Source organism: Lepisosteus platostomus, chromosome 14, assembly GCF_059453375.1.
Source record: "Lepisosteus platostomus isolate fLepPlt1 chromosome 14, fLepPlt1.hap1, whole genome shotgun sequence".
NCBI lineage: Eukaryota > Metazoa > Chordata > Actinopteri > Semionotiformes > Lepisosteidae > Lepisosteus > Lepisosteus platostomus.
Window position 1 is genome coordinate 26,072,048 of NC_142624.1, and position 144,179 is coordinate 26,216,226.

General features: G+C 40.3%; 3 protein-coding genes across 7 annotated transcripts; 1 reads left to right on the plus strand and 2 right to left on the minus strand.

The window, feature by feature from the left end:
• Positions 1-200: 200 nt before the first annotated feature.
• ppp1r9ala (protein phosphatase 1 regulatory subunit 9A-like A) lies at positions 201-41,052 on the plus strand. 4 transcript variants are annotated; one of them, XM_088605289.1, is made up of 20 exons: positions 201-503; positions 1,086-2,858; positions 20,297-20,429; positions 20,519-20,639; positions 21,987-22,091; positions 22,615-22,741; positions 23,760-23,915; positions 25,718-25,771; positions 26,179-26,408; positions 27,261-27,357; positions 28,609-28,819; positions 30,003-30,160; positions 30,326-30,650; positions 31,115-31,181; positions 31,612-31,683; positions 32,718-32,934; positions 34,848-34,892; positions 36,572-36,688; positions 38,726-38,914; positions 39,399-41,052. In XM_088605289.1, the coding sequence occupies exons 2-20, from the start codon at positions 1,308-1,310 to the stop codon at positions 39,555-39,557; spliced, it is 4,134 nt and encodes a 1,377-aa protein (XP_088461415.1). In that variant the 5' UTR covers positions 201-503; positions 1,086-1,307; the 3' UTR covers positions 39,558-41,052. The 4 variants fall into 4 exon arrangements, with proteins under 4 accessions (XP_088461415.1, XP_088461417.1, XP_088461418.1 ...); XM_088605290.1 differs by having other exon boundaries at positions 204-503; positions 30,006-30,160; XM_088605291.1 differs by lacking the exon at positions 34,848-34,892 and having other exon boundaries at positions 203-503.
• Positions 41,053-41,561: 509 nt separating this feature from the next.
• Positions 41,562-53,381, minus strand: pdk1 (pyruvate dehydrogenase kinase, isozyme 1). The gene is made up of 11 exons (XM_088605294.1): positions 52,533-53,381; positions 51,542-51,683; positions 49,406-49,477; positions 49,129-49,313; positions 47,825-47,920; positions 47,135-47,212; positions 46,276-46,352; positions 45,511-45,609; positions 45,307-45,417; positions 43,118-43,231; positions 41,562-42,695 (listed from the first exon to the last, which is right to left on the minus strand). Exons 1-11 carry the CDS (start codon positions 52,639-52,641, stop codon positions 42,555-42,557), a joined length of 1,224 nt encoding a protein of 407 aa, XP_088461420.1. The 5' UTR covers positions 52,642-53,381; the 3' UTR covers positions 41,562-42,554.
• Positions 53,382-56,263: 2,882 nt separating this feature from the next.
• Positions 56,264-90,053, minus strand: LOC148649095 (integrin alpha-6-like). 2 transcript variants are annotated; one of them, XM_088605296.1, is made up of 26 exons: positions 89,761-90,053; positions 72,765-72,892; positions 71,835-71,914; positions 71,237-71,498; positions 70,561-70,692; positions 69,388-69,601; positions 68,802-68,995; positions 68,570-68,664; positions 67,910-68,037; positions 67,720-67,818; positions 66,878-66,939; positions 66,620-66,789; positions 66,324-66,458; positions 65,611-65,726; positions 64,722-64,899; positions 64,540-64,623; positions 64,123-64,202; positions 63,694-63,771; positions 63,136-63,238; positions 62,222-62,392; positions 61,025-61,129; positions 60,767-60,877; positions 59,784-59,882; positions 59,279-59,404; positions 58,870-59,002; positions 57,750-57,983 (listed from the first exon to the last, which is right to left on the minus strand). In XM_088605296.1, the coding sequence occupies exons 1-25, from the start codon at positions 89,940-89,942 to the stop codon at positions 58,895-58,897; spliced, it is 3,240 nt and encodes a 1,079-aa protein (XP_088461422.1). In that variant the 5' UTR covers positions 89,943-90,053; the 3' UTR covers positions 57,750-57,983; positions 58,870-58,894. The 2 variants fall into 2 exon arrangements, with proteins under 2 accessions (XP_088461421.1, XP_088461422.1); XM_088605295.1 differs by lacking the exon at positions 58,870-59,002 and having other exon boundaries at positions 56,264-57,983.
• Between the last annotated feature and the right edge of the window lie 54,126 nt (positions 90,054-144,179).

Below are 144,179 nucleotides of genomic sequence, written 5' to 3' on the forward strand. Positions count from 1 at the left end.
GGACTGGAATAACACTTCGCGTTACTGATCTGTGAATAAAAAAAAACAGAAAGAAGTGAATTCTGGGAACATTGTTGGCAAACTTGCATCTTTTTCTGTGCACAAAATGCCCATTTTCCACCAGCGTTGTTCGTATCACTCATTGCTGTGCGGTAGGTGGAAATCTCGTGATGTCATAAACTCGCCCCGCTTTTCTACGGACTCGGTTTCCCACGCCGTTCCCAGCCTGTCCCTCCGCGCAGTTGGGAAAAGGGGTGGAGGCTGTGGAGTTCTGGAATGCGTGCTTTTGCGCGTTCCCGATATGCCCTCTTCCTCGGTGTGGCGCGCAGGAGAGCAGCGTGTACGCGCGGCGGGGCGACAGGTCTGCGCTCAGAGAAGGCAGAACAAGAAACGCAGGAGAGGGAATGATGGCGGTGGAGGAGTGACAAGAGTTTGAAAGTGGAAATTGAAAGAAAGAGCACTTACCCGGCGCCCCAAGAGCCCCCCAGATACGAAAAGTCGAGGTAAAGCACTTTAAGTATTTCGTCAATGCATCTAGTTCTTAAGGCGGTTTGGCGATCTCTTAAACTTGTTTGATTGCAGTGTTGAAACGATCGCCGGGTGCAGTTCATTGAGAGTCTTATTTGCAACCGAAAAAAGTGTTTTCCCAACTGTTCGGAATCCAGATCGGCTTCTGGTGTATAACCGTGAGAGAATCTGTCACTCTTGTAATTCTTCACGATCAATTGTGTAGCCGGGAGTTTGTTGCAGTAGCCAGTCTCTTGGTAAAGTAGGTGTGGATTTCTTCTTAAGAGGGTTTCAAGAACTGCTTCTTGGTTCAAACATGGGATCTTGTCTGCTTCAGATTGTAAAGACGACAGTTTATCAAAAGACACGCGATTCCGATAAAATTCGCTCGGATCGGCGTTTTGACTCGATCTCCCATTAGAAATGAGAATCTGTTTTGGCAAACTTTTTTGTTGTTCAAGTCCGAATAGAAAACTTTTAAAGGCGGGTTTTCGGTATCGGATGTGCCAAGACGCACAGCATACAGCCATCTCTTAATCTTAATTAAGGTCTTAATCGTTAACTATATTTTCTCCTAGATGACCAGAATCTGTGATTTCTGAAGAACAGCGGAGTTGCCACATTGTTGAGCTCGTTGGGATTGATGGCAAGTGAAGAATAGAAAGGGCGGTTTATGAAGCGGCAACGCAACCGATTAAAAAAAAAAACCAAAACAACCACATTGGAATATCCCTCTCCATCTACCTTCCTGTACTCTAAGAAATATTTGAACACTTCCTTGCCTGATCTCCTTCTTCAAAATGATAAAGACGGAGAGCAAAGGTGACCGGACGCTGAGGAGCGCGTCTCCTCACAGAAACGCTTACAAGTCGGACTTCCATGCCATCAAATGCTCCTTTGACGGGGCCAGAGCCGACAGCGCTCCCAAGTCGTACGCGAATGGCTCCAGCGAGACCCGGGAGGAGACGAGGGGGAGACCTTTTGGTAACCGAGTGAACAAAATCAAGAACATTTTCCTTCAGATGGACGGTCAGCAGCCAGAAGTCGCGGAGGGCAAGGCGGCGACCAAAAGCGAGGTGCCTCAGGTCACTCCCCCAAAACTGGCCTTTGCCGCCGGCGTGCATAAACCTAATTTCGCCGGTGCCAGCCCAGAGTCCCCGACCTCAGACAAGACCCACAAGGGTGAAGACGCGGAGATAGACAAAGTAGCGCTGGCCGAAAAGTTCTCGGTGACCAGAAAACTGTTTGAGAGGGGCATCCAGGAGCAAACCTCTGGGGAAAAACATTCTCCCACCAAAATAAGGGGGCGGATGTCGCTGGGCAGCGCGTCGGACGAAGGGAGAGGCACGAGGCGGTCGTCGGGGTCTTCGGAGAGTACGGCGAGCAGCGTGAAGGCCGACCACAGCCCTACCTCAGTGACGAAAGGCTGGCAGGAGGAGAAGAGCGACAGCGAAGACGCCAAGCACGTGTCCAGGCTGTCCCTGAACGCCGGCCCCATTTCCCGCAGGCTGGAGAACTTCATGGTGGATAGCGATAGCGAGGAGTCCGGCAACAGAGCTGTGGTGAAAGAAGCAGGAAGTCAGGGTAAACGGCACAGTTCTTCGAACTCGGACCTCTCCCAGCCCACCTCCCCCGTGGGTGACGGGTGGGGTAAGCCATCTGAAGATGCCGCTAAGGCACCCAGCCTGCCGGCAAGGGATCAGACGCAAACTCAGTCATTGGTCAGTGGCAGTTATGGGGCGCCGGATGTTGCCAAGAGCGACGAGCGAGGGGCCCAGGGCGCCGCCAGGAGCAGGCCCCCAGGCCGAGGCCCCCCGCCGGAGCAGGCGGGAGCGGGCGTGGTCAGGGCGGAGCTGGTGGTGGTGCAGAACGAGTCGTCGGAGAGCGACGAGAACGCCGAGGGCCCCGACGACAACGAGGTGTTCGAGGAACCCCCCGAGGAGGAGGGCCACCAGGGGCCACCCGCCGGGCCCTCTCCCCGGCAGGAGCGAGGAAAGGCGGAGGCGGGGGCCGGCGGGCGGGGAGAGGCGAGGGGGGCCGAACGCGGCGGCGGGGAGGGACTGAGAGGGCAGACGGAGGAGGACAGGGAGGCGAGCCGGACGGAGGATTACCCCGAGGAAGAGGAGAGCGAAATGGAGGAGCAGGAGGAGGGCGGCGGGGCGCGGGTGTCCCCGGTCATCTACGGCATCGAAAACGCGGCCTTTGTGGATGACAGGGACACGGACCAGGAGCACCAGGAAAGTGAGCGCGGAGAGCACCAGGCAGAGGCGTACGAGGAGGTTCCCGGTCTGTCGGACGAGGAGGACGCAGGGCCGAAGAGGAAGATTAAGTTCTCGACTTCGCCGATCCGGGTATTTATGTCTTACCCTTTTCACCCTCCCTTCACACAAATCCAAACACTGCCTTCGCCGAGCACTGAGGCAGGACGTGTTGAGAGTTATTAAAAAAAACAGGCGAAAATGTCAATTAGGAGCTTTTAATGTACCCCCGGGTTTGCACACAGAACAGATTTTTAAATCCAATCTAAAGGGGAGCTTGATTTAATGAGAGCATCTTGAAATCTGTACAGCTATGAAAAGAAGTGTAGACGTCCACAAGACCTTGTCTAAGATGCTGATGGTCTTTTAACCACAGGACTTTATTTTCTACATGCAAAATCACTTTGAATGCTTTGTATTTGAAGCAAAAACCTTGCCTCTTCAGTGAGATGCTGTGCCTACGTAAAAAGAAAAGAAATCGCTTTTGCATTTTGAGGTTTAAGTACAAGTTTGAAGGGCAACATCTCCTGGGGTCATGTGGACGTTGTTGGTGTATGGGGAGGCTGGTCTGCCCTGAAATTGTTCTTCTAACTTTGACAGAAGGAGCCAGAGTGCCATAAGTCCAGCACAGCCTTTTTTTTTTACCAGATTATTCAGGCAGAGTCAGTGGAAAAAGTAATGAGGAATATTTGTGGAAACATTTGTTTATGTTATGTAAGACATCTGCAAAAAATAAAACAAGAAAAGTGGGCTGCAGATGAGGTCACAGCAATGAAAGGAGGTTGTGTGTGCGTACTGTACCTGTAGTCTGGTATCTGAGGAATACAGCTCTCACTGCACACAAGAGAGCCCTGACCTTGGAAATAGAGGAACGTCTTGGATTTATCTACTTTATTTGTTCATTTCTAGAGAAATGGCCCTGTACAGTCTGTTCATCTCTTTTTATAAGTTTTATCAAAGTGCTGCAAGAAAAACTTCTTTGGGGACCAGAAGGATCTGTTACTCATTAGATCTTCATTTTGCAGCTTAATTTCTAGTGGGACTTCATCTCACCCTGTTAATGTTAACTACTCGTTCTTTACCGTGTGAGATGCCGATGCCTGTGTTTGAACATTCCTGTGTAATGACCATCGTTCTTCTGGGTCGTTGGTGAGGTAGCTAGCTCGGCCACTGCCTGGCACTGGAGAGGTGTGAAACTATCAGTTCCTCTGTGTCATTGCTCCTAAGTGGCATGCCTGCTGCCCTGGGCCCAGCTGGCCCAAGAGGAAAGTCCTGTCAATGCTGCACACCAGCCATGAGAAGTGTTTGAAAAAAAAGTCGTAGGTCATTTCTGTAGACGTATCCGTGCTTTTCCTTAAATTAAGAGATCATTAAACGATCCCATTATTGGTAAGAAGGCGTTAACCCCCCAGGGATCGTATTTACAATTCCACCGTGGGTTCGCACAATCTGTCCTCACTGGGCTTGCTCTCTTATTTCAACCGGAGAAGCAATTTCTCCCGATTTGCTGTGTTATGTGACTGCTGGCACATCACCCAGGGGGTGTACTTTGGGTTGGAAAGTGCAATGTGATTCCAGTCAATTCGTGAGGTGCCCTTGCATCCACTGGAGCCCTGTGGACTGTTCTGGGAGAGATGGCTGATGGAAATCCTGTAGATGAAATAATGTAACGTGTGGTGCCCTTGCGTGGCTCGTAAAGTCAGGCTGTTTGATTGATGCCGGGTTGAAAGTTTTCAGTACCTTGGATGACATTTCTGCACACGCTGTGTAGTCTTGTCAGTGGCAGAAACCGTATGAACATCGGCTGTACCGGCATAGCTTAAACGCACATGATAAACATGTACAGTATAAATTCAGTTCATCATGGGGTGCTATCTGTGTGGAGTTTGTACAGCATGATCTCCCCGTGTTCACATGTACTTCCTCTGGGTGCTCCAGTTGCATCCCATAATCCAAAGACACACCAATAGGTTCATTGGCCCCCGAGGAAAGTTGGTCCTGGTGTGTGTGTGTGCGTGCATGTCTGTGTCCGTGTGCCCTGTGATGGACTGGCGTCCCATCCAGGGTGTATCCTGCCATGTGCCCGTTGCTTGCTGGGATAGGCTCCAGCTCCCCCCGCGACCCTGAATTAAACGAAGCCGTTGGAAAATGGATGGATGCTGCCAGGCATAACAGACCGAGCCAAAAAAGCTCGATTGCTCCGCTCACAGTTTTTACGGTTCGTGCTTGAACCGTGTGAGTCATTTGCACGAGCCGGGCTGGTGGGATCCCCACAAGGACCAGCAGAGCTGTGATCATGTCACTGTTCAGACACAAGCGGGTCTGCGGCAGACAAGCACTCAACCTTCGCCTTTTCTAGCTCTTAGACCCAAACAAGACTGTGCTTGAACGCAGGACTCTAACCTACAAAAACTCCCAAGTGATTGTGAAGCAATACTGGAGTCCTTTGAAAAACCCTGGTTTCTTTCTAGAAGCGAGGGATGAGGCTGGAAGAGGTCCATGGAAATATTTTGGTTTTGTCCTGGCATGCGAGTTTGAGAAAATTGTCCTTCGTGTCTGTTTAGACCAGTCGTTCTTTTGTAAACCCACTGGCAGTGTATTTATCTTATTGGGTAGAGATGAAGAAATCTGATCCGTAGGTTTAAGATGGGTGAATCATAACCTGTTCAAGACGTTGCAGCAACTTTCCTAGTTCAATGATTGCAATTTTGATTTAGCCAAACAACATTTGTTTGTTTTAAACCGGTTAACTACGGCTGTTTTTGCTGAGACAGAGAAGCCTGTGTATTGTATGAGATTCATATCCTATGAAAGCTTTGTATACATTTTTAGTCTCTTTTTATTTCCTGTGTTGTTTTTTGCATATTAATTTTAAACGTTTTTAATATACTACCTATCGTAGATAGTCTGCAGAGTTAACTCTAAATAAATTTAATTCTTTAATTTGAGGATTCCAGCAAACCATTTTGTCTCTGATACTGAGTAGATTTATATTGATGCAGTGTATTTATAATGTCTTGACTCTACAGTACCCCAAAACATAATGTATTAGATTTAACATGTGTATGCAGGTAATCATTGTCTTATTGTGTTGTTGTTTATTTTGTGTAAGTCTTGGAACCACAAAAAACAATTTTGGAAAACATCGATGCATTACTTCTGGCCTGTATTAGTAGTCTGAGAAAATAAGAGGTAACTGGGGTTTTGGGGAAATTTGTGACAGTAGTGATTCTTTCTTGTGGAACAGCACAGGTCTTCTCAGGTCCATTAATACTCATGTTCTCGTGGTTTTATTTGCTCTGAATTTGTGGAGGTTTGTCGGGCCTGCTCTTTCGATGGCTTTTGTCCCTGTTTGGCGATTCAGTACCTACTTGGCGACGTGTTCTTTTATTAGCGTGTGCTGGAACAATGGATCGCCAGCAGTGCTTGAAGTATAGTACTGTATACTTGGCCTTCCTGAATGATGTCTACTGTAGGTCACTTACTGTAAATAGTCCACTCTCTTCCAGAGCAGTTCCGGTGAGCTCTTTTGTGCTCCTGAGCAGTCTCACAGAACTTTGTCTTTGGGAAACGCAGAAGCAACCTTTTACCTTTTCAAATACAGAAAAATGTGTAAAATGGGCAAAGAATCCCCGTACATGAGTTACTGTAACAGTAACTGGGTATTTTGTTGATCAACGTTGCAAATGAGTGCAGAAGCGCCCTGTGACAAGACTTCCAAAAGCCCTGTGAAAGCAAAGAAGGTTCCTGAGAAGGGACAGGCTTGAACAGCACTTGCTGTCTCTGGCTGTATGACGGACACTTGATGTCCAAGTTGGTAGCGGTTTTGAAATGACTGTGAAATATCTCTCCTTCATCCAGTCTGAAAGCTGGCATTCAGGATGTTCTCTTCAAGTAGCTGTCTAGTTTGGGAGTGGGGTTCTGTAACTGATTTCAAATTGTGAGTTTGGGCTGTTGATGACAAGTTCAGTAATCCCTCACTATACGAGTTTTCATTGGTGCGAGATGTAGTCATTTTCCTACTTTCCATTTAACGAGCAGATTTGCAAGCTCTTGCAAGTTGGACTCTCGTAAAGCTTTGCCACGATTGGTCCTTTCCCACATCTTCTAGAGGAATTTTCTTTTTATTTTTTATTACATTTTAACTGCTTTTTAATAAAGGCTTGTGTACGTAGTACAGAACAGTAACTAGCGTTTATGATTTGCTTACGACTGTAACGCATCTATTGTGGTGTGCCATAAACGGGCAGCGGTGTTATTGATAACCTACCTGTTGTTTATGCATCAGCTAATGTCTTTAAGCATGTTACTTAAATAATTAACCAGGAATGGTATTCGTTTCATACTTGGCTGCGACCTGTGCTGCATTATGGTGAGGTTCAGTTGTTTGGAGGGAAGATGTTTGAGTTCTGGAACCCATTGGAGTTTATGACACAGCAAGTAATGGGAATTTAATTTCCATTATATAAGTTTTCACTTTACGAGCGGTTTTCAAGGAAATAATTACCCTTGTATAACGAGGGGTAGCTGTATTGTGCTTCTGATGTGGGAGATGTGAGCTTCCTTGTCACGCGCAAGTCGACGTCTGCAGCTGTTGGAAATTGTGATGTACGGCAGGGGTGTGAGAGCAGTAAATCAGGTAGCATGGTAAAAACAGTGCCCTGCCCGGAGGTGTCTGGTAATTGGTTCAGTTCACGTGCGTGTTTCGTTTTTTTTGTCTGTTTTACAGATGTCGGTAAAAGGCGCCGCTACTTTGACAAGCAGGTTGCCAAGTTTTGAAGAGTGTGCCTGTCGCACTAGGGGTCAGTCATTGGCTAAAAATCTTTTTTTTGTGCCCGAGTTAGACTTTTAAAGGGACTGTGGAGCCTGGAATCCTGTGCAGTCAGAGCTCACGGCACCTAAATTAGCCCCACAGCTGTCAGGGCCGACAAGTCCAGCTATACCCAGGCTGCAAGAGTTAAGGGTCTATACGGCTCTGCTGTCTATGTGATAATATAGCACATCTCACAGGGGTCCTGTCTTAGTTTATTGCTGTCTGGCGAATAGAGGCTCATTTATTCCTTTAAGCCAATCTTTAATATTTCCTCCGTTGAATTTGTTTTATTTTTCTGTTCTTACTTTTAGGAATAAAACACTGTACGTATTTTATTTGAAATAACGCAGAATATGTGGAAAAGACTAATGTACTGTTTATGGGTAGCAAGTACTGTCATAGTGCTGTTCTCTTTCTCAAGAGTGCTTTCATGGCTGGTATGAAATCTCCAAGTACTGTGTTGTAATACACCACACCTGTGTGCTGTAAAGCAAAACGAAAAATGCCATTCTTTGTATTGTATCAGCATGCTATAGGCTGCTAGTGTACAGTCAAACCTTAACTTTGAAAAAATGGTCTTCAGATTTCATTTTTAAAAAAAGGTATCTGTGTAACTTAATTAGTTCATGGTCATCAGTTTTTTTTGTCCATCAAGACAGCAGAGTTGAGCATGAAGTTTATTTGCAAATTCCATGGAGGGACAGAGACACGGAGCTGTCTATTTGGATTTTAACACACGGGGCGAGGAGTCTTCACAGCATATTCCTGGTTTTGAGAAATCTTCTGCTCAGCGTCTTTCAGAATTCCGTTTTTCTCCTGGCGTACAGCAGCTAATTCAAGCTAGAAACCCAGGCTCATGTACTGTAGGGGACACCACAGAGGAATGATTCTTTGCCTTGGCTGAGTGAGGCCTACGCGAAACAGGACCCACCTCGTCCACTCCCTGTGGAAAACTCCCAGCTGGGACTTCGGCAGGAAGTGTGGCCGTCTTTTTTTTGTTTAGCTTCAGGTCACGTGCAGCACTCATCTAGGATTACGTCTCTGTGAAACTGTAGCTTTTCGCTCACTAACGTGCTGTAGGAAAGGTTCTCTCTTGGTGAGCGTCTTAAGGGGCGTTTGGTAAAGAAAGGTAAAGGTGTCGTCCTGTGGAGACTGGCTGCCAAAACTCAGGAGCATTTACAGAAGATGGTGATTAAACACAGCAGTACGCCCTGACCTTCATTTGAGCGATCCCAAACAGTATTATTTCCTGCTGCTTGCCGAACCCTTGCCTTTTGTCTTGACTCTGGGCCTGTTTTAGAAATGTAAATGCACTTGTTTACCTGTTACCCTCTAAATTCCAGTGTACTGCATAATCACATTGTGTTTTTTTTTTACCTAGTTCTAGTTCCTGTTTAAAAAACACACAGCCCTGATTGAACCTAAGAAAGGTGGCCAGTGAGAAGAGTCCATCTGGCATCAGTCCCTTTTGTTACTGTTTATTTTCTCTTCAGCAACAATAACACACGAACGCAAAACCTACTCAAGCAAATAACCCCTACGTTAAAAAAAAAAGAACTGAAAAACAAACCAAAACCCATATACAATAACCAATATAAAAGAGGCAGTGAAAAAAAAACAACAACCATGACATTAATCAATTCTTCCATCTAAACAATTATCAAAAATGTACTTATTGCTCCCCGTCCTTACTCAGCCATTTCCATTGATCTCAAGATCTCATCCAGTCTTTCTCTTCTTGAAATAAGGCTAGGGGAACGGCTTGGACAGCCTGGCTAGGGAGCTCGTTCCACGCTCCCACCACCCTCTGGGTAAAGAGGTGCGTCCTGTTCTCGTCTCCCAGTGCGCGTGGGCGTAGTTTCCCGGGGCTGCGGCAGGCACTGCTGCAAGGAGGCGCCGTGGTGACATTCCGCCGAGTTCCCCCGGCAATGCAGCACTCCGTTTTAGTGGGTCACTGGGAAGCTCCGCAGTGCCACAGTTTTCTTCTGCGGCGGCTGGCAGCACAACACGCTCTCCTGCGTCCTGGCCCGAGCTGAGTGAGGAGCAGTCTTGCCAGCTCTTGTCTGTGTCGTGGGCTTTGGTGCAGGATAAGCCCTTTCAGTTCTTTTGTTGTTTTACGGGAAGACATTGTCAGGTGGGGCACGGTCCTTAATTTTTTTTTTCTTCCTGGGTGAAATCGCTTCACAGCCACGCTAAGTGTAGCCAACTGACTCATTGTCAAGGCTGTGGTTTATTTTTTTTTATTTTACTTGATTTTTTCTTGTAATATTCTCATGGAAACTGGGACAGAATTCAATTGTCCTGATACTCGTGTTCAGCTCCACAGCAGTACTACTGTACCTGCCTGCCCTTTGTTTTGAATAAAACCATCCGGGGAGGATGGTGGGGGTGCTTTTAGAAAGTGAGATAGCATCTTATAGTTCTACAAACATTCAAACCACTAGAATTTAAAGAATGTTTGCCAATGTGGAACGTCAGACATGTTGAAGACCCAACTTTTAAAGCCACAGTATTTTGCTCTGTATTGAAAAAGAGTATTTCAAGACTGTGCTCTTTGTTCAGGGTAAGAATAGCCCGGGAGCTCCAGTTCGAATCCTGCCCAAGCCCTTCTGGCCATGCCAGAAGCTGAAACGATGTCGTAAATTGTGAGTATCGAACCTCATCGGGACAGCCAGACAGAAGAGGGGTAGATGTACACCTCATTCCGAAGAGCCTTGGGAATTCTTTGCCGTTGCTGTTTTACAACTATTTAGCTGCCTCCTTTGTCCGAGGAAATAATGAGTACTGCAAGGGAACAAATGAAGGTCAATTTCATGCAGAATGAGGGGAGGAAAAAAAGGGAATCGCACCTGAAGATGGTTTAACAGCAGAAACGTTGTCTCTCCTTAATTTCTACTTTGCTGTGCAGAATTAACCTTCTCCCGTTCCTGTGCAATCAATGTAGGCTTCCTGCTCGAACCCCTTCAGATAGTAATCTAATAATAATAATCTGATCAAGCCAGAGGAAAATTCCAAACTAGAATTTGCTATAAAAACATAAACATTGCTGCTGTATTCTTATACTATTTAAGTGAAATATTATTTGCCGTTGTTATTAACCGTCTGATTTCTAAGCGCTTTATGCAAGACAGGGTTATAGGGGAGCCAGAGCCTATCCCAGCAAGCTTCAGGTGCAAGGCGGGAAACACTCAGCAGTCTATCACAGGGCAGACAGACACAGACACACTCACACTCGCACTGGGGGTTCTCCCCAGAAGCGAATTAACCTAATAGTACAGTATGCATCTGAAACATGGGAAACCGGGGAGAATGTACAAACTCCAGGGAGATAGCACCCCAGGTCCGGAACCGAATCTCTGTGCAAGAGCAATGCTAACCACTGCGCCAACATGCCCCCCTGTTATTGTTATTTATTGTTCCATCAGGTCAAGCAAGGCTACAGGACAAGTGTGAGTCATACGCTTGCAAAACAAAAAAAAAAAGTTGATTTACATCCTGCCAAACAAAACAGGGTCTGGCATTGAGGTGTGTCCAGCAGGAAAAACTCAAAAGTAAGGCAGTTGCAGCTTCTACCAGCAATGTAACGGGCTTGTGAATGGTATTTGATCAGGCTTTGCTTAAAACGTGAGTGTAATATTAATACGGCTGTTGGTTTGCATTCCGGAACGGAAAATCGATTTTAGGTGCACTTGTGTATAACATCGTGAGAAACCTGCCCAGAAGATCAAGCTTTTAAAACGGAAAATGAATACTGACCAACGCCCAGTTGGCAGGATAACAACACACCTTGCTTTCAGTTTTTTTGTTTTGGTGTGTGTACTTGGATGTGTTTATTCAGTGTTAGAAGAAAGTTGCTCAGATCGTAGCAGGTCCGTATCCTGCGTAGGACAGTTCCCAACCATTGTTTATTGTGTGACAGGGCAGTCGATCTCTGTTGGTAATCCAGTGCAAAGATTTCTTTTTTTGTTTGCCGGGATTTGTTAATCATTATGAGCCCCCAACAAGGAAGCACCTGCTGTACCCATCACTGTCTTTTAAGGTAAAATACAGGCAGTTTTAAAAAGAGGCCTGCTGTTTTTAGGGATGAATGTGCACATTGTTTGTTTTACCTCATTCAGTGCCAGTGTTTGCTCAGGAAGGTGTGGTAAACAGTTCAAAAGTGCATCACAAGGGTACGTCTATAACCGGCATGTGTCCAGGTTTTATTCCGAGCTCCAAAGTTTTTCAAATAAACAAGCACTTTTATCTAAAGCGAAGATAACTGGAAGGCTAAAATCTGACCTCGGTTTGATATTCAAAGTGCACACAAAACGGATCTTTATATCATTCTTTATGCAGTCCAGTTTTCTCCCTTGTTCTGACACAAAACACGCCTTTGTGGGCTCAGTGCCACTCCTTGCATGTTAGATCAGATAGCTTCAGAGCCTTTGTGTTCTGTGCTGTCCAGAGCAGTTTAGTTATGGATTGCATGTGTGTGGGGGGGGGAGAAGTCATTTGTCCATTCTCTCTTTTTTTTTCCTTTGTTGCGCATCTCTTAGCCAGGCTTTTAAAGGCAGTGCTTTTGATTTGTTTGGCTGGCTCTTGGCTTGCGCGATGGTGACATCATAAGGAACATCCGACAGTGAGCAAAAACAAAGAAAAAAGCCAAGCGACATTGCGTAGAATCTCAAAATGCCAGATCAGTGGGGGAAAAACGATAGCTTTCTCTGCGTCTTAATTGCAATTGACGCAAATTGGAACCGATACACTCATAGATGATTATTTGCTGGATTCGCAACAGCTTCAGGATCAAGGCTGTTATGGGATTTGTCCCGCACTGGTAACAGAGTGATGAAGCCAGTTCAGAGATGGAGATTATTAGGAGGCCATGATTGGTAAAGGCCAGGGGGAAATTTGTCCAGGACGCCGGCCTGTGCTCTTTTTAAGAAACGCCCTGGGATTTTTTAATGACCACAGAGAGTTAGGAACTCGGTTTTACTTCGCCTTTTTATAGTATAGTGTCCCCGTCGCTGTACTGAGGTATTAGGAACCACACAGATCGAAGGGTGTGTGCCCCCGACTGACCCCTCTTTCACCTTAACAAAACGTACAATTTACAGCTTAGTTTTTCCCTAAGGTTACCGCCGTAAATTGTGTTAAGGTGAAAGATGCCACATCTAGAATCCACTCTAGACCTTTTGTTAGCTCTCTTGTGCATGAACTAACAATGCAACGACACACAGCTGGCCAAGAAACAACTGTGCAGCCAATTACTTTTGGTCCCCTGAAATGGGAGGACTATGTATAAAAAGGCTGTGATTCCTAAATGGTTCAGCCAATATAGACATAAATACCCTCGAACTTTAACCTCATAGTCGTTGTTTCATTTCAAATCCAATGTGCTGGAGTACTGAGCCACAACAACAAAAATTGTGTCACTGTCCAAATATTTATGGACTGCACTGTATATAAAAGCAAAGAGTTTTTATTGTTGTATCCTTCTCTATGAAGGACAAAACCCTTTGTACCACTGAGTACTTTTTCATATCTTGTTTGTGTACATCGGCTGTTTTTTACAGGAGGATAGACTTACTAATTTCCCTTGTCGCAAAGCTGGTAAATATTCTGTCATCAGTGGTGCAGTCTGCTGCAGGCTCTGTGTGTAAAACCGTTCTGTGTGCTTGAGACAAGCAGAAAGCCCAAGATAGTGCTCGCTTTAGTTTGGAAAGCATTTCTTTGCGAATTCTTTTTTACCTCACGTTTTGCTGTTTTGCGCCTGCTGTCTCCGTTTTTTCAGCCGAATGCTTTGAAGTGTCGCCTCTCACAGAGCGGCGTAAGACGAGCAGTAAGAGAAAAGGTGCTGGGTTCGCTCTGAAGGCTCCCACAGCTCCCCCTTTACAACAAGAGCGTGGCTCTGCAGCGGCTTGTATCGTGAACGTGGCAACAGGAAGGCCGTTTCGTTTTCCGATTGAAAAAGGTTGTTATTTTTATTCTCCAGGTTGTAATTTTTAGGGATTTGCCCACAGCCCAGTGTGCACTGTTCTGGCTGCTGGGAGAGAGAAGCATTCTGGCGGGGTTGTTACTAACTAACAGCAAAGGCTGATTTTGCAGAACCTGCTGAACCTGTAACTCCATACGCCGGATTTCATCCTATCCTCAGTACACATTGGAGCAGGCCTGCTCATAGCACGATTGCTATCTTTTATCATCTCCACACTGTTAGTGCTTGGTGTGTAGTCTGTGCTTGGCTGGTGTCACCTTTTCCCCCATTCCTCTGGTCTCATACCTGCATGTCTGAATGTAGGTGTTTATTTTTAGAAAGCGCATTGCAAGGCCCCAAGAAATAGAACAACTCCTGTCGTCACCCTGAGAGACACGCTGAACAAATGCTGCTCTTCTGTTATAAAAGCTGGAAACGTCTGTTCTGGAGTGAGTTCTGGGAGTAAGAACAGTTACACATGAAAGGAGGCCACCTGGCCCATCTGGCCTGTTTCGGTAGCTAATGGCTTCTTGAGCTAAGGATCTTATCCAGCCTTTTCTCGAAAGACACAGCTTCAACTACATGGCTGGATAGCTTGTTCCACACTCCCACAACCCTTGGTGTAAAGAGGTGTCTCTTGTTCTCAGTTTTAAATGCTCTTCTGCATAGCTTCCACTTGTGCCCACAAGTCTTTTATCCACACAGGGGGGACTACTCTCCATAGATTTTATTTTTTGATGGCGAAAAACAAAAATAATCGTATTTCCTAGCTTGCCACATTCTGACATGCTGTACATTTCTAATGTCTTCTGTTTGCCACCGAAGGTCACTCGGCTGTCTCAGCTTCTTTCCTTCAAACTGGATGCTATGTACCAGGCCAGTGCTGAGTTCCCAGAGTGTGCTTTGATTTACAGTCCTTGAAAGGATTGTATAATATTGCGATTTCTGCACTCAGTGTGGGTCTCTGTTGTAACTGCTTGGACTACTTGACCTGGGTGTGTTTCTAAATCATCTCTAGCAATAACAGGAGCTGCAGGGGCCTCTTTCTTAAAGGGAGAGAACGTGGTGGCTGTTCTGTATCAGTGCTACGCTGAAATTGCCACCTCCTCCCCACGTCCTACCAGTAGGCAAATGGGGAGGAGGTGGCAATTTTGACAAATGCAAAAAGCTGACCCTGCAACATTGCTACAGAACTGCACACGCAACAAGAAAGTTACAGCACATCGGGAAAATAACAACAGCATAACCTGCTTTCAAAGTAGTGTGTAATTCCTATTCAGTTAATGAAGAGGTCTATGTATTGATTTAGAACTTGCTTATTATGGTAGGTGTGTCTTGGAACTGAATAAATTGCATTACTGAACTGAGCACCCAAGGGATTTTTGCACAGAGAACTGACTGTTTTAAGTTACAATTTGGTAACTAGAGAAGGTTCTTTGATGGGAACAATTTGATGGCCCAGCCTTCTGTGTTAAGAAAGAGATGAACCTGAATTTTGAGGCTCTTTTGTGAACGGAAGGGTTTAAGCTATTGAGTTTCGATGAAGAAAAGAACATTGTTCAAAACTGCTGAAGTTTTCCATAGCAACCAGAAGTCTGATAAAAACTGTTTGGAGAAGCCAAGCATAACCAATGTGAAACTTCGCTGAGGAAGAGTCTCTGACTCCAGCTGTGGTTTGGGATTTAGCGCTTTTCAAATTTTGGTTTTATCTGAGGGGAAGAAATGTCTCTTCTAAATTGGACTAGGAAAGTCGTTTGAATGTGTTTGTTTGCACTGAACCTCCATTTGTATTTGTTGTTTAACAGATAGTACTTGTCAAGCGCAGCTGTTGTTTACTTCGAAATTAGGGCCTCCTGTCTTGAACAGGTCCAATCCCCCGCACGCCTCCTTGTTGGGAGAAATACTTTGATTTTGCAGTGTATAGTTTAGGTCTCGACAAATTTGATATTGTCTTACAACAACGTTAGTGCATAGTACAGTCGTTTGTTTTGTGATATAAGATCACAAAAAACGTCAAATGTGGTAGGAGAAGTAACCCTCAAGAGTGTATGGTTGGGGGAGGTGTCTTTATAAATAATGCACAATTACTGCACATGTTCCAGTGAATTTACTGGGTCTACAGTTTGCAGGCGTCATTCTAGGAGTCTGTAACCAGCGTTCCAGCTTTAATAATAATAATGTTGCTTTATTATCCATATACAATTTCTTGCATTAGGAATTCATCTTTTCGCATACCCCAGCTTCCTCTCTATGAGACACACAGACAGGGAGAGAGAAGCTTGGGGTCAGAGCGTAGGGTCGGCCATTGTACAGCGCCCCTGGAGCAGTTGGGGTTAAGGGCCTTGCTCAGGGGCCCAACGCAGTAGGATTCCTCTGCGGGATTTGAACCGGCAACCTTCCAGCCACAGGCGCAGATCCTTAGCCACAGAGCCACCGCTCCGCCGCTTTATGTGAATCTGAGATCTGAATTGGATATCTCGATACATGTGTCGTACTTGTCGTGTACAGTATATTGTTTGATACATGCCATCCTTAAACTGACATCAAGATGTCATTTCGCTTGCAGCTGCTACTCGACGGCGTCTTTCAAGAAACGGCTGCACGAGATCCTTGATTCATTTAGCTGCCAAACGTGGGCTGAGTGACTGTCTCTCGCTCGCCTATCTATCCCTTTTCTAATCCCTTCATCCCGTTCTGAGTCGTGGGGGAGCTGGAGCCCACCCTGGCAAGCAACGGGCGTAGGGCGGGGTACACCCTGGATGGGACCCCAGTCCACCGCGGGGCACACACAGCAATGCACACACACTCGCCTCGGGGGCAGTCTTCCCAGAACCCAGTTAACCTACCAGTATGTCTTTGGACTGTGAGAGGAGACCAGAGCACCTGGGGGAAACCCCAAAACAAAACAGGAGAACATACAAACTCCACACAGATAGCACCCCATATCCAGAATCGAACCCAGGGCCCCAGCACTGCGAGGCAGCAGTGTCTACCGCTGTACCAGCCCGGTAACATTTCTAATGTGTTTTTGATCCTCGGACGCAGGATCTTTTAGTATCTTTTGTAAAGCCCACTTCTATGCGGATAGTCCCGATTAATTTGCGTCAGTAAGTCCTGCCAGTGGGGCTTCAGCCTGATTTAGGGTATTAAACCAGTATCGTACATGTGAAAAGCAGTTGTCGCAAATCCTTCCATGTACGCTTATCGCTCAGATGTTGCCCAGGAAGTAGCACTGCCACTGCGCAGGCGGGCTGGGAAAGAGGGCTGGACACTCAGCCAAAATTCAGATTTGCCTCAAAATATTAATTTTAATTGAGGATTTATTGGGGTGGTGCAAAGGTCCAAAGGCTGAACCTGTTTTAAAAGGGTGGCAGGAGGTGTTCGCTCGGGGGACTGAAGAGTTGATGCGTAAAGCCGTTTCCAGCTTTTAAAACCGAGCTTGTCGGCAGCAGCGCAGAAGCCTCTGTGTGAGAGCAGCCGTCGGCCTGTGCGGCGCTCTGTGGAAATGTGCCCGATTCATCAAGCCTTGACTCGCATGAGGAGCCGGGCCTCACTGTTCTCGGGAGTGGAAATATTTACAGGATTACGTCATGCCTTTCTTCAAACTCCCAGCCCATTCCTACGGTCGTGCTACGAAACACATGAGCAGCCCTGAGCCGAAAGGATGGATTTAATTTCCCCCAAAACGTCCAAATGCCATTTTTCGACATCTGGGCAGCACTTGAATCAAATAGTTCCGATTTCCGTGAATCTCTCGGAAAGCCACGAGTTTCGCCTGTAAGGAACCAGGAGACCTCAAGCTATGTTAGAAGTGCTACATTAGTATGCAGGTTGAGATCATCCGGAGAACGAGCGAACCTATTTATGTTTTTATTTTTGAAGTGTCTTCTAGCCAAGGTGCTTTAACAGGTTGCTCACACTGTGCTTTGGCGTGCAGTTTGACTGCAGTGCTAATTATTCATTTCTGATCAGTGCAAGTTTGGGGTTAGTTGCTGTGCGTTTGCAACCTTCGGCTTACACACCTGAAAAAGTCAGCGCAGTGAAGTGAAGAAGCTGCGACCAAGGATATTTAACGGGAGATTTCAGCAGTTCCCGCTGGTTATAGTGGGGTCTATTCAAATAAGCAGTCGGGTCTAAAAATCCAATGAACCTGTGTCATTATTGTTTAAAATTGTAAATGGAACTGTAAAGTTAATTCCTTCAGTCTACTGCTCATAATTCTAAAGATTTACTCTTGTGCTATTCTACAGGTAGCAAACCAACACTATGAACTCTGTAAATAGCTCTGTATTAAGTAAAAATAGTGTCTAGTGTACGAGATCCCTTTCAGGTAACCACTAGCAACTAAATAATCTCTTCTCATCAAGTGGCATTCTTTCATTTGTAAGCCTATATAATTGCTGAACTAATCCCCATCAGTTGGGTTTGGCCACCAGGGGGCACCACAAGCAACATGGGAATAAGCCTAGGTGTGTGCGCTCTGCGTGGTTAAGTGCACACAGGGAATTTTCTTCTGTACGACAGAAGTGATGGACAGCACGGTGGCACAATGCTTAGACCTGCTGCCTCACAGCTCTGGGGTCCGGGAGTCAATTCCTGCAGTGCTGTCTGTGTGGAGTCTGCATGTTCTCCCCCACGGTTTGTGTGGGTTTCCTCCGGGTGCTCCAGTTTCCTCCTCCAGTCCTACCAAGATATACTGGTAGGTTAATTGGCTCCTGGGAAAATTCCGGGAGCCTGTTGGGGCTCGGTGCATGTCCGCGTTCGTATCGGTGTGTGCCCCTGCGATGAACTGGAGTCCCGTCCAGGGTGGGCCCTGCCTTGCGCTTGTTGCCTGCCAGGATGGGCTCCAGCTCACCCCGCGACCCTGAATTGGACAAAGCAGCTAGAAACTGGATGGATGGAAGTCAAAGCGACAGCATTGTAATCGGAGGAATCCAGAAATGAGCCTACAGGGTTTCCTTGTGGACCTCCAGCGACGGGAAGGAGGCACTAGAGTGTGAATTTCTGATCTTGGGTTCCACCTATCCTGGCTTGGGTTCTATGGCGTCTATGGCGGCACTGCAAAGAGGGGTCTAGTTTCGGTGCAATCTCTCAGTTTTCAGAATCCGCTTGAGGAGCTCGGCGGGCTTGACTTCATAATTCATCTTTTGAAAAAAATATTCTGTACACGCATTTAAGGTTCATTGGATCCTTTGGCAAGTGTTAGTCTAAAGGCGTAACCGTGTGAATTCCATATAGCTCCCGCTATGATCATGTTGGGTTTTTTCGTCAGTGAACTGGAACCTTTCCCGCGAGCTTTCGAAATACAGAAAGGTCTTGCTCTAGCTGAAAAGCTGGCACGTTCGGAAGATGTTCAGCGTGCCTGTATGACTCCTGACTTACTAAGGAGGAAGGGCAGAACGTACTTGGAAAATAAATAAAAAAAACTCTTAAAGAGCCACACCAGCTGGTGCCTGGCTTCACTGGAGCAGTGTGACAGCGTCTCCCAGCTCTGTAGGTGCTGCTGCTTTAAAAAGACCAAGAAAACCTGCAGACACACCGGCCCTCCAGGCCCAGCCCTGGACTCTGCTGTTATAGAAAAAAAAAAACAACCTTTAAACCCGCATTAATTCCTGGGGAGTTTTTGTTATGTTTAGGATGACGATTATTGGCAAACAGATGTCCATGCTTAGAAACAGATTAGTCAAGCATTTCAACTTTCTGGAGTATGACACATTTCCTAAGCTCCTGAAACATTCCAAGTAATCCCAACTAAAGCAGAGCCAAGCGTAGGTTGACTGGAAGGCTGACTCTTTGCTTCGCTCCTTTTTGCTTGGGAAGCCAGGAGGAAAACGTTGCTGCATCGATCTGTGTAACACAAAATCTCCCCTTAGCTGTAGCCGGCTTTCATTGGAGGGTGTTTTAATGGAGGCCTGCCATAGTCAGTTCAGGATAAGCAGTGCATTGGTTTTCTGGAGCTGGCTCCCATTCAGCAGGAGGAGAGCAAATTGAACTGGGGGAGGCTTTACTTTGGTGTAGGTCTTGCAGCAGCAGTTGTAATAATTCAAAACATTTCAAAGCAGGCGAAGGCTGAGTTTTCCACTTGAAGAGGGTGATCATAATTTCCCAGGGTGAAAACAGGTCACCTGGCTGTTTCCCCTTTAGGGGAGTGGGGGATGAAAAGTCCTTTTGAAAAACAATAGGACATCTGGGACAGGCCTTATATATGGGACTGTCCTGGCAGAATCGGGGTATATGATCTCTCTAAATGAGAAAGGCAGTCTAGCGAGCAGCACATTCGTTGCTCAGGGATACATGTTCCAGTGGGTCAGGGACTGGAAAGTGCAGGTTAGATTCCTGGGTTTAGTCGGTGTTGTTTTGGCTGTAGTGAATATCAGCAGATGAAGTTCAAAACTGTGCAAATCAACATGGGGTTGAGGGTAACCTCAAGATTTCCAGACCTCAGAACTTTGATGATTTTGTACAGAACAGATCTTGTGTAATTGTTTTTGTGAAATCATCATGTACTCCTGTCTTTGCTCTGAATTATGTGATAAGACTCATTTAAGTGGTCTAGTGGTGATTAGTTTTTAGTTTCTGGTAGTAGTGCGTAGGCTTTATAAAACTCATCACAGTGTAAACAGATGCAAAGGGGATTAGTCTGGTGTTTTTCTAGAACTTTCTTCGCTGGGGGGGCCAGATGCGTTTACCTGCGGGACGCTTGCTGCTGGCACAGTCCGCCGTAGGACGCCGAACGCTGACTCTGCGATTGTGCCGCAGGTTTTCAGTACCTACTCCAACGAGGAGTATGACCGGCGCAACGATGAGGTGGACCCTGTGGCGGCGTCGGCGGAGTACGAGCTGGAGAAGCGGGTGGAGAAGATGGACGTCTTCCCCGTGCAGATCGAAAAGGGTAACGTTCCCTTTCTGCGCGTCCCTTCCGAAACCTTGCGCCTAGTGCAAGGATGTGCAAGCTCACGTGACTCTTTTCTCCAAACACAGGAGATAACGGACTGGGAATCAGCATCATTGGAATGGGAGTAGGGGCTGACCAAGGCTTGGAGAAGCTTGGTATATTTGTGAAGACCATTAGTGAGAATGGGGCAGCAGAAAGAGACGGACGGTAAGAAATATTTGGTGCTGTACATTTTTCACACTTACAGTACATAGAGGGAGCACAAGTTCCACAAGCAGAAAACATATTCCTTGTTCCTTCAAGGTCAAATATCTTAAAGCCTCTGTTTCAAGTCAAGTGTAACGCTGCCAGTACTTTTCCTACGGTTTTGCGTTGTCTTGGCAACCTTCTGGGCTTCCTGCTCTCGCTGCTCAGCAACGCAAGGCCGAAGTGAAGCATCAGAGTGTTAACACCGATGTCCCTCAGTGGCAACATGCTCGACTGACAGAGATGCTCCATGTTTGTGAACCCCTCAAAACTGAAACCTGACCAGCGATAGTTTGAAAAAGCCACAGACAGTATCAGCATCCAAGGGAGTTGACTGAGCCAAGTTTTCTGTTGGGTTTTCCATTTGACACCTAAAAGCTCTATTTTAAATACTTTCTTCAGTGCAGTGTGCATTTGAGCGGTTCGCTCTCAAAATCTTAGCCAAAACACTGAATATTCTTCAAAGAATTTATATTGTTGGGGATAGATTGTCCTCTGTTTTTTTTCCGTATGATTTCCCCAAGTCTTATCTGATGTCAGAATCTGGACTAATGGACTGGTAATACCATTTCTAAACCACTGACAGTGTATGAGCCTCAGTTACAGAACAGTTACACAGAAAAGACCTCTGGTGCTGACCTCTGGGGGAAATTAGGCACGGAGACTTTCTGCGCTGAGGTGCTTGCTTTTAAGTGCCAAGATATTGCCGAAAGTGGCCATAACCACAGTGTGTGGCTTTGCTCAGTTGAAGGTTAAAGCACAGCAAAAAGAAACTTTCCCTTTTTTTCCCTCCTGTACTTATGACAATAGACATGAGATTAATCTTTAATTTTTGGAGACTCCCACTGTGTTCTGGTGGACAGTGTGCCTTATCTTCTTTAAAAGATAATGTTGCCTGCAAATTTACAGACTGTTCTTGTGTCCGATTCTTTGAATCTTCCTCCACCGCCATGAGCATTCCTTTAATAATTCCTTTAAATAAGCACCGCTGGCTGTCTTCCTTTTTTCCTCGGATTATAATTAACTCAGCACTGATAGGATCAGAAATGCCCATTTCTCTAAAGGCTCTGGCTTAGTTTTTTTTCCACTGAAAATGTTCTGGTTTGGTGTATTAAGTCGTCAGTGCCCTTACCAGGAAGGGCTGAGATATATTTCAGGTGTTTTTTTTTCCCCCCACTCATGTTTAGTGTTTACTGGTTCCTCTCTCCTCTGCTCATCCTATTCAGGTCCTCTTTCCACTCTTGAGTGGGGATGATTTGTATTTGCATGACAACCCTGTTTGTTCTTTCAATGTTTGCATTCATCTAGGATCCAGGTCAATGATCAGATAGTGGAGGTGGATGGAATTAGTCTGGTTGGCGTCACACAGCTTTTCGCTGCTACAGTACTGAAAAACACTAAAGGCACTGTCAAGTAAGTCCACTTTTTGAACATTGGCTCCTCTGCTTGTTTTTCAGGAAAAGGGGCGTAACAGAAATACTGACAGATTAGAGAGGGCAGGGCGATAATTCACACCATTCACAACTCTTCGGATTCGGACAGAAATAAATTTAGGATCAGTGGTAGCAAGGCTTGAGGCTTTTGTCTTTGTAAACACAGAAGCGAGTTTGCAAATGAGGGAAGGGTCACCTGGCACATCAAGATTAAAAGAGAGAAAAGGTCATGCCAAATCCTGGGAGATGTGTTAATGATTTACCTCAGGCAAATGAGACAGCTCACAGTCAGGAGAGGCTGGCCAGCCAGCGCTATTTGGTTTTCTGACCTCACTTCCTGTCAGGCATGAAGCAAACTTTGTTTAGTGCTGAGGTAAATATTGAAAGACTGAGCGTGCTGGGAACAGTACATGTGGGGAACAGCAGAGACTGGAAAAACCAATTTTTTTCCTCGGGTTGCCTTTACTACTTCCTGTGATGAGCGGCGCTGTCGTTTCGTGCAGTTTCCTGATTGGGCGAGAGAAGCCCGGAACCCAGAGCGAAGTGGCGCGGCTCATCAGCGAGACTCTCGAGCAAGAAAAGAAACAGCAGCAGCGACTGGAAGACCAGTATGACCTGTCCACAGAGGAGGTGAGTCACCAGCAGGCCGGACTCAACCAGCATTTGTCTGGCCTGCAGCCGTGAAGTCACTTCCATTTAGTCTAGACTTCCTGGGACGTTGCTGTAATTTAGCTGCTTGGAATAAAAATCAAAGAATCCGGAAAAACAAACCGTTATGCGGATGACGTCTTGGTCACTACAGTACAGCAGAAGCTGATGTCCGACCCTTTACTTGATGACTGAGTGTGTGAATGTTTGTATCAGCAAGCTTCAGGCAAACCACTGCTTCTATTTTAAATATGCATTTGGAAGAATGGTGCTGTGCATGTATTTTCATCGCTATTCACAAATGACTGTACATTAGTGTCTTTGTTATACAAAAAAAGCTGCACCATCTATAGTATCCTTCATTTTGAGTCTTGTAAAAAGAACTACCTTGAGGGGTTTGTACACTATACACGGCGTGGGATGCAGAGTCTGACTGTACATTCTGTACAGGGGACATGCAAAAAACTGCTAAGCTCAGGTGAATCTGACCTTAATTTCTTTAATATTGCAGTTATTTTTTAACTGGGTCACATTACTTTGTCATTTTGGAAACTTGAAGCTTTCTCAAAATAAAATAAAAAATCCAATGCAAGATTTGCAACTTTAAACTGGGTCATGTGGGTTTGTCGATTTGGAAACTCAAACCTCTATCTAATGGAAAAAAAAGTGATCCTGAAAAAAGAAAGTGTGCATCTTTAAAGAGGCACTGCTAAGTTCAGTGCACAAGGCATGCTTGTTTGGCATCCCTGATAAATCTGTACTCATTTCTCATCGGGTCAGGCTTGTTTGAATAAACATTTGCATTGACCTGTGCTGTTTCTGTGTGCATTTAATGTAAGATTGGCTTTTGTACGCTCATCAATGAACTCTTGGGATGATGTTAATGGCGTGTTTAAACATGACAAATGCTACATGTTATCCAGCAACGGAATGTGCTCTGTGTCATTGTTTTTGTGGCCTGGCTTGTGCTCATTTGCTGTCACTTGAAATGACTGTTTAGGAAGAGCATTACGACGAGGAGGAGGGAGAGGAGGAGGAGGTACTGGGATCGAGCTTTGCAGGGAAGTCAGTCGAAGTCTTTGAACTTCCTGAGAGCGAAGAGATGTTTTTGCCTTCTAACATGGACTCCACGCAGCTGAGTTTGAAATACAAAGAGGTATTTTAAATATCACCTGGCTGACTCTTTCCCCAGTGAGGGATTTCAGTGTACAGGGGGCTCAAGAATTATGGGCACCCTTGGTAAAGATGAACAAAAAAAGATTGTATAAAATAAACAGCACAGAGAATGAGCTATATAGTGAATGACTCCCAAAATGGAAAAACTACAGGCTTTTATTCTGAAACAGTTATTTCAAAACAAATGTTTTCAAATGGCTAATAGTATTTTTTTTTCTCAAAAACATAGGTGTCAAAAGTATTGGCTCCTCTGTTTCTAGTACTTGTTGTAACCTCTGGCATGGATAACAGCACAAAGCCTTTTCTTGTAATGTTTTAATAAGGTTGGAGAACACATTGGGAGGGATCTTGGACCATCATCTATGCAGAAATGTTCCTAATCCTTGATGACCTTTATTGACTGCCTTCTTCAGTTCAGACCACAGGTTTTCAATGGGGTTAAAGTCCAGAGACTGAGTTGGCCATTGCAAAATGTCAATGTTTCAATCCATTTCCCTGTTGATTTTGAGGTGTGCTTAGGGTCATCGTCATGCTGGAAGGCTCACCTGCGCCTTGGTCACATCTTTCTGGCAGAGACAAACAGGTTTTTGGCCAGAATACCCTGATACGTAGTAGAGTTCATGATGCCCACTGATCTTAACAAGGGCCACGGGCAGCAAAATAGTCCCACAACATCAACGATCCCCCATATTTCACAGTGGGTGTGAGGTTCTTTTCTTTGTACACATCCCTCTTCTAACCCCAAGCTTCCTGATGGTGTGAGTGGCCAAAGAGTTCCATTTTGGCCTCATCTGACCATAGTGCCTGGATCCAATCAATGTCCCAGTGGCGTCTGTCAAACTCCAGGCACTTCCATTGCGATGCTCTTGTTGTTAGTAAGGGATTTCTTCTGGCAACCCTTCCATACAGCCTTGTTGGCATACAGTAGATGTACCTTTTAATTGTTGATTTGGAGACTTGAAGACCCCAAGATTCAGTGCGACACTGCAGTTCTCCAATTGTGACCTTCGGATTCTTTTTTGCCTCCCTGCCCATGTTCCTCACTGAGCCTGGGCACAAGATGCACTTTCTGTATCCATCATGTGGAGATTTGTGATTTGTGAAGATCAACAACCATTTGCCCGTTTTGATCTGTCAATTCCATGCCTTTCCCCATGGAGATGGATGACAAACGTTTTCCCGTCTGTGTTACCTCTGTTTTTATGCTCTAGTGAAACGGGAATTTTATTTGATTTCTTTAAAAAAATTACAGTATCCAATAATTTTAACACCTATGTTTTTGAGAAACAAATAGTTTTGCTCTTTATAAAACATTGCAATTTTAAATAATTTTATTGGAATACAAGCCTGTAGTATAGATCATTATCTGTGCTGTTTATTTTATACACCTTTTTTGTTCTGCTTTATTAAGAGTGCCAATAATCTTTGAGTCCACTACATGTGCTACTTGTCTTAATCAGACTTACTGGGATTCAGCCTCACATAATTGGTAATGCAATGTAATGTGCCCTTGATGGGCATTGTTTGTAGTGCTTTATTGTTGAAAGGTTCTTGGATTAAGAGCAGATATTCAGGTTTGTTCATTTTCCTTTCAGAGACTATGCAAATAACTGGCATAAACATCACAAATGAAAGGCTCCCATTGAGATGCTTTCTCATTTCCTGGACGTGTATCTCATAACTTACCTGATCAGCGGCACATTACTTTGAAATACTCTTTTTTAAAAAGCACTGTTTATTTTTGTTCTCATTCCCTTATCTGCTGTACGCCTGTGTGAGCAGTTGCAGTTAAAGCATGGAGTTACATCAGCTGAACTCAAGCAGACAAAGGAGAAGGTACGTCAGACTTTCAGATCGTCACTGAAATTGTCAGATGTTTATATTCAGCCTTTGTCAAAGAGCTGTGTGTGTTTTGCTTGTGGCTATAGGTAGCGGTGTGGAGTAATTGTTAGGGCTCTGGATTTCTTAACTGGAAGGTTGTGGGTTCAGGTCCCAGATGAGACACTACTGTTGTACAGTTGAGCAAGGCTCTTAGCTCACAATGCTCAGCTGTATAAATAAGAACACATGCACGTCACTGTAGAGAAAAATGACACTCTAAATAACATTGTTTTATTAGATTTGTCATAATATGATGCATTGTAACCTGTACATTGAAGAACAACTGCCTGGTTGCTCTTGAAGCAGAGCATCTTGAGTTCTGTGTTATTTTTTTTTACATTTTTGCACATGTACTATTCAAGCTAAGAACAGCCGAGGAGGACAGAGCCGTGTGGGAAGCAAGGCAAGCTCAGCTGCAGCAAAGCATTGAAGAAAATAAGGAGAAAATCAAGAAGATCGAGACGTATTGGCTGGAAGCACAGACCCTCTGCAAAACTGTCAATGAGCACCTGAAGGAAACCCAGAGCCAGTACGATGCTCTGGAAAAGAAATACAACAAGGCCAAGAAACTGCTCAAGGACTATCAGCAGAAGTGAGTGACTAGTGTTGTGTCTAGACGTGCTTAAAGTTTAAATGTGGCTAAAGCTTAAATTAATCTTCCTCTCCGATGATCCCTAAATTCCAATATTTAACATCTCCCAAACTTGTGCGAGCTTGGGGGTTTTCAATAGCAACTGTGAACATATTCACTTATTTTTTTTATCTATAAACAGCCTCATTTTTAAAAATGATGTCTGAAGCCTGTATTGGACTGTTGAAATAGATGTTTAGAAAAAGCAGATCGAAGATCAGGATATGCCGTTTCTTGTTATGCTGCAAAGACGTGTTAACGGTGTGGTGGCTCTGTGGCTAAGGATCTGCGCCTGTGGCTGGAAGGTTGCCGGTTCGTATCCCGCAGCCGGCAGAGGAATCCTCCTCCGTTGGGCCCCTGAGCAAGGCCCTTAACCCCAACTGCTCCAGGGGCGCCGTATAAATGGCTGACCCTGCGCTCTGACCCCAAGCTTCTCTCCCTGTCTGGGTGTCTCATGGAGAGCACGTTGGGGTATAAGAAAAGACAAATTCCTAGTACAAGAAATTGTATTTGGCCGATAAAGTGATCTTCTTACAACCTGTGCTAGAATATTAAAACTGCAGCTGCAGTGGAGCAGGTCTTTGTTCTTGAGCAGTCATTTCAGTTGACCTCATGCTCTGTGCTTATTTGAATAGGCTGAAAACCACTGACAGAACTGTTTATCTTTGCTATACTGTATGTTTCTCTTTTTGCCGCATTTTAGGTGGTCTTTTTTAGAAAATTTTGGTGTGCTCGTTGAAAGTGGTGAACTGTTTCTGTTGTTTGAGCTTATTTGCTCAATTCCCTTTGTGTCTTGTCTGTCTCGGACCCCAGGGAGATAGACTTTGTTAAAAAGGAAGAGGAGCTGAAGAGAGCTCTGGAAGACAAAGAGCAGGAGTACCAGACACAGCTGCAGAGACTGCAGGAGAGGGTAAACTGACATCAGTGCTAATATGCTTGTTAGTCTCCTTGTTCAATGTTGAAGTAGCACGTGAAAATATTGCACATATCCAGCATTGCAAAATAATAACAAACCACATTGTGGAAGGGATTGTTGGGATCTGTTCATTTAACCTCCACTAGACGTTATGTTAAGGCAGAATAAAACCGAGTTGCTTCAGGAGCTCCAGCAACTTACAGTACATATCAAAGGACAAGACCAACACCCAGAAATGAGCAATAAAGCAGGACAGCCCCTCAAAGAGCTACAGGCAAAAAGTCAAGCAAAACAACCTCTGTTACAGGACAAGAAATAATTACATAAGAAATAATTACAAGAACAGGACAAGCACTCGGAATGTAAAACAAGCAATAAGAAAAATATATAACCTACATAAGAGTTGGGAACCCCTTGCAGTTTGTCTGTTCTGCGGGGCAGACCCAGGAACCTTGGGCACACTGGCAGTGCTAGTCGATAAATTGAGGAGCAGGACGTTAAAAGTCCGCCGACTAATGCCGTTTACAGTACATACCGTAGTTCTCCCCCAGAACGATGGTGGGTTAATTTGAATTTTTGTGCAGAACAAAACCGGCACAATGCCGCCAAGCATTCAAAGGGCCTTTTCTGGGTCCAGACGTCGGCTTTCTCGCTCTGAGCTTGAGTTTTGCAGTCTCCAAATATCGTAGCAATCCTTGAAATCAGAAGTGGAAGGAGACGCACAAGTAAGAGACCTGGTCTTGAAAGCAAAAAAAAAGCGTCTTAGTACGGGTACTGATATAAAATTAGATGTGATAAAGAGAAATAGAAAGATGAACATAAAGTTAATATCAGTATAATTGTTTTAGCAACAATTTCCTTCCTTATACGTTTAATTTGCAAACATCATTGATCATTGTTTTAAATTACATTTATTACATGTTTTTTATGGTATCTCTATGCTATTCAAGCACAATTTCAATTGTTATTAAAATTAAAACAATTTCATGTTTGTTTAATTCCATACTTGCTTAAATTCAGGAACAAAACCTAACTGTATTCCTTTATACCCTATGGGAAGATGATTCCCTTTTCCCTATCCTCACCTCATCTCATTAGTTGTAACGGGAGAAGATTCCCTGATAAGTGCCGTTTTCAGTAGCGTCACAATTTTCTAATCCTGACGCTAAACGGGGACTCCCTGCGCTGCTGTCCGAAATAATCCAGTTGAACTCCGAGAGTGATGGCGTTCCTCAATCTCTTCAGATAGAGGCACTGGAGGCCAGAGCGCACCCTGGTGAGCACTCAGCAGCCCCATCCAGTTCCTCTGTCCCTGGGGAGGAGAAGCCGCGCGGAGGGTCCACAGGGAGCGCCGAGGACAAGCACCATGACGCAGGCCCGAGGGAGGAAGGGCTCTCTACCAGAGAGTCGGGGGACGCCCCGAGAACACCTGAGTCACTGGACACGTTACTTCAGCGTACGCACCAACCCAGGGTCCTTCTCCGGGCACCTTAGAGCATGTCGTGTTTTCCCAGGACACTGGGGCAATGAGGGCGCTATTTTCTGCCAGCACAGTTACTGGGAAAGGGGGCAGCCGGGCAGTTAGCTAGAGGACAAGTGCCACCGCCTCGCCATTAACCAGTAAAATCTTCACGTCTCTGACAGATTTGACAGATTATGTAGTGTCAGTGAGTTTAGTAGTTAGTGTTGTTCCAGGTTAATGTTTTATTTTCTTAGTCTTTTGTCTGGCTATGGTGTATGGCAATACCGGCCTACAGAACACAATATTTACAATATTGTAGCTGAGTTCTTATGGGATTTGTCGATATTAAGCACAACAGTTATTGAAATGGAAGTCTGCAGTAACACTGAATGTATTTCCTATTTCAAACCCTTCTCCTTCGGCTCCAGCCTCATTCGTGTAATTACAGGCATGCTTCAGTCCATCTCGCCTCACTGTGCGTATCTGGATGGGACGCACACCATTAGCTGTATTTATGTGAAAGACATCTGGCAGAAGATAATTCTTTTGATGCGAATCTCACAGATGTAGAGAATCTAGTGGGATACAGGAAATCTTGAAACACTGCTGTCTGGCAATGAAACTTAACACACATTTTGTATCGCCTCCTATGATTTTTTTTTCGTTGACTTGCCTTCAATACAGATTAAATTTATTTTTCTTTCAAAAAAGAATATAGTTAATGACGGCCTTGTTGCAGAAACTTGTAAAATTCTACCGTGAGTGATCGGGATCCAAGGAAAGAGTTTATCCAAATGTTATGAGGAAATCCAAAAGTTACTTTATTATCCCAGATAGGAAATTTGCTTTGCAGGCAGGTAAAAGACATAACATAATACATTTAACACAACGTGAACCCATGAACCAATAATAGACATACATACATGTGTGATGAGAAATAAAATATACACATTTATATTTTAACCGCTACCACAAATATTCTCATCATGGCTTGCCTAAGAATATTGAATACATTGGTTATACGGTATAATCAGCTAATGTTTCCCAGCTTTTTACAGGCATGACTTTGGCCTCTTTTTTCCTGGCGCATTACTGCAGTAAAATGTGGGGGTTTCAGTTCATCGTGAAGCAAACCGATGGAAATGTGATAGCAGTCCGGCGATGTCGTTTGTCCCAGCAGTCCACAAAGCCCTGGATGAGGTGGTTCCCGAGACGGAGAGGCTGGACACCAGCGCCCACCGGGCGAAGGGTCAGCTGGCCCTCAAGGCCAAACGGCAGCCGCCGTCGCGAAACAAGCTGCGAGAAACCCTGGGAGCTGCCCCCTGTCTGGAGCAGGTCTGTCTTTTACTTCTTCTTTCAGAGGCGAGAGGCCTTTTCTGACCCACTTGTCTTTGCCTTGGCCTGCCTGTTACCGCGTCAGTTGGAGATGGTTTGAGTCGGCTGTGGAAGCCATTAGCAGTGGCCCAGTTTCAGCAGGAATGTCATTCTGTTGCTGCACAGCAGAGTGACGACAGCGAGGTACAGCCGCCGGAGTCTCGTGGGGCTGGAAATGAAGAGAAGGCCGTTGAGCCGAGCTTATCGCTGCCCCTGGCCGTCTCCTGTTCGGGAGAGGGACCCAAGGGCGAAAAGGCGGAGACAGCAAGAAGCACAAAGAGCCAGGTGGAGCTGTCCAGCGCCCCCCCTCCCCCGTCCTCTCCCGTCCACAGAATCAGCAGCGAGAGTGGTAGCAGTCCAGGATTGTCCCCGTCGAAAGACGCCAACACCGCCCACTCCCCCACGGGCTTCCTCCGGGCCGTCAGGAAGAGCAAGGGCAAGGAGCCCAAAGGTAAGCGCGAGACTGAAGGTGGAGAGGCGGGAACACTGAGGCCTGTCCTCCAAACGGTTTATAGACATTCAGTCAGGAGAGTGGCGCTGGCTTGGGGCCTCTGTCCCTGCCCCCTTTCCAAAAACAGGCCGTTCGCTGTACTGTTTTTTTTGTTATAATTTGCTGTAATTTTATTTACTCTTAAAATCACAGAATGGGCCTTCCTGAGGGTAGACCCCCCCCCTTTGAAATATTTTACGAAGAGTTTTTTACCTATTGGCCTCATTTCGCCCTCGTTTTTTAAAAGAAGGCCACTTTTTAACTTCTGAGTTTGTCAGAGAGGAATTCTTGAAGTGTGAAGAAACACTGCGCTCGTGACTCTGGCCTTTTGCTGTGTGATGCGGTCAGTCTTCGCGACACCTGAATGATAAGCAGGAAAAACAGAAATTGAATAGCCTCCTCCACATAACCGATTCTTCTCGCAGATGACAAGGCGGAAGCAAACGACAATTCCTCATCAGGGAAGCAGAAAAGAAGATTTCCCGACTTTGGGTAGGTGATTTCTGGAGGCTTGTACATGTTTCTGTTTAAGGCCACAAACTGTAATGTAAGAAACCGACATTATCAGACAGGTATCATCCATTGCATCCAGTTTAAAACTATTGGAATCACACCAGCTTTGTGGATCGTTAGCCTATTTGATAGGTTAGTAGCTCATTTGTCTGAGGATCTAGAAAGAAGGCAGGGTATAGGCTGATTAGCTTCCCGGACCAGTTTTTTGTGGATCATCCCCGTTATTCCACTGATCAGTCCTTTTTGGCGGGTGATGGCTCTTATCATGCTCATCATCCACTCTCATGTCTGACTTTCATGTGGATTGATCTTGGTTTCGTTCATTGCGAAGCCTGACTCTGCCGTCCGCTGTCCTGCAGCAGGGTCTAATCCAGCCGTGGCTTACTCGGCACTCTTTATGTACCAACAGCGGCCTTCGGAAGTCTGGTGGCAAAGGGAAGAAACACGACAAGGAGGCGTTGAGAGGCTCCCTGGACAGCAGGTAAGGACTCTAACTGTCAGTACCCTCGCGGTCGCCTGACTAGTCCTTTCTGTGGGAGCAGCCTAGCAAAATCCCGACTGTGACTTGGGTTCGTAAGAGCTGCTTTGAGAAAACGAATTCCAAGCAGCCTCAGAGGCAAGACAAATATTTTTTTTGTAACGAGCCTCTACGTTAGCCGTTACCCTTTTTTTTTTGTTGTTGTTGGATTTTATCATTCTGAGAGTGGTGGGAGCATCAGGATATTTCTGGGGGAGTGGCTGATTGGTCATGGGTCATGTTACTAGCCGACTGTGACCAAAATTCCCTGAGCAGAGCTGGCAGAGTCATGTCAGTGTAGGGCTGGAATTAGTCTGCTGGCCTTTATAGCACACAGTGGTTTGAAACTGACACCCTTAAACAGTGCGTCTGCTGATATGCAACCCAGTTGCTCATATTTTGCAATAAACAGTAAGACTGGGGGTGGTATAGCGTAGTGGGTGAGCCTTTGGACTCATGACTGACAGGTCGTGGGTTCGAGCCTCGGACATAGCTGTTATACCTGGAGTGAGGTACTTTACCCCAGCTGCTCCAGTCCCCCCAGGGGGTACAAGTGCTGACCAGTGTTGCTGGGGGTAATTCCTGTGATGGACCTGTGTCCCATCCAGGGGGAGCCATGTGCTCTGTAGTCCGCTTCAGCCTACAGAAACCACGATGGGCTCGAGCCCATTGAGCAGCTGCATCTCTGGTGTGGACTTCACTTTTTTATCTTATAGTAAGGATCTGTAATATTTCTAGCCCGCGAGGGGTCTCCTCTTGAGAGGGTTTACTTGAAAAGTGGTCATGCTGTCTGAAAAGGTTAAAAACCTTCGAGCTTAAATAAGGCCAGTTATTTATTTTTTTTCCAAAGTTGCAGAACAGTGGCCGGTAGCTGTCTTTGCCGTGAAGGATAATTCCAGCCTGCAGACGTCATTCTCGTGCCACCAGTCTTGCTGTTTGAGGCACCTGGCTGCTAGGCATTTCTAGAACTGTATCTCGGTTTTTCTGTTTTATCCCAGGGGGTCTGGAGATTTACTGGGAGACTCTGCTGGAAACCTGTCTCCTTCAGAGTCCATGTCATCCATCCCCACCTGCATGCCTTTCTCTTGGTTTGGGGACAGAGACAAGGACAGGGACAGAGACAGGGACAGAGAGCCCTCATCGTCCAGCAGCAGTCTCCACTACACTGCTCCTGAGAGCTCCTCCGAGCACAGCCAGGACAAGAGCAGGAATAAGGTAAAGGCTGGTGCAACTCCCAGAGATTATAGGAGCGGAGCAGAGTTTTAGGAGAGGACAGCAACACAACTCTGATTAGTTGACATTCAAGAATTTCATTTCACATAAGCCCCCCGTACTTTTTTGCTTTTCTCTTCAAACACATTATTTTCATGATAATTTTTTGTCTCCCTTACTAAGGCAGGAATGGAATTGGAGTGTGTTTATCACTTCATGTGAGGGTTCAGTAATTGAAATGTGGGGGGAAAAAACCACCATCTTGGTTTCTTCAGTACCCATTGCTGGGGTGACAGCAAGGTTTAGGTGTGCAGATGTGCGTCCTCCAAAATGGGACACAAGCTTGCCATCAACAGGAAGGAAAAAATGATCAGAAAAAAAAAGCTTTAAAAAAGGCAAACTTAAGAAAATACAACTTTTATATAAAACTACAAAAAATGGATGCTCATTTAGTGTGGGAATGTTCTGTCATAGTTAGACAAGAGGCCTTCAGGGTCACCATTTCAGAGCCTGTTTGCAGTCCTACTCTATCGTTCATTTCAATTTTGATTTCTTCTTCATAACTGGATAGGGAAGGGTTTCCACAATTTTCTTATAGGGAAGAGATTGTATCCATATAAGATGTCGGCAAGTTAATTTTTTTTATTCGGCTTGTTAACGTCAGGTACCTGAGAGCCATCTTTGTCAGAGAGGCCCTGTATCTAGGTCCCAGGAGGAGATTTGATAACAGGGGAGGGATGGTTGGTTTTGTTTGTCTGACAAACGGAGAAAGGGGGAAAAACACAGACACAAAAGGCCGTGGCCTTCAGGTAGATGTTAACGGTACATGTTACAGGTGAGGAGATGTATGATTTTTATGACACTTTGTCCCCACCTGGCCTCGGGGGGCACTGAGCTCAACTGAAAGGGGGAAAGGTGAAATGCAGGAGGGGTTGGAAGGGAACAGTTATGCCACTATAAAGCAATCTTGCCAGACCTTTGTCTTCTGGTGCACTCCTAGCTTTTCAGAAATGTTAAGCATGTATTCTCACTATAAAGAAGATGTAGTTTGTTCAAAGGACAGTTGCAGATAAATCCAGTACACAAAGTGCTCAAATTATCAAGAGTGTTGAAAGCATTCACACACTTGTTTCTCTCTGCTGTTACATAAAAATAGTACTGCACCTAGACCTACATTTTTCATGTCAAGGGTGTCCTCTTCCTTTTGTTTCTGAAATTAGATTTTGTTTTGAACGATGTTAATTACACAGCCATCTTTTCTTTTTCTTTTGGATAATTGTATCCGTAGAGGATCAGAAACCAGCTACTCCACAGGGAGTGTTTTAATGAATTGCAGTGACTGCCTTTGCAGGAACAGATTACACAAGTTGTTGTGAGTGGCAGAAGGTTGTAAGCAGCCTTCTTACTCGTGTAGGTGGTTTCAGGCAAAGTGTTGACATGACGACAGATGAGGTTTGGTAGTGTGGTTTGCGTTTTGTTGGGCCTCTCCAAAGAAATTGGAAAAAGAAGAGACTGCGTGTTAAATTTAGTACATTGGAGTTAATGTCAGGAGATAAATATGCCAAAGCGTTTGTTCCGTGACACTGATGAGCTGGGAACCCCAGTTTGTCTCTGAAGCAGTATGAGGCCTGTCATTATTCAGAGGGAAAAGGCGCATTGACTTAGTTTTCAACAGCTCAGGAAATTGAGTATTGTCCATATGAAATACATCTGGTCGTACTATCACACTAATCCACTAGGCATGCATGGGTGTTGAGGCCTAGATGAAGGCTATTTTGTGCCTCAGTGTTCTTACAACTACTTAATAATCTGGTGCCAGACACTGTACTTTTAGTATAAACAGTAATATAATTGCTTTTAAAGAGAAAAGCTCTTCTTGAACTAATTTTTACATTAATAATCCTCTTTTTGAACAGACAAACCTTTCCTGGTCTTCCTTATTCAGTCGTTCATTAGATTTGGTACAGTATGAATTTCCTTTCTCCTCTCTACACTTTAAAGACGTAAAGGCACCGTAGCTACTAGACAACTAACTAAACACATTAGTCTAGTAATGTCTAATTATCTAACAACTAACATTGTAGAAAGACCACCAAATATTATTTGTGTTAGTCTACTTTATAAAAATGAGGCATAAACTTGATCTTGTGTCATATTCCTACAGTAGCTCTTGGGTTTTAATGTATTCGTATCCACTTTCCTGTGCAATATTTATCAAGTTTATGCTACTTCTAAATGTTAATATTTTTCACATGTAATTATTTACAAATCACCTGGCTCTAACAATTTCCCTGGCCATGAACTGCAAATGTAGTTTACTGAATGAATTCCTATTACGAAGAATTACATTTTGGTCCTTTTCCAGATCTGTTGATTTACTTATTTAAATTTATGGCGCTAACTCTTGTGCAATGCGTCATCTCTGTAAAAGAAGCCACTGTTAAGGCCTGTAACAGTGATGTAACAATCTCTGATGTAAGGTATCAGAGATTTTAAGCCCAGAAATGGTATCCATTCGGTATACCAAGCATTAATTGATGCACAATGACGTCATCATCGGCTTAGTTATCATGTCAAAATATCTGAGCTGTGGTATGCCATTCATTCTTGTTTTCTTTAGAAATAAATAATAAACTCCACATTACCATTAGAAAAGCTAGCCAGCCCCAGCCAGATGGTTTTGTACAAATGTGTGGATTCGACACACACTGTTTGCAACTTGACTTACTGCACCTCACAGGCTATCTGCGGAAGCTGGGTTTATTCACCTTCAATAGCTTCTGTAGAGAGAATGGCTTTTGACTTGTGGAGAAAAGTGTAATTTTCCCCTGGCCGATGTGGAAATCTAGTTGTGATTGTTGTTTTTCCACTAGTGTGTGTAATTGATGAAAGTGAACATGATGAGGCCCGTAAAAACGGGTTTCTTTTTGGTTTTAAATGTCAGAAAGGCACATATCTGGGCTCCCCAGTTTAATCTTTACTCCACAACGAGGTCTTGCAACTCTTGTCATGTCTAGATGGTGTTCCAGTTTGGTAATAGAAGTCTTAACACCTGGCTCAGAGAAAACTTCCACTGGTCACAAATTCCCAACCTGCTGCTCGATAGGGGCTTTCGGTTTAATTCTTTTGCTTACCCGAAGGAAAATATAGCCACCACCTATCAGCCGTCTTTTGGGGGGGGTCAAAGCTGTGATTTAATCGAAGTGTAAATAGGAGAGGAATGTCAGTGTAAGTAGACGTTGTTTGCAGTGAGCAGAAAAGTTAAGGGGTGAGGATTGGGCTACCGAAGGAGGTACACAAGAGATGAGCTTTAAAAACACATTCAGGGTTATAATAAAAACATACAGGCAATTAGATGATCTATTCGCAATGTTAAATGTGGAAACTGTATTGTAGGCTCGCTTGGCTGCCTAGTGATCAGACATTTTGTTACCCTGATGTGTGTTTTCCGTGTGAATTGTCGCCATTTGTTCATCCCTTTACATGCAGGTGAAAGATGCATTGACATTAACACAACTTTGACTGTTGCCTAGTCAATTTTGTCTGCCACCTTCACCACCCCCACCCCAGAGTGAAGAGAAACAGCCTGTGCCAAGTGTCTGTGTCCGGTTAATGCATTCCTTGTCTCCACTTGTTCCAGAGTTTGTCTGTCATAGATGATTCAAACCCTGGCAGTCCCAGTTCTGAGTTGACAGGGCTAGTAGCTGAGCCAAATCTGTCAGGGCGCTCACGTACTTTAACCTTCTCTTCGAATGAGGTGAGTGGCAACGGAGTGCGTGCTGCCCGTCGGTCGTGCGTGTCGCGTCGTGCTGTGACCCCCAGAAACACCTGCGGCAGGGCAGAGGGTCACGAGAGACCGGAAAACGGCCCCAGCATGCTGGAGGCCACTGTTGAATTGGTAAAAGGCACGGGTGGGAACTACAGAGAGACGAAGTGGCGCAAGACTTATGAAAGAGGTTCCTGCGGTTGGTCGCAAGAGTGAGATTTGGCATGCTTCTACGTGTTTCCCCTGGGAGATCTGCAAAGCATGAGCCTTGCCCTTGACCACAGAGGTGCGATTGGCTGATTTTGCACCCTGCCACCCACTTTTGAGAGAATCCTTTGCTGTCCTGTTGTTTAGTGACTGTGTCTGCTTCCCCTCTTCTGTTGAGGCGATGAGTCTTGATCTTGGCTTTCATTGTGCCTTGGCTATTTTACCCAAACCTCACCCCCCCCCCCAGTAAAGAAGTATAGCTGCTCCTATAGCCTCATTCCTGCCGTTTCTCAATCCTGTGGAATTCCTGCTTGTTTGTACGTGCATGCGGTAACCATGGGGAAACAGTGCTGTCTCCGCATAGTGGCTTGCCAACGCATAGCGCTTACCCTTGGGAACAGGCCTTCACCTTCAGGAAAGGCCCAGCGCTAAGGCACGGTGTTCTAGCAAGGCAAGAGGAGGTGACCGTTCAGTAGGAAGAAATGCTGTCATGTCTTTCCTCTCGCAAGCTGACCGGCTTTTTGCTCAGTGTGGACAGCGATGTCATTTTCCGCGCATGGTGTGGGCTACAGCAGGGATTTCTTGCCGGCTCTGCGAATACCTGCAGCTGTGTACAGTCGTGCCTTCCAAGGAGCTCGCTGCGCAATGCAGCTCTTTTCCGTCCTTCTGCAACTTCAGTTTTCTTGGCACAGATGTGAAAATAACATAGCATATTGCTCTTTAAACTGACAGATTAAGAAGATTAGAGAAATATACAGTATATCTAAAAATACGTGCAACATATGTGTAGCAGGTGATTTATTTTAAGCTCTGTATGGTAATCCTGAGACGGAGAACTTGTTTATTGGTCGTGTTTGCAACAGATGTAACGATTTCAGTCTGCAGGAATAATCCACTGTGGCGAATATGTACGTCACCATACATATTCATTTGGTGTATTCCTTTTTCCTATCTGCTTTACTGCCTCACACGAGTAATATTTAGAATTTTTATTCTTGGGTAGTATCTATTAAATGCAAAGCCTTACACGTTAAACCCCTCTTGATACATTTGAACAAGATTCCTTTCGCCAATCAGTTGAGTACAATCCGTGCTCTGTTGAGAGTAAAGATTTGAGAAGCAACATTTTTATTCCCACAATGATTGTGAATTTGAACCTGAGCATGTAGGGAGTATTCAGTGAAGAAATGCTTTGTAGATTTTCCAAATTTTAATATGCCTCAGCTGTGGTTTCTGCTATTTTTAGGATGAAATGACATTTTTTTAGAATACCCTCTTCATTTATCACAGCTATAGGAGAAAAATAGGCTAGTTTAAAGATGTCTTTTTAACCTCTTATTGGCAGACTCCCAAATTTTACATAAAATGTTTTTGACAATAGGTCAATATTTAGCTAGTCTTTTATGTGACAGGATGTTTTGTTCACTTAATGAAAACTGAGAATACTCTCCTTTAATGGCAGAGAATAACAAGCAATGTACTGTATGAACAATGTAAGGTACAGACAGCTGTTGATGGGATTGAGAGATACAGTAACACCACCACAATGTTCAGGTGATTGGTTCTTTCAGGGCAAAAAAAAAAACACTCTTCTTGGGTTTGCTAAGCCATTCAGGAATTGTAGCAGAACCTTGGTACCTCTGTGATTTGGGTTTAAATAATTCAAAGGGATAAAGTTTGAGTACCAAACTGCGATTAATTGTTTGGAGAAAAAAAAGAAAGATCTGAAAGTGAAACCTCCGACTGCTTCAGGTGGGGGTGTTTGATGGCCAAAAGGGCTGTGACCATGTGTCTAACGCTGTCGCTGGTGCTGTCTGGCAGACTCTGGACGATGACCCGGTATTGGTTGGGAAGGATTACCAGTGGCAGAACAGGGCCATCTCTGAGTGGACCTCCCAACAGGTCTGCCACTGGCTGATGGGCATGAACATGGAGCAGTACACCCACGAGTTCGCTGCCAAAGCTGTGGACGGCCAGCAGCTGATCCTCCTAGACAGTGACAGACTGAAGGTAAGAGGTTTTTTTTTTCTGAGAAACGTGGATCTCTCTGGACTATTCATGCCTAATAATTATTGGCACATGCTCAATTATAACTGAATACTAGAAGCAAAATGTTCAAGGGGAAACATCACTAAAATGCATAGAGAGATTTTACTGTCTGACGCCTATGTGAAAGAGTAGAATATGCTTTCAATCTACTGACGTTATTGTAACTGTGCCACCTGGAAATATTAAGTAAATGCCCCTGGGAGTTTTGCTCTGAACTATTTCCGCTGCTGCAGTTGTAGGTCACACTACAGTCTAGCAATTAATTTGCGAGATCCTTGTGTATCACTAATTATCATTTCGGATGGAACTGGGAGCACTATTTTGTGTGGGATGGGTAGGAGTGCTGATTAAAAAACAGGCTGAAAGACGGGGCTGTGGTGGACGCCTTCAATCCCAATGTCAGTGAAAGACCGCAAACCTGTTTGTTTGGTGTTTCTCTTTTGAGGCCTTGGGCGTTTCCAGTCAAAATGACCGAGCCACAATTAAAAAGAAGCTGAAAGAGATGAAAAAGGCCCAGGAGAAGCTGGAGAAACAGCGAGAGAAGAGGGAGAAGGAGGCCAGGCGCAGTGGGAGGCTGCCCGTGAACGCAGACTCCACCTGCTGAGATTTCGAAGCCCCTTGACTGTTCTGTCCCAGCTTACCTGGACACTCATAGCTAGTTATTCAGATGAGGTACTGTACATGTCACACTGCTCATGCACATCTGGCACTTTTTTGTGGGTCCTCATCAGGTTTTGTTCATAATCCATGTCTACTTCCAGCGCAGAGTGCTTGTTCCTTCAGCTGTCCTATTTTTAAAAAATGCCTTCCAATACTATACTTGCTCAATTCCTTAATGGCTCCTCATAACCACATACTGTAGCACTGTCCAGCAGAATCTACCCAGAGGCCTTTAAACAAGTACCCTGTGCAAGCTCTCCACTACCTGTTAAGGCCAGCAAGAGTGATCATCAGCACTGCAACCCGACATCTCGAACTTAAGGGATTTCCTAAACAGGCACTCTTACTGTACAAGTATAGCAAATGGAAAACAGTACTTGTACACACGCCCAATCACAAAAATGTTATCTCTGTCACTTTTGAAGAGTTCCTCAAGAATGAGGTTAACACACACGCCAAATAAAACGGCAGGCAAATTTGAGTACACTGCCAACAGACCTTTGTTTTTTCCCTCCAAAGTGTACGTCACATTTACTGGTACCACTAGAATGAATAACATAGCAATAATACCTCATTCTCATGAGTGGTATGAACATAATGAGCATGTGTATCTTGACGTTACTGTGGAATGACTTCGGCTTTTTAAAAGCATTTTTGTATTGTATTTTTCCAATGATAACAGCTATGTACAGATCTTTTCTTACAGGAACTTGTACAGTTAAAGGAGACGAAAGCACTATATTGTCTTTTAAGCTTCCAAAAAGGGGTGGCAAGGTTTTAAATGTAAAAATAAAAGATTCCGAGCGTTTTTATACATATTTGGCTGTTAAACTGCGTACATTTTTTTAAAATCAATTTTCTTACTGTTGAAATAGGGTTCAACGCTTAAGTGTACCTTTTCTACTGAGTAGAATAGCCAAAACGTATGGGACCACTTTTGCAAAAAAAATAAAATTAAAGTTTACAAGTCAGTGCTGCTTTTTCTTGCTCGTCACACAAAGATACAGATATTGTGGTAATAGAAGGTATTTGTGGTCCAATTCTTTTCTGTTAACAACTGGGTTGTTGTTAAAATGGTACTGCTGTCTCAGTTGCATTATTCTGCATTTGGTACCCCCATATTCTCAACAGAAAAACAAGTACCTGAGCTTGTATTAATACTATTGCAGGTTAGGAAATGTCTACTTATTGCATTCCACTTATTGGATAAAGACATATTCCTTCAGTACTGCTGATAAATGACCTATACTTGGCAAAGGTGAACACAAGCAGATGTTTGTATTTTTTTAAACGTATATATCCATGTAGTATTTGATTAAATATTGAACTAAATTGAAGAATGCAGCTCTTACACTTGAATTTCAAGGCCGACAGCCTTTTGCCCCTGGATTTTCTCATCATTGGTGATAGCAGGACAAATAAACCTCTCTTGTCAAGCATGGTATGGTTTGGTTTTTGGAAACTTTAGCTACAGCTGCAGTTGAAGGGCTCGAGCCGGCTTCTTTTCATTATTGTATTCTCGTTCCTGTCACTTCGTCTTCCGAAAGTCTTTTATGGAGTAATGGAATGGGAGTTTCATTTCTATTTAACTGAGGTTTCCCAGCAGGGAAAATGTGGCTGCTGGTTACACAATGAAGAGCTGATTTACACTGGGAAAGAAAATCAGTTTTCATCCTGCAGATCCTTGTAACCTTCTAAACAAGGTGTCAGACAGGCCGCTGGCGAGACAGAATATGTATTTTTGTCCTCCTAGTTATTTGCCTCAGCAACTGGAATATATAAAATGTAAGTGTTAATGGGAAAGGTACTACTCCCTTTGTGTTGTGAATAAAACAACATAGTACCAATTAGAAGTTATTTCCATATAGGGTAGGCAATAAGAATACAACTTAGTTAGAAAATGAAAATGTACTTTTTGTGAAATAATACCAAAAGACTGAATCCACCATTGAATTTTGGTAATGCCTTTATTGGATAATAATGAGGTAAAAAGGGAACCACATTTTTCACATTTCACAAGGTTACAGAAACTGCATCAAAATGTGAATTAGCTAATGAAAAACATGTGGAATATTATGCACTCAAAAGATCGACTACAACCAGTTTCACCCATGCTCACAAATGTTGGAGGACACAGTAATCCAAAATGGGATGCAAAACGTTTTTGTACCATGAAAACAGTTTTAATGAAACATTTTATCTATACAAATGCCCAGAGCAGTTGAATTTTGACAGCCCAGAGTCACATTTATTTTTAACTGAAGCTTTGTTTCTATGGGTGTACATACAATGGCTAATACAGATTTAAACTCATAGGCACACATATTGACAAGGCTTACAAAATGTGCTTGTAAAATTTTATATTGTTAAGTATCGCACAGAGAAGCCATCTGTTGTTGTTTTTTTTACAAGATGGTTACTGCTTCAAGATTATATCTTTAATATCAAAACTATTGCTATTATTCAATACTTATCAGTGATGTTAATACCAAAACAGATGAGGTATATTATTTAAAACATGGCTCACCACACTGTTTGTTACAGGAAAAAAATATGGTTTACAATCTCCAACATATTAATTTCAAAAGCACACCAAGAAAGCCTTACATTTTGGACACTTATGTCCTCTCAAAAACAAAGCAAAAAACCCCAACATATATTGTGCTACCACTTAGGACAGTTCCCCCCGTATTTATGTTTTAGTTCAATAACAATCGTCTGTGAGAAATACCCACTGGTGGAAACAATCGTTGCACGAACAGTAATGCACAGAATGGAGTTTGGAATACATTTTTATGTGGAAAATATAAAGAGAATGTAATTTTCCTCCCTCTAGCTTTTAATACTGAACTCTACAGAAAACCTCACCCCTTCGCTACAGCCACCCTCCTACCTTCTGGACCCTCGTCTGTCGAGCCGATTGCAGTCCTGACTCGTACGGCTAAGAGCTGCGGAAAGTGGTCATGTCCTTCGGTTCTTTACTGGGCACACACCAATCGTCAGCTTCGTGGATGGTCTTGTAATGTCTCCAGGCTGACCGGTTGTAGACGGGGAGCCTTTCTATGGAGTCCGTCGATAAAGCCTGCGGCAAAAAAAAACAAAAAACAATCATCTTGAACAGATGGCAATACCCATCTCTCCACAGCCAGCTCCTCGTCCCGCCTCTTGGCACAACCTGACAAGGCCCAGGCAACAAGGAGGAGCAGGTTTGCACAAATCGTTTTGCTTGATGCTGGTTTCCCACTGGTGCCCCGTCCTTCTCATTTTGGCCCAGGAGCCACCATTTGTAGAGACATGAATAGAAAACCTCACTGAAAAAAAACCTTTTTTTCAAATTGAGCTTTGGTACTCTTTTTTTTTTAATGCAGCACAGGTCTTCAGCAGAAAGAATAAGTTGTCCACAGTACAAGATTCCGAATGAATACAAACCAAGACAGCAAGTGAGAAGTCTCTTTTTATAGAAAATATAACAAAAGATTGATTTTAGTATCACGGATAATTTACCTTTATATATATTACAGCATCGGTGCCATAGCCCTCCAATGAATAGAGTTTCAGGTCTCCCTGGAAATATCTCGCATACAAGCGGGAGATGGGCAGACCATAGCCGTAGCCAGCCTGCCAATACAAGAGTAAGGGGGTCAATCCCAAGAGAAAGATCACAACACTGAATTCCTCAACCTCTTCTGTGCCAGAAGATTGGATCAATGGAAAACAAGCATTACTGAACATCAAAAGAAACTTGTCACCTTTTTCACACGTGGGATTTTAGAAATCCAAAGCAACGTTTTTGGCAACGTTTTCGTCAATCGTTCACAACCAGCCTCGATGTACTCATTTGAGCACTGCACAAGCAATTCGTTAACTTAATTGGTACGAGTCGACCGGGCGCAGGTAACGGGGTGGGCGAGCTTGCTCAACGTCCAGCCTGGTGAAAAATCGAGAAAAGAAACCGATGGCCACCGCTTGTCCAGAGAACGATGCTTTCATGCCATTTGGTATGTCGGAAGCTGGACTCGTCAGCAGTGGAGCAGTGAGACAGGTTTTCCGTAGAGCCCTGGTAGCTCAGAGGTGTGGAATGGTACACTACTTGCTGTGCACGACATGCCAATTAATAGTGAAGGTCCAAGTGTGAGGTGTCAAGCAGATACAGAAATCCACTTGTACTCGCAACCTGATCGCACGGCACTACACTGATCAAGTGCTGTTCTCCATGTAGCCTCATTCCGACAGGACAACATTCCAGCAGCACAACACGTGTCCTCGTGCTGCTTGTGCAACGGCGCCTGTCTTGCCAGGTGACAGTGTAGCAGTTATGCTGTGGATGCTCTACTTGCCAGATTTGACTCCCAAGTGAACGTGTGGGAAGAGCTGGGAAGTCGTACAGTACAGTTAGAAGGCACATGCTACGAGGGGAATGGGACAGAAACCCACAAGTCAAGATCTGCAAAGCATGCAATGCAGATGTACAGCTCGTGTCGCTTTCAGTGGTGACCGACATGCTACTAGCCTGTGACTTTCAGACAGCAGAGCTCCTCCTGACCAGTTCTGTTGATGACAAATGTTAATCAGCATAATTAAATTAACGGTGACACGTCTGTTCGATACAATGTCAGTGCACGTGTAATAAAAAAGATGGGCATTTTCCTGATACTTTGTGAATTTGGTGATAAGTTTCTTTTGATGCTTCGTGTATAACGGACTGAACTATTACCAGTACACTTCCACAGATAGCTTTAAGACATTTACCTAAGCACACTGGCTCACTTATCTTTCCAACTGTTAAAGAAATAACTGATCTTTGGAACTCAATTGTGTCAGTTTTGAAAGGAAAACAACTTTATCTTCCATTTTACGGTGTTGCCAATCAAAAGTGAGTACACTACTATTGAGATACTGTTAGAGTAAATACATTCCGATAATGATTAATGGAAGGATTGAACAAAGGCTTTTTGTTGTTTTTTGCTCCTAAGTCTTTCCTTCCCGAAATGTCGGACTCTAAACATTAAAATCGCAATATGACTTCGCTCCTTTTAATGGCTTTAAACAACTAGAATTCATGCTTTTGTTAGAAGTATGCCTCTCCAAATATTAACTGAAAATTCTTGAATCTTTCAAACTGAACTCCTTCCTGAACATTTCAATACCACCTTTAGTGCTCCTTCTCACACAGAGCATATTCACCTTCAATTTTTGTCAGACTATTTCATTCCCACTCAGCAATACTGACACCTAGTGATCGTCTTTTGCAGGACACATCACCCTTTGCTGTAACTCGGTATTAACAGCAGCAAAGTGGTTTCATTTTTCTTCTACCCACAATTCCTAACAGCGTTCAACAAAACTGAGACTGCACACTCCTGTTTTGTCTCACAATACATTCTTAAAAATATAAGTCAATATTTTTATAGCAATTCTGAAAAGGAAACTGACAAAGCAGGCTGATATTCACTCTTTTTAACTTACTGAAAGAGAACAAAACAGATATTTATACCTCTTACACAAATTTGCAATAATGTTTCCTGAACTGAAGTATTCACTACTAGACCCGAGTCATCTTTTGGACTGAGTTTTCTGCTCCAAACAGTGTATTGGTTCAACTCCCTTTTAAGAAGCTGGGAAAGAGCACTGGACAGATAAACCACGTCCTGTCTGGTCCAAACCAGAGGACACCTGAATGACTGGCAGCTCACCAGAGGAGTTGCCCGAGAGGTTTCCATGTGAGGCAGTGGGGCAGTGGAGTACGTGTAGCTGAACAGCCTCTCAATCTTCCTTAAAGGAACGCCCCCACCGCGGTCACTCATCTGGCAAACACAGGAAGAACACGAACACCCGTTCATCACACTGCAAGTGTATTAAACTAAGATAAATCCCAGGAGGAAAATAAAAATCTTTACCTTCACTGTCAGGTCTTCATGACCCAATGCAACCTGAACTTTGACTGGTGGATACTCCGCTATGACCCCATGATATTCCATTGTTGCTCTCATGGCATTCTGAAAAGAAATGCCCACAATATGGGTTTAAGACTGTTAAGGTTCTGCATAGAAACCAACAGCTGCACTGCTGAATTTACCTAGTACTGACCTGGACAGAACTGTGCGTACAAGCTCATTTATTACAATTCTAGTTTTGAAGAGACGAAAATATTTAGTATTGTTACTCCAAGGGCTCTGTATAAGATGGGTGTAACAATCGTGAGATCAGACTAAAATTGTCTAAATCAACAAAATCAACTCAAGGCATCAGAAAAAAATCATCTAGGACCTGTGATCGGGGAAAAAATATTGTATAGTTTTTGTGAAGTGGAAACCCAAATAATGAGATTTTTTGTGATGTGTTCAAGATTTAAGTGTTTAAAATACATTTTATAGGACAATTCAGACAAAAGCAAATCACGCAGTAAGTTATATTATTCACAATTTAATGTTCTGTTTTTCAGAGTTTTCTTGTACATACTGAAGTCAGTCTCTACAGAAATGTGATGGAACTATGGAACTACTCCACATTCAATCACATCAGTAGATCAAAGGGAGAATACATCAGTTACACAGTATGATCATTTAAAAGCAGTATGCATCTGTATTGTGTGCTCAGGTGAATCTGGAGGTCAGGCTACAGTTCTGTGAAATCCAAAATACTGTAGAACGCACAAAACACACCTTAAAAAGCTCAAATACCATGTGGTAGAGGTGGGAAGGTACATATACCACTGTTGTTGGCTTTCCTCTTTCTTTAGCTGCAGAAACAGTGAAACCATAAAGATTTTCTTACATTTTTAAAAATTATTTACAGATGCCAACAGACCATCCAACTAATGACAGTATTCACCACGCTAACATGGACAGAGCATTCTTTTTCTCTAATTACTTTTGAATACAGAAACACTCTAATGCATCCTTTGTATTTGCATTCTGCTCTTTGGAGAAGATGTGCATCAGTCAGCTGTTGAAATCCCTGTTGCTGCTGATGGTGCATTTTTTAAATGCAATTTTGTTCCTATTCACAGCAGTGAAGTGGTAGCTTAAAAGTCATACTCCAGGCACACAGAAACATCACACAACCACTCTGAATAATGTATCTGAATCTTCTCTTATCCTGCTGAACAGTAGCAAACATTCCACATGTGGTAAACAGCCAGAGAAACCAGGTCATATGGAAAGCAATCTAGATTTGGATGATGCTGCTTAAACACATACAGCACTCTGTTATACTTACTAGACTAACACTGCCCAATATGTACTGACAGTAAAACCACAACAAATCAGATGCTATACATAGTCTGTCTTCATGGTTTGGATTAGTCACAAAATTAATTTTCAAATCCCAGGAAAATGTTGTATTTGGACCGAACTCTTCAGCCCTACCTGCAATGAATTACCTCTAAAAACATTGTCTCAATATTATAAGCAGGCAGCAAAATATATATATAATAAAATGGATTACATCAAAACAGAGAATTTGAAAAGTAAAATAAAGCGAATTACATTTAAGAAAGCTCAGAACAACATTTCCACTTACCATTAAATTCTTCCAGTTTCAGCTCTGGTGAGTTCATATAATAGAGGTCACAAAGTCTTCTTGCATTTTCATATGCATCTAAATGAAAAGATCAAAACACAGCATTTCAAAACTATCAGCTTTTATGGAGGAAATAATCTTTAAAAATGACTAAATCTAAACCTATTGCAGCACACTAACATAACTAATTTACTAAAAAGGTTGTATAATCTTACCTTATGAACAACTGTCAAAAATTATGTGACAAACCAGACAAAACTATGATGAGCTTTAACCCAAGAATATTTTAAAATACAACAAAAGAAGCTTCTTTCTCTACACCAGGCTATGAAGACACTTCCTTGTACTGCCATTTAACTCAACAAAAATCAGGAATGTTAATTATACACACACAACATGTGCTGGATTAGGATACCGGTAGATAAACACACACTTTAGAAAAGTCCCAACATTCAAAATTCAATGAGAATGAGTCTCATAAACTTTTTGTCATATTCATGTGGTCCTTAAAAGTAAATTGTTAAACCCCCATTCAAGAAAAAAACAATAAACCTCTAGTTATAATATAAAACAGAAAGCTGCAAAAACATCAGAAGAATTCATTATACTGTACAGCCAATGCTTTGATCTAGGGCAACAGGGAGACTATACTGTAAGAATAAAAACCAGAGGAATAAGACGTTCACATACCCTTGATCACTTCTTCAACACGACAATGAGGGTCAATGCTGCCAATCTGCTTAGGATGAGCTGGGTTTACTTTCACCTTTCCACCAAAGAGTAAAGCTTGAAAACAACGGACACAGGGTGATTTCCGGACTGAAAGGCATTAATACACCCTAAAACTAAAATCAAAACCCTGCAACAGGAGGGTAGGCAGCCAAAAGCTCATTAAGCTGTATGTGCCATTTTTGTTATCTCCACAACTTTTCTTTGAAATGACTTTTCCTTATGTGCTTCACAAGACAATGAATAGGGAGCAGGACAAACACTGGGCTCCGTTTGCACCAGGGTCAGCTTAAATGGCAGCCATTCTACAGAAGACACAGACTGCTTCTGAGGAAAACCTGAGTTAAATACACTTCAAACATTTCTTCCCTTACTGGGGGTGGGGGCGGGGGGCGCAGTACAGATCAGACACTGCACTTGAAAATCACATCACATTTAGAAGGCAATGTCACACTGAGAAAGGAAAAGCAGAAAATTGAAGACAGACAAGCACAGCCTAATTCTAATTCAGTTTTGTACTGAATTCATGCTCACACCCTGGGGGCTATACGTTCCTATCGGACATTGTCAAGCTGAATAAACAAAGCATGTTTTATCCATAATTAATAACTATTCAATACTAATCAATTAAAGTAGCTGCAATAAGCCTACAGAAAACATTTAGTAACTTCTTTTATACTCCCTGGTACCGAGTCCCAGATATAAAATGGATTTAAGATGTATAGTAAAATAAATACAGTATGTCTGCAGGTCTGCATGCATAGAAGGCACAGAGGTTTTCAGTTGTCCCAAATTAATGATGACACAAAAAGAGAATGTGCTCTGGGAATCGTGCTGGCAGGAATACTGAACTTTAAGGAGTCTGACCCCATTGCTCATCAACCCCAGCAGCAGGGATACCACCGAAAGCCCCTGCAATCCATCACATGAGAGACTTCCTGAGCACCACAAAAACTACTGTTAACCCAAGTAAGAGACATGGAAAACCCATAAATGCAATTAAAGTCTTCCAGCAACCCCTTTCTTAGGTTGATGTGTTTTGCGTGCGCCATGTCATCTCTACCACACGACTGTCCAACAATGTTGTCAGAAATGCATTTACAAGTGAAAAAAGCTACATCAGACCCCCTCCCCCAAAGGAAACCAACTACATCTGATGTAAACAACCTTCAAGGCAATTGCTGAATGTCTATTTTGTCATTCTGCATACGCACAGTTCCTTTGACCTGATCTTCCCCACTGACCCCGTTACGTACAGTACTTACTGTGCTGATTGAGAAGCATTCGGATTGATATGCGGCTCATGAAAAAGCGGTCGAGGAAGTACTGCACATTCTGGCTTGTCACAGGATCAATGCCATAGGACTCCTTGTACTCCACCACTCCCTGGGCCAGCGTGGGGATGACATCATTGTGGCGATTTCGGATTTTTATTACGGCGTCCGTGAAGCTGAAATGCCAGCAAGAACATCACTCAGCCGCTGTCGCCACCAACTCTTGCAAAGGTCAAGGAAAAGTAAACACGAAGACCATTTCCCTCACTCGTAAATGACTTTGTCGTCTTCAGCTTTTCTCTCCTTGAAGTCAAGGATCTCCTGAAAGCTCTGTATATACCTGCAAAACATGACACAGAGAATTTTCCATTTCAATTGATTTAGTTTTTTACCAAAGTACAAAAATGTTCAAATAGAACACAAAATGTTCAGGAAGCTTAATGGCGTCTGGGACAAGCACCATCCTGATCTAAAGAACCATCATATTAACTACATGGGCAATACTAAAATCTCTCCTGGTGACAATGTGCAGAACTCTGGAAGCCCTCTCTAAGAAAATGTGAAGAGCACTGCACACCATACTAAAAATGAGATGTGGAGCTGCTGTGCTGAAGTTTTTCAAGTTAATTGTAATGACACAGTGGTTAGCATTGCTGCCTTGAGGTGCTGTGGCCCTGGGTTCAATGCCGGACCTGAGGCACTGTCTGTGTGGAGTTCGCATGCTCTCCCCCACATTCACATGGGTTTCCTCCTTGGCAGGTTAATTGGCTTCTGTTAAAAACTGGCCCTGGTGCGAGTGTGCGCGTGTTTGTGTCTGTGTGGCCAGCGGTGGACTGGCATCCCATCCATGGTGTACCCTGCCTTGTGCTCAGCGCTTGTCGGGGTCGAATCTGACTCCTCTGCCACCCTGAATCAAATGAAGTGGCTAGAAAACGAATGGATACAAAATTAAAACATAAAGCGTTTTCATGTCTGCGTTTAAGGCTTGTTTTCTGTGTGCGCTACCACTTAGTGTTTAACGCCTCCTTTGAAAACAGCACTGCCGAAAGGTTGGACTGAAAAAAAATCAAGTAAAAAGGGCTGTGGCCCTGGGTTCAATGCCGGACCTGAGGCACTGTCTGTGTGGAGTTCGCATGCTCTCCCCCACATTCACATGGGTTTCCTCCTTGGCAGGTTAATTGGCTTCTGTTAAAAACTGGCCCTGGTGCGAGTGTGCGCGTGTTTGTGTCTGTGTGGCCAGCGGTGGACTGGCATCCCATCCATGGTGTACCCTGCCTTGTGCTCAGCGCTTGTCGGGGTCGAATCTGACTCCTCTGCCACCCTGAATCAAATGAAGTGGCTAGAAAACGAATGGATACAAAATTAAAACATAAAGCGTTTTCATGTCTGCGTTTAAGGCTTGTTTTCTGTGTGCTCTACCACTTAGTGTTTAACGCCTCCTTTGAAAACAGCACTGCCGAAAGGTTGGACTGAAAAAAAATCAAGTAAAAAGGGCTGTGGCCCTGGGTTCAATGCCGGACCTGAGGCACTGTCTGTGTGGAGTTCGCATGCTCTCCCCCACATTCACATGGGTTTCCTCCTTGGCAGGTTAATTGGCTTCTGTTAAAAACTGGCCCTGGTGCGAGTGTGCGCGTGTTTGTGTCTGTGTGGCCAGCGGTGGACTGGCATCCCATCCATGGTGTACCCTGCCTTGTGCTCAGCGCTTGTCGGGGTCGAATCTGACTCCTCTGCCACCCTGAATCAAATGAAGTGGCTAGAAAACGAATGGATACAAAATTAAAACATAAAGCGTTTTCATGTCTGCGTTTAAGGCTTGTTTTCTGTGTGCTCTACCACTTAGTGTTTAACGCCTCCTTTGAAAACAGCACTGCCGAAAGGTTGGACTGAAAAAAAATCAAGTAAAAAGGGCTGTGGCCCTGGGTTCAATGCCGGACCTGAGGCACTGTCTGTGTGGAGTTCGCATGCTCTCCCCCACATTCACATGGGTTTCCTCCTTGGCAGGTTAATTGGCTTCTGTTAAAAACTGGCCCTGGTGCGAGTGTGCGCGTGTTTGTGTCTGTGTGGCCAGCGGTGGACTGGCATCCCATCCATGGTGTACCCTGCCTTGTGCTCAGCGCTTGTCGGGGTCGAATCTGACTCCTCTGCCACCCTGAATCAAATGAAGTGGCTAGAAAACGAATGGATACAAAATTAAAACATAAAGCGTTTTCATGTCTGCGTTTAAGGCTTGTTTTCTGTGTGCTCTACCACTTAGTGTTTAACGCCTCCTTTGAAAACAGCACTGCCGAAAGGTTGGACTGAAAAAAAATCAAGTAAAAAGCAGCCTATGGCAGCTGGAACATACACTTTAAAAAGATATCAGATTAAGCAGTACTTATTTATTATAACTATTGAATTAACTTACCAGCTCTGGACTAATTGAACAGACGGAGTTTTGAGCAGATTGTCAGGTAGCAGGTTTATTTCTTTCATGATGTTCGCTAACCTGACAGGAAGTTCTTGTCTCAGAAACACAAAAGATGTCCTTTCACATGCATTTTCTGACCCTGAAAAGAGATAAGAACGCTCAACTGTAAAAAAATATATACTGTACTATAGCTCTATCTTGCTAAAAGGAGCTCAATATTATGTGAGGTCTGACTAAAAGATAGTTACAAATAGTTCGCTGGGGCAATGAAACAAGCATCTAGCCTTTTGCTACAGATATTGTACAATAGTTCATCCAAAATAGTACAGGTTAAGGCACCTACTACGAAAAACCAAGGATATCTGCTATCAGATCGTTTAATCAGTATTGTTTATCTTAATTACAATATGCTAGGAGCTCAAAATCATTTTTCTCTGTACAACACATTTCTTCCCATGATTATTACTGTAAGGATGTAAAGCCATCTAAAGAATTACAAACAGGTTTTACATATTTGATACAGTTCTTCTTATTGTATTTGATTATGCATGGGATGTTTGGTCTCGGGAAATATCAACTACATCGAGGTATAAACATATCAAAATGGAACTAGGCCTACACTACATGGGAACCATCGATTGAGTTTAAAGTATCACTAAGGTCTAAAAGACAACTTGGTTTAGATTTGTTTTCTCCTGTGAGAAATACATGTTATCAGTGTTTTTCAAAAGCACCAGCCGTCTAGGACAGGACAGGAGACCAGTCCGTCAGCTTTTACTTTTTCCATTTCGAATAGGTATGAAAAACAAAGTTACAGTATCTACCTACAGAACTGTTATGTAATTGGAGACTGCCTGTCATTATCGCCCTGCGGTGCATATTGTGTATGGCTGTTTTTACTTTTAAGCTTTGATTATACTTCGTCTACAGAATAGCGAAGAAGCACATCTTTGCGTACCAATTGTGCAAAACAGTCCAAATCACTCACCAAAATCCAAGAACTGTTTCATGGACAGAGGGGAAGGAGAAAATCTGGAGTAGAAATCCACTTGTTTGCCGAGAGAGCCGTTTTTCAAAAGAAATGTTAGGAGCCTCATGTTGATGGATACGTTCTTCTCACCTGAGTGATTTTAACTCCGTGCTCTCACTATCACATAGCTAAGATCAATGCACAACAACCAAGACAAACTCGTCCGTTTTTCAGTTTAACTGGGGTAGCTGAAAAACGACATTCACGCAGCTACCAAGATCTCGGAATGGTTTTCTGTGCCTGTGTATTTTTTTGTATCCTCTTCTTAATTTGTGCCTTTGCAGAATGAATACAAATGCTCAGCAGTACAAAACGACATCGGTCCTGTCAAATAGATTAAATGTTCCTCAGTGAGCTGCTACTTCCAAGTTTGGAAATAAAGTGATCAGTTATGTGCGCAGATGATAAAGTAAAATAACGCGTTTTGAAGGTTAACTTTTCTAACATGGTAGCATTAACACAAACAGCACACAAATAACCCCCGTTGGTCTTTGCAAACACCAGTTCCTATTCCTCAGTAGGTTAATGTCGCTCAATAAAGACTCAAACAACGTGACTAAAGCGTTGGCCAATCGTTGTCACGCAGCACAGAGCGGAGGAAGTGAACTTGTTATTTTAAAAAAACAGGTTTCCGCAAAGATATGAAATCGGCGTTGGAGTTGCGGCATTTACCAATCAACTCAAATACACAGATTGTTTTGCAAACAGTATAATTAACTGGAAATTGGAGGACTCCTAAACTATTCATTAGTATTTCGTTGCAGTCCTTGTTCCCGCAAAGAGGCTACTACACAAGTCAACCCTTTCTCTGATTTTACTGTAATATTTGGTGTGCACTTATGCCCTTTAAGAAAAGTCCTGCTATTGATTGCTTGATGTGTGCTGCAAAAGCCCATTGGCTGTGTGCGACACAGTCTTGGCTCACTTGCCTGAATGCTGAGAAGGACATTGTCACGTGACAACGGCGATTTAAAGATAATATCCAGGAGTTGCTGTTTGTACCCTGCCATCAAACTGATGATCAGTGTTTGTGAAGTGTTTATATTGCATCACTACCATTATGTTTTCACCTGTGTCACGTGTACGAGTACGCATTTATTGTAGTGCACTGTCAGTATTTACAGACTATTGTAATTTTATCCCTCTATCGCATGAATCCTAATTCAGTTTCACCTATGCAGTGTCCTTGAATCGCCAATAATAACAGTTCGAAATTTCATTAAGTATCTTAATGGACACTTAAGAAATCCTGCAGATATTCGTTTATATAACATGAACTGAATAACCATATAGCCTTAAATAGCCTTGAAAAGTAATCACCTGGCTGCAAATATTTTTTTGAATTCTGAGCTTGCATAGGTATTTAACATCTTTGCAAAAGCAATCTTGCAGTCCAGAATCCAAACCTTCATCTGAAAGGTCACAAAATATTTATAAGTGTAATAAAAGTGGTTTAACTTGTATGGGAATGTATGCATCTCTGTGAGTGCCCTCAGTTAGACATTGAATTTCAAAGCACATCTCACAAAGTAATACAGCAAACCAACCATGAAAACCAAGGTGTTTTCAAAACAAGCCAGGGATAAAGTGGGTAGAGCAGCAGAAAACAGGAGAAATGCACAAGTAAATTTCACTGCTCATTGTTATGGTGGCATGGTGGGGCAGTGTTCTGCGTTGCTGCCATGAACTGGTGGGGCCCTAGGGTGCCATCTGAATGGAAATTGTACATTCTCCCTATGTTTGCATGCTGTTTCCTCCAGGTGCTCTGGTTTCCTCCCACAAACCAAAGACTTTCTGGTAAGTTGATTGGCTCCTGTTAAAACTGGCCCTGGTGTTTGTCTGGGCCCTGCCCAGCTAAATACATCTGGTATGTATAGGTGAGCGACGAGAAAGCAGCTACTACTGTAGAAACATGTAAACAATACTGCAGAAATGTCACATTTGATGGGCAGATGACACAGAAAGTCAACTTTTTGGTCTAAATAAATATTACTACATTTCTCACAAGCCCAACACAGCACATCAGGCAACACCATATTAATCACAACAGTGGCACGGTGGACTCTTCTCACCAGTAGGGACTGAAAACCTTGTTAGTATTGATGGAAAAGTGGATGGTGTAAAGTACTGGCAACTCCTAAGGAAAACCTGCTTGAGTTTTGGATTTTCAGTTTCCTAGAAAAACCCACTTGTCTCTTAACTGCTGGTGCCAAAATACACTTGTGACCCCTTTCTGACAGAGCTGCCATTATACAAATTTCCTTAAAAATTCTTAATAATGCAATTGTAACTACACTGTAATGGGCACTACAGTGGAAAGTAGATTAAACTTTTTGTTGATTCATAGCTATTCCCCAATTTGCGGAGGTGAATGAGCTTTTGCCTGCAGTCTTCAGAGATCTGATCCTAAATGTCTTCTATGTGCTTCCTCCTTTCACACCCAAAGGAACCAAAACCTTCAGAGGCCTCTAAATTGGTCCAGAGGCTTTAATCCTCAGAACATACTGTCGTTACAGATTAAGACATACTTAAATATGAATAAATAATACTCATTTTCTAGATTTCAGTTATGACAAATCTGATTTTCTTCTGTGCAAAGATACAGTAATCAGAACATAGCTGTGACAGGTCCAACTAAGTAAGGTGATTCACAGCGTCTGAGCACATGAAAACTGATGATTTAAAGAATTATAGTGAAAAGTGTCTTTATTGTGGATACATTTCCTCCAGAACATACCAAGGCTTGATATTCCACAGCCTGAGCACAAACTAACACAGTGAAGCCCTTTAAATACCAGACATTACAAATGGCAACCACGAGAGAATCCATCTTATAACAACTATCTAATTAATCTTCACCTAGCATATCTATTTACAACACTAGGAGGCATAAAATGACCTCTAGTGGCAGGTAAGTTGTAATTATCACTTTTCTGACCCAGCCTGCCACAGTAAGTTTTAGATTTTTGTAAGCAAAGGCACTATTTAATCCATAAATCATTCTGTTGCATGTTTTTTGTTCCTTTCTTTTCTCTGGAAATATGAATAAAGAGGGCACTGTTCATTAATGTTAATAGTAACCTACTGTACCTGGATATCAGGATTTCAAAAGTAATAAACATACTTATATCCATATCATAGGTTCAAGTCCCAAGTGGGATTCTGCTGTTGGGCCTTTGAGCAAGGTATTTCACTCAGACTGCTCCAGTAATTGTAGTGCCACATAAATGTGTAGTCTTCAGGTTGTCATTGAAAAAACATTTTTCCAATTAAATTTGGGTAAAAGATTTAAAATTATACTTTCTCAGCGATTTCAGAAAGGCACATACAATACTTAAGTCCAATAACAGAGAAATATTGAGAAGTCATTAGAGTGTGGTGGCTCCAAAAGAACATACTGTATACTCCATGCCTAAAAAAGGCTTCAGAGGTGAAAAGTATTTTTCTCTTACTTTTTAGATTTAACCTTTGCTTGTTCACTGTTGTATAACTTGACTGTATAATTTGAGAGATGAAGAGGACTGAGGTCATGACAACAAAAACAAAACTACACATTTTCAACAAAAGCAATACACTGACTGGCAAGGCTGCAAGTGGCACTCCCTCAAAATTCAAAATGGAAAAGTTCAAACACATTATACTGTAACATGCTTTTCAATTCAGGTGAATAAAAGACAGAAAAACAGTCAAAAATGAAAATAAGTTTTATTTCTGTTATTTTAATTACAAAACAAATCCACAGGTTAGAGTTTTTGGAGCCAGGTTTGGGAAAGATGGATCAATTTGAGACACGAGCCAGTGATGAGCCTTTTTTAATGCACTGATGACAGATAAAGGTTTTTGAAGTGTAAGTAACTGTATGGTGAAGCCCTGTTCACTATACAAATTTCCAAACTGAAAAAACATCAACAAAGCTATATCCCCACTATAGCTTTTTTAGCTTCCTAAAGACATCTTAAGCCAATTATAAACTATTTACATGACCTATTAATAGGTTTCCAATTCTTTCTACATGTTTATATTGTTATTTTGCAAACAGTTAAAATAATTGCTTCTCTGAACTTCACAATTGTAGTTCACATTGATTTATTTTTGTCAAGAATATTCAATAATACATTTTCCTTTGTTCTGGAGTAGAGGAATGAGTGCTAAGGGGGCATAAAATACGGTGCCAATATTGCATATTATGCCATGATTGCACTGAATTAATTTTGTTTTTGAAGGTCCTTTACAATCTTACCATGCAGATTGTGAGCAGAAGCAACATACTGTAATACAAAGTGAAAATCTGAAATAATCCTGAAAGACTGATTTCAGGTCGTGCAGAACGTACAGACTGGTTTCAGGCTGTGCAGAACACTGGAGAGGAAAGGCAACTAAATGAAGAAAACGGCACTTAAGACAAAGACAGTTGACTTACTATGTACATTAAAAGTGAAAAAAAATGTAATTGTCAGTAGTGTGGTTACAAACGAAAGCCCTAGGTTACATTTTCTAGTGCAGCAGTCACCTTTCTCCCAAATCATCATTATGGTACCTTAGGTTCATTTGATCTCTGCATAACACTTTTCATCAAAATGAACAACAGGAATCTTTGGCCTATGTGTATTTTAAGAACAGTCTATGTCAAAATAAATACCAGATTGTGCTAAAAATATTTAAATATATACAAAACATACAAAATGTTCCAGCCTATACATAAAAATAGATCTTGAAGATCTGTTTTAACAGATTAAAACAGTGAGGTCAAAAAACAAATCGTCTTGGAAGTTTCAACCTGGTGCTACAGCTGAAAAACCTATATACCCATAGAACATAGAGAACTGCAGGATGTCCAGGGACATCTTAAACACATAACTGCATCCCGTGTGGATATTTCTGCTTTAAAGATAAGGAAAGGATTCAACCCAAATGATCACCCTACACAGACAAGATGCATACAATAGCATGATGGTTACAGCAAAGTTTTAAAACAGGAAAAAACAAAATCAAAACCTAAGGAGCTTTATTCTGTCTAAGTGAAAAGGTGTGTGATTTAATGGTAGTTTTATACAGATTTTAAGCTGTTACTGTAATGAAGGGTAAATTTCTGAATGCAAATTGAATGTAAATGGCCCTTTAAAAAAAAAATCCATACAATCACATTAAGCCCATTCAAAATAAAGAACCTCTGTCTTTTGGAATGTCATTGAGGAGCTTTGCATCCATTGGGATTTCCACAACACCGCCAAGTGATAACAAGTCTTAGGAATAGCTTTCATTCTCATTCCAAGTGGTCATCCACTGTTTTTTTTCAAGTTTGACAAGTTTGGTCTTTCCATCTTTAAACTGGCGCTCCTCCTTCCGTATCCGAACGGCGTGGTATCGGGGAACACTGTCGTCGTACTTGGAGCGCTTGAAAAATCCACACTGAGGAAGCAGAAGAGATGTTAGGGACTTCAAAAATCACCAGCCACTGTTTAAAAAATAACTCAATTTACTAGCGCTTAGGAGAGAAGCTTGAAATAAAAGGGAAATGGGCGTTTTTTGTCTGTTTGTGGACAAGAACAGAAATCATGCTTAATATTAAACATGGAAAGCATTATGCAAAACAAAATCCAAGAAGCCAGCAGGATGGCAAAGCAGCAACCTGGAAAAAAGGCACCTTTACAAACCTTGGGAGAAACAGGCGTTAAAAATCTGGAATACTTTTGCATGAAGACCAGGGCAGTGCTGTGCTTTTGGTGCAAGAGAAGTGTTTAATACAGTATAAGGCTTAGAAATTCTGTAACTGCAATATTTGGGAGAAAGATTTTCAGTGCAAGGTAGAAATTTACCAATGCAGAAATGTACCCAACAATAGTAATTAAGTTGGCAAAGGAGAAAACAAGAAATCAATTATTCTGGCTGGTTTCAAATTAGGGTCATTCATTGACGAGGTCACTTGTGGAGATCTAGAGCTCATTTTGATGCTCTTGGCAGAGTTACTTACAGTAAACATTCACTTATTAAATGTTAAAATTTGCTAGAATAGGTGAATGCTTATGAGAAAGTCACTTGTGGAGATTTAGAACTCATTTTGACCCTCTTGGTAGGGTCACTTTCAGTAACCTCCCTCAAATGAAATGTTCACTAAAATAAAAAAGATTTAAAATAGATGAATTCTGAGAAACATCGGTTGACGTAAATTTCCAAACTGCACAAAAAATCCTTCCAAGAAAGTGATTTCCCTCTCGGCAAAAGTGAGTTAGTGTTTGTTAAGCCCCACGCTCCCTGTCTACTTTACACCCACAGAGATTCGCTGAGCTTTTATTACCCAATACTGAGTGCAGAGACGAGCACTATGCATCAGTAGTAAGTCTTTCTTTGTCAGATGGCTGAACATGGATCTCAGCCTTGTGATATGCAGCATCATAATGGTCTTTTTTGGCTCTCTTGAAGAAACCACACTAAAAGGAAGCAAGGCGTTATGTCATTTTGTTGGCCATAATTACAGACATTTAGACACAGGATGAAATAATAGACTGTTGTTGTAATTATTTAAACATTTAAGTAACTTTTTTTTCTAGAAGGGTAAACTGTCGATATCTGAGAGGATTATCCTTGTTCCTTGATACATGTTTTATTAAATCTTTGCTGCTTTACAGAGACTACACTAAAACTACTGTTCAGCAGAAACAACTGTGATTGACTCTTGTAATAAGGATTCATTTCAGCTTCGTTACCTTCCAAAGCAGGAACACCAGTAGTGCCAGCATCAGGATTCCAGCAAGAATGGCAACCAAGATAATCCACCAGGGTGCTCCTGTGTACTTTGCCACTGTCTTTTCCGGGAAGACTGTCAATTTCACCTATACGTGTACAGCAAAAAAGATAACAGGTTTGAATGGCTTCCCTGCTCCTGAAGAAGCTTCTTCAGCGACACACTCTCCTTTATTTTAATCAAAAGGCGAGCTAATCCGACAGGGGCTAGGATGAAGAGGGACACAGCAAATTCATTTTATGCCACATCAGAGAACACCTGAAACTCTGTTGAGAAAATGTTTAACAGCATTAAGAATTATATCCTGTCCGATCAAGCATTCCGGCTACAAAAAGGATTGTTATTTTTCTGATACCTTTGGGAGTGTGTTGCAGTTAGAAGTGGAAGTGTCTTTTTATGTTGAGTATTGTATATAATCAATGTGGGGGCACCGTTAAAGAGGAAGAGGAAAGTTGTGAGGGCCATACCTGAGTTTCTGCATTTTTAAGCACAATGTTCTTTGCAGAGGCGTCAAGGCTGAGAGAGGCTTTGACAAGAATGTCAAGGTAATTCAGGGTTGAATAGTCCTAGAAAGAAGACATTTACATCACTTGTAGAATGTCTGGATTAAACACAACTGTGACAAAAATACAGCATTAAAAAATGCAGCATGTCTCTGAAGATGTTGCATGCGTCCACAAACCGGTATTTTATCTATTTTATCATTTCAGGCAGATTAATTTATACACGGCACCTTATGACATGTGTATGTGAATACATGGGAAATTAATTTTTTTCAATATTAAACAGTCATTTAAGTGATAACGGAATTTGATCATCCATTATTTTCTAACTGCTTCTTCAAATTCTGGGTCGCAGGGGAGCTGGAGCCTAACCTGGCAAGCCACAGGCAGAAATCTGGGTACACCCTGGATAGGACACCAGTCCATGACACACACACCCACCCCAGGGCCAATTTTCCCTGAAGTCAATTAACCTACCAGCATGTCGTTTAACAGTGGGAGGAAACTGTAGCACCTGCAGGAAACCCACACAAACACGCGAGAACATACAAACTCCACACAGACAGCACTCCAGGTCTGAAATTGAACCCAGGGCCCCAGCACTGCGAGGCAGCGATACTAACTGCTGCACTACCGTGCCACCAGGATTTGATCAAGTAGTCATTAATTGTGAAGTTTGACCACGTTTATCTTTTAGTGGTATAATTTGAACAATCATACTCAGCTCGTGATTTCTGTAGATAGTAACCAGTTACAAATGCAAACGATAAAAAAAACTGTTAAAATCTCTTGGCCTGAACAAAAAATAAGGGTCTTTAATGTTAACCACTGACAAATGATTAAACTAAAACTGTGGTCATATCACTTGTCGAAGGAGTACAAATAGGTGTTTCGCATCAAAAATGTATTATTTGCATATTCCTTGTACGCACAGTAGTATTACTTACTTCAAGGAAGGTGCTGTTCCAGAGTCTTGACCTTAGAACAATGATTGGGTTGTTATCCAATCCCTGTAGCGGGCACCTGATCTCCACACATTGTGTTCCATTGCCACAGCTCTGCAACCAAAAAGGCTCGTGTATCAGAGATCTTTCTATTCCACAGATAGAATCTGTGGGCATTATCCATCTAAAACTCATCCCCCACACACACACCAAGAAGAAAAGAAGAAGAAAATCTACAAAAAAAACTACAAAATCTTTTACCAGAGTGGTATATTTTCTTTTGTCCGTGAAAAGGGAAAATTTTCCCTCCCCTGGTGTTTGTCTTTGTTCAGTTTCACGCTTTTTCCTAGAACTGCTGGAAGGTGTCTGAAAGGAGAAAAAAAAAGGAATAAAAATCCTGTAAAAAAAAGTTATATTGTGGAAATAGTTATCTGGCATTTGCTACACTTCCACTGGATCACCACTGGGCTGTGTCTTGTCTCCCCTACAGAGCACAGCCAGGGATACACACAGAGATGGACATCTCATAAAGTGTGCAGTTGACACAGAGCTGGTCAGCTTCTAATCATTACGGGCCCATTCTAAATGATTCTACTCAATGGTGTGATGAGCTTGTTTTGATGTTAAATGTTTGGAAAATAAAAGAACTGGTCATTGATTTTAGGTAAAATGCAACACTCCTCCAACCTACTGTAATTTGCTACACTCCAATAAATTGTAAGTAACTACAAGTACTTGGGATATAGACAAAAGACTGTGATGGGTCAAATGGTATGACACCATATATAAAAAACACCAGAAGAAACCCTTTTAACTTATTAACTATATTAACACTAAATCACAAGTAATTTAATCTATAAGTAATTTCTTGAAAGTGTGTTAACTTGTACTGTCACACTTTTTGGTTTGGCAACATCAGTACTGTTAATTCTAATAGTGAAAGTAAGGGTTGGTGAGATGGAGTGTGCCTCTCAAATCCTGCATTTCGAATTTGCACTATATCGGGGAGATGCCTCCGTCTCCCCAGATGTTAAGGTACTGTAGCAGACTCCTGAAATTTTTCATCCCTGCTGAAATCTCTCTCTCAAAAGAAAAGAAGTCTGTTTTCTCCTGTAACAATAGTGTACCATCTTCTCTGTTGGTATGTTTCTCTTCTTCATTTATTGCTGTATCGGACTGTGTTGTAAAATAAATTTTTTTCCACAATAAAGTTTGAATAAAGCCATGGGACCTTCTTGATAATCTATTGCAGGTAGCAGGACATCAGTAGCTGTGCATTAGTAAAACACACAAGCTACAGAAGGTAATATTTAAATATTAACGAGGAGTGTTTTGGTTACAAATTCATGGAGGCATGCCATTAAAGGTCAAAGACCTACGCAATACTGCAACCAGACATACAGTTGTTAATTTCTGGAAAATACATTTCATATATTTGAAGGCCGAAGCTTAACTTACCAAATTTAAAGAGTTTACCTCCCCTCGAGGAGTGCAGTCTATTCTCTTTGTACCGGTAGCGCTAACTTTCATCAAGTATAACAACCATTTATGATTTGCTGCCTCTTTTGGCCACTGAACATTCAGAGAAGCACTGCCAAATGATTTCAGCGGCTTTCCCAAATTGATCACCTGTTAAAGAACAAAAAAAAAGGTTTCACGGATGTCTGACAACAGCAACAACAAAACAGTTTCTGCTTCTCACATGCAAGACAGTATGGTTACAACATTACCCAGTTCAAATAAAGATTCACCTTATTCACAAAAAGCATCACGCTAATTTTAGTGAAAGGAAGAGCAGAAGAGCTTCACGTATCCATAGAACATTAATATGAACTATATAATTAAAAAATAAGGACATTGGGAATACAGATTTGAATCAGTCCAATTCATAAGTACTGAGGTGTGGAATTCGCTGTTATGTCTCAGTTTCTCAGATGATGCAATATAAGAAGAATATAATATAAGACTATAAGAAGAAAACCAGGATATAGCTATAGTACTATAGGACTATAGCCTGTAGCTCCATTACGTAACTGCAGCACAAAAACCAAGAAACAAATTCAAGCCACATGAACATGAATCCATGAAGGAACTGTCCATCCACAGCCTCGGCATTTCATATTGAATCTCAAGCTAATTAAAAATCATTTAACAGCCTAATGGAGGGCAATTCTGTTGTGATTTACATTGCATCTTCAAGAACGCCTATACTGTATATGAAGATGGGTGCATTAGAATTTCTACATCTAAGAGCCACTTGAGACTTCATCACCTTGAGCTCTTGCTAAAGTCACCACAGAATTAATGAGGGGCAGAATGGGGCATACTTTGAGAGATACATGCTAAAGATGTGAATTAGATTAAATACTTACCCTGAATTCATAATCAACTAAACTCCCAATATCATCTTCCTTCCTCATGGCACTCTCTCCTTTCACAGTTCCTCCAAAGTAAACCTGGGAAGGCCGTGCCACACTAGTGGATAAAGTATAGGTCTTCTTAAAACAAGTACTTCATGAACCATCTGGCAAATCATTCAGTACAGGTGAACTGGTTTGGACCAGTGATTCAACATAGGAACTTAACAGAAAGAGCTGGAATTCATACCCACTGTCCTGTGATCATACAGAGTATGAAAAATTAAGTAGAATAACAAGTCTTATGTATTGTAGTCATTAAATAGTCCTGTATTGTTCTTTTGTACCATTAAATTTCACTATGCTTCAAAGACTTGCCAGCCAGAATCTGCTAAACTCCAATGCAATGCAGTGGAAATGCAAGATTGAATTGCATTCAATTCACTAGACCACCAAACCTGTTTGTATGGCTGTTTGCGCTCAGCCATACCTGAGTACAAACATTTAAAAGGAGGAACTAGAAGTCAATATAGTTTTAAGAAGTTCATAGAATCGGCGGGGAATGGAGCTTACCCAGAGACTGACAGGAGCAATGCTATTAATACTTTAGCATTTGCTTTTAGTTTAGGCAGGTTCTTCTGTTCACTTGCCCTGCAGGGTAAAGGACAGAATTATGTAATTTTAGTATAGATATAGTATGTCTTGTGTTCTACATCACCTTAACCTGCTCCTACGAAACATAATACTGTCCACACTGATTGTATTTTTTAAAAATAAACTACTGCATAATCGCATAATTCATTGAAGAAATTCCATTAATTCCATTCCAGTGTAGGTGTGAACAAAAAAAAATCTTTCTGGGAAATGGGAAATTTCTTTCTGGGAATCAGAACTAAAGGTAAGTTGTATGAAATTTATTTTGCAGTGTCAGTCCAAAGGCTAAAGTCGGCAAAAAACGTCTACAATAAGAAACAGAAGAAAGGAGATGATTAAACAACTTACGTTTCAAGCTGAAGGTCAATTTCAACTTGTGTGGTGTCCAAAGTAATACCCGAAGTGCTCAGAATTATGTAGAAAGTGACCTGAAAATATTTGCAGCATTTAACACAGAAAGATTAAACTACAGACAGTATATACACAATGCTCTCCCTAACAAACAATGGACATCTCCCATGTACAATTTTAGCATTGCACAGTACAATACAATCATCAATATTATTTCATGTTGCCCCTTTTCCTGAAAATGCTATTCTTGTATTGCTCTCAGATAGTAATCAGGGCTGAAATGCAGAGAATGCTTACAGAAATAGAAGGGAATAAAGTTTCAAGTTTTAAGGTTTGTGTTTACTACATGTGCATTTGGTTTATTATAAATGTCCTTGCCCCCCCCCAAAAAAAAACAATGCCATTAAAACTCACTTCTGATTTGCTTTTGAATGGATTTCCCAGGTCACAGTCTGCACGAGATCCATTTTGATTGGCTGTGCAGGTCACTTGCTTGTCCTGTAAGAAAAAAGGCAGTTTTTGCACTGCTGGAAAAGACACGCTCAGCAGCAGGTCGGTTATTACACTGAGCTTCAAGGGTTAAAGACTTCACTCACTGAAGGCGCATTCAGAGTCCGTGCAGCGGAGTAGGACAGTGTGTCAGGAAGCAGGGCCACAAGCTTGGCTTCATAGGCATCATCCCCATCTCTGTCACGTGAAGGCATGTTAGTCACCGTTACCTCCAGAGCAATATCTTCCTGATTACTGAGAGATATCACTGGGACCCCATTCTCCCTGGAAATAAAAAAGAAACGGATTGTTGTTTTTGCAAGTAGCCTCTTCTGGGCAACACGATCTTCAGGAGTCCCAGGTGAAACGAGATGGTAGTGAGGCAGCGAGCAGGAAACAAGAGAGAGAAAGGCACAGGCAGGCTGGAAGTTAGGTAAAGGCTGCAACAACGCTGGGTGAAGGCTGTCTGTGGAAACAGGCAGGGAGACTAACGGGGAAGGCGCTGCCAGGAAAATCAGGCAGCCGGGTTGCTGGTTTGAGTATTTAAGGCGCAAGTAAGCCGTAGCTTTCCAGTGATTCGAGCTCAATGTCTGAGCGGCAATCTAGTGGGGAATGGTACACTTAATCGGATGATTGACCTGTGGATTGACTGCGAAACCGAAACGCATTCAGTCTAACGGAGAGGCGGCCCGGCCTTGTTCACACGGGTCTGGGGGAAGGCGGTGCCCCTGTCCAAATGCTCTGGTCAACGCAGGACGCGAGCTGCACCCAGCCCAGGCATAACACATCAAATACCACAGTGCAACATTACATATTATACACCACAAGAAATAATGCATGTAAATGAGGTATTTTGCTAACATTAAAGGGAATATCATTAGCATTGTGAATACAACAGAAAATCTTGCATGTGTACCATACCACACTGTATGTCATATACTGTATATACATAACATACTTGTACGCTACAAGAAGATACATCTGGTAAACACTTACACAGGTAGTGGGTGAAATACATCGCGATTATGCTCTCTAGAACAGAATTTATACTTGAAATCCAAGTTACTCTGGCAGATATTATCCGTCCCACAGCCTTCCTTCACAAAGTTAACCTGAAACACAGTAGTTATGTCATTATTTCTGTTTGACATAATTTGTTTCCATTTTAATTTTGCTTAGAAGCCCCGTGAAGATCAAGATCTTTCTCAAAGACAAAACAGCAGGGTAAGGTGGTGTCAGAAAACGCTCTTCGGTGGTAAACAGATTGTCTGACGTCCTGCTTGGACTTTGTTTGATAGAACCTTCTACAACACAGCAGCAAATCCAATGATACTGGGTGATGAGTTAAATGAATTAAATGGGAGATGAATTTCTAAACCAGAAGACTGCCACCTTCCAGTCCAGCAACACCTCTTCTAGAAGAAAGCTTCTATTTTCCACAGAGTTGCTAACCTCACCCTCTACACTGGGTGCAAGGGGAAACAGACCATCCAGTGGAAATGCATGCAAACTACACACAGACAGGAACCATGCTAGTGTCCTGCCCTCCTTTCCTTAGTATGAATGAAAGGTCTGGATTTAATTGACTGTCATCATTGTGTATATCAAACTTTGATGAAATGCAGCCTGGAGTCTTTTATCACAAACAAGTAGGTTGGTTATCCCATTTGCCTAAAGCAACTCAATTGTAAATAGCTGGAACAACATACCTCTGAACGAGTTGGCAGTTCCGAACTTAGGACAGGAACCAGCTCTGCGAGAGTGCTTTGTCTTTTTCTCCGTTTGGCATTTTTGATTGCGACTGAAACCGCTATTGGAATGCCTCTCAGCTTGTCTGTTGTATCCTTGGGAAAAAAAGAAGATTTCATCACAAAATTCAAATATGACCAGCGGGAATATTATAACCTTACTTCAAGTCAGCAAAAGGAAACAGTAATACAGTAGTTAAATTCATTCAACTGGAAGTGGCTCAACGTCACTAAAAAAAGGGTAAAATGGGCTGTACCTGCAGCTTTCCTTCTGCTTGAATACACTTCTTCTGATTCTGCCCTCTTAGCTCTAGAGTTCCACTATACTGGTTGTCAGGATCCGTTGCCTTCCTTTCTGAAAATGATACTCTCGGTTGCAGATTAATTTTTCTTCTGTCTGAATCCGCCTCAAATGTAAAGTCCATAGCTGTCAGGGAAAAAAATAACACTGTCATGTTTCCACAGGCAGCTGGTTCAACTTAAAATCTAACCTATAAAATGAAGAACATACTCACTCAATCGAGGGTTGTAGTCTTTTGGATTTGCTGTATATTCAAAACAGGCTTTAACTGTTAAGCTGAAAGAAAATAAAAAAGGATTGAGTTTGTAACAATACAGAATGTCTCCAATGAAAATGAAGATAAAACCCTTGATATAATTTTCAAAGCTGCGCGATCCAAGAAAAAAAACGTTTTCCCTCGCTTTTTATTGGTAAATGCAGTGGTTTAAAATGACAAAGCTATTAAAATTTAAAATATGAAAGAGAGAAGTACATGTCTTTATTACTTAACAAAAGCTCAACACAAGTTTCAGATTCAACACTGAACAAAATGCTTGTGCAGAAGATACTGTAGTTGCACGAGTCTAAGCCTTCTAAAATTACATTTTAGTCATTATATTCTATTGTTTACTTTTTCTTCTGCCTGCCTGTAATGTCTTATTGCTGTGTTTGTCTACCACATCATCTTAAAAAGATTAAGACATCATCCTGGTCACACAACATGAGATTTTACTTTGAAGCATTTGTTACTGAAAACAGTGTTGTTAAACACAGTCTAATTGGTGCCCTTAATTAAAGTGTGAAAGAAATAAACACTCAAGAGGTTTCTAGATAGTTTTAATCATCCTAAAAACATCTGGCCATTCATTAGGATATTACTATGGATAAAATGCTCACATAAAGGCAAGAGTACACCCATAATTAACTTGACCATAGTGTTGTATAATTTGATTATTTATTGAAACAGATTATAAATCAGGAACCCTCAGGATTTTCAGTGGTAATAACAGTCTATAAACTAGCTTTTTTCAAAGATAAGAGAGACTGCAGGACTTCCACTGTACTAAAATGTCTTACCAAAAGCCTTTTCCATCAAGACACGGCGCAGGTTTTTTTAGGTCAATGTCCTTAGGCGTTATAGTAATTTCCTTTACAATGTTTACAACCGGCTTTGACCTAAAATTTAGGGAAATAAAGAAAAACTTTGATAACTCATCTTCACTTGAAAAATGTACATTAGTTATTATCAAAAAATGCATCAAATTACCTGTACACAAATACAGAATCTGAGAGAGAGCCAATGGCAATATCAGGATAGGAATTCCTATCTAAATCCATGTTCCCAGCCAAGGAATATCCAAATAATTTGATATTATGGTCTCTTCCCTCTAGGACCTAAAACCAAAGAAAACCTATATATTACAAAACGTGCGTATATAGAAATGCTCACACAAACCGCCAGTTTTAACGGAGAAGAATGTAAAGAAGAAAAAAAGAGACGTTATCAGATATGAGAGAACTAAAAATATTTAGTCAGTCTAAAATCCTGCAACAAAAGTTAAGACTATAGTGAAGCACTATTTGTCATTTGTGCTGTGTACTAATGAAATTCGCCTTTCAGATCAAAAGATTGCTAAGAGTTTACAATTAAGAGAATTTCAGCTTTTGTTTCTGGGTGTTACTTTGCATACATGTTTAGCCATATGAGAAAAATGTTATTTTTGTGTGTTCAGTGTACAGTTGAGCTTAATACGGTATTTAAAAAAGGGATGTGCTTGGCACCCCCTTGGTGTAAGTGGAGAAACTATCCTAGGTACCATTATGTAGCAGACATATTAGTCACCTAGCAACAACTCTCTACAGCTGACTGAATGAAAAATACCCAAGAACCACCTCACTACCAAAGTGAGACATTTTGAAAACAAACCTGGGCTGGCTTGGTGGTGATACCACTCTTCGATCCGTGGTAAATATAAACCTTCCCTGAACCTGCGTCATCGTAAGGCGCACCAACAGCAATATCTGGGGAAAAGATCCAGCAATTCAGATTATCATGAAAGCTGATGCTTTTTCCAATATTTCCCCACTTGCAGAGGCTGGTCAGAAAGGACCGAAGTGATGTTTATGCTGAAAGACAAGGACTGGAGATGAAAACCCACCCTGAAACCCATCCAAGTTAATATCTCCGATGTTTTCAACTGCCAGCCCAAACATGGAATCTTTGGTTCCGTTGAGTTGAATGGGTGTGATTTGGTCCCATTTGCCATTCTTGTTGATGTAAACGTACACTGCTCCACCAGTTTCACCATCTTTGACAAAATACTGTGGGGCACCTACAACAATATCTTGCCAGCTAAAAAAACAGAACACCAAGCATTACACAAAAAAAAAAATAAAGCATTGCACAATGAGATAATTCAATAGGAATAGACAACTTTAACGGTTTAAAGGTCACTCATGGACAAAGGATTTCATCAAAACTTCCAGAAAATCCAGGCTGGCTCCTCCAGCTGACATTTCACTAAGAGGTTGACAAAATAAGGAATTCATAATGAGGTTTGCGATAATGGATTCCAAATCTTTATCTTAGTGGACATCACCCTCAAGGTTTGGTATTAATCAGATTATATTATGCATGGCCTTAGCTACATCCTAATTAAAAGAGTGCCAGTGGAACAGAAATACTTGTCAGAATGCAATCAATTCAGTAGCAACCAAGAATAAAAACAGAATCACACAACATACCCATCTGAATTAAGGTCAACCACGGCTACATCGTAGCCAAAGGACGATGCCAAGCCTGGGCCTTCTAGAACAAATTCTTTATTCAGGACCCTAGATTCGGTCCCGCCGGTCTTCAGCAAGACAACAGCTCCACTGTGTTTGGCTCTTGGTGCGCCAGACACAATTGTCAGTTGACCCTTTTGGATAAGGTTGTGTCCAGAGTCCAGAGAGAATCCTACAAACGTCAAGAGAAACAAATCAAACTCAATCCTGGGTGTGGCACTACCAGTGTGATGAAATGTAAAGATGAGGCCTTAAGTACTATTCTACATAAATAAAACTACACCTAACAAACTAATACCTCCCACCTCCTTAATTGAAATTTAAACAGGTTAGGCTCTTTTTTCAGATGATATTTTCACAACCCCCACAACCCACATCCCCAGATGTAGAGGGATGGATCCAAGACAGTCTATGACTCATGCACAAAATCTTTTCCCTTTAATAGGCAATGAATACATACAGGAAACAAACATACACAAAGTGCAGATCATACATACAGAGGTATTGTGCATGCAACACACCTTGATGGGGATTATATTATAAAAATAATAATTTATAATATTTATAATTTATAATTATAATTATAATCCGCTCTGTTTATTTTAATTGATGGGAATACATCACAAAAAGTGTCAGGCAATGAAACCAATGGATAGCCCATGGTAAATAAAGGCATGCAGATCTGCATTCGAATGGAAATTATACACATGGCGATGCTGTGGCACTGAAAACCAGATGTAAAGACAATGGGCTGGAGAGCACAATTTAGTCACTGTAGATGTCACAAACCTAAGTAGCTATTGGCCATCACATCTACAGCTTTTCCCACGTTTACCTGTGAAGGAAGTGACTTATACACAAACTGATCAGGATCAGCAGCAGACAAAGCCGTCATAAAAAGCACACCTGAACACACAAAATAACATTTTTTTTTCCCTTGAAGATTAAAAAAGGCACAAGGGAGGGAGAACAGTTGTACGTCTTCGACGCACGCACTCAAAAACCCGAAATGGGTCAAAATCAAACTATGCTGGGTAAATCTCCAGGTTCAGTGCACAAACATGCCTGACAATCAGTTTCAAAACCCTGCCCCCTGCAGTCAACCCCCTGCTTTTCATTCATACTACCCACCTAAGTAACTGTTATCTGGTACAGGCACAAGGTTTGCATCAAACTGAGTTTCATCACCGACTTCATATGGGCCATCTTCATATATCCCCAGGTCCACCAGAGTACTGTTCTTTTGCTCTACTCGTACAATCCCTGGAGTGATGGAGGTGACGGATCATGTGTTGAAGATGGCAGTTGGAGAAAACATGAGTTCAAGAAAAAAAAAGTGGATGAGAAGCCCTTAGAAATAAACCTAAATGTGTGGAAAATCAAAAGGAGGTAAATGTGAACTATTCCTTTGAAGATTCAGTATCAATTGATAAGGCAATTTCAAAAGGGAAATGACACTGAAACTGATTAGCTATGCCAAAAAAAAAACAAAGGGAAAGATGAAAACGGTCCTTGAAAGATTATGTGGGGTTACTACAATACTGCTCGCAACCTCTAGAGGTCAGCAAAGTCCAACATAAAAAAATGAAATGACAATGAAGTGGTCGTCGTGCTGCACAACATTTTTAAAGGTTGTGATGGTTGATTGATATTGTGTTGTTATTAATGCTCCGATTTGTACACTTTATGATTTCAAATTCCGATATGATATTCTAACTCAAAACAGGCAAATTTTGGGTGTGATTCTCCTTTCCTTTCTTTCATAACAAGTGTATTCCTTCAGTAAGACATAATGTGGCGCTCCTACCCTTCCAGTTGTAGGCGCCAGGTGCACCAAATACAACATAGTGATAATCCTTTGTGAAGGTCGCAGACAAGCCTTGCTGGCAGGAGCCAAATCTCTCGTGGCCTCGTGTTCGGCCCTCACAGAACTTCCAGTTGCCCCCGTCCTCCTCTGAACCTTCATTGATTTGGAGGTTTTCACTCAGAACGTAGCAGCGGCCAGTAATGTCGCGGGACTCCTGCGCCGAGCCCACAAACATTCGCCTCTGATACCGATGAGCACAGGTCTAGAAATACAGGTCCGTCAAATCACGTCAGTGTTCACCCTCCGCTCGAAGCTATTTTTTTTACTGAATATCTGGCACTGTAACTTAAAATAGCTACTTTAATCTGGAGTTCGCATTGATAGGTACACACAGTATAGTAGGCAAGCTTTAATTTGACACAATATTAGTGACAATTACTTCACTAAGATAAAATGCTTTCGTGTCAAAAAGGCTGCCTAAAAAGTAGACTAGGATGAAACTACCTTCACCAACCAGTGCCTCCTATTTAATCTGATACAGTGAAACATGATACAGTGTGACCATCTTTTGAGCCTACAGGGTCTCGACAGGACTCACCACAATCTTGCCTCCTGGTCCCTGACTTTGGACCGTCACCCCCATCCACTGGTTTTCCTTGCTTTCACTTGATAAATCAGCTACAGGTACAGGTTTCGCAGAAGATTTAAGAAAAAGAAGCAAAAAGTCACACGTGACTCACTGTAAACTCTAGTGCATGCAGACTTGCAGGTGAAATGTGCACGCTCACAATTCATAGCAAATTATTACAGCTTGAATACAAGTCTATCTTGTAATAACAATCTGTTCTAACACAAGACAGTAACAAAATCGATACAACACGGAAGACAAAACAATCTCGATAAGTGAATGACTCTTTTGTGTCATAAGAAAATAGGCTCTTTCTGAGACTCAAAGAGTTTATTCCAGACATAATAACAACATAATTGCTGACTATAAAAGCATGACACCGTTCAGAGGTGAATGTTCTGTAGCTGACTGTTAAAAGTTTTTAGCTGGTTCAAGAGAAGAAAAGGGACCTTCCAAAACACTTTTATAAGTATCCAAAGGACAAAACGAATCTCCCAAACTGGAATTGTCTCCAGTGTGTGAGGCACTGGGGAAGAACAGTGCAATTAAAGCTTTCCTTCATTTAACACAGTGCCATTCATTGACTGTAAGGGGAAAGGCTCACAATATTGGAGTCAAACAGCTGTAACCAAGTATGGTTTTGTCACAGTTCCAACTGTAGGACCTTCCATTGATTAAAAAGTCAATAAGGCAGGGAGCCTGTTACAGTCTGGGCTAATCACAAGCAGTGGTCTGATAAACTGCAACTTCTTCTTTCAGACACGCCCTACTTTATGTGCCAATAACCATCTCTGCAAATAGGGTGTCCACTTCTTCGATTCAATTCTATGATCTTACAGGCATACTTTATTGCAATATCTCCCTTTTCAACTCTCCTAAAAAAGCCCAGGAAACACTTACCTTCATTGTCAAACTCAATACGTTTACAGTCGCCCAGCTGTGGCGAAATCTCACAGCTGTACAAGCCTCCTGTTACGTTGGCTTTCTGATTTTTCAAAGCTTTGGCCCGAGGAGATCCGACAAGCAATCTGCAAAAATAAAACAGAGGAATCATAACATCAATCTGATAACAGGGAAAAAACAATCTGTTGAGATTCGGCATTTCTGAGCTTCTGTCAAAGACAACAGGGAGAACTAAAGTAAGGCAAGAGATTTGTCCGATGTATATTTTGCTTCATATGTATGAGGAATGTAATTGTCCGTCCATTGTTTTTATTTTAGAGAACAGATAAAACCATTTTAAATACAGATGACATTACACAACAATCCTTTTATAATACACATTTACTAATACACATCACACATCAAAATGTAGTCTATTCTTATCTGTTCTCTTAATATTTTACAATTATTTTACTTCTTACCAAACTATATACATTTAAAATAAGGAAGATACACATGTTTGTAATGATTTATGCAGAGGGCAAAAAATATGTAGATACACATACTTAATTCTAGTTTCAGTTATTCTGTATCTCAACAAATTCAGACTTTAAAGGCTTTATGTACTTAACCTACTTCATAAAATTCATTAATTAATTCAATCCAAGCATTCATTGTTGGTAAATCCAGGAGAAGCCACCATCTATCTGTTTTCTAACAGCATTATCCAATACTGGGAGGTGGGAGAGCTGGAGCCTATCCCAGCAAGCAACAGGTTCAAGGTAGGATATGCCCTGGATGGGACCAGTCCACATCAGAGCACATTCTGTATGGACACAAACACACACACTCTCACTTCAGGGCCAGTTTTCCCAGAAGCCAATTAACCTATCAGCATGTTTCCGGACTGTGGGAGGAAACCCACACAAACATGGGGAGAACATACAAACTCCCAGGAATTGAACCACAAGAGCCATTGCTGCAAAAGCAATATTATTACTCATTAAATTCAGATGTGCTCTGTTAAGAATTAGAGACTGGATATGATAGTGGGTTGTTTCATAAATTACTAATCAACACAAAAGAGCTACCCGAAGCAATTGTGAGGAATTTGGTGGCGCCACCTATCTGTAGATGCCTATTAAGAACAAGAAAAAATCGTTCCCTGCTTTCTTTAATATAGGTATTAAAACACAAAACCTGAGGTGTGATATTAGACTAGTGACATTTTATAAAAATACCTTATCCCTTTTTAAATTTAGCAATAGTCAATTTAATTGAGGAAAGAATACTGCTTAGTACTGGATACAATGAAGAACAAATGCCATTCTTAAAAGCAGGGTATCATAAATAAACAGAAATATCCACATCTTACCCAAGGAGGACCAGATCAAATAAATCTGAAATGATCTTCTGAAAACACATATTGTAGCTGACACAAAGACTGCGACAGCTTGTTGTTCCCCTTTAAGTCCAGACAACAGCTATTTAAGTTATAAACTCAAACTGTGAGCAAGAAAACATAACAGACAAGGGTAACTTCCTAGTGGTTTGAACGAGAAGCAAATTAAGCATTTGCTATACAGATGAGTTGTCTTGATCCACAGTATTATTAGATAATGTATGTGTGTGTGCACTGAAAAAGTATTCAGATACGCACGGAGAATTCATACAACGTACACAAAGTACCCTCACAAGTTTGAACAATGAAGTTTAAAAATGAAGCTATTGATGAACTTGTTGAAAGCTTAATTCATTGTGTATTCTGTGTATTATTTACAGGGCTGTCTTGTCAGATGACTTTAACATGAATCATTGCAAGTTCAAAAGCCTTGCATAACCTTATCGAGGAATAAAGAATGAAACACTTTTGCTCTGTGCTAAAACTAAATGGAATTTTACTGCAAATTAAACTGTTTGCCTGCTCTACCCATTAACAAGGGTCCATTTAAGGATGCCAGTGGAATCATTCTAGTCATGTTTTCTCAGTGGCTTCTTCATGGGCTCCTCTGAAGCAAAGAAAAACATTTAATAGGTACCAGGCCTACTGGGAACTTAATTAAATGCTAGGGCATTTAATATTCATTTTTTACAGTCATTTCTAAATACGTATACTTACATAATTTCTTTGGAATCACTTAATGATAGTTATTCAAATTGCATGTCTACTAAATATGATATCATTGAAGTCATTTGATTCTGTAAAATAACAGAGTATCCTCAGAAAACCTTTATGTTTACTAAAAACTCTTATCCTCACCAGGTTACTATAAGTTTACTATATCCTCACCAGGACAGGGAATGCTATAATTTCTTGGAAAACAAAAGGCCCAGAACATTAGGTTTAACGTGAGAAAATGCCACAGTACAAACTGTACCTTTCAATACCATAAACTTAGGTTGCATTACACATGTGCAAGTAAACATGACCTCTCTCTGTTTTTCAAAATATGAGATCATTCAACTGAAAAAAAAATCCTTGCAGCTTCTGTTGTGCAGCTGTGAGGTATCAATAATTTATGTATTGTGTCTGCCACATGCAGACAAAGGCATTTATTTATGATGTACAAAATACACTTAGGCAGACGGTACTGGCGGCACTCAAAAGAATAGATAGGTGGACACAGTACATGAAAAACAAAAACATAAACATGAATGGGTTTTTCTATTAAAGGAGGCAGTTGTCTTGCAGAACTAAATTATTGGTCAGATGACAAACTGCATTGAAAAAAACTCAGTTACTACATTTTCCCCAAAGAAACTATGGAAAGTAAAAGTTTGGACTGTTTTATTACTATTGTTTTACTTTATTACATACTCTTGAGACATCCTTGGGGTTATCATTTATATTTAACGTTTGTGGCATACTGATCTTGGAGAGCTGTGGATTGACTAGTTGGAGGGGCCATCGTGGTGTAGAATTTTGAACACTGATGGCTGAAACAGCTTCAATGCTCCGATTAAGGTTTTGCGGCCAAAACGTAGACTGTGTACGTCTTACTTAATTTCTACTTAGTTATGTTTGGAGGATTTTCTCTTTCAGGCCTCACAATAGTGACATTTATTGAAATACTGAGGACAAAAGTTGTGCATTTTGTTCAATTACTCAGCCCCGAAAAAATTCCTAAGAAAAATAGATGCCATTGTGCAAGACCTGCACGAGTTCTTTAGAATACAAGGTCCTTATCTCAGGTTACGTTCGGCTGCTTCAGCGATATCATTCATTCTGACCCACTGAAGAATTTCGCCACTCAAGCATTTTCCTTTGGCAGGCCCTGCATACAGTTACCACGTGCTGCCCTTCAGAAGCCTGAGGAGACACTGCTGCAATGTTGCGCTGCTGTTTGACTAAGCATTTGGCTGAAAATGAATTTTTGACATGCAAGATAGGTCCCTTGGGTCAAAAATTCCACTGCAACCTGCAGCCTGTTGGACTCAACCACCTCTTCAATTCCTGTCAATCGCTGGGAAAATAGACGATGGAAGCTTTGCAGATCCATTTGTGCTATAAAACTCCCAAACCTCTATAAAATAAAAACGTCCTTCTGTGTTTAAGATATTTTGTCTTTTGATTATCAGTAAATCTGATTCTCTAAGTATTTAACATAACTTAGATTTTAGGAAATTAAATGTTTAAGAAAATCTAATTAATATGCATCTGTGTGACTGTGTGGAGTACCAATGCTGGTAGGATCTCTGTATTACTTTTCAGTGCAGATTTAAATCTTACTTCTCTTTGTTTGCAGGTGATAGCAACTGATTCTGATATCTGAATGATGTCTTCCTGTGAACACTAGCTTCTCTGTTATAATAATTTAGGAAAACATCATAAGATGTACATTATATAAAACCAGATAGAAATTAGCTGAAAATTTCTATTACAGTCACATTGTAAGAACCTTAAAGGCACAAATGGAAAATAAGACCAACATTTTTTCCTTCTAATTAGTTGAAAACTGATCAGGCCCCTGCATGTTATATACTGTATGGGGTTCTTTATAAGCAGTACTGAAGTACTTGTACTGCAGTCATGGAAATAATGCACACAATGTGGAGATCATGGGCGTAGTATGCTGATTAATGCTGTAATCACTGCAGACAATTTAGGTTGTTAGGCTTCATATAAAAAACTCATCATCCAACCAGATCCAAAGGATTTTAAGTTCTGAATCTGAACCATATTTCTGTGCCAATAGTCCTGGGAGCATTTGGCCTATGTCTTAAAGGTAACTACAGAAATGCAAAGCTATAGCAACATGACAGCTTCTAACCTTTAGTGTGTTCTCAGGATATGAATATGATTAAGAACACATAAGATAAAGCAAACATATCAGCTGTGCATGTAGGATGACCACTAGTGTTACACAAACCACTGACCACCTACAAGAGCTACATTGAAAGACAGCAGAAGCTCCCTGCAAGCGATGTACAGTTGAATAACTTAACAACCTACACAAAGGCAATTATATAGTATTAAATGATACCCTGAAATAAATAAATGAAGGTGGAATATTGCTGAGACCACTTTTGTATGACTCTACTCGCACCCCCAACCAGCAAAATAAACTTCATGTAAAATGTTGCCGTTTCCATGTGGACCTTTTGCCCAGATCAAGTATCAGAGGTCTCAACGCAAGAGGTGCTCCACACAGAAGGCAACTCCACGTCAATAGATAGATACTTTATTGATCCCGTGAGGGAAATTGCAGAATCACATGTAGGTATTATACAGTGACCGAGTCTGTTCGGTTCTGCATTCCGATACCGGTTCTTGTACTGGACTGATTTTGAACCGCTTTCTGCCAAAATGAGCAAGGCCAGAAGCTGTCACGATCGTAAACCCCTCCTCTTAAGGACTCTCCAGCCCTTCCTTGTTCAGTACTCATTCCCTGCACCTGCCTCCTGTTCCTGCCCCCTGTCCTATAAAAGCCAGGCGCTCACTCTGTTCCGGGCTCTGCATTGGTTCCTGTACCAGGTGAGTCCGGGACCTGGAGCGCCTGGTCCCGTCAAGTTTTTAAGTTCCTGTTCCTGCCGGTTCCGACCCGGTTCCAGTTTTAATTCTGTTTATCTTGGATGGACCACCCGGCTCTGGACTTTTGCCTTCTCTCGGATTCCCCATTGGACTCAGTTTTGGACTGTTTGCCTCGGTCACACCTTCCCCGAACACCAGCGCGCCATGGACATGCCCCCTGTTTTCATTCCCGTCTCCCGCATGCTTTTTTCCCCGCGTTTTCCTCACTCTACCCCGGATTGTGTCATCTGCATAGGGTCCGGAGAGAACACTTCGTGACACAAGCGTGACTCTTGCAAAAAAGCAAAGCAGAGTCAGAGGTCTAACAGAGTGCTGCCAGTTTGATGAATGTGCACACTTCAAGCACAAGGTGCTCAGAATATTATAATATGCAAAATCAGAGCATGGGCTGTGAACTTGGACTATACTAGATGTTAGTGTGGAACTAGTGGTTCACCGTCCTCTGAAAGGCGGTTTGCATTCTTTGAAAAAACTACAACATGCTCCACAGCAATACAGCTGCGTTACTAAGTCAGCCACCTTTAAAAGCATCCTGTTATTCTAGACCATTTCTTTCCAGTCCTTTATTTATAATCCCTTGCATTTGTAGAGCGATTTTCATCCCATATGAACTCAAGCACTTGACCCTAAGGAGCAGACCCACATCACCTACTACTGAAGTGGAGCACCCACCTGGGTGGCACACAGCAGCAAATCTGTTCTGTTCTAGTACCCCCACAGCACAGGAAATCAGTGGGGATTCACCAATTTAAATATGGGGAAATATAGGCAGGCCAGATTGTACCAAGCCATTGATTGCTAAGGGATCTTCAATAACCAAGGTACGATGTCAGTTTAATGTCTCATCTGATTGACTGCACATCCTACAGTGCTCCCTGTCATCCTACTCAGACATCAGTGTGGAGCTGAATTCCAGGAGGGAACAGTGCTACCTACTGATCCACCAGCGTCTGGTTGCCACAGGACTGACCAGGCTTAACCTTAGCTTATGAGATCTGTAAAGATCAGGTGGTAACTGCAGGTATATTTATTGAGAGGTAAAAATATCGTGGACACTTTCCATAAAACATACGTAAGTGGCCAAAAGCTTGCAATAACATTCCAGGGAACAAAATACGAAACGGAAAAAAATCAAACCAGAAACACTTGAACACAATTTAATATAATGGTAAGCTTCACTCTGGAAGACATGCATAGCATAGATAATTACAGTGACCATTTGGCCAATAATGAAACCTACTGTATGTACAAAAGGTGACAATTCCTTGTTGTTCTTAAGATGAATCTCATGACGTAGAAAACAACTGGTTTATTTAGATGAAGTTAGATAATCCCGCTGGAGCCTCCAATAATGCAAGTTACTGCAAGTTGTTCTCAAAGAAGTTGCAGAAACAGAAACTAGTTGAAGGAATTAAGAAATCCTCCCTAAAGGGAAGCAAACGGTAAATAAAAAATACGTAATATATTTGATAAGATATCCTTATCGAAGTGGTTGAAAAAACAATCTGCACTGAAAACACTGTGGGCAGAGTGTTTTTAAATGTTTTTTTTGGGTAAAACATAATATTGTCATGTTTAATTGAGAAAGAACATGTTTATGTACCACAGCCTTTAAAAATCTAGTTTCTCAATCAAGGTTTCATGCATATTCATTTGCAACCATCTTGGTCTACAAGTACATGTAGCCATTTTATACTCTTTTATGTACAGACAAAAGTTAGGGAACTCCATTTACTACAGCGCTAGTATATACATGATGAAAAATAGTACAATTCCCACTACTTTTCTTGCCTTTTTTGCAGTTAAAATAAAAACAATACCCACCAAACTCAGCCATCTCACAGAAAAGCCTAAATTAGGCTATAACATATTAAAAAACTATTGCAAGCACAGTAAATAAAAATAGGAGCTCGTATCATGTCATTGTCAGTGTCTAAGAACCGCACTGTGGCGTTGACAGGATTTTATCCTTTATATGAAACAGATTGAAATATGAGACATGATTGAACATGAGACATGATTGAGACATGAACCTTACACTGTAAGGTTCATAGCTAGAACACTGAAATAAGATTATCTACCGTTTGGATTCAAGACAATTCACGCCTCGATCGGATTAGAAAATCTAAAACCATCAGGGATCACAGCTGCTCTTACCCCCCCACTCCGTCAATAAAGACTTTCAATGATGCAGCACTCTAAGCACACCTTGTTCCTAAAGCCTTAAAAATTCAATGGCATTTCAATGGCCTGAATAATGCAAAGATCCCTCTGGATTGAGGATAAATGGACAGAGATCCACAGGGAAGTTGGAGAATACCCAGCCATTGTGGAGACGGGAGAGTTCTTCGAAGAAACTGCGCTCAAATACATGATGAAACCCATCGCTCAGCTGTAGATCTGCTATTGATCCCCAGGCACGTGCTGAGAGAACCTTTCATTTAGCAAATGAGGACTCCTCAGAGGACAGAAATCATAAAACGCCACAAGAACAATCCCGGACCAAAATGCAAATCGATGTGTACTGTATGGCCTTTCAGAATAACTGGATTACAGCATTCACTGTGTATTCCAAAATTACAGTGATATACATGTACAGTATATTCATATACGTATTCTTAAGAGTTCATTCCTTGATCTTACAATTACTGCTAACACAAGTATAAAATTTCTTGGCAGAAAATAATACATTACCAATATTTTGTATTAGTAATAATAATAATAAGAAGAAGAATTGGAATATAAAGAACAAGAATCGTATGGTCACTAAAATAAAAGACCTAGATATACTTCATCACACTTGGATTTGAAGCTTCTCTTTTTTTTAAATTATGTGTCCACAACCCTAAAAAAACTAGACGATTTCAAAGTTAAGTCATGAACAGTGTACTTAAAAAATGTAGTACGGTGCATATCAGAGACTATCTTCATCTCAACATCCCCCACGGGCTACTCCAAGGATGTCTGCAGAATTTAGCAAGTTCCTGAGGGATAACATTGTTGTTTACATGCAACAGTTCAGCTTTCAGATTCAAAGTCTGCAGGACATTTGAAAACAGGGTTTCCATTATTTAGAAAATTAAATGTGCCATTTCAGCTGAAAGCTAGGCGCTCTTGATCTGCTTCACAGTTTAACTCTATTCAGCCGTCATAACTGGGCTCTGTGTGCGCGTAATTCGTAATTGCAAATATCCAAAATATTTCATGAAGGTGCCTTCATCAGAATCTTCAAGGGGTGAGATCTTAAACGTCAAGGTAATAGGAGATGATTAGTGCATTAAAGCCACAGAATTTTTAAATCTCTGAAATAAATCTTTTAAAGCAATTTTCTTTGCAATTATATGAAGGAGGTTTTTCAGCAGACAGATCACAATGCAGCGCAGTACTGGATTGAATCGTATTTACAAGAGGGGGCTGATTTCAGAGAAAGGACTCCCCCATAAAGCCAATGAGAATCAACTCTAAATTCCAGGCTTGACTCAACCTGACTTATTATTAGATAAGGAAGCATAAGATCAGAGGAATGTTTCACCGAAGAACAGGAACTCAGACGTACACTCACCAATTAGTATATAAGCAGTTTATTTCAAGACATTAGCCTCAACTCTCAAAAGTTAATTTTCTTAGAATGCCCACACATATCAAAGTCCAGTTCTCAGGAAAGGCTTGCAGGAATCATATGTGTACTTTGCTCTGCAAAATCTGAAGAGTTCACAAATGGCATGCACTGCACTTGTAGCCCAACAATCCAAGAAGCCAAGCTTTTTATTGGTACAATGAGGGAAAATATGATCTTTTTGGAAATTATGGAAGAGTCCATTTGTTCAAGTGACAATTTCATCTCCTAATATAAAAACTGGCTACTACTGCTCAGAATGAAATGTCATCTGACTAATCAAATTCAGATGCTATCTCATTTGTTTTTCCAGTATGAAACTCTGCTTAAAAATATTTTTTTTTCCTGCAGTAACAAAACAACTAGCAAACCAATACATTGAAAGATGGTCATTTGTACGATGTAATAAACATCACTCATATCGTTTATATGATTCATCTACATTTAATATGTTTAATCAAATGAGGTAACCCATAAGTGTCATTTCCTGAGCTGTGAGACAAACTGGTTTCCTTAACAAGTCAACAGAAGTTCAAGAACAGCATCTTCTGATGTTGTGCGCAGCTAAGACATCTGCGATTTTCTCAATAAATCATCCACCTTTGCCTAACTGCCTTCAGAGCTCTCTAGAAAATTACAACTTGCTAAACAAAAAAATAAAACGCCAGATGTAAACCAACTGGTGAATGACAGCAACGGGTAAACTACTTTGCGCTAATTTCATAAAATCAAAACGCCTGCAACTGGCAAGGAGAAAATACCATTACAGGTTCACAGGGAATATTTTTCAGTAGATCTTGAGCAGCAATAGTCTAGCTGATGTGCACAAGTTACATGGTTTAAATTACCGGGTAGCTTGTACTGAATTAGAGCCCTTATGGAAGTTGGCTGTGAACCGTACTTCCAGATGTGGTCCATTTCCCAACAGCTGTGTGTTCAGAGCCCAGAGAACACCTACAGCTGTTTTAACTTTGTCAGCTTACAAAACCAAGGCTCTCTTATTGGTCTGTGGTTGGTAAGCCACCAGGCCATTCCACTAAGAAATCAAATCCAAAGGTTTGAGGAAAATGAATTTCCTCACTGTGATACTATAGAAGCTGTGTATCTGGGGTTGTATCATGGCTCTTGGACTGCTATACCCCAGGTTAAGCAAACTTTATACCATGCTCTTGCAGAATAATTTGCAGAAAACAAAGGACTTGTCCGTTACCCACACTGTCTTGGATGCAAACACAAAGGTTACATACAGTATGAAGGTCCTGAGCTGTAAAAACATCAGGTGCACACTTTGATGCCACACACAATTGATACCTGTGACGACCTTTTACCAGAGGTACTGTAGTTAGGTCACTATATGGCCAAAGTCAGACTGTCATTACAGCAGCTGTCAAATAGTTGGGTGATAGAGTTAGTCAGATCCTACATTAAGGTAACTAAGGGCCACCGCCTGGAGAAGGTCTTTTATGACTACAGCACACGTAAGGTGGCAGTTCTTCTTGGCTGGGCATGAATCTAAACATACTGCTTGTGAACATGGAAAATTGGACCATGTTTTCATCAATGGCCTCTTGAATGCTGCCTGTTACAACACTAGTCTACAAACACAGCCTCCTAACACTCTGACATCATTTCGATCGCAAAACCAAAATGACCATAATGTGAGAAAGAGAAAAATAAGAATATAGCATCGGATCTATAATACTGTACTTCACAGAGTCATGGCTAGAGTTACCTGTGTGAGCATCTAGACATGAAACTTACAAATTCAGAGCAGTTGAAAAACACGCTCCTCCATATATGATAAAACCTGGACCAATGCATTAGAAACTGACTGACACTGTGCCTAATCACTTCCAACCATTATACACATGCTAACACACCTAAAATCTAGTACAAATAGATGAGCTGTGAAACCAATATGGTTCTGCCAATATTTCATGAGTGCTTAGATGTTTCAATAATATTTCAACTTTTATTGCCCAAAAAATAGGTACATGTGAAGATTCCCTCACACTCAGACTTCAGCTTTATTTTTGGTTTCTAAGCTAAAGTACACAGACAAACTTACTTGACAATAAATTCACAGTAAAGACAGATAATTTAACAATTCAACGCCATGTAGCCTGTTCAGAGTTTACAATCTAAGGCGAGAAGAACATCATGTAGGCTAGCAGGCTCAGCAGACGTCTTCACCGTCTTTCTGCTCAGGAAACTGAATCAATGAAAGGAAGGAAACTAAAGCGATGAGAGCTACAGCTATTCTGACACACAAAGAAAACACAATGACATAGTGCCATGGGCCTTAAGACTGGTAAAACAATCAGGATTATCAGTTACGGATCTCACATTTATCATTACAGGAATTACTTCTGCATTTTCACTCGCACAGAGCGCTCTCCAAATCTAAAAAAAACCCCAGTCAGTTCAGTAAGATGTTTCGGAAAATGCTAAAAACACATTTCCTTTGCTGTGAGCTGATGTAAGTGAACATCAGAGCACACTATGTGTGCTCTCTGCTGAATGTGTCGCCCACTGTACTATCGTAATTCAGGTTAAGGGAAACTCTGTTGAAACGCACATGTAGAACATATGGCATCTAACACAAAGCTGCTTTAGACTTCCAACACAGTATTTTATGGTTTTCTTTAAAACCTCATTTTTTAACATGGCTTTTGGAATGCAACAAGTCTTGCATAGGTTAGAAGGTACAGTAGAGGTTATTTTGTTCTTAATTACACAAGGTATATGAAACTCCTAACAAACCTTTTGTGGGTTTGTAGGAAGTGTCTAACAATGCCGTGACCAATTCACGAGACGTAATCTGGAACTGTCCTGAGACCTGAGTTTCATTTTCAGCCTCTTCTTCATCATCACATGCACCCAAACAATACCTCACTACATCTTTCCCAACCACCTGACCAGTGTCCTGGTTAACCTGGAGCCACTCTGACACTCCAGAGAAAATAAATGGATTCAGCAGTCCCAATATTTAATTAGTCATTTGCACTGCACCCCACAAAGAATGACATTGTTATTTTCTCTTTTAAGTCGCAAGGCAGTTAAAAAATCAGGAGGGGTATTCAACGTTTTCTGCTCCATTAAGTTATCACTTGGCAATTGCTGTTGTGCAGCTATATGGAACTAAAAGAAAGACAATGCCATTTTTTAAACATAAAAAGGATGTTGAGGTACTGCATCCCTTTGATATAACCAGGAAATTTCACATGCCAGCAAAAATCCCTGCTTTGTGAGACAGTGATTTAATGCTTTAGTTTTAGACATCTTGGTTCCATCTTTTAAGTTCTTTAGCCTTCTTAAGATGCATTGCAGTGAACATAAAAGATTCCACAGCATACCTGGGAAACAACAGACATTCTCCCCATACGTTTCACATTATAGCAGTGATAGAAACCATGATCTAAGCAACCCTCTGGCAATGCTACCTGACATAGTTTCTCAAATCAAAGGAAAGAAAAAAAATGTAATGTGTGGCCATTCCACTCTCAAAGACTTAGCACATCAACAGCACTTGTGATTTGTCTGGTTTCTGTTCCTTAAACATAATAAATGATTCTCAATTCAACCTGCCCAATACTGTATCTTTCACTCTTGCTCCACAAATTCAAGTCATCCCACAAACAATACAACCCAGTAAAATGAACTAATTATTTTTAAACAAAGTTATTGTGAATTGTGTCAATTGCATAGTTCTAATATTTGTCAAGTTATCCGGAGCCTAGTTACATGAAAATATTGCAGGACCTCCTGAAGCTAGCACTTATGAATGTTGAGTGTAATATGTTAACTATTAAGCAAATCAGAAACTAACAAGCCTCAGGAGTTCCCTTTCTAAAAATCAAGAGGTGACGTCCGAAGATGTGAGTTGGTGCTATCAGGACAGGGACGTGTATTTAGGCTCCAAAATGACAGGCACATATTTCAACTTTGGTGCCTCACGGCACTGGGGCGGACCCTTGGTTCAATTCTTCCTGTGTGGAGTGTGTATGCTCTCCCCGTGTTTGCATGGGTGTCCTCCCACAGTCCAAAGACATACTGGTAAGCTTATTGGCAACTGGGGAAATTGGATCTGGTGTGGTGAGTGTGTGTTTGTGTCTCTGTGCCCTGCAATGCACTGGTGTCCTTTCAGGCTGTATTTTGATTTGTGCCCAGCACCCCTGCGACCTTGTACTGGATAAAGTCGTTTAGAAATCAGAGGGGATGCAACGATTTATCATTTTAACTTGGCCTACAGAATGCAAAGTTTGGGAGAATGATGAAATCACGTGGTGACACTAACCAGTAAGCAAAGGTATTTAACATTACGCAGATGGGTGTATATAAACCCTAAGCCTTGTTGGTCTAATAATTCATCAGTCTACAGATCAGAGGTAAAAATGTACATTAGTAGGTACAGTGGATTGACTGCAACAATAACAGAAGACATGCTAAAATACAGCTCTCAGAGTGCAAGAAAATGTGCTTGTTGGAACAGGAGAGCAAAAAAAACATTGTCTCATTGGGTATATACCACAGCTTGCCTCATCTAACCCGTTCTGGGTTAAATAAACTGATATGATATAAGATACTGTATGTGATATCTGGAAAGAATTCAGCAAAGCACAAATATATTGCCATGTATATTTCAGACTTCAGTTACCATCTGTAACAATTTGTCAAACATTTTCCCTCAGCTGGTACAGAGATACCACACAAAGCAACAATTAGCCTACAAATGTAGACTTCACTTTGCTTGCGGGCGAAATAAAAGTTTAATATCTAAAATTGCTGGAAGCCATTTGAGGTCAATGTCCTAGCAGGAGATTTTGATTTAGTGTTGGCATGGTGTTTACAAGCTTGATCAAACATGGCTCAGGAAAAAAAACACTCAAAAATGAAATGCTTTATTAGAAATAGTATTAGGCATTCTTGATCCTTGCAGAGATCAGAATGCTAGTACTAAGCAGGTACTTTAGGCATGTTAGAGTTGGCAGCCTCCGGTTTCAAAGATTCTGCTCCTGTAACTTTAATAATATTCCTCTCTCTCCAAGATAGGTCTTGGCATGCATCAAGCACTTCCCCTCCTTTGCTTAGAGTAACCTGCAAAGAACAGACCTGCAAGCCATGTTTTTTTGAAAGCTGGCTTCCAATCCAATTACAACACTGGGCTGCCTTGCTTTAGGGTGTGTCTAAGGATATGAATCACAGTTTATACAAAGCCAACACCCATCTGTACAATATGTAAAAATGTTCAGGACGGAATGTCATTATAGGGGACTCAATAAAATTCCAACTCAGATTTATTATGCAAAACACTGGAATTAACAGCATGCTGTTCTCGCTGCTAATGAGGAGGGGAACAAGAAAGCTTATACATAATACACCAGAGGCCTTTTTTATCTAAAGCCCTTTTGTTAAGGAACAAAGAATATATCACATTTTCTGACAGGACAGCTAATCTGCTATGGAAAACCAAGTTAACAGGCAGGAGCAGCCATTCCAGGTTTCAATCAATCTGCGATTTCTTTCTTTAATAAACATATGGAAATTACAGTGTTGCAAAACTGTAGGTAAATCATTAAGCACATCATTCAGCTTCCAGACTGCTAAACTGAAAAATGCCATGTCCATTTTTCTCTTTCATTGTTACTTCCAAAAAAAAAATCTGGCCATTTATGTAAAACAATTTAGTCCTTTCTTTAAAAAGAACAGAATAATGTAATTGCTCAGAACACTCGGGGAACTCCAAATCATTTTCTACTTATGCAAACAGGGCGTGCTATCTTCTGTGTTAAGCATCTGCGTATCCGTATACACGTTTTATATTTCGTATTATTCAGCTGATTATATTTAAACTTTTTTTAAACATTTCGTTTTTTTAAAGATCTGGTAAAGTCAAATGCTCAACACGTTAGGTGAAAGGCAGAATTTTCTTACATGAAACAGACAAGATATGAAAAAAACATATTCACCAAATGTCACTATAAATTTCCACCTTTAAAAAATGTTTCATATTTGATTATGTCTAGACTTCCAGTTGCGTGTGTAATATATAGACCTCCGTCTGAACAAACGTCTTACAGAATTCATTTTTTTACTCATAACAGATTTTGAACCATCCAGCTGTCTGCAAGATTATAGCCTACAGTCTGTGCTGCCGGGAGGGTCTTCTCCTCCCAGTCTTGCACTGCAACATTTCACTCCTGAAATATCTCATCATCTACACCACAACTGCCGTGTTTCAGTTACAGCTACAACCCCGTTTACATTTCGAGTCAAAAAGTTTCCTCTAAAAGAACAACATGTAAGGTACAAGGAAGGTTAACACCACATAGCGAAAATCTTGAAAAGTGCGAGCAGGCTGAAAAAAACCAAGGTGCGGTGTAGCCCTCCACGTTATCTTGTGAAATTCAAATCATTGCTGGCGAGACCATCGTGGAGACAAAACATTATGAATGTAACAAGTGTTTTGGTTTAAATCTATATTAAGTGGTTGCATACTAATAAAGGTGCGCTGCAGTTGTAAAGCTAGAGCCTGTATAGAGCACGCATTAAGACTTTGCGACGTGAACAAAATATTTAAAGTCATAAAACTGAGATTTCAACAGTATATGTCCAGACCACACATCACAGGAGCGGCCATGCCCTGATGTGCTGATCGCCATACTGTATGTACTTGCTCTTGCAGCAACAGGGCTGATAAACAAAAGGCACGGGTCAAGGACATAAAAAAAATACATGGCCATAAAAAAAGTAAAAAGGTCGAAGGATTCTGCGGCTTCAACACCACTATGAAAGTGCCCATTTAAATGCATAGCTTTAAATTGCACTTGTGTGCCAGCTCTAACATCCTCTAAGCAGCCCGGCGAAGACTGCGGACTACTGTATTAACACAGCTAGGCATTTCTGCCACCTGCCCAAATAGCACTGTGTGCACAGATGTTAACGGCCCAGCAGGTGTTAACTGTAAACCACTTTCCTCAAACGCAGTGGAAAACTAAGACGATGAATCTTCACCCATTCTCTTAACAAAATGATCAGCCGTAGGAGTGTGGAATAAGAGAAGAAATGCATCAGAGGTCAGAGTTGTATTGCCGTCTGTTATTTTTGAAACTGTTTCTTTTTTTGGTGATAACCTCAATTTTTTTGAGCTGGTCGCAAAATAGGAACCAATGCACCTTTGTCCTGTCGAAGCTCAAGTTCTGTGCCACTGTTCTGCACCACGACGTTTAGCATCTAGACAAAAAAGGCCCCATTTTTCACCAAGAAGGAACCCTAATAATAGTTCTACCAAAAAAAATATATATAATCTGTTTATTGTATATATGATGCGCAATTAATCATTTTCAAAACAAAATCTACACCGAGAAAGTTATTTTGTCTTAAACCTCGTCCGTTTTTAGTTATATTAGGAATTAAACTCTGCCGATGGGTACAAGGGTTCCTACTACAGAAACACTTCATCAGTTGCGACCTCCACTAATTCTGCATGTCTGTAGCTCAACTTACGACCGCACCTCTAAGTGGGGTTAAAAACACCCGCTTACAGTACATCTCAATTTAATTGCAGTGAATAAATACGCGAAAGATTTCTGCAGTGAAACAGCACATTTAAAGCGATGTTCTCTCGGCTTTGTTAACTTGCTGCGGAGTCCCTGTCAAAGGCCACGCGGACACAATAGCGGACCCCCCGCACCCCCACCGCCGCCTCAGCTCCGAATACCAAAGCATCGTCACTCTTCTGTTGTTTTTTTTACAAGAAATTCAAATGTTCTTAAATTCCTCCGCTTTTAGCGTGCGCTCTTCCGATAAGCACTGCAGTTTAGTTCAGGGGTTTTACATACAGTACTCTTAAATTTAAGTAAAATTAATCTGATCAATTATATTGGCTTCTTAAGAGCAACTTTAATGTTTAAAATAAACCAGAACAACTCCTGCATGGTTTGACAAACTACTGGAAGGTTAACCTCAGGAAATCAATCAACGCAATCATTAACTGAACACAAATCGCCTTTTTACATCGTCCACGTCTATTAAAATAAACGTACGCGTCTCAAAACCTACGGATCTGCGTTATAATTAAATACATATATATACTAACCTGAAACACCCTGTTCTACAAATCAGTACCACCCGTAAAGTAACAGAGGAATTGCACATCCCTCTGTACTAAAGAACCTGCCGCCTCATATAGAACAAGTGTCAACCTGTACTTCACCAAGTCAGCAAATCTCAAAACGTTGATCACACAAACGCCGTATTTTAACAATTATACGGAAAGTTGTGTTCTCTTTTTGTATTTAAAAAAAGACACACATCTAACAGATGCACCTAAAAGAAAAAAAAGAAACACAAAACACAAAACTTACATTCTTTTCTCAGCAGGGTGTAACTGCCTATGCAAGGCGAGGGAAAAGCCAAACAAGCTACCGGGTTCTCCGTTCCTCCTCAAGACATTGTCTGTATCAAGGTTGAAAGCTGAAACGTGCGTCCTTTTCAGAAGACAAATAAGCGAAAAGGAAATAAAAAAAGACGTTGCCGAAAACGCCATTGCCCGGTGTACTTATGTCTCTTCCCTTATCCTCCGTTCCCAGTTCCCTGCGCTTGAGCAGAAACTCTCGAGTTCCAGAGAGTGAATGTTGCCCTTGTTCTCTTGGGGCTTAGGTTTTTAACGAACAGCACCGCGCCCCTCCTCTCTTACCCCCGCCCCGTCACACTCCGTACCTACCTAACACAGCCTTGGGCAGAGGAGTCTCTTCACCTTACCTGCTCAAAGGCGTTTTAACCTTGAGTAATTCCCATGCATGATTTGAAAGCAGGGTTATACTGTACCATCGATGCCACTGTGTGAACTAGGTATCCTAAGGCCATGCACACCTTTGTGTGGTCACAGTGTCACCCTCATTAAATTTCTTTATAGCAGCAGCTGTTCTTTAGATCAGACACTGTGCTTTTTGCGGTTATTTTAAAGAGCTTTCAATGATTGTATTGATTATAATAAAAAATATGGAAATTTGTTACCGCTATAATATGCAACAATTCAACATGGTTTGAAAAAGCTACACCGCTTTCTGCTGCTTTTAATACTTTTTCTTTCTTGAGAAAACCAGAAATTTTGATACACTTTGTCCTGTTGTGCATTTTGGTATTAAATATATAATTTTGAAATCTAAACAGATATTAGTTTATTACCATAGATGGCACATATCTACTGATGAATCCAATGCCAGCTTTTAAAATACGAAACACATGGCGTTAGTTTCCTTTCTTATATTTGAACTTTTTTAATTTAAAAAGGCAGCTGCCTTAAGTGACTTCTGAGAGTCAATGACGTAACGTACATTGATTTTTGAAGTAATGTTATGTAATGTTAGTATGAAAGGAGATAAATATTTTTTTGATTAAACGCAGCCAAAGGACTCCTTCAAAGTTGAAGACCTTTCAGTCTTTCGTGCATCACCTGTGCTGTTCATTATATAAAAATACATACATTTCTTAAAAATTATTATGTTTCCATCCATCAGAAAAAAAAATCGATTTAACTGTAAGCGGACAAAATAAATTTTCTTAAATTCTGTTTTATTTCATTTCGCCATGAAAAACATACACATTGCTCCTAAGAGTTCAGCGCTTGTGCACTTAAAAGGCCTGCATTTATGTCACATGAACCAGCGTCTGTCACCCACCTATCTGACACTCTTTAGACTGAGTGTCTTTTCAGTGCACAGCGAGGAAGAGAAACCCAGCCCCACTGGCAAACTGTTCTGTTGTTGTTTGACTGTGCCCAGGGAGCTCAGCTGGAGCTGAAACGCGAATGGCCAGCAAGTCAACTGTGAACCTAATCAGTTGGACAAATGAACCTCCCAAATCTACGCAGACAAAGGGGTTGGGCAGGGCGGACTGAGCCACTGCTTTATTCTGTTGTGATAATAAGCTGCCAGGCCTGGGACAGATACGAGCACTTTAAACCAAAAGGCTGAGGTGCAGCAAATCTATCTCACAATCCCATCACTCAACCTCCGTTTTCCTGACTTTGCACCCTATCGCCTCATGGTTCATTTCATCCCATTAGGGTAAATCAATAAGCGACACAAAATTTGTGAATTAGCCCATGGATATGATCCACAGAAAGGGAGAAATACCTGGTGCTTCTGAGCATAGTCACCTTGCCCACCGTTTGGTATGCAAACCAGTTGGGGTGAGATCCAGACTACAAGGGAGGCAAAGTGACAGTCCACAACCAAGCTCCTCAATGCACCTGTTGCAGGACAATGCCCTTTGCCTCTAGGATTTGCCTAATGTTTCAAGGCACTGACCACGCAGAGGTGAGAACTCCAGTGATGGTAACAAGATCTAAGTACTGTAGCACTGCAGCAGTGGCTCAGAAACTGACCCCCCCTATTTCACTTTGTGGCCAACAAAGTCCGCAAGACAATGGCATAATGTACATAAAAGGAATGTGGTTTTTGAAAATTCTTTTTAGAACTGAATGTCAAACGGCTGTCATGTTGTCCAAAGAAGGTCTGCTTTCAGGTGCACTAATGTTCCCTACCACTATCACATCGCTGACATTGAAAGGTTTTGTATTGGTTTGTCTTGACATGAACCTCTGCTATCTTAAGCATGTTTTGGACAGTTTTACTGCTATAGGTTCAATCTCATCCCTACTGGGCAAAGTGCTTCAGTACACAATGTAACGTTTGAAGGTTGGCTTACAGGTTGCCTTGCTATGTATAGGATGTGTAAATTAATGACAGTCAATTCTCTATCAAGCTAGTGTACAGCACACAACCTTAGAAAGACTGAAATTCTGCTATTTGCATGCACTCTAGAGCATTTCATAGCCTGGGTGATGACACTGTTTTTGCTTCAGCCATTAATTTAATTACAGTTATTTAAAAGTATCAGTCAGGCATCTATTTTCTTTTTAACTTGATCTAAAACACGTATTGAAGAATCGCTTTGGAATATAACAAATACTCTGCATATTATATCTTTCAGAAACCATGCTTCTTCCCAAACAGATGTGTGGAATTGAGGAAAATGTGTTTATCAAACAGGTTCAGTAGCTTTACAGTCCCCTCATACTGAATAATAACTGAAGTATTATTAGTATTTCAGTTCTACACCAGCAAGAAGGAAAAAGGAAAAATTGTCCAGAAGACTTATAGCAAAAGTACAGTCTGTTAAAATGTCAAATACACTATATCAAATGCAATATTAAATAAAATATCCAAAACAACAACTGGCTGCAAAACATATTTTGTAGTGAATCACACAAAACTAATAGTAAACAATACTATAGAATGATACCAGCTATTTGTAAAATAAGTTAATATCCGTGCTTTAGTTTTTCCCTGTTTTGTTTCAGGACTTCAGTATGTGCAGGAAATGTTTAATACTCTTTAGGCCCTCCTTTCTCTTGGTCTCTAGTAATAGTAATAGTATTACATAGAGTATATACAGTATACACATTTATCTAGCAATTTTGGAGTGCTTATGAAAAAAAAACACTTTTTTTAGGTTTATAATGGTATTTGTAGGCTGCTAATTTCACCTACAGAAAACACGGCTACAAAAAAGTAGCAGGCAGGGTTTTTACCCTCAGGGACAGACATTTTACACATTAATCACTATACAATGCATCAGCAAGGCCAATTCACACCCAGAGGTTTAAAACTGGTTTGTCTGGACATGAGTCTCCGTTATATCAGGCATGTTGCAGACAGTTATATAGTTATGGTTTTAAAGTCCATATCTTGGTACTGTGTCCCACATTCGAGGTGGAGTGGTGGCACTGTGGCTAAGGCTCTGTGCCAGTGGCTGGAAGGTTGCTGGTTCAATTCCTGTGATGGTAGAGGAAATCTACTCCAGTGGGCCCCTGTGCAAAGCCCTTTATCCCAACAGCTCTAGGGGCACTGTCCAATAGCTGACCCTGCACTCTGACCCCAAGCTTCTCTGTCTGTCCCTCTCTCATGGAGAGCAAGCTGGGATATGTGAAAAGATGGATTCCTAATGCAAGAAAATTGTATGTGGGTAATAAAGTTATGTTAATGACATTCCTATTCTAATACACTATTAAAAGCTTACTAAAAGGAAACATGCTCACAAAATTTTGAGTTTCCTTCATCATGGTGTCCCAATGGTTGAGGCATGCTTTATTTCATTGTACTACAATTTGATTTTACAAATCACACAGTCTGATTGTACAAAGCAAACCACTGTCAATTTTTACCACACTTTTTTTTCTCCAAGAACAATGGGTAGTTATTTGTGTCGATAGCATTGAAAGTGAGTCCATAATACAATGATTATATGTATTTGGTTAAAAAGGAGAAAACTACTGTATATAAGGATTTATATCAAAATGGGAACAAATCCATTTCAATACACTTCATGGGACTTTATAAGTGCTTTATTATTGCAGCCTGAATAGATGTAACAAAGTCTGGGAAAGACCGTCCTCAGCACTGAGCATGAACTGTTTACTTCGTTTTGGATGAATATTTGCAGGCGCACAGTTCCCGAGAAATAGGGGTAGATAGCGTTTACTCGACAATGCCATGTCACCACACAGCAATGCCACACTTGTTGAAAAGCCTTTTTTGGTCTGATGCGCAGGCAGAACAAATCTTTCTGCAGAACAAAGGGCTTGTTACAGTACTATGAAGGGCTGGGGAGCCCATTATTGTCAAGTAGATTTTAGTCTCAAAGATGACTCTAACTGACTGCTTCCACAATAAAGCATTCTTTATTAGTAAAGAAGGCCTTTGACACTTTTGCTAGCAGAGAAGAGGTATTTCTGAGCTACAGATCGAAAGAATGGGAATACTGAATCAAACAATTATTGCATTCAGGAACCAGCAACTTCAGAATACATACATTTTGACTCTTTTCTCACTGGAGAAGCTCTGATATTTGTTCTAGTGTCTTGACATCATGTCTTTCATGTTTGTAAAGGAGACAAATATGAAAACGAATTCTTACATGAGCTGAATCCCGTTCAATATTCCTAATTCTTCTTTAACTTGAGAAGTTGATAGGCACTCATCAAAAACATTATCATGCACCTTGGGAAGCAGCCAAAGTGTTTAGATATTTAGCATATTTAACACATCTACCACATTTTTCATATTATAGAATCATATCGGAGATGCCAGACTATTACTCATCTGGACATTTGACAGAGATCATGAGTCTCAACAAATTCAAGATACACTTCAATCTACAGATAAATGATTCTCTTTAATATACAGTATGTACTGTATGTACTGTATGGGTATATGTTGTACACAGTATACATATTATCGTAAGACTGTTTAAATTGATAAGAATGATAAGTATACAGTACTGTACACAGCTGAAATTATTCTGAAAGTTCAATATTATCAATATCATATATATATTGCCTTGAAAAATGATTGGACCCTTCCTATGGTGTCCCACTGTATTACATTACAAAATGATGAATACTCGTATTTTTAAATTAAGCAACAACCAATGAGAAAAAACCTGCTATATGTTGATTGCATACGTATTCAGACCTGTGGACTCAATATTGAGTGGAAACACCTTTGGCAGCAATTACAGCTTTCACCACACTCAAAGAGATATCAAGGGTCTTTGAAATGTTTTCATCCGCTTCTCCTGATCTCTGTTTTGATACAGTTTTATTTCTGACTTGTTTTAAATGTTCCTTGGTCTTTGTGGTTGAATCTGTGCTTGAAATGTTATTTCTGAAATCATGTGAACCACTGTTATTGCACACCGACATGGGCAGTCAACTAATTGCGTGGGTTATTAAAATGATCTGGCGCGTTGCATCTAAAATAATAACACTTGTTTTGGACCACAGAACACAAGGGCTCATATTTTGTCTGAACCCCTTGTCTCTTGTGTTCTTTGATGTTGCTTCTTTTCATCTTGTAGCAATGTACCATGTAAGTAAAGAACACATTTGATGATTTTTAATAATTCAGGTGTAAGATATCGACTTTCCCCATCTCTAAGCCTCCATTTCAGCATTTCATGTCTCTTTTGTGTCTGACCCATGCAGCTTGGAGACTAAGACAGTTTTTAGCAATCGACTATCTACCAAATGTATTCAGATTTGTGGGTTCCAGGATCTGCTTTGAAGCCTTGCAAAGGAAACATACTATTACACTCCTAAGGTCTTCTGTGGAATTCTGTAAAATCAAATAAGAGGTTCATATGAACATCATTTTCACTCAGAAATAAGGACTGAATTAAATTAGCTCATGTCAAAGTTAAACCTAAGGATGTATCCTCAACACAACTTGAGAAATGTATTTACTGGGAACTCAAGTAGCTCTCAATCGATGTTTGATTGCCTTTTCCTTAAATAACTGTGCCAGGCGGCACAGTGGCGCAGTGGTTAGCATTGCTGTCTTGCAGCAGTATGGCTCAATTCTGGACCTGGGTTACGAAAGGTGTGAGATGTTTTTACTTTCTTGCTTACATGCATTGATGATTGTCTGAACTTAGGTTAAGGAATGCTTAAGAAAGTTCTGTGTATTAAAAAATACACATGCCAAAACGTCATGATTAGTATAACTGTTAATATATAATGTATACAGTATATCTATGAAGGTTTAGATTTCTAATAAAATGCAGTGCTGAATTGTGCAACACACAATACAACACTTGAATTCACAATCAGATAGATAAGGGCTACAGTGTAAGGATAAGCAGGGCCACAGTAACTGGATGTTAATATTCAACAGACATGACATGGTGTCATTCACACTCACATTACCCCCAGAGCGGAGGAAACAGTTACAAGTGGATACAGCGCTTGTTCACTTATGGTTGTTTTTCACAATTTTACAACGCAGATGTGTCTGTGATGGACATTCTTCATGTACAGTATACAGCACAACAATGTACTGAGGTGGATTTCTACCATCTGGACGGTATTTTACAGCCCTGAAGCGCTTCACAAATATCACGTTGAAAGAAACATTATGGGTAGAATCCCTGTTACAGTCCTTTGGTCTTGGGTTCTAGTCCAAGCTGCAGCACAATTTACAGTGGGTGGAGCTTGCATGTTCTCCCAGTGTTTGTGTGGGCATTAGGCAATGTCTAAAATTAATTTAGCCAGATTAATTAATGGTTAATTAAATCTAATCAATTCTATGTAATTGGTAAATCTAATTTAATTAATCTAGGTTAGTTGGTATGCCTCTTTGCATATCATCCTGCAATTGACCGAATTTACTCCAGGCCCCCTTACCATGAATAAACACCTTTTTCCACTTATGGGATCAGAAATATTGCAAGATTAAATACATAGTTAAGGTCCCAGACAATTGTCCCTGCAACATATAAACGTTTTGATAAATTATTAAAGAGACTATGGGGGAAATTATTGCAATTCATTATTATACTGCTATTCTTAAAATATGCACTCACCGACAAACTGCTGTCCTTTACTTCTACGTAAACATTAACTGTAAGGAAGAAGATATAATTGGATTCTGTTTGGACTGCTGAATTTGAATCCCCTTAATCCCTTAATAAAATGCTAATTGAAGCTTTCCCTTAAGTTTGGGTAATGTAACTGAAGGCTGTTTACAGCTGTCATTGACCTAGGCCTTGTTCTCAAAAGGGCACTGCAAACAATGTCTGCATTGTGGAAGTCTCACAGAAATGTCTGCCCTCAATCCGACTATTTAGGGCAAATAGGAGAGGCCTAGCTAGGGCTACAGATCTTGCACATAATCTGATGTCTGTGAAGGACCCAGACATCCAAGATTGACTTTAGTGCCCTTTCTAGTATACAGCAGGATCAGACTAATCATTTCATCAGGAATTTATTGCAGATGAGTCAGAAAAATGTCTTTGTACTATTCTCTCCTTAACTAAAAAAGTCCTGACATAACTTAATCACATTATCTGAAATAGCCTGTAACCAGTGGTCATCCTCAAACAACTGGAGTCTTTTGATGCTTCTAATGTAACATGGCTCTCTTGCATGTGTTTTTTAAGTATTCAGAAAATCAGATTTGGCTTTTTTGGTCTCAAATAACGCCTTTGTGTGAAATTAAATGAAAACAAAATCTAACAGGATGGTCACCCAAACGGACGTGAAAAACATTGAAATGGGCATCTGTCTTTCCACTGCTTAATATGAGCTATTACAGGTTTTTGAGAATTCATACAAGAAGGCTTCCAAACAATTAATTGGCTTTGACAGCAAAGACCACCCTCTGTTAAAAGAATACATCAGATGGATTGCCAATAAAAATGTTAAACTGGCCATTTTTCATCTTTGCACACACATATTCTGTCATTTAGGAATATAGTTAAAGTAATCAGCCTGGCATTTTGTTTATGGCTGGACACTTAGTCAGCCGTTTTCTTCATCATCTGCAGAAAGAGATTGTGATGTTTAAGTTTTGAAAGGCTTTTAACCCTCACTTTCCAAATGAAGCAGCCAGGCAAATTGCTCCAGGAAGAAAAAAAAAAGCAAAAGAACACAGCTAACAACCCAGCTTTCATTAGTGAAAGATTCTAAAACCCCCGCCATTTCTCCCCTCCTCCAACACTTCGGAAGAGAGGCCACAGTGTTCATATGAGCTCACTCCCTTTTCCTCTGTTGTCATTGACTTTGTAGGTCAAAGTTTCAGCTCTCCCTACTGAATTTGAAATTACTTTTCTTGATTAATGAACACATGCGTAAATCAATAAACTCATGCTCACTACTTGTGAGTAGATTCAAAGCAAAGTCCTTGCATCCTTACAATCTGATGTCTACTTGGGAAATGCCATAACATGTAAAAGGATATAAAAATGCCCTAGTGGTAGAGATTTAAACTATCTCACTTAACTATTTTGCATATGGTCCATACGTTTTGATTCAGTAGATTTCAAAAGGCTGCAAAGTTACCTTTCTGAAATATGAAATTACATATCTGATGACTGTGTGACTGAGGTTAATTCAATTAAGCATTGAAACCACGCAGCTCTTATAAGGCATTAGTCTGTCACCCACAACAAAGTTGGGATTCAGCTTTAACAAGTATTATTATTAGCATTAATAAACTAATTTGGTAGAAATCTTCATCCAAGATGAAATGCAGTACCATAGTGTTACCATAGATAATGTTAAGCTTCAGGTTTAATCCTCAAATAGCCCTAAAATGAAAAGAGCATTCACAATTGTTGAGAGCTCAATCACTACTACCCATCAAGCCCTCTGTTTATGATTTACATGTCATGTCAAATGGGTGTGAATCCTAGGTAGAGGCACAGACTTAGTCATTTGACTTTAATGTGCCAGTTTTCCAGGCTTTCCAAGCTAAAGCTTGCCCTTTGCTTAAGAACATTACCTGGGAGAAAGCATTTTTGTCTTTATTCATAATTACCATTTGATTGTGAAAGCTACAGGAAGGATCATTCATCACCTAATGTGCGTTAGCAATGAAATAAGTACTGTATGTGTGCGCCATACAGGGTGTGTCTTCATTACAAAACCACATGTACTGTACAGTGCTGTAATGCCTGATCACTTTTTTTCAGCTTCAATGTTCCTTTCAGCCAAATTTTTTTATATGTATAATATATATTGACACATTAATAGTGTAACGCTTACGGCCGACAGGCACTGTGTAAGAGCCGGCGTACCAGAGCGGGTGACGTCACCGCCCTTCCCTGTGATAGCAGGACCACAGCTACTGGGCTGTGGAGAGATCTCTCTCTAGCTCACGGGGCTAGGTCGCTGCAGAGAGACGCGGAAGTCCCGGGTTCGAGCCACCTATACTTTGGGCCGACCAGATGCGGCAAGGGCGCCCGCCTGAGCCCCCGTTGCGTTACAATATTAATATATATATATCTAAATATATGGTCCTTTTCCTGAACAACAAGGAAAAATAAATCCCCGGACAAGACATTTCTACATTTTTCATGCTCAAAACTGGCCCGATATATTAAGCGTTTCTGTAGTTTTAACCATGCAAATTGGCTTTCGCTGCTGAGGTGCTAATGGTGAACTGCATTCAGCTGATGAATATGTGCTTAGAAAGTTCTTGAGTTATGCTTTGCTCAACAATAAACTGTGAACAGAAGCAAAGGGCTTGTAATGTCTAGGACAACAGATCTGCGATATTGTATGGCAATACAGATTGGTGACAATCAATATCTGGGAATCATGGCGCTTGAATTGCCTTGATTGGGGTTATGATAATGTGCCATTCTATGTCCTGCTAATCCACAGGGAGTGATTGGAGGATCAAGATAAATATGGGATCGTGACCTTTACATTCCTAAAGAGGAAGCAAATCACATTTGCTCCTCCTGTCTTAAAGTGCTGGCCTCCTGAAACCTCCTTGGAGTCTCAGTCTCAATTCCCTAGTTCAAAATACCCAGTACTTCTTAATGAGCCCCTCACCGGATCAGAGCACCTCTCTAGATAGCAGACAACTTTCAATCTTTCAATCTATACTGCACCATGTTTAGGGTCATGTTTGGATAATATCGTCTTACTCCACTTACTTCAAAGGTTCTGAAAGGTAAACAAAGGTAATTAAAAAACGAAACAGAATTGTTCAGAGTGCCAGCAAAAATGAAATGTTAGTTTTTCCACGAGGATTCTGGTACTCTGTAGCTTCTTTGAGGAGAAAGCCCAGCAATATACTGTGTCTGCTTTATGCATGTGTTCCTTTATGATTAGAACTTAACTTGCCCTTTCAGATTTTCTGAAAACTCTTAGGTGTAAACATTGTTATGATGAAGAATTTACAACTTGTATGTCCTCTCTGTGTTTTACAAATTACATGGCACAAACAAGGAAGTTTGAGATCTAACAAGAAAGTAACATGATTTAGTCTTCATACGTGGGCAACGTTGACCTAGGAATCACACAGACAGATATATCCTCACAACAAACATACTAATAAAAGTTGTATTTAATAAATTCGGGAAGACTTTGGAACACGCTCAGCAGATTAAGCATTGATTTCACCTCTTAAGATGTGCAGTTCCAAAATGGTTTAAAAATGAACATATCAAGTTAATAACATTCCCTGCTATTTACTGTTCAAATAAGACAAATGGCTTGCTCCATTTTTCTTGGATTATGCCAGAAATAAAAAAGGCATGCATTTAATTTTTGATTAAATTGCTGTTTTGTGAATATATTTGACAATAGCCCTGCAGTAACATTTAATAATTCTATTTGTTGCAATGTAGGAATTTATGTTAAAAGTTGGAGTCAATAAGGTAGAGGTGAAAATGAAGAATTCCTTTTCAAAGATATGACTTAAGATGGTAAATTATTATAACATGTATAGGGCTGAAACTATCTTTGTGTTTAATGAATGTTCAACATGGCTTATTTCAGGAACAGTTGTTCCCTTTTCTGAAGGACATCTAATTTAAAAGAAGGACATGGTATATAATTATGATTTATAGCAGTTGAAAGTTTAGATTTCAGCAGTTATAGTACATGCACTTTTCATTTGCTTGTCTCCTTGTAAACCTTAGGTTTCATAAGCTGTCTGCTGTGTCTAAAAAGAAAGTAACGGAGAGATTAATTGAGATGGTCACTGGTGTTAATTAAAAAAGAAGCTAGATTAAAAAATAGCTAATTATACAGGTGGTTTAACAATGAGATGCTAAATTAATTTCCTATAGTGGTCTCATTTTTTGCACTGAGAACTCTGGTATGGGATATGCTGGAGTTGAAAGACTTAGTTCTAAATTAAAATATGCCTTTTCATTATTCATTACCATTCCTTCACTTCACAGCTCACTGGGGAAATGTGGTATGATAGTGTACTCTTGCCAGTAGCTGAAGCTCAAGCAGTTATATGGATCATTTCATCTAGACATTATCACAAAAGCTACGTAAACACTTTGTCCCTTCAAAAAAAAAAAGGTTAGAAAATGTTTGCTCTGGATTTGTTTTTTATTTGCTTCAGCAGAGGGACGGTTTTCCACCCAAGTAGTGACCAGTCTTTCCTTTAAACTACTTTTTGAAGCTCTGGGTGTCAGCAGGGCTTTGTAGGCTTTAAGAGTATCCTGTAAGCAGCAAGTTTAGCCCCAGCAGTCCTGAAACTCACGCGTCAGGAATTCCCATCACTGTCCCAACAAGACTTTTACACACTAATTAATTCTGAATGAATGTCATGACTGAAGTTCACTGGCTTTCATGTTGACTCTGTGCAGAAAATGCCTGAGGTGCCTACTGGATTTGTAACAAGAGAAGTTAAGGTTGGCCAGGTGTCCTTCACATAGCTGTTTCTTAATGGTGCGAGAAGTAACCTTAGAGAAAAATGCACTGAGCAGAGGTCAGGGGACACAGAGTTGGGGCCTTTCTTTAGACAGTTGTTCTATTATCGTCATTCTTAGGCACCACACCTGTGAGACCAATATAAAGGAGTGTGAAACACTAGCTTCATTTCTCAGCTCTTTGCAGATCAAAAATTCATACCCTGCAAACAAAGAGTCGTAAATCCCAGACATTCAGACAGGCCATACTCCTCATAATCCCCCGATTTCTCTGCATTAGGTGGAGGAGTTGTTAAGCAGACATATTATAAAGTCAGAAAGTGTGCAGACAGAGGTTGCTAGAAATTCAGATTTTTCAAATGGCAATATATAATTCACAATGGAGGAGTCTACTAAAGATGATTCCAGCAGACTGGGCTGGTGCTGTCTGAACATGAGGCATGTATTGGATTTTACAGACGGTGACGCTCCATTTTTTTCTGTAAGGGATTTCATTTGACCCTTCTGTCTAAACCACCTCTAAAGCAGAAAACAGAAACCTAGAGCTGCGCTTGAAGCAATTCCTTTTGTGGAAAAGAAGAAAAACTTCAGTGAGTAAAAAATATGCTCGTTATTTTTGTCTCACTGGAGAAATACAGTGCAAATGTAAGGACGATTTCCAAAAGCTGGTATTTATAATAGCAACACCTAACAAGGGTTCCCACCGAATCCTTTCCTTGATAAATCCACACATTATTTTATTGTAACTGGATAAACAGAAAAATGATAGGACGAGATAAGTCTCACATTCCTCTTATGATATCCTACTTGCATTGCTAGCCTGTTTATGGCCTTGGCAACAACATGCTGCAACATTCTTGGGATCTGCTCCAGGACTCACCACTGTTTCACACATCTGGAACCTGTTCTTTCAGCTTTTTACCTGCAAAAATATCTAGAGCTACCCAGTAATCATGGCATTTAATCTGCAAAAAGCTGTCAAACGTCTACTCTTTAACCACTACATGAAGTCCGTCTTCTTGTTCAGCTTCATAAAATTTTAAAAAGCTTTCTTGTCTTATCGATTACAAGCCTAAACCATTAAACCACAATGGTGCCGTCCAACAGTTCTCTAAAATCCCATTATGGCGCACATTCTTCACACAGTCATGGTCATTTTAAGAACATAACAACACACTATTAGCAAAGTGAGGTGCGGATCTCTTACAGCCACTTCTTGAGAGAAACCAGGGTGTCAGCTGGATAGCATTCCTTTAGAAGTTTACAGATTGTTCACTTACTGTGTTGAAGTGTTTATAATAAAAGAAAAAACTGTTTTATCAGTGCAGGGGTCACAGCTCCACAACAGCTGCTGTTTCTGCACATGAAATCCTTTGTCTTCAGAATTCAAAGAATGCAAGAGAGAACAATGGACTTCTCACAGTCCACAGTGTCTCTGCAAGCTGTGATTCTACTAAGCATGCAAGAATAACCACAAGTCTGCTCTGTGCCCATTCAACAAATTATACATTACCCTCTTACAAGGAGCACCTTTCAGGGTTAGTGTTTTAGAAGAGCAAGCTAGTCGCTATGAATTATGGGAATATACGTTTTAATCTACCACTGTCTCACAATGGTAGAAAGCAGAACCATAAGACTTCTAGTTCTGCTGAACATACTGTATAAAAAGGCAAAGTAGTTATGTTCAACAGTTTCACCTTTATTAGGGATCATCCCAGACAGAAGATACTTTAACCAAAAAATAGTTATAGCTTAATGGAACAATAACAGTTCAGTTTAGCAATTTATTTCTATACATTTCTACACACTTTAAACAAATGCCTCTGTCTCAAAGTCCTCCCACAATATCAGCATATAATACATTGTAATGTACATCATAAAATGTTGCATTAAAGTATTATTTTTAATCTCGTCATTTAACTGGTCTGGCTCACCAATCCCCAGTTTATTTGAATACATATATATTTCTAAGTAACTCTCAGTGTTGGTATTTTTATTTCTACAATAGACATTTAAATGGACCCAGAAGTTTAAAGGAATTAAACAATTAACCTTTTTTATCACCTTTTCAGCATCATGAGCCCTTCTAATAAGGAAAATGTTGAACTGTTTGAATAGTAACTAAAATATTACCTCATATATATTCCAGCATCCATTATACTTTGTCATCTGTGTTCAGGTGGCAATAAAGATTTTCATTTTACATCAACATTGTTAAGTGTGTTCTGTTGCACTTCTGGTTCAGAGCTCCTTCCTCTGGGGAGCTTCTGTCATAAATGGAGACAATCCTGCAGAGAGAGATCATTAATAACCTCAAATGAATTTTACCATTTTGCACAACACACAGAGTAGCATTACAACGCACTGTATTGATTTTTGACATTGCGCCTTTGGTATGGTAAAGCCCCCGGATGAAACGTGTTCATTAAGATTTGCTTATTTATACTCCCACATTTTAAGAACAAAACCCCAGATTCAAGACCAATAACAAAGAGGATAAAGACCCCAAGCTTTCACAGAGATGTGATTTCTAATTGGAAGTCACACATGGGTACACCACATATAATGAAATATAAAATATATGTGATCCATGCCTGAGTGTGTGCACCACTGGCTCATAAACAAGCATGGGCTAGTTTAGTATTGATTTTGCACACAGACCACAGTAACTGCCTGATTAAACAATTAATGTGGTTGGACAATGGTTCACACTGATGTATGCTTCTGTCCAGCTTGTTGAAAAGCAACCCTAGCATGTGGGGATTGAGAAGTAGAAGGAAGGGACTGTAGCTGTGGAAATGGGGGATGGGCAACGTCGCGTCGAAAGATCCAGACAGCACATTGACACCTGTACTGATGGGCGCAGTCTGACCAACACCGAAAAAAGAGAATGAATGAGCGAAAGAGAAGGTCTCATCAAAGAGACATAGATCAGGAAGAAATAAAAGCTTCTGTGAAAGCTGATGCGCTTTGAGTGGTGAAACCTTGCAGTCTGGCAGTACGTCTTTCCACAGCCGTTGATTGAGAGTCAATCTCTACAAATGAATGAAGCCTTGTACTACACTGAGGTATTTTAAGTCTCCACCCAGCCCTGCAGGATAGATGCTTTCCTTGCAGTTAGGTGTGGCTACAACAGTCGTCACACCTGTAGGCTAGTGACTTAGGAATCACGAGAGAAGGAGGGCTCTAGGACTCATTCGCACAGTCATCCCAGTTGTCTAAGGAGGAAAAACAGCTACTGTACACTCTACATCACCAGAAATGCTTGATCACCGGACATTCTCACAGGATATGAAAAAAGGTGTCATTCTTGTGTGCAGCTGTGGCAAAAGGGTATTGCATGCATTCTGTGTGCAAGTGTGCAACATTTACAAAAAGCAAAATGTATATAGGTTTATAAATGTATATATTACAACCTAATAATGTATGACTAGAGCTGAAAGCCTGTGTTGTGTTTCTAATGTGTTCTGTTATATTGTGGTGCCATATCAGGATCTTTGAAAAGGTAACTCTCAGGGGAATATGCAGCTGTTAGCTTAATTATTACCTCATATGTATAATAATATTAGAAATAAAATGTGGAAATTAAACGTGTTCAAAACAAATCGCACACAACTAACCGTGAAAGCCCAGCAGTTTATGGCCAGATTTTGGAAGTCTCTTTTTATGGCTTGTACATGCCGCCAGTGACAAGATTCAATAGGCTTCAAACTTAGTGTCCCATTAAATTTGGGAAAACAAAATTCCTTTCGCTTTCACAGTGAAACGCGAGTGTTTGGAAACTGAGTCCTTAAAGTATATCAGACAACGGCGACCCTGACTGGAGATGGCAAGCGTTAAGAAAAGAAAAAAGCCTAACGGGTTTGCAGATCTTTAGCAACACATTATGAGGTGCGGCCACCCTCTATGTCACAATGCCTTCTGCTGAGTTTAAAAGACTGGTGCTGATGTTTTCGACCCCCATTTCAACTTGTGTTGCTCCACTTTGGCCTCAACCAGTGGGTGGAGTCCTGACACACCAATCGCAGGCTTGTGAAATAACAATGGCTCTTGTCCGTAGTGAGAACAAGACACAGCACGCAGCAACCCGGGCTTTCACGTAGCAACTTAATTATAAAATTAACTGTTCTACTGATACAAGCGTATCCATATGAAATGTGTATATAAAAGATGTTGCCTCATGTTTGACAGTTGATAGGTTGAAAACATATAACGAGCCTATACATTTGCTCACCCTCATTTTGCCTGTTTTGAATGGGACCTCTCAGCAGTGATATGCAACAAGAGAGAAAGTGGGGAGGTAGTTAAGGAACCGTATCAATCAGCAACTACGTAATTACACAACCTGACTTTCTCTTGTCTTTTATCACAATGGACGTGTTTCTAGTGATTGACCAGTGCTTGGGCTGACTTGTGTGTAACAGTGAAAGAAGAACCTGCCCAATTACTAACCTGTTATTTTCTCCCAGAGCACACTCATCAAAACAGTATAATTAAACCTTGTTGGCAGAAGTTACAACTTTGAACACATTTTTCAGATCTTGGTATACCTTGTAAAATTGCCTGTTAGTACTACAGTGCCCTCGGCCATATAATTCCCTGCTGCAGTTTCTTAAAAAACTTGAGTGTTTGCTTGGTAAAAAGATGCAGTGTCCTTTTTATTTACTGTAACAGCACTTCAAGAGGCCTGTGCTACATTTGTAGCTCCGTGTAAAAAGATTCAAGATTCAATTTCTTTAATTTTAGATGTTATTTTTTTTTGCAAAGATTTAGTTTACCATGTCAAGCAGGAACATTTATAGTGCCAAACGCAACTTGCAATGAAATAAACAAAGACCTGTTTTGCTAAGCCACACTGTGGCAAAGTCAGAGCACAGTATCTTTCATGCCTGAGTCACCTCTTTGAACCACACAAAGATCTACAGTGCAGCTTTGTAACACTGACCACATTAAATTCCAGCAAGTTCATTTTAGATGGAGAATAAAGCATTCTTTCATACAGTTTGAAATGTGGCAAAGACTGAGTTAGAATGATAGGTAAGGGGGATTTTTTTTCCAAAACAGGCTAAGCAGCTGTTAGTTTTGTCTGAAACAGATTGTCTCTGGACAGTGGTTTTAAATCAAGCAGCATTAATCGCAGCTTTTCCAGAACTGAACCTGTTGTGACAGGGCAAAGCCACAGTAGCCTGGCAGCTGCTTTGTTGAGCCTTTCCCTATAAATCTGATCTTCTTGCTTTACAAAAGCAACTTTCTTTTATGGGCCTGGCCAGGGGAAGATTCTGCATAAACAGCAAGGCTGTAGGGCTTCACGGCCTAACGACGTTCCTTTTCAGACAGGTCCAGTCTAGCAAGGGGTTCTGGGTAATTTCTCTTAGCAGTCTCTGTCAAATGTTAAGGTCAACTCCCGGGCCACATTATTACGACGCTGCTTCAAAATTCTGTCAGCTCAGCTTTGATTATAACATGACTGTGGGAAAAGTATTTCTGAAGCCAAGAAAATGGCATCTGACTGATCTCAAATCATTGGAAGTTTCAAATAAAATTAAAACAAACCACACCAAAATGACCCATTGTGTTGTATTAGGAGATGGTGCTTTTTCAAAGACCCTACCTCACATAGTTAGAAATGTTTTGTGTCTCAGCATACAAATAGTGCATTGCTAATTAATTTTCTAATGAGAGTATCAAAACGTGTATCAAACGTTGTGTTTCTTTGGATGTTTCACATCACTTTTAATATCAATGAAAAACACTTCCTTCCAGCATTTGTTGTCCACAGCAGAAAAAACGATGTTCTTATAAATATTTTTTTGCTTGGATGAAAAGCAAAACAGTTAAGTAAGCCTGTGTATGACTAAGCCTAAGGAAGCATATTTTCAGCCCTTAAACATAGCCCTATATAGATAGTGATTGCATCGACTAAGCTGTTTGTCCAGAACACTTTAGCTCAACAGCAAGCTTTCAGTAACACGCCCAGCTGCAAAACCCTTCAGAAAAAGTGCATTTAAATTACCAAACTGCATTGTTGACCAGGATTATCTACAGAAACTTAACTCTTTAGTGTATATTTTGGATTCCCGACTGTAGTGGTGCAATAATGACTTTTATTTTATTTTTTGGAAATTAATTTTAGGATTTAGGAGATTCATTGAGAAATGAAAGCAAAACCATTCCATCTCTCAGCTCGGAAAATCACATTAAAATGTCAAATGACATGAGTTCCTCAGTAAACCCAGAAGAGTGGTTCCTACATATCAGTTCTGTTACTAATTTTATCATGGGTTTAGGCATATGACTCCATTAAGCACAAGCATTGAACACAATTTAATTTAGAATTTTGACATGTGGTTAAAGCCACAGTCACACTATTCTAAAGCAGTGCAATTGTAGTGGACTGGACTCCATTTACAATAGGCCTTTAAGAATAGGGGTCATGTCATGTAATAATAAGGTTGGCCTTGAACTTCTGATTGAATCAACCTGTCACTGAAGTGCAGCGAGAGTGGCTCTTCATTTTTTAGCAGAGGTAATTTAAGGAAAAACTGAGATTTATGTTGATATTCACATGAGCACTGAACTGTGAATAAGTACGTCTGGCGAGAAGGAACTCACAAATACTAAGGCGCATTCATAGACCACTGAAGCAAGTATTTTTTTTTCGAGACAGGGGTTTCCATTCTCTTGCAGCTGAATGAGAAGGCTGGGGGGGAAGGGAGTGGAAATGAACTTTTGATTCTACCACGTAGATGAACCAGTTTTCCACAGCGACATGAAATGTCTCTTTTCAAGGATTGGAAAAACAAATATGGTGCACCTTCAGAGCCCATATTTCACAAAGCCCGTGTTCACGAGGGAAGATAAAAGCCCTGGGAAAAATAAAAAGGTAATAAACGTGGAACGAGAGAATAGTAAGATAGGATACCATGTAGCAGAGACAAAATTGAACATTTTCCTATTTATTGCATTTCTAACGTTCATCCATCCTCTAACCGCTTTATCCAATACACTGCTGCAGGGGAGCAAGAGCCTGTTCTGGCAAGCAGTGGGAACAAGGCAGGATACACCCTGGACAGGACGCCAGTTCATCACAGGACACACACAGGCACAAACACAGACACACACGCTCACACCAGGGCCAATTTCCCCAGAAGCCAATTAACCTCCCAGTATGTTTCTGGACTATGAGAGGAAACTGGAGCACCTAGGGGAAGCATGGGAAAAACATAAAAACTCCACACAGATAGCACCCCAGGTCAGGATTTGAACCCAGGGCCCCAGCTGTGCTCTTGTTTCTCACATAATTCCTTTTGTAATTTATCAATTAACAGTTAAATACTAAGGTTTTCTATTTCTGAGTACAAGGGGAACGTTGCTCCAATTGTTGTCCCACCAAACATGAACAATTTGTAAATTTAAATGTAAATTTAATTAAAATATGGCACAGAGGGATTTTGTGAACTCATTAACCAGAAAGCTGCTCATGATTTGTAGTCAGAGGAGGAGTGATTTATCAAACCACAGCCCGAACACGACAGCTTCTACTATTGTATTCATTATGACATGAAAGGGCATGCAACTACTGTATGGGAGCTCCCACTGAACAACATTCTTATTCATCAAGCACCATTTGTTTAAAGGTGCTGGTTTACTGGGATCACAATTCTAACTAGAGATAAATTCATGCTAGGTTTTGCTATTGTTTTTCCTCATTCCATCATCACACATTGTTGAGTCAATATTAAAGCTCAGTGATAACTCTCAGCTAGCTTTTAGTAGAGTACTTTATTGCCATATGTACACGTTCATTGGAATTATTCATCGCGCTGATCTCTCGGGACATACACAGTACAAAAGACAACCCCGTGCAATGTAAATGACAGGAACAATAAATATGTTGGGGAAAAATAAATAAATATGTAGTCGTGAAAAAATGGTAGACTATGTAAAAAGTGCGTCGTGCAGATGTGTATTAAGGCACTGCAGTTAGCTGTTGAGGATGCATACTGCTGTGGGATACAAGCTGTTCAGATCTGAGGCTTTAAATCTCAGGTCCAGGAGTGTTTGCCAGTCATAGGTGATGGTCCCACACTTATTATTTTGCATATAAAATGAGACATGTAAATACATGTACATGTAAATAAACAACATAAACGAAAGAGCTATATGCGAGACGTCACCATTGAATGGTGCCATCTTTGGGTATTAATTTTCCAAACTACCAATACATTCTCATACACAGGTATGAGGACCTTCCTTTGCTACATATGGTAAGGTTTGCCTGTGGTGATGAAGAATCCTTTCTGTTTTCATTATGATGATTTACACCGGTGATGGGCCACCTTGGTTCAAAATGGCTACAGAGACTTCGAATTTACCATTCGACATGAGGTCACAATCTCTTCTTTGAGCCAATTACTTGCTAAATGGAGCTAATTCAGCGTTGTTAAGTATCCATTGCAAAGATTCCTGCAGAGCCTATGGAACTTTATTCTTTGATGAACTTTTTCTCACAGTTAACAATTCCCTGTCAGTTAATGAGATTGTAAAGTGCTAGTCCCTAAAATATCTTACATGTCATTTTGTTTAGTACTGAATACCCTGATAATAAATAGATAATAAATCCATTAAAAATCAGTTAGCTGGACTCTGCCTTATTTGAATTGTGAATTAGTTTTGCTCAATATTAACAAAAGAAGCAGTATCACAAAATCACATTAAAATGCACTGAAGTGGCATTTCAAGGATTTAGTGTGGTTTAGGTGTTGGCTCTCCTGTGCTGGGATGTGGGGGCACTGTAAGAAATACATATATCCCTACATCTACTGCTCATTGTCCATCACCACTTTAATCAGCATATTAGTACAATAGTGCAGCCATCTTCACTATGTGATGACCAAATTCTATAACACAGAAGCCACTGTATATGCTTGGCTTCCAGGCAACCTTGTTCTGTTTTTAATCATACAATGTAGCTGAGAAACATCTGTGGTATTTTTATAGAGTTGGACCAATCTCTTACCCTACCGATAATTAAAGAAAGCCGACATAAAACACTTTCACATTTTGCATACTGCTCATAAACCTGTATTTAACAAGAAGCAGGCGTCAGGTTAACAAAACCTCCTGGGAAGGGAATTTCTAATGAAGACCCACTTGTTTTAGACAATTAATGCATGTAACTGGATTTTTTACTTAAAATAATCTAAAACAAAACATGACCAACATCTTATACATATACTTTCCAAAACAAAAAATAAAGATGTATAAAACTAGTATAAAAATTGAATTCCAAAAATAAAACTAAAATACAAATATCCCACAGGCTTGGTCCTATTTAGATGCTTCTGTGCATCTACAGTATGTGAAGATTTGGCAGTGTCAGATGATTGAGGTTTGCGTCCCAGAATTCACTTTCCTTCTAGTAAATGGTAATTGGACATGTTTTTTTTAAAGTGATTGTACAACAGTACATCTCATTAGTTTAGTGTAGCCTGATATAATAGGCAGTGATTTTGTTTATTACAAGATCAATGGTTATAATTTAAACTCTTCCCATAATTGCATTTTTAATATTCTAAATATTCAGCTTCGATGGGGCCTAACAGTATCAACCAAGGAAATTACAGTGCATTTTACAGGGTAAAATGTCATGGATTTCTGAAATCTGAGTGAAAAACCTTGCATTTGTTTTATATTTATACTTCTAAATTTGAAAACGAGGCACTAAATTAGAGTAACCTGGCATAGAACATTACTGTACGTCATTATGTCAGTATTTTCTGACTGCCAGCCATAAAGTCTTTCTCAGAATATATTCATTTTTTTCTGCAAAATAATTAACTTTTTCCACTGCTTCAATTTTTTCATGTTGACGCCTCAACTTCCTCTTTCAGTTTCCTCTTCAGCCTGCAAACGTCAAAATACTGCAAGCACACATGAGACTCCATGTGGAAACTGTACTGTTTTGCTATATTTGTAAAGAAAGTTTGTTTGAGATTCTGTAATGGGGAACGTCTTCCACACAAGATTAGCACAGAGTCTGCAGGGCATTCTGCTGGACTGCTGTTTATGACTCTGCTTCGGGAACAGATGAAGTGAACTGCATTCCTTTTCTGCCCCCAAAAACATAAAACAATGTAGCTGTCTGATGCCCAAACACAACAGAGCCAAAACCGATGGACAGATGCCAGGTACAAGCCAGAAACATTGTATTAGCCACCAAAAACAGAAACTACAACAAAATGAGTCAAATACCATATATTTGTATTACTGTATATTACTTTCCCTCACTGATAAGATATAGTAAGAGTCATAATAAACAGATTTGATCCTGGTGCTAATAATAATGACTGTTATTTTTTTAATGCATTCAAGAAATATTGCATTTGATTTGAGATCCATGACTATTCACTACTCTGTTAGTGAATTTTTTTTTACACCATCTCCATTTCCAGCCACTTAAAGAATGTTGCCAGCAAAGCACCTGCAGATATCAAGTTCAGATAAACAGGCTGAGGGTGCAAATGTGCTTTGATTTGCAGCATCCAACACAATGACAAGTGACATACATGAACATGAGCTGTGTTTTTTAAACAAGAATAGATTTAATCTGTTGATACCAATACCAACACTACGTAATGCTTTGTTCTCTTTATTTTTTTATTAATATTTTCTGAAGATAAGTTAGACAATTGGCCTATGAATGATTACTTTCAACGTTCAGAATGAAGAGAAAGTGAAAATGAAAGAAGGAGCTATGTTCAATAGATAGATCTGAGAAACAGGAGATACACTCCAATGACTATAAAAAAATGAATTCTTAGTAACATTACATCTGTGACAGATGTGCTTTGGTATAAATTGGTACTTTGCATAAAGCAACATTTCTTTAATGAAACAGTCTAAGCTTCAAGAAATTTAACATCTCCTTCTGCAGATTAACATAGAGTTTGTGAGTAATCCTTCACCTTGATTCCAAGGATTCTCTGCTATCTCACACGTAACCACGACAACATTAAGGAAGCCACAGCCTTGCAGAAGTGTTTATCGCAAGCTGTACCTTGTCTAGACACAAGGATATGTACAATGATTGAGAATGTCTGGAAATGTGCCTCTGAAATATTGTAAACAAATGTGTCTCTTAAGACTGAATGGGTCAAAACAAAAATGTTATTCCAAAATTATAAAAGTTATTGTCAGGTTCTGAACAAGCAATGTGATATCAATTTATTCGCATTCATAAGCATAGAAAAATGGGAAAATGATGAAAATACATACAAAAAAACAGCATGGCTACTCTCGATTTTGTCTGTATCATTCCTCTACAGCTCAATCCCTGCTTTTCATGTTGGCTGAGAACGTTCCTCCCAAAGACAAGGGAGATAATCTTAAAAATGCAAATTCTAGTCCATACTTTGCCCACACTTAATGTCAATTAATATAAATTTAATTGTATCTTTGCACTGGCAAGGCAGTATAATTAGTATAAAAAGACCCTTTCTTTCACCAAGGTATCATAGAAAATATGCAAACTAAAGCAAAACACTTCCTATAAAAACCAATGAACTAAAGTGTAGGCCTCTGGAGAAATACATTAGGATTTCCTACTCTACAGGAATCGACAAGAAAGATTTTTCAGTATTCTATTTAACTATCCCAAGGTGTGACATAATTCCTCAAAAACATACCTCAATATGCCTCACTTACTGTAGTTAATGATAACTATTAAATGCTGACACCTGAAGATAGCTCCACGGCCGAAATGTTGTGTTTTCTCTCTTCTTTTTTTCAGCATGGAATAAACCTATTACTATTAAATGCTTGTACTTGTTCACGGAATGCTACAGTAGATGGGATAAAGAAATGAGAAAGTACTTTGAAAAATTATACAGGCCAATATTTAACTAAGACACTTAGGGGTTAACTGCCCTACTCCAATCACAACATTTGTCAGCTTCTTTTCTCAGTTGAAGCTTCCAAATACAATGGGTCTGGCATTCAATTGCATTATTTAACTCACTTATCTGGGTTAGGCACAAAAAACACATTTCCATTCACAGCAACTGGTATAAACTACAGTCCAAGGCAAATTTATTTAGAACTTATTAAATACGTTTTTTTTGCGAGTATTATGCATGAGCAAACAGTACTGTTTGCAACAACACCGTGTTTGGGACAGTACATGTTTTAACTGAAATATATATGGCTCACCAATTAGCAAAAGTATTATTTTCTCATTTTCATCTCTCACACAAGATAAAAATATATCTCCAATAAAATTAACTTTCTTCATGTTCCTCTTCTTCGTAATCAGAATTACTAAAATTTCAGATTCAGATTTTGACAAAGACAAAAAAACCTAACCCAATGAACCCTAATATTAGCATAATTAAGACTATCTCCCTTGTCTTTGGCAGGAACTTTTTCAGCCAACATGAACAGCATGGACTGACAATAACTTTTATAATTTTGGAATAACATTTTTGTTTTGACCCATTAAATCTTGAGAGACACATTTGTGAGACACATCTGAGAGACCATGATACAGTATTTTATCAGAAAGTCTTGGGACTGTTTAATACTTAGGCCTGTCTCCTGAGTTTTAACCACAACCTTTAGGCACAGAACACGAGAGAGTTACCGTGGTGATAAATTCCTCCCCTGCACACATTGCTTTCCTTCACGAGTTCCAGTTTTATAACAGCCAAGTCAAATTTTCTGGAATGAAAAATTTAGACTGAAGTTCACACCAACCGTACAAAAACGAGGTTGAAACAAACATCATATGTGCACAGTCTAGGCGAACTGAATCTTTTTATTCTGGAAGACAGAACGTTACATGGGGATTTGATTCAGATATTCAGATTCCTGAAAGGCATTGAGTCAAATCAGGGGGTTTCTACAAGATCAGCAGCAACACAGGGACCCAGGAACTCAAGTGGTTTTTGCATTTTGAGCCATTTAAAACCAAAAACAGGAGAGACTTTTTTTAAAAACGGCAGATTGTGTTAGTCTGGAAGTCTGGAACCACCTTGACTCCTTGAATCCTTTAATAAAGGAAAAAACGGAATTTCTGAGGAGGCAGAGCAAGATCATTTGTAACCTTTCTTATGCTCTCATTAACATAAAACCACCACAAATTTGCATTTAGATCTTTTTTTCCTTTGCGAGAAGCAGAGTAAGGTCACTGTCTCTTTAGATGCTTAATTTAAATCACTTTTTAAAAATTCCCTGTCTTAACGTAACTATAGTGTCATGGAGATTAGCATTTCTACTTTTACAGAGTACTGAAGGTATTCTGTCCTGGTGCCCTGAAATCTTTGTCTAAGTGTTCAGAGCACTGAGGGGACAATGCACCACACACAGTGGGGCTGCTCCAGCCTTATTTACACTACAATGTAAATAATATGCATATAGACACTTCCTGTGTTACACTGCCATCGCCCCCCTTGCCTCACAGAAGCCCTCACCCTAAGAGGTGGCCCAGGCTTGCTTTTGACCTCAAATGCCTCCATTTCTAACTTCTCCTCAGAAGTGCAGAGACAACACAGCCAGCCATGGGCCACAGAACCATCGCCCATCCCCCTCCAGGAGCAAAGCACTACGCCAGTGAACAGACACACCCTGCAGGCCGAGAGAATCCCAGTCTCGCCCAATCATGGCCTGACTTGGAGAGCCACAGTAAAACTCTTTTGTGAGGGGACATGCCTACACAAGAACTCTGCAATGGAACATCACCGTGGCGATCCGGAACTTTGAAGTTAGTAAAGAACACTGGAAGAAAGAAAATAATAGCGATACAAGCAGGAGCAGTTATCAGTTTGTACAGACACGGTAAAAGTGAGCATTCATGCTCCTGAAAAATGTACAAGTATTTTATATTGCAGCCTCTGTGCAGAATCCTAGTATATAAACCTACAGCAATACTGACTGTATTTTTATGAGCATTTCTAAGAAAACTGCTGTTATTGTAACTGTCTCATTCATTTACTGTACCTCCTCCTCAACAATGTTATTTTGTCAGAAAAAGGTAGTATCCATTCATTTACGCAATTATTAATATCACATTTTTCACACTGCAGCTATGGTGAAATTTTACCCAATTTAAATTGCATGATCATATTTACTAGGTATTAGTTGGTCTCTACAAGCTCTGGAGAATATTTTCCCTCTGGAACAATAAAGACCCCTATTTTGGTACTTACTTTGGGTCCTTCAAGGAAGTAAGTATTACTGCATTTGTTATTTTGCACATGTTTTTTAAATGTTTTAAAAGACATTTTGAACCTCAGATTTTTAGCTTTGTGTGCACCCACAAAGCACTACAGACAGTCTTGGGTTTGGTTATATGTTTATCTGTTACCAGAGGTTTAGAGTTTGTGGTGACTATACAGTGGAGCCGGCTTTGTCACAACATTTCTCTGTAAAAATCCCAGATCTTTAAACGGTGATTCGTAATCTTGGGAGCGAGAATCCATTTGCTATTGATCCATAGGTAGGTTATTAATTATTCAAAATTGCTTGCATTTTATAGCACATTCATTGTGAAGAGTCCCAGAGGGATTTACACATGATAGGAGAGAACTATCTACCTACACCATTGAAAGGCAGTAAATACCTGGGTGACATAGTCACTGTGCATCAATAGCTCCTCTATGCACCAAATCGTAGGGAAATCATTGTGGATGATAGATTGCTGAAACAGAATTCTGGACAGGACATGTCTGTTAATACCTCTAATTTTTATAAATGTGCCAAGGGATCTTTAATAACCAACTAGAAGTTAGGACTTCAATTTCATACCTCATCAGAAGGATGACACTTCATACTGTACTGTGTCCCAGGTCACCTTACTTCAGAGGGAAGAGCAACACTACTGCTCCACAAACATCACTAACCAAAACCCCGGTTTTTCTTAAAGGTCTCCCATCCCAGTACTGACAAAGCTGCATTTTTCTTGGCTTCTAAAATATGTCTAAATCAAGCTACATGCTGATAACTCTAGTGTCAATTGCTTAAACGTCTTACAATATTAAGTCATTACCTTTTACATAATGTACAGTTGTTTGAGTTCTAATATAAAGCAAAGAATTTGGTTGGTAGTAGTTCTTACCTGCAGAGCCAAATTCCACAGATACGGTATGTTAGCTACATGCCCATTCGGCACATGTATTTGTGTCTTGAGAAATTACACAGTAGTAGTTGCTAAGTAATGATTTCTTTCAGTTGTCTTTTTTACTTATTACATTGTGATTATAAAATTACACCCACAAGCATGCTTGCTTATTTACAATATGTCTGGTAAAGTTGAGTGTTACCAGCTTCGTGTAAGCCTTTCTGAGAATTTTCCACCACGATAATGAAATTTGGCTGCCACAAGCAACACAGTGTACACCAGATGATCATTATCAGATGACTTTGTTAACTATGTTTGATGTGCGCTGCATAAGGTATATTTAACAAGGAGATGGTTTAAACGTATATAACATAGTGTGGTGGTCACAAATACAATCATGCTTTTGTACAGCTTATCTGCTTGTACAATGCAAGAGTATGGCATGTGATTCATGAAAATAACAATCATTTCCATAGACACATCACTGATCGCTGGTCTGAGACCATGCCTGAGAGATGAAGAGTGCAATCACTGTGCAATCCACATGTAAGAAAATTTTAACTCTGTGTCAATTGACTTCCTGAAGGAAAAAGCAATTGATATAAAGTAGAGTATCTTATAAACTCAGAGGACGTCTTCAGAATAAATGAAACATCAACCAGAGGACACAAACAGAAACTGTGTGTATTTTAAACTGAGAACGTTTCTACATAAAGGATTGTGGGAGTATAGGGCAACCTACTGTACTCAGTCCTGTTGTTACTCTGGCTTCCTTCAAAAAACAGCTGGATAAGGTACTTGGCTCAAATAACTTCTAAGTACCAAACCACAAAAAGGACTAGATGAGCTGTATAACCTCCTTTTACTTGAAATCTTTCTTATGTTATGTGAGGATTTTCCATGTGTATCATGCTTCTTAAATTTCGGGTTTCTTTATAGCCCACCTCAGGTAACCAGTAAGGGAGACCACCTGTCCCTGCAGCTGTCTGAAGAAACAATAAGCACAATGGCATCATTTAAATCTGGTGTAATAAAGTAATAAACCCACAGCTGCCAGTATAATGTTAGAGCGTCTTGCATGCTGTTGTACAGCACAACTGCAATTTAACATAAGCTCAGAAAAAACAGTAAAGCACAAGGCTTTGCAATTGAATTAAGGATACATTTAGTTTTATTCAAAAAGGAAACAAATGTATTCTTTTTTGGATCATGTCTCTTTTACCTTTATTTTAATAATTTCATATACCCGCTTGTTAAACGCAAAATCCTTTGTCCAAATTAATTTGCCTGCTATGTTCTCCCATTTTTTTTAGTTTTAAATTTTAATTTAGTAATCCCGCGAAGCTGATTTTTCAAATTGCACTGCTTAGCCTCAAATTCCCTAACACAGGACTCGTCCACATAAAACTAGCTTTTAAATTAAGAATTATCTTGTGACAAGCTTTGGTTTTCATTGTCCTTAATGTATTCTATTGACTTCCTGTAATGCTGGAATTGAATAAATCCTTCTGACTCAAGTCGCCCAGCTATTTTATTGGGTCATTTGTGAATAATGTTAACCTTTTGACCTTTGTCATTCACTTGCCACACAATTAATTTCTTGAAACAGTTTGGTGCTGGATGGCTGCTGCATTTCAGAGAATGGATTTTTACCTTCCACTGGGCAAAAGCTAGTGTCTTGTGAGAAAGGCACCTTAATTGAACCATGTATGTATCCTTTCCAGTGCTTTGTTCTTTAAGGCTGGCTGTCAGCTGAGATGAGTGATGCCCTCTGAGTGGTTTAAGCCTGGAGTTTCCTAAGACTTGACTGAGAATTTATAGCCTGTTTTCCCTTCCCCCAAGACACCATTGAGCTGATACTTACCAACATGCACTCACGGAGGGTTTCTCTGTGGTTGAAGTGCTTAAGATTAAGCAAATTAAGGAGCATCCCTATAAATCTGTTGTGGTATATTATGGGTTTCCATTTCACAGTGCCAGTCTGATCTACGCCTTGCAGGAATCTCAGCCTAGGATAATTTGTCTGCCACAAAACAAAAACAGCCCAGGCTTGTTTTGCTTTTCTCCGAGTGTACAAATGAGAAACTAATGCACGGAATGAAACTACCAGCTTTCAAATATATTTTTGCTTAGTATGCAAATTCCACTTGATAAAAAAATCAGTTGTTTTTCATGCTGTTGCTGTTTTGGGCCCTGTGAAAGAATTAATCTTTACAGGATATTTGAAGCGTTCTCATTTATACCTAATCCCTTTATTTCTACGGGCGTGTGAAGGATGTTTTATTTGTTTTCTGAAGGTGCTCTCAAATTATAGTCTTTTTCTGAGAATAGGCGAAGACCTCTATTTTTCAAAGAAATCACCTTGCTAGGAGCTTGTGCACAATTTTAATGGACATCTTTTTCTTTGCTATCCCAGTGTGAGCAGATGTAGCAGGTCAAAGCACTGTAAGAATCACAGAAGCAAAACATTGAAACTGAAAAGATACCATACAGACATTGTTTTATGTTTCAGATTAACAATACATTGGGCACAGACTGGTGGAAGAAGACTGGTGAGAGTTATCTGTTGCATGTTGTAAGTCAGATCTACTGTCTTTCCTCAAATTAAATTAGGTTCTATGATGGATGTATTCCCTGTGACATCTGTCAGTTCTCCAGCACTGCCTTACTATGAACTGCCAACATGTGTTACCCTGTACCGCTCTCTTGAAATTTGAATGCAAAGATCAATTTAATTAAATTGCATGATTTAGATTAGAAAACACATAAAAATCTATAAATCTAGCAAAGCCTTATTCCAGTTCTCAATATTGAGTTCAGGGAAAAAGTAGAAAAACTGTCATTTGAAATGAGATATTTTATAGAATTAGCATGAATTACAACGAAATGCAATGAAAGCTATGTGATCATTTTTGAAGCTCATGCTCTTCTTTAGTACTCAACCTGTCCTAATTTCAATGTTATCTAGTCACAAGCAATGCCCACACAGACAATGTAAACCAAATATTTTACTCCTCATAGTTTTATACTTCACAATAACATACAGTAGGTGCGCCTTTTGAGTTTTTTCAGTTTTTAGTATCCTTACAGGGCTCGTCTGGAATAAATCACACCTCGCCGCCAAGCATAGTTGTGTGAATGAGATCGTCTCAGTCATTGCTTCAGTATCTCAGAAAACCGAAAGTGTGTGTTGGATGAACAGAGTGATAAATAATCACTAGTTGTGGCAAAGTGCAGCTCTTGTCCTTGACCTGAATAACACCTAATATTACAGATGTTTCACAGGCTTTCCCTCACAAGCCCTTTGGCGTGCTGATAAATCATTTCCAAAATTTGACGGCGCTTGCTCTGTAGAGGGCTAAACCACTCATGCGCATGTGCTATTTCAATGTGTTATTCCAAAAACCTCTAAGTGATGAGCAAGCTTTGCTTAGTTAAATAATTTCGGTCAGTAACAATGGCATCGCATGATGTTTCAGCCAAAGAAGAAACAGACTTGTGAGCTCCCGTTTTTTGTATTTGACTACTTTTTTACTTTTGTCATAGTAACTAAACTAGTTAAAAACAATAAATAAATGTAGTGAAAGAAATGGAAGACAAAGAGGAATGGACTTTGTACACAAGCCTCTGAAAATAGTTCTCGCCAACACGTGAGGTTTTAAAAAAATCACTAAATTGCTATTCCTATAGTTTAGTGCTCATTTATCTACTGTATATCAGCAGCATAGCATGCCTAACCCTTGGATTTGATTTGAATTGCAGTCAACCCGGCCTTTAATGAAAATCTAACAGAAGACATTTTTCAATAGCTCCCAGGTCATCAGTTTCATCTTGTAATATCGTACATATAACCTCCATTGCTAACAAGAATAATAACATGTCATAACATTTACAATTCCGATCTTTCTTTTTGGAAAGAAGCAGGGCCGGAGCATAGGAATTCAATTTCAAACTCGGGTGGCGCAAGATCGTAGTCTATGCAATAAAACATGCGGTCATTTTCAAAGCACTCCAATGGCACAAAATATACTGTCTTCAAAACTAGAAACAAAAGCAGGTGGCATGGGGGCACAGTGGTTATTGGTGTGGTTAGTAGTGCTGCCTTGCAGCGCTGGGGCCCTGGGTTCAGTTCTGGACTTGAGGGTCTGTGTGGAGTTTGTATGTTCCTTCCATGTTCGCATGGGGTTTTCTCTGGCAGTCCAAAGGCATACTGGCTTCTGGGAAATTGGGCGTTTGTGTGTGTGCGTTTGTGTCTGTGCCCTGCGATGGGCTGGTGTCCCGGCCAGTTTGTACTCTGCTGAGCACCTGTTGCTTGCGGAGATAGGCTCCAGCTCCACCGTGACCCTGAATTGGACGGAGTGGTTAGAAATGGATGGATAGAAGAAATGACAATCAATCAGGTTTTCCAGCTTCATAAGCTGGGTGGAGCGTTGGCAAGGACTGGAGAGGTGGCACTGTGGCTAAGGATCTGTGGCTGGAAGGTTGCCGGTTCAAATCCTGCAGCCACAGTGCCACCTCTCCAGTCCTTGCCAACGCTCCACCCAGCTTATGAAGCTGGAAAACCTGATTGATTGTCATTTCTTCTATCCATCCATTTCTAACCACTCCGTCCAATTCAGGGTCACGGTGGAGCTGGAGCTGCAGTGGAATCCTACTCCGTTGGGCCCCTGAGCAAGGCCCTTAACCCCAACTGCTCCAGGGGCGCCGTATAAATGGCTGACCCTGCGCTCTGGCCCCAAGCTTCTCTCTCTCCCCGTCTGTATGTGTCTGTGTGTTTCATGGAGAGCAAGCCGGGGTATGTGAAAAGACAAATTCCTAATACAAGAAATTGTGATCTTTTCTTATAGCTATTCTCCAAATACAACTGGGTCCCATTGTGTCCTGTTTACTTAATTAAATGAGAAACCAATTCTGAAAAAAAATACTTGTACAGTAATTACACTTAAAGTGGAGATCCAAGTTGTAAAATGATTCTTCTTAGAAATTTGATTTAGAAAAAGTGAAATAAATTACAGATTAAAGTTTTTAAAAAAGTACCTTGAAGTGTGAATAATATCCTGTTCTGCACACTTAGGATTACATTCCTGATAGCATCAGTGAAAGTGACAATTTAGCAAGTCCTCTGCTCATTTCCTGTACATTAGTAAATGTCACGAGACATAAGAAGGTCTACAGAAGCCTCCTGCACTTTGTCTGAAGAATGGGCATAATAGTCATAATAGCTGAGATTGAACTTCCTTTGAAAACAGATGTGTCTCCTGAATAGGAAAAAAAATGGAATAATGCAGTACATCAGGGTAGCTGGCAAGGAAGAAATTAAGCAGGAGTGCATTTCTGTAAATATGACAGGTAAAGCCACATACAAAGACTGGGCTGAAAAACAGCAGCTTGTGTTGCATTTTTTATCTCAAATGAGAATAATAATACCTGCTTTGTTTGGTTTATGGTATAATATTCAGATGAAAGGCTTTACATTTTGAAAAAGTGAGAGATAAAAGGGTCCTATGGCCTATGGACTCTCTTTTCACTTTATTTTCTTCAAGGACTGAAGAAATGAACAATGTGCAAAACAAAATAGCAGAAGCAAAGAAATATTTTTTTACAGTCTTGGAAGGTTTCTCTCACTGTTCTCCAATCTCTGCGTCTTACAAAAGGCAGTCTGTGTGATGCTGAAGAGCTTTGTGATTACTGGTTGGAGTTGTGGGTGTCAAGTATCTAGCCACTCCTATTCCCTTTACCTGGCTGTGAATACACAACTGGCACAACTGATCCTGTGGAAGAATTATTCTATTATGAATCCTCCAGCCCCATCTGGATTTTCCTGTTCTTTCCCGGAAACATTTGATAATCAGAACCAGCTAATTCCGTACGCCGAGCCCATTTTCCAGGGGCATGGAAGAATATACTGTATCTACCCGTTTTCAATAACTACTCAGGCCAGTACAGGTTAGGCGTAAACTGAAGGCTACACCTTGGAGGGGATACTAGGCCATGCACACAAGGAACCACTGGAACAGAGATGCCAACTGAACTGAACAGTGTGGTTTCAGACTGACCATGCAAACTCCACACAGAAGATGCCTCACACCCAGAACTGAGAGAGAGCTGTGAGGAGTCTATGTTTTCCATCATGCCACCACAAGTCATGAATGTTTAACAAAACTGAAATTACACAAGGTAATTCTAGCTTTTTAGCTTTGGTAAATAAAAAAAGAAGTAAAAACATTTACAAGGGGCAACAGACTCTTGTTGTTTCTGTCCCAGGTGATTACTCAGTGCAGCCATATTAATTGTGGCTCTTGTTACTGCTTTACCCTCCATTTTGGCAGGCATTCCAGTCCTTGAGTAAGGAGATAATGTAAAGCTTGTATAATTACAGGTTGTGCTCCAAGTTTCCAGCAAAACACACACTTAGAAAGCCCAGCTTAAGCTTTAGCTTTAATATAAATTGTATCAGGTGTTAATATCAGCTACTTAAAAACTCTACTAAAGCTACTAATGTTATAACTGGTGAAGTGCTGTGTTAAATAAAAGATAATCAAACCTTTATATTTAGTGCTGCCTAAATACGAGGCATTGTGGGCAGTAATTGTGGTTACATTCATCCACTTGTGTCTCCAGGTTTCACCGTTCCAGCCCTGAATGAGGGGGTTAAGTGGCACCACTTGTGATACTGTGACAATCTGAAGACCCACACAGCACATGGACCCATCTGTCACAATCGCCAGTGTCAGGATTTCTCAACTCCCCGGTAAGGTTCATAAAACATTTATGCCATTTCCAGCCCTGTAGCAGCTGTGACCTCAAATCCTCCAAGCTCTAGGATGAGAAATTGTTCAAATACAGGCCGACATGTGACCTGGCTTTTGATAAACGCCTCTTCATTTAACTTGAAAACAGGAAGATGCATCTTCGTGGAAATAGAGGGTATATAAAGGCTCAAAGTTGGGGTGGCGACGGAAGCAGTGTAGTAATAATATGACTGGAGAAAATCTCAACACATTAGAAGATTATCCTCTCTAACATTACAGTAGGCATCGGCATTACACACACCTTAAGTGTAGGGCCATGACAATGTCTTAGTGGCTTTAAAAGCAATTAGTAAAGCAATGAGTATGGACCTTTTGAGATTATCTCATGACTGATACCTCTGCTGAGCTGCTCTTCAGCTGTTAAGATAACAGGTGCATATATCTGGGGACATGTGGAATGATAATTGCTTGCTGTAAGTGACATATATTGCTCTAGGAAAACCATGACCTACCCATGGATTTAAAGATATGACAAATAACTGAAGCTCAATACTAAAGATGTGTATTTTATTTCATGATGTAAGTATATGTTTTTGAGAAAAGCTTTCAATTTTTAGTTTAAGTCGAAGGAGAAAAGGACAGATTGTAAAATAAATAGTATAAAAAATACTATTAAAAAAATAAATAGTATAAAATCTGAAACATGAAGCTTGAAAAAGCGACCTATGAAAACGACTGGTGTTCTTGTTGACACCTCCTTTACCTGTTCTCAACAATATAGGGAAGCAATTAACAAACAGAATGTTAGGATACTTCCGTAAGATTGGAGAATTTTAATAAAGGGATGTCACATGATGTACAGTACTAGTAACATCTCACTTAGAACATTGTGTAAAATCTTTGTCACCATGATAGTACAAAAATGTCATTGTTTTGAAATAAATACAAAGAAAAGCGACAAGGTATATTTCCCAAGCAAGTACAAAGATCTTTTTACTCTGACAAAAGTAATGTAAAACTAAAAGAACAACTGGATAAGATCCTCAGATTCAATTAGCTACAAAAAACACACAAACAACAACTTCTCTGGTTTGTGACCTTTCTTAATCCTTGTTTTAATGTCACAAAGAACAACTGAACTACAGCAATAAGTCATTATAGTGGCGTAGTAATAATTGATTGTGTAGTTTTGTGATATTACAGGATTATACACACCACACATCAACCCGACTCAAAGTTTTGTTTTAACTCTGAAATCTTCAAATCTTGGAGGAAAACCTAGGTTAATTCTGGATGAACACAGAACTTCTCTTGTAAGAAGTAAGCCATGTCCCTTGTCTCTATGTTTTTTTCCTGCAATTATTGACAATACAGTATATTCAAAGAAGGAGATTTGCTCTAGAGAGACAGCTAAGTAAGAGACACAGCAGGATTGCCTAATTGAAAAGTTATCATATAAGTAACCATATACTGTAAATTCTATATATTGTTCTAACGCAGTATATATGACAAACAAGGTTTATTCCATGCTGAAAAGAGAAGAAAAGAAACACAACATTTTGGTTTTTGTTTTGCCTAACATCTCCATAGTTATTTTCATGAATTGGTCAAATGTATTATCCTCCACTCTAGATGTAGATTTGACACTGTACATAAAAAATCACACCATATCATGAAACTACTAATTCTATTAGATTTTCTCAAAAAAGCTGTATAGGCTGCCAAGTAAAAACAAACACGCACTGTTGAGCTAGACCCATCCTGGACTAATCAGTAACCACAAATTGTATTGTAAAAGTACAGTCTGTATGGGAGGGAGTCTGGAACAAACTGTACAATTACTTTGTTGAAGCTGACTCCCTGACTTCTGATTGGAAGAGATTCTCAGATACAGTTGTCCCCTTTTGTTTGTAACAGTTCTCATGTATATATTCTTAAACAGGTAATGGAGTTTGTTGAAATGAAATGCAAGATGTACTGAATGTAATACTGCATATTGCAAACTTGAAACAGAATAAAACTTGTAATGGTTCTGGGTATTTTAGACCATATTTCCATGGCATTTTTATTCATCTTTTTCATCGAGCTTGTGGACCGTATTTTCCTGTGCCCCTGGCAAGACAACATCCTCTTCATTTCCTATCCCTCAGCACTGAAACGTCAACCCAGTGGCTTGCTGGTTTGTTCCTGTTAATAGACTGGCGGCTGACTTCATTTGTGAGAGGCAGGAGACAAGCGTAACTAGATTGTCCTGGAACATGCTGCCTCTGGTTTCCTTCCTCATTTTTCAGTATAGTGAATAGAAAGCCTTCTCCCAGAGGCCTGACCAAAACCAGAAACCAAGCTATTAAATGCTCTCAGAATAAGAATTCCCATTAATGCTGCAAAGATACCTTCACTGCAGTTACTATGTTCAGGAACATTACTGACCAACTTTAAAAATGTTCTTTATGTTTTTAATCTGGGTGAAGGAGTACACATTCTTCAGTCTCAGACGTTGTAACGATTCGTCAAGAAATTAGACATGACCTGTGAGATTTGGATACCAAATGTTGGAAAAGACAAAACGCAATGCATTTTTTAGTTTTTTTTAAAGATATATTTTAAAATCTGCAAACAGAATATGACTGAAACAAAATGCTGTGTTTCTTAAACCAGGTTCTTGATACAAACTGTTATTCCACACACTGGAATAATAGATAATTTATCACACTAAGTAACAATGACACACATTAAACAGGTTTATCTATTTTCTATCAATTTCCTTTAACTGCCAAACTATATATTTTTATGAATTAATACCTTTATTATGATTAAGTTTTTGTAGCCCCTCTAAAATGGGCTACTTGGCTTTAGCCGTTTTTGAAATACATAAATGATTTTCACTGGGTCTGTCTGTATTATGTGATAGTTTACAGTTTCATTTATTTAGCTTGTGAAGAACTGCTCAGTAATTTAATAATAAAAGGAAAAAGAAACGTTATCCGAGTTCTGTCATCGCCATTGCTGTAATGTTTCTTATTATTTGACATAAAGCAGTAGAAATGATCAAAGAGCTGTCTTAGCACAATTAATCTCCCAGAAAGCTCACACACTCTCTGTGAGTGAAAAGAAACATTAAGCAGCCAGCATATCCCTCATCCCTGCTAATTAATAAAATGGAAATTCTATGCTTACATCATTTTGCGCCACTTCAGAGTAAATTCATAGCCTCCCGCACAAGGGCACGTATTCATACATTTTGGGAAAATTCATTTTACCTCCAACAATTAGAAAAGATTAGAAATGGAATGTTTGACATTTAAATTCCCCAAGGTTTGAGCACAGGTATTCCAGCCAGCCTGCTGAGTGCTCTTAGACTTCAGCAGCTATAGTTCAGCATCTCTTGGGGTTTCCAGAAACCACTTTTGAAATATGCAGGCAACCATAACACAGTTAGCCTTAGCAATTCAGAGGGACCGGTAATTAAATTAGGTGTCAAAAGATAAAAATGGTTTGTGCCCCACTCCAGAGAAAGTGTTTAAATATATACAGAATCATTTCTCTCCAGTAGCCAATTCTGAAATTCCAGTGGTGCAGTAAAATATTACTTCATTCCAGAATTTTTAAATACATCAATTCTATGGACTTCAAATTCAACCAAAAGAACACTTGTGCTCAAAACATTGCTTTTCATTTAGAGCTATCTTTTACTTTACATGTAAATTGCAGCTGGCGAAGAACTAACAGATTGTCTGTCCTATAACTTTGCAAAAATCAAGGAAAAAAAATCCACACAGAACTGGAAGAAATACACCATGCAGTTATGCTGGGTATTAATGTCTTATGGGAGTACACATGGTGTTCACCGAGGAAAACTTCTGCATGTTAAATGACCAGCTTTGCATCATAATTAGGTTTATATCTTGTTGGTGCTTCAACAGTTGCCTCAACAGCTGTTTTACTGATGATCAATGTTTCAATAATCCTCCTGTGTTACAGAACATGCGATCAGCACACGTTGTTGTGAAGAAATCTACTGGTGACATCTCTGAAAATGCATAAACATCTTAATTCAACAATATTGAAATATCACCCTTGAAAGGTTGTGGCTTCTGTATGTGCAGTTCTCACAAACACAATATTATAATTCAAGTAAATACTGATTTCAAGCAGGAATGTCAATCATATTTAAAGCTTTGCTCTAGTTTTTATTTGTCACTTAAATGTATTATTAACTTTGTCAGAGAAAGACTTTCTTTGTGTGATTTAAATATAATGCCGGTTATATGACTTCATCAATCCATTTTCAATAAGTGCTTAATCCAGCAAAGGGCTGGACTGAGCTACAGACTGACCCAGCCATCTATGGGCCACAACACACCCTGGATGGAACGCTAGTCCATTGCCTGGTGTCTTTCATGAAGAAGTTGGATGAGATCCTTGCATTAATTAATTACCAAATGGCCTCCCCTTGTTTGTAAGCTTTCTTATGGGTTTAAGACAATGATGAAAGTACAGCACTAGGGATGGACAAAAATAAACAACAGAGAACAGTGCTGATGAACATGAAATAACACTGCATTGCAGTATTTGAGTTTGGTGGAGGTTGTGATTAACCTGTATATGCATATTGAAATCCATAAAATTATACACAAAAATCAGTATCAGTATTAAATAAAAGTGTAGTTCCACTTCTGTGGTGATATCATTAATTATGACAAATTCTCAATGAAATGCAGGCACATTACATTACAACTTTAAAAAGGTGCACCTATTTACCCTGTTTTGAATGTTTTCCCTCCGAAACAGAAAGTTTAACTTTATTACATTGTATATGCCTATGTTTACATCCTACACTGAGCCATTTGATATAAGCACTATGAGAAACCAAGAAGCTTTTCCTTAGTTTCATTCTGTTCTCTCACAATACACTGAATGATATGTTCAGAGAAAATCTGACCGTATCCAAGCTGTAACGAGGAACAAAATCAATTGATGAATGAGGGATAGAATCTGACAGTGCTACTTGAGATCTAAAAAATGCAGTATGGCTTATTCATAAATATTTGAAGAGGGCCGGGTGTGCCTCTGGACAAGCATATGAAGTGCGGTCATGTACCGTCTAATCAGGAGCACTGAGTAAGTACTCATCGCTGCAAATCTAATATTTCAGTACTGGCTTATACATAGCCATATACAGACTAGTGATACAGTTTATACAAAATGTAAAACAAGTGCTTACAAAAAGTGGTTTTCATCAAATACATCAAACTTTCCTATCATTTTCAACACAAACGTGAGCTATAGATACTTGGGAAAACTGTAATGCTAGACAAAATTTTATCGGTATTTAATGAACATTATGTTCTCAAGCTGATATATAGTATTTGTCCATTATCCTGTCACACACAGTCTCCTGAAACTCAGAGGACCCACAGAAAAATAATGTTCTACATATGCTTTTGACTACATGTTTTTCACATGGTTACAATATCATTAGTGTAGATGCTGCATTACTTTTCTAATTCAGAAGATACTGGCTTGAAAGTCAGTTGCATTATTTGAAATGGAGTCTCTGCCAGTAGCTTAGTAAAAAGCCCATGCAGCCTGCCGTGTGAGAAACCTTTTTCCCCACAGTTTTCCCACAGTGGTCTCAGAGGCTAAACCACATGTGAGACAACAGGAGACCAAGGTGCACATTTCACACATAGAATTCATCGCATTAAAGCAACAATAGAACAATGAACAAAATTACTGATCTAGAACTATTCCACATACTGTACCTAGTGTTTTAAAAATCATGACTCTAGGTCTGAAAATACATTTGTGTCTGAAAAATATTTGTTAAAACCGTTAATTACTGAGATAAATCAATGGTTGCTGGTTTGATTTATGTTCCTTTCATCCTCTATTATTATCGTTATAAACAGTAATAGAAAGGTACCCTGCTCTAAATGACTAAAAAACTAAGCCTGAATTTTCTGTTCAGGCATCTGCAAATCTCTGCAACTTCAAGAAGCAATGCTCACCTGTCCTTTATTATGTATTATGCAGCATAGACCTTTGAACCATACAGTATGTTATTAGACTTTATATCTCCTGAAGGTTCATAACTTTTATCTATTTAAAAGGACATGTATTTTAAAAGTGTCATTTTCCAATATCTGACAGTTATCAGAATAAAAATAGACTGAGCAGAACAGTGAAGGTAGCTAGCAAAATTATGGGAAGGCCAATATAATCACTGGCTGTCATGATGACCTCTTGCACAGCGAATTTGAGCTCCTTTCATCAGTGTCGATTTAGCCTACCTAGATTCAAGTGCAATAGAACAAAATTATCTTTTATTCCCATGGCTATTAGCGTGTTTAAATTTGACAATCGATTGTATATTTTACTTTAGTTATACATGCATGTCTCTTATTGGTTAATGGGTTCATGTTGTGTTAAGTGCATTGTCTAATGTGTTATGTCTTTTACCAAACTATGGCCAGTCGGCCCGCTGAGCTTTTCTGAGTGGTCCACAGCTCACTACTGTTTGAATCTCGAGGGTTACTTTTTAGTTATCAAGTATCACAGCTTCTAGCAGCAGCTGGTGAACCCTTCACGGACGGTGAGTTTATTAAGCAGTTTACGCAAGAGGTCGGGGAGGAGATGTGCCCAGAGAAACGCGACCTATTCCTGTTGGTGAGTTTATTGGCTAAAGAGAGGATTTCACTCAGATGGCCCAGCCAGCAAGGTTAGTAAACATTTTTGAGTGGCCCTTGCTCTAAAAAGTTTGCCGACCCCTGCTTAAGATGATGGTAAGTTTTTCAGGCTGGAGATTTCGGTTGTTAACTGAAGAATTTAAACATTACTGCTGCACCATTGATAACAGATGGTTAGACTGAAGATGAAGTCCATATGTCCTGATAACAGCAGTTTCACAAGGCCTCACAAGGTAATCTGTTAAAATAGCAAAATATTGCTATTACATTACTTTGTTAGTAAAAATCAATTTTTCTCCTAACAATCTCTATTTAAGGGTTTTGCTTGAACAAAATACTGATACTGATTTTTTCCACACTTTTCACAGTTCACATGTTAGAATTTGAAAATTTAAGGCTTTGATGGCATTTCCCTGGAATTATGTGTGACCTTTGATCCCAGTTCAGTGTCCTGGTTGAAATGACTCATACTGCAAGCCAAACTGGTGCAGTTCAGAGGGATGTTTATACTTCTGTTACATTTCTTAAAATTATCCCACTTTGAGCAAACTATCTTAACACCTCTGATGCTAAGCTATGTGCTGAGGTGCTATTCTACTGGCCAAAGGCCTTTGTGACCCAATTAGTACATCAAGACTTCATTCAGATAGGTTTTAAAGACTGCCTCATAACTGACAATATTTTCTGCCACCTTCCCTTTATACCGATGGCTACAGATATAAACCTTGAGGTGTTTTTTCACTGGATGCCAGTTTTCTTGGCTCAAGTGGTCATATCTATGGTTGGTTCTAGATCGTTTAGGTCTATCACATGGGTTTGGGATCATGTTTCATTAATTGGATTATGATATACAAATCTGTGATTTGCCCTGACTTTGGAACCACAAATTGTCCATCATTCAAGTATTTCTGCCTTATTTCAATTAATATACTCAAAATAGAACTCTATGCAATGGTGATGAGATATTGTAGACAATAGCCCCCTGTCTCTACCACATTTGCCAGCTTTTCATAATGACGTTAGTGCAAATATAGCAAATTATTAGCTCTGAGTCAACATTAATGCCCATGAATTTTGCAGTGGTGAAAATACACCTGGTTCTGTTTCTCATACTGCTCAAACACCTCAGGTACCTTGGTACTGAAATGTACTCTTCTATTAGTGACACTTGAGAAACCAACCTTGACAACTTTTTTTAATAAGGTACAGTAAGGCTGCACACACTTCCAGTTCTCTTCAAACCTGATGTCAAACCATAATAAAAACAAAGGCGATTCCTTGCTTTAAATTTTTAGCTCTGTGATTATTCATTTTCCATCTTTATGGTTTTGGGATAGACTATATACAGAATTTCTAAGTTCATTCAAAAAAGTATATGAAACAAATGCAAATTCTCCGCTCTGTGGTGTGCAATTTCCGTAAGGGATCGATTTGGTATATCCCTACTCTTATATATACTTCCTGATCTTCTACTTTAAGAAAATATGGTCTCCCTATATAGACTTAAGAATCTAATTTGCACTGGGTTCTCCTTAGACATTGTATATTGTCTTTTGGGCCCATAATTATGCATTTAATTACACTTTGGTGTCTAGTGGAAAGATTTACAGTTCCCAGAAGACATGGAATTCTCACTTTCCTATTTTCCATATTCATAACCTCCTCACAGGCAGTCCTCAGGCAGGTACACATTCTAGCAGTTATTGTTGATTAGGATGGTGTGGGCTTTTTCCAGGACTTTTAATCTCAATATGAGCTTAGAAATCCAATACATACAAATCCAATACATAATTGCTAGATTTCAGATGCAAAACAATCAATTCCCTCTATTTACAATGTTTTTTTTAGGCGCCTCATGCAAATCTTTATCAGCTGTTAACATTTGGAATTAGGAAAACCAATCAGGGTGTAAGAAAAGTGACTATGAAATTGTTCTTTCCCCCATCACCACAAATTACTTCCTTGCTTCCTTCTTCACCAATATTTGCCAGAACCTGCAAAGAATATCCTTTTTTTACTGATTATGATCATATGCAAGACTAGCCAAAGATGGAAAATTATTTGGGGTGTGATTTTATGATATTTCAGGATGATTAAACGGTCTGAAAAAACATAAAATAATGGTACTTGAATTGAGCCACAATGTTTTGCCAATGCAGTTTACCAATGTGATTCTTTTGCTAATTCACTGTAAAAGAATCCACCTAGAATCATGTTTTCCAATCGTCACTTTCCTTTCTTCCTTATTTACAGTTCGACTGTTTTTATTATACTGTTTTAGAGAAATAATAATGAAAGAGATGAGTACCAAAACATTAATGAAGACTCAGCTGTAACATGCCTGACGTTTTAATCACCACCAGTGTGTGCTGTCTAATTCTGCTCCAGTTTTTTTTTTATTTGGAATGAAGTCATGTTTTTTTTTTGACTCCTCTTTCTTGTTCTCATTTTTGCTCCTCTGCCCCTCAGTTCGGAATCCTCAATCGCTTTTTAACTGAGCTGAAACAAGCAGGAAGGAGATGTTGATGAGGACCTTAATAACTTTTCTCTCAGCACTTATCACAGCCATCTGCTGTTTCTTGTGGTGCAAGAGGGATTACACAGAGGTGTCATGGATTGGAGGGCTGATAAGGGTCACAGTTTACAGGGACCCAGTAAACCACAGGACTGTACACTACCAAGCAAGAGGAGGATGGTCTGGCTGACTCAAGCCCAGTAGTCCTTGGGCCCATTCAAGCCCCTGTGCAGCATAGCTACAAGGCTCAGTCAGTATTCAGAACAATGGAACAAGTAAAGGTTTATCCCATGCTGGAAAGAGAAGAAAGGAAACACAACGTTCCAGCTGTGGAGCCTTCTTTGGGTCTTTTTTTTCCTTCTCTGCAGTGAGAAACTGATAACGTTTAGAGTAGAGGGATCTGATGAGGTTAGTTATAAAGGGAAGATGATGTGGAGCTGTTAGTCGTAAAAATTCCTTGGCCTCTTTGATCTTGTTGTCAGAAAGGGTAATCTGTTGTTTGAGGGTGAAAATGGTAGAAAGCATTAGTTTCCTCAAAAAGTGTTGTAGAAGTCACTGAGTGTTACTCCGGGTGGTGTCAGAGTCAAAGGAAAAAGTTAAATTTCAGACAAAATCCTTTAGGGATGATATTATAACAACGCCAACTGTAAAGGAATAGGAGGTGGTTAGAAAGATGGCTAGGTCACCTGAATAAGGCTCCACAGCTGAAACGTTGTGTTTCTTTTCTTCTCTTTTCAGCATGGAATAAACCTTTACTTGTTCCTTTGCAGCCCTACTCGTGCTGACGCAGCTCCCTACTTCAACTGCCTGAGAACAATGGCTTTATTGCTTCAGCCACTTACTAAGGAAGCACCTTACTTTTCCCATTATTCAACTGACACTCAACACAAGTTCCATCTTCCCTCTAGGGTTCAGACAGTTCTAGCTGTTCACAGTTAGATTCCCTACAGATTCTAGAAGAGGAAGTCCCATATTTCACAAATTCAGAGACGTGTTCACATGCTATGATAGACGCAGAAGCAAACCAAATATAGATCTAGTCTTTGTCACAATTTCATCATTAAGGAAGTGAAACTTCATGCCTCAAGAATCTACCACTAATATATTAGTATTCACATTCAACAAAAATGACCAAAAACATGACTTAATTATTTAAAATTCTCAAAGTAGCACACAGTATTGAGATTATGGTCTCTATTGTTTGTGTTTTTTCTAAGTCTCACAAAATAAAACAACTAAATTTTCTAGACCATTTTCTTGCAACAATATTAATATATTTTTTGTATATCTATTGATTATCAGTTGTCCCTCTGAGGGACATGTGCATGAAAATTCCTTAATATTTATCTCACAAATTCCCAGAAAAGGCCCTTCAAATTGTACCTGTGATAACAGAGGTTTGTTTTTTTAAATGAAGCGCTCGATGTTGCATGCAGAGATTGTGGAACACAACATGTTTAGACAAGCAGAGTATGAGCAGCCACACAGGCACTCCCTAAACATCTGACAGCATCCACCCAATTCCTCCTGCACAAGCCCCAACAAACAGGTACATTTTGCTGACTAGGACTGTGGTTGCTATGTTCCAAAATCTCATCATCACAGTCTCCTGGCATGTCTGTTACCCAAGACTGCAGCACTAAAAGATCTCCCAGTTAAAAAAACTCTGAGACCAGGGAAGTATTTTAACATCCCGAAGTCAAGGTGTTGAAAAGTTGTCTGTAAATCTACCTCCGCCGCACCCCAAGAAAACCAAGGCAGCTCAATCCGTAGGGCCCAGATGAACCTTCTAACCAGGAGTTTCTTTTGTTAGTTGAGGTTTTGAAGAAATCTTGGAATTTCAGGAAAATACTGATTTCTGCAGTTTTCAGATGGCTACAATGAGAATTACAAAAATTCATTAGAACGATAGTCAGCAGAGATTGTTACAAACAGAAGATTAACAACATGCTTTAAGGGACCTTGAAGACTCCATTTTCTTGAGCATAAAACCAAACTGCATCACAGACTCTAAAATCAACTAGGCTTTGGAGAGTACAGAATAAGGCACACGAGCAAAAAAAAAACAAAGAAGACTTCAAAAAGGAATATAAGAATATATGAATGGCTGTAAGCACAAGGCAGTTCAGTGCATCTTGCTTGTTTGGTAGCAAAGAGAATCTAAAATCTTACTCAGCTGTTTTCTAAAAGAGTCCCAACTGCCTGACCTCCCTCTTAAATGAATCTCCTTGAAGTTTCCAAATGTGACCCTGGATTCTCATTTCACTGCCGAGTCTGAAATAATCCCTATCTTAACTTCCCTATCCTTGAATCAAGTCTCCTCTGAAAAGGAGGAAAAGCTGAGAAATCGGAATGTAAATGACTTCCATTTCCATGTAGCCTATTAGTAGAATTTGCTGGTCTTTAAATGATTATTGATATATTGATGGAAGACACACCCTATGTAATTACAATGATGAAAGGTTTAAAGATAGAACTCAAACCAAAATCCAAGTGGTTGGCCAGAAATCTGAAAAAAATTGTTATTCCTCTTTAAATACTACTTAAGGAATTAAGTCTGCTTTTTTTTGATAATCACTATCCTATGAGAGACATCGAACTAAGCAAAATCAAGTGGCTTAGTACTACAAACAATTTGGTTATGCAGAAATAGATTAAGAGACAAAGATTCATCAAAGAGCTGAATCTATATATCTGACAAAAGAACTGAGTCTCACAAATTTAGTATACTTGTGCTCCCACTAAACACGAGAAATGTCCTTATTTGATGTCAATGCAATGCAGTTTTGCACAGGGAAAACGGGTGTTAAGACAGATCAGGTTACAGCTGAGGATTTTTTTAAAGCTGTGACTACAGCACGGCTTTTTTTTGTAATAACATCATCTTCCTTCTCCAAAATACAAAATACAAACACAGACCAACAACGGACTAAGCAGTTGAAAGCAGAATTCATAAATATAGCCTGAAACCACAATAACAGAGAGCTGTGGTAGCAACAGCTCAAGTCTGCCTGGTGTGCAGTACTGCAGGAGAGACGCTCACCTACATGACTCAGCCTGTCTTTTGGCAAAGCACTGTTCCTCTTCAGGTAGGCACATGCAGAGCTATGTGACTTACTACTGTGTCATCCTGGGCCAGGCCAGCAATAACTTCATCTTCCTCACCACACATTCACAGGTGACGGGATCATTTCTGAACTGAACGGAAAATTGCTGCTTAATTCCAATTCAGTACTTGAATTGTCATTTGGAATCAAACTAATTTTGATGCAGCAGAGGAACTGGATTTAGAACGAAAGGAAATGAAATTTAATTCCATGACCATGAATGCCCTTTGAAGTAAAACATCACAGCTGGCATTTATGATAATAATTTCAGTGGTTCAGTATATGTGTTTACAGACTATGTCTAAAACCAAGGTAAAAACATTTAATTTGTAGAAATCAGGTTATTTAAATGAGCTGTTCAAGTGGTACAAGAGCCTGTAGCGCTCTTTTATTAATTCTTTAGAAGGGTCTTTCTTTAACTGGCTCTGTTCTTTACCCCACTGCTCCTACTGTATTCAAGTACCCCCATCTACTCTCTCCTCTCATTATCTTGTGGATTTTATGATGTATTTGTCATTCTGTAAAGCGCTTTGAAAAGACACCTTTAAAGGTGCTATATAAGATAAAGTTTATTTTTATTTACATATAAAAATACATTTCCCAGCATGCACTTAAGAAGGCAACTCCTGAATGAGAGGTAACAACTAGTAGCATAGTGGTTCATTAAGAAGAGATGCTCCACAGCTCTTTTAAAATAAGTTTTTACCATTCACATCTGTGCAATTGAACTACTTATATTTTTTCAAAAACACTCAAAAGAATCAATGAAGTGCCACATACATAAATCCAGACATGCATTCCATTTTTGGTCAGATGTAAATGTGCCATACAGGTAATCACACACCTTTGTAAAATATGTTTACAGGGAATTTTATTTCCTCTCCCTTATCAATTTCCAAAACTCATACTCTTCAAAGCTGGAGTATGAAGAGTCATACTCTTCAAGGATCCCAGTAAAAAACAGATAATGCATGGGTTAATAAGTCCAACATTCAACACTCACACACCGGTTTTATTTAGTAACTGATTTAGAAATGAAACACTGAAAGTCTTGCAGAAATTGTTTTTCTTTTTCTAAAATGGAAGTTGGAAATACACATTTTGTCCTAATTTCTCTCACAAGAGGGAAATTTACTGTGTTAGCCTGAAAACGTTTCACAAGACCAAAAAAACCCATGTTGCAGACATGAAGTAATTGTGCTTTTTTAGAGATCCATTTTGAAAAAATAAGATCACAGACAAGAATGACGGTTATGTATGAGAGGGGCTACACTGGTCCAAATCTGAGTTAAGTACTATTAAAAAAATTTAAAATAGGGCAATTGAATTGAACAGCAAAAGAAGACTGAGCTGATTCAGCAACACGAGTTCTACTTCTAAAACTATGATTTTTCTTTCAGAAACAGCTGCAACTTTTAGATCTATTCATGAGGGACTAGTGCATCAACACAGATAAACACTGCCCCCTCTAGAGTGCAGTACATCACTTTCACCACGGAGACAGGGCTTCGTGAGACCCAGGATAGAATGTGGATGCTGTGGTTTTTGTTTTTTAGAAGGGCAATAGTGTGGAGTTGTGGCAGGGCTCTGGATTCAGAAATATCAGCTGGTGCTCTTGAGCAAGATACTTCACCCTCCTCAATCTAGCAAACCCAGTAGTATAAATCAATACCAAAAACATGTATGTAAAAAAATAATTATATCCTTTCTACACACAATAGGTTGAATGACCTCTTGTTGCAACCTTATGGATAAAGATCACTTTGGAGTAAAGCAACAACAAAAGCAATTGAATATGAGGAAAGAGGGTTCATTTAATGCTATATTACAGTATGTTAAAATAGTTCAGAACAAAACTTGAGGAAATACACACCCCAAAGGAATTCTATATCCAAGGAGAAAACTTGTTGAAACCAACCTGGCAGCTTTGTATGAGTTTCTCCTGGATGTGAGCCGCCTGTCAATCAGACAGCAAGCAAACAAAGGTTTTTGGAAATGAAAAAATCCTTTATATTAATACAGGTATTGCCACACAAACCTTAACTTATCTTTTTTTTAACAAACAGGTGTGCTGCAGCCATGTCATGTGAGGCCAGACATTAACAGGAATGCCACAGAATTTCAGAAATGTCACCCCTGAGAAAAAAATAGTGAAATGAATCATCTCATTTTTCAAGGCAGAAGGAACTTTTTATTCGGAAAGAGTCTGGAGCCCCTCTCGTAACACCTGCTCGACTTCCTCACCGCCTCTCATCATTCGTAATCATGTTTCCTTTTAACCAGGATTTAGTAGCAGTGACAGACTTTGCACATTGCTAGGCAACATAACACCAAGTGCAGTGCTCATCCTATGGACGGTTTGGAGGCAATTAAGAGAAAGATCTGAAAGAAATACAGACCACTTGATGTTCAATGCAAAGGTTGCTGCAAGAGTAGTAACTCCAACAACTGCTGACATCCCTCATCAGCTAATACTGGAGCACTATGCGGAAAAAGTCACACCTGATACCTTATAACGTTTCTTTCAAAATAAATGTGTCTTAGGCTGGAGTATGTTGGAAAACTCTGCTCTGTGAGACGAGTCTACAAAAAGTATTTTCCAATTATTTATAAGCAGCTCTGACATACTTGAGAAGTATGTAAAGTTGTAAAGAAATCATTGGAGTTTAAAGAATTTCATTTTAATCTGCAGTGCACTTCATTACATTCTTCTTGGTATCAAAACACTTTTCTAAGGGCTGCTCAAATGACAGCTGCAATAGAGTTACACCCTAATTAATAAGTAAACTAGGATATTATTTAATTATCGTTACACCAAGCGAGAACATTAACACCAGGATTACAGCGTCAAAACTTTTACTTCTAGGAGCAAGCTTGTTTTCTTCATTTAAAAAAAATGAAGATGACAGGGAAAAGGAACAAAAATAAAAACATAAACTCAGCATAATATATAAAGTGCAAACAACCTTCACGAGATGCAAAATAACAAGCCTTTTCCTTGGGAGTGCCAAGATAGCCAGGTGTTCTAGAAAAAGCTATGAGTTTTGTCTGAATTCTGAACATTTTTTTTTAACTCACATACTTTGCTACTCATGGCAAACAATAAATCAGTTCCTTGTGGAATGCACCTAATAAAAACACATACCGATGTTCAAAATCATGCTTGGGAGGCAAAGATATCGTCAGGAAGGCAGTCTGCATAAAAAGGCAGAATGCACAGGTAAAAAGAGAGCAGGAGAAAATTTTCTGCAGCAGCACTTGTCAGATAAAGACAATTTTAACTGGTACAGTTTCATTACTTCATGTAAAAACCCACAGATCCATATAGCCTCAACAATTCTGGCATGCTAGCAAGCATTTCAAACCCAACAATGTATGGCACATCTTTCTGATGAGGTGTAATAGAGGTAAATACACAGGATCTCTCAAGAATTTTCAGATTTCCATAAACATTAGAATGTCTCACTCCCTTATGGCAGTATACCCAGTCAGAATTAAATTTTGTACAAAGGGAGTATCTAACAAAACATATCAAAACTTATTTAAGGAGATATGTTCATTTTTTGAGATTCCATTCTTCCGCTTGGAAAGGACCTGACAAAAATGGCCTTGAAGGGCTCCGTGATTTCCCTTTTATCTTTCCCGGATAGCTGATAAACCAGAGTTCAGCATTTTTTTATTTAACATAGCATTCAGTCTGGTTTGTTTGTCCAGCCATAAGCACCAAAAGAACTATGGTTTTGCCAATGGCTCTGGAATTTTATAAAAATGTGAAGAAACAAAACGTCTTTTAAAAACATGTTACAAAAGGAAATGCAAATTCCTTTCCCATCTGCCAAGCCTTGTTTGATCCTGTCACACCCAAAAGAAGGATACACCCTCAGGAACATACTGTATACCACACATTGACATCAGCATGGGTGTGTGTGAAAAAAACAAAGCCTCCAGAGAAATTCTTAAGTGTAGATTAAGCAACTTACAAAGTAAAAAAGCCATTACCATTGCTTCGATTACAGTACATCGTTTGCAGACATTTATTTTAAAAGTACAGAGAATAAAGATATTTGTTGTGATAATTTATTTGTGTAGAGGAAGTAATACATATAAAGACAGCAGTTAATTGTCTATAATTCAGTACATTTGTACTATATGTGTCAAATGTACGTGTACAATATTATAAAAATGTTTTGTGAAACAGCTAGAAAAACAATTTAATTAAATAAATAAGAAATACATACAATACCTAGATTTAATCATCTGTTCTTTTTCTTCTAAGAAAGATGTTTTTATGCAAAAAAACATGTACAAGGCTTGTGATAGAAATGAATTTGAAAAACTCCAGCCTGTTTCCTGAGTACAGAAAAGTTAATAATAATAATAATAATAATAATAATATTAATTATAATAATAATTGCTTTCACTTATATAGAGCTTTCTGGACACTCCACTCAAAGCGCTTTACAGGTAATGGGGTCTCCCCTCCACCACCACCAATGTGCAGCATCCACCTGGATGATGCAACGGCAGCCATAGTGCGCCAGAATGCTCACCACACATCAGCTATCAGTGGGGAGGAGAGCAGAGTAATGAAGCCAGTTGATAGATGGGGATTATTAGGAGGCCACAATTGGTAAGGGCCAATGGGAAGTTAATACAATGTATTTCTTCACGATGAGCTCCTTCCTATGAAATTTTCATGGCATCTTCATTGTTCGGTAAAAGTGAATCTCAGTGAATGAAGGGCACCAAAAACAATTCATTTTTCTAAGTAGCCCATCCTAATTCTAATTATTTATAATCACACATACGTTGTGTTATAGCTTCACTATGGCAGTCGCTACATTGATGCTTTCGAAAACTATCGATGTCATATGACAAATACTTTCAATATATATGTAGATTCTAGCTTAGCTTAAACTTTTTTAAGCCCCATTCTTTTGCATCTTTATTTTTCTTCTCCTCATTACAAATAACCTATAGCACGTGCATGCTGTACAGTTCCCAAATCAATCGATTTTTGCTGAAATTTAGACAATGGCCCTAGATTTTACTAAGCTTTCATTTAAACCAGCTAGGAACCTCCAAGATCTAAAATGACTGCTCTTTATGACCAAAAACCACTATCACTCAGGTAAACAATTACTTTTTCCCAAAAATAAACCAACAACCAAGTCAAGTCCAATGAACTGTAGTTCTTAAACTGTGTGGGACTTGTCACGGTGCTGACTTATAACAGCAAATATAAGTCTGATACCGTATAATAATAATACAGTCGAACAGCAATATAGTCTGGATTCATGATAAAAGAGAGGGACAGTAAGTGTTTGAGGATTTTCATTCAAAAGAGATATTTCAGTTGGAAAGTGCTACTGTACTTATACTTTACCTCAGCACCATAATCAACTACATGTGAAAAGCTGAGTTAAACATCAATTGTCACATTTCTACAGCTCTGGATCTTCGGATCTGTGGATCTAGTTAATATTTTTATTAATACAAAAAAAAATGTTTCCTAGGAGATGCCTTTATCTAGGACTAGTTACTTACATTATAAAAATACAGCACAGCGCACATCACTTGTCTCCTCACGCTGACTTCGGTCAGATCTATCAGTGACTGGAACCTGCAGGTTTATTTGTTAGTCATAAACAATCAGCAGAAATCAGGAGAGTACACCAGCTCCTCCTAATTAAACACATGCTCGTTTGAATTAAGTCAGTAAGGGCCTGGCTGGAAAGAAAATCAGACAACATTTCTTCTGAAAGACCAGGGCTGGAGCTGCAGAACCCTGGTCAGTGGGTACAATGGAATTCATTGTTGAATGAAACATTCCATCACTCATTTGCCACTACCGAGGAAGTTCTCTTGACCATGGACGATGGTGATTTCATCTCTCAGCTGCCAACATGTTATCTATCCTTGCATTGCTTCCAAGCAAACACTCATTGGCCAGCTATTGTCATGCTCCTGACACACAGACCCTTCCTGGGATTTCTCACACTGTACAATGACAGTTGCAAAAGAATTGTGCAGTGGGATCAGGAGGACCTGACAGTCCTGAGCCTGAATACTGACCCTCTCCCTGCCAGGACATGGTTTCCTGGTTTCTCTAAGTAGACCACCCTAATTTATCTCCCAGACAGGCCACCTTCAATCATACTGATAGCAACTAGCTGAGTTTTATAACTCTTGCTATTACAATCACAATGTTTGGTGTTCTGACATGAGTTAAAATGAGGTCTTTGTGAATGGAGGCTTATACAGATTCTTAGTAGATTCAGAACACTTAATCAGCTTAATCAGAACACATGAATACAGAATGTGTACATGTGGGTATGTTACTGTAGACCTGTCTCAGATTGTTTCTATCTGCATTTTTGCACCAAGACACCAGACCACATTCCTTGTACATGTAACGCGCTTGGCAAATAAAGAGGTTCTGATTCTGATCAGAATCCACTGAGATGTCAATTTACAAGATGACTGATGCGACTTCACTGCTCAATGATACAGAAAACATAATGTGCAGTAGAACAACCGTAACATATTGATTTACCACAGAAGCTATGTATCCAATTTACAGATTAAAATTAGAAGCTATCCGTTACTGTAGCAAGAAAAGTTTATCTATTGCTAATTTGCACATTTCCTGTAATGGATTCTACAACACGTAACCTTCTGAAAAGTCTTTTTTTTCCAATGACCCCCATTAACTAATGTCAAGTGTAATCTTGTTGGTGCTCTGCCCACAATTTCCTCAGAAGCACTTTGATTATGATTCCCTCAACTCACTGTTAGAAATTCTTTTAATCATTTATTTAAGGATGTACAGTACTTGGCATTCCTGCGATAATGGATGGTGCTCCAAACGATCTTTAAAACTGAAAACATACACTTGTTTTCACCTATGAAAACACACACAGAGAAAAAAGCCACACAGTGTGTATTGCTGGGGGCCTCTAATCATTTTTAATGAAATTCAGATAAACCTTGAAACTCTTCCCTTAGTTTTATAATGGCCTTTCTTGTTTTCTCATTTCAATTTGTTTTTCTAATTTCAAAATTCGGATTTCTGATCAAATGTTTGTATTAAATAATTCATCATTTAATTAGCCAGTATAATAAAATGTACATACTTATATGTATCGAGGTGCTTGCCATTTTAAAAGTGTTATTACTTCTGAGCTCCCTGTGTAAAAGACATGTGTCAGTGTTACACTGTAAACAAAGCTAGTCATGCATCAGCAGTGAGCTAACCAAGCCCTTATTTATGCTTGCTCACTGTGTCTGGCACAAGAGAGCAAAGTCCAGGTTCATTTGGAGAAGGTGGAACTATGAAAGTTTATAGTCAGTCTGTTACTGATCAATCAAAGATAAAGGCTGAATGTCTTGAGAAAAGTGCTTTTTCAACAGGCTGACAGGAAATTTCAAAGCTCAGTAGTCTCTTCTGGGTTTTTTTTAGATTTCAGGCTTCCTTCACCTCTCTGTGCCTTGGGATTCACCCCTAATCTTTCACCCATTATTGGATCTATTCAATAATACCTCCATAAAATCGGGGTTAATTCTAGTGCTGAAAGGTGTGTGGACTAAGATATGTTCAGATTCTGTTCCTTGCAGTGCTGTAATCTGGGGAGATGAGGGCAAATAACAATAATTTCTGAGAATATCAAGGCCCTCTTTTATGGAATGGAGGGTTGGTGAAGTGGAACATTACACCAGACTGGGAAGGGACCTGGGGCGATATTTTGCATCATCCTAAAATTATCTCCTTGAGCTGACAGTTGCACCGGCGCCCTCCTGTCACTTGCACTCTCAGGACACATACGAAGAGCGCTAAATACCTCCTATCCTTGTGTGACTTTTGCACAATCTATAAATTGTATTGTAAATAGCAATTGTGTAATTTATTGTATCCTCATTTTTTCCCCCTTTTCGTTAATCTAATCCCTATAAATTCCTATCCTTCTACTCTTCTATCCCTCTTAAACTCAGGGCTCTTGGTTTAGATACAACCCCCTGCAACTGGATACTAGACTTCCTCACCAGCAGACCCCAGACTGTCAGGATTGGCAACCTCACCTCCAACATACTCACCCTTAACACCGGTGCCCCTCAAGCCTGTGTGCTCAGCCCACTGCTTTACTCCCTGTTCACCCACGACTGTACTGCTAAGTTCAGCACAAACACCATCATCAAGTATGCTGATGATACCACAGTCGTGGGCCTGATCACTGACAATGATGAGACTGCCTACAGGGAGGAGATAAAACAACTCGCAGACTGGTGCCGAACCAACAACCTATGTCTCAACATCAGCAAAACCAAAGAGCTGATTGTTGACTTCAGAAGACAAGGAAAAG

Bases quoted from the DNA above. Each gene is read 5' to 3' on its own strand.
- ppp1r9ala (XM_088605289.1), top strand. From the start codon at position 1,308: ATGATAAAGACGGAGAGCAAAGGTGACCGGACGCTGAGGAGCGCGTCT. The intron at 20,640-21,986 runs GTAAGAAATATT...GCATTCATCTAG, and splicing joins GCAGCAGAAAGAGACGGACG to GATCCAGGTCAATGATCAGA. The intron at 38,915-39,398 runs GTAAGAGGTTTT...TTCTCTTTTGAG, and splicing joins TAGACAGTGACAGACTGAAG to GCCTTGGGCGTTTCCAGTCA.
- pdk1 (XM_088605294.1), bottom strand. From the start codon at position 52,641: ATGAGGCTCCTAACATTTCTTTTGAAAAACGGCTCTCTCGGCAAACAA. The intron at 49,314-49,405 runs GTGAGGGAAATG...CTGGCATTTCAG, and splicing joins GACGACAAAGTCATTTACGA to CTTCACGGACGCCGTAATAA. The intron at 43,232-45,306 runs GTGAGCTGCCAG...TTGTATTGGCAG, and splicing joins CCTCTCGGGCAACTCCTCTG to GCTGGCTACGGCTATGGTCT.
- LOC148649095 (XM_088605295.1), bottom strand. From the start codon at position 89,942: ATGGCGTTTTCGGCAACGTCTTTTTTTATTTCCTTTTCGCTTATTTGT. The intron at 71,915-72,764 runs GTAAGTGTTTCC...CTGTACCTGTAG, and splicing joins TATTGAGTTTGACAATGAAG to CTGATTTATCAAGTGAAAGC. The intron at 70,693-71,236 runs GTAGGAGCGCCA...CCATCACTCCAG, and splicing joins TGGCGCCTACAACTGGAAGG to GGATTGTACGAGTAGAGCAA.